General features: G+C 34.6%; 11 protein-coding genes and 1 long non-coding RNA gene across 16 annotated transcripts; 7 read left to right on the top strand and 5 right to left on the bottom strand.

Annotated features, from left to right (window-relative positions):
* Positions 1-1,025: 1,025 nt before the first annotated feature.
* On the top strand, positions 1,026-5,554 carry LOC105166385 (ATPase 8, plasma membrane-type). Of its 2 annotated transcripts, XM_011085723.3 has the most exons (13): positions 1,026-1,218; positions 1,411-1,629; positions 1,744-1,881; positions 1,967-2,281; positions 2,369-2,815; positions 2,924-3,046; positions 3,135-3,239; positions 3,320-3,629; positions 3,718-4,232; positions 4,332-4,505; positions 4,611-4,793; positions 4,897-5,069; positions 5,162-5,554. In XM_011085723.3, exons 1-13 carry the CDS (start codon positions 1,168-1,170, stop codon positions 5,256-5,258), a joined length of 2,850 nt encoding a protein of 949 aa, XP_011084025.1. In that variant the 5' UTR covers positions 1,026-1,167; the 3' UTR covers positions 5,259-5,554. The 2 variants fall into 2 exon arrangements, with proteins under 2 accessions (XP_011084025.1, XP_020551113.1); XM_020695454.2 differs by having other exon boundaries at positions 1,967-2,815.
* Positions 5,555-10,581: 5,027 nt separating this feature from the next.
* On the bottom strand, positions 10,582-16,671 carry LOC105166386 (ATPase 8, plasma membrane-type). The gene is made up of 13 exons (XM_011085724.2): positions 16,534-16,671; positions 14,526-14,744; positions 14,271-14,408; positions 13,864-14,178; positions 13,321-13,767; positions 13,090-13,212; positions 12,897-13,001; positions 12,506-12,815; positions 11,919-12,433; positions 11,668-11,841; positions 11,375-11,557; positions 11,098-11,276; positions 10,582-11,005 (listed from the first exon to the last, which is right to left on the bottom strand). The coding sequence occupies exons 1-13, from the start codon at positions 16,582-16,584 to the stop codon at positions 10,909-10,911; spliced, it is 2,856 nt and encodes a 951-aa protein (XP_011084026.1). The 5' UTR covers positions 16,585-16,671; the 3' UTR covers positions 10,582-10,908.
* Positions 16,672-20,362: 3,691 nt separating this feature from the next.
* Positions 20,363-24,817, top strand: LOC105166387 (ATPase 8, plasma membrane-type). 2 transcript variants are annotated; one of them, XM_011085725.3, is made up of 13 exons: positions 20,363-20,543; positions 20,784-21,002; positions 21,117-21,254; positions 21,339-21,653; positions 21,741-22,187; positions 22,296-22,418; positions 22,506-22,610; positions 22,691-23,000; positions 23,087-23,601; positions 23,701-23,874; positions 23,980-24,162; positions 24,267-24,445; positions 24,538-24,817. In XM_011085725.3, exons 1-13 carry the CDS (start codon positions 20,493-20,495, stop codon positions 24,632-24,634), a joined length of 2,856 nt encoding a protein of 951 aa, XP_011084027.1. In that variant the 5' UTR covers positions 20,363-20,492; the 3' UTR covers positions 24,635-24,817. The 2 variants fall into 2 exon arrangements, with proteins under 2 accessions (XP_011084027.1, XP_020551112.1); XM_020695453.2 differs by having other exon boundaries at positions 21,339-22,187.
* Positions 24,818-39,666: 14,849 nt separating this feature from the next.
* On the top strand, positions 39,667-45,270 carry LOC105166388 (ATPase 8, plasma membrane-type). The gene is made up of 13 exons (XM_011085726.3): positions 39,667-39,848; positions 41,170-41,388; positions 41,506-41,643; positions 41,732-42,046; positions 42,129-42,575; positions 42,669-42,791; positions 42,880-42,984; positions 43,065-43,374; positions 43,452-43,966; positions 44,078-44,251; positions 44,358-44,540; positions 44,648-44,826; positions 44,922-45,270. The coding sequence occupies exons 1-13, from the start codon at positions 39,798-39,800 to the stop codon at positions 45,016-45,018; spliced, it is 2,856 nt and encodes a 951-aa protein (XP_011084028.1). The 5' UTR covers positions 39,667-39,797; the 3' UTR covers positions 45,019-45,270.
* Positions 45,271-52,924: 7,654 nt separating this feature from the next.
* Positions 52,925-57,674, bottom strand: LOC105166384 (ATPase 8, plasma membrane-type). The gene is made up of 13 exons (XM_011085721.3): positions 57,497-57,674; positions 56,876-57,094; positions 56,621-56,758; positions 56,229-56,543; positions 55,698-56,144; positions 55,471-55,593; positions 55,277-55,381; positions 54,852-55,161; positions 54,248-54,762; positions 53,963-54,136; positions 53,675-53,857; positions 53,390-53,568; positions 52,925-53,299 (listed from the first exon to the last, which is right to left on the bottom strand). Exons 1-13 carry the CDS (start codon positions 57,545-57,547, stop codon positions 53,203-53,205), a joined length of 2,856 nt encoding a protein of 951 aa, XP_011084023.1. The 5' UTR covers positions 57,548-57,674; the 3' UTR covers positions 52,925-53,202.
* A 2,390-nt stretch (positions 57,675-60,064) lies between these two features.
* On the bottom strand, positions 60,065-61,308 carry LOC105166383 (polygalacturonase inhibitor-like). The gene has a single exon (XM_011085720.3). It carries the CDS (start codon positions 61,231-61,233, stop codon positions 60,250-60,252), a length of 984 nt encoding a protein of 327 aa, XP_011084022.1. The 5' UTR covers positions 61,234-61,308; the 3' UTR covers positions 60,065-60,249.
* Positions 61,309-75,284: 13,976 nt separating this feature from the next.
* On the top strand, positions 75,285-79,124 carry LOC105166381 (F-box protein CPR1). 3 transcript variants are annotated; one of them, XM_011085719.3, is made up of 2 exons: positions 75,285-76,784; positions 78,827-79,124. In XM_011085719.3, the coding sequence occupies exon 1, from the start codon at positions 75,595-75,597 to the stop codon at positions 76,780-76,782; it is 1,188 nt and encodes a 395-aa protein (XP_011084021.1). In that variant the 5' UTR covers positions 75,285-75,594; the 3' UTR covers positions 76,783-76,784; positions 78,827-79,124. The 3 variants fall into 3 exon arrangements, with proteins under 3 accessions (XP_011084021.1, XP_020550855.1, XP_011084020.1); XM_020695196.2 differs by lacking the exon at positions 78,827-79,124 and adding an exon at positions 78,671-78,820 and having other exon boundaries at positions 75,286-76,784; XM_011085718.3 differs by lacking the exon at positions 78,827-79,124 and adding an exon at positions 78,445-78,669 and having other exon boundaries at positions 75,286-76,784.
* LOC148787529 (uncharacterized) lies at positions 79,111-81,936 on the bottom strand. Its single transcript, XR_016066529.1, has 2 exons — positions 80,367-81,936; positions 79,111-79,357 (listed from the first exon to the last, which is right to left on the bottom strand). It is a non-coding gene; the product is annotated as an uncharacterized LOC148787529 (long non-coding RNA).
* A 3,566-nt stretch (positions 81,937-85,502) lies between these two features.
* LOC105166380 (large ribosomal subunit protein eL39) lies at positions 85,503-86,212 on the bottom strand. Its single transcript, XM_011085717.3, has 3 exons — positions 86,060-86,212; positions 85,835-85,938; positions 85,503-85,743 (listed from the first exon to the last, which is right to left on the bottom strand). Exons 1-3 carry the CDS (start codon positions 86,060-86,062, stop codon positions 85,695-85,697), a joined length of 156 nt encoding a protein of 51 aa, XP_011084019.1. The 5' UTR covers positions 86,063-86,212; the 3' UTR covers positions 85,503-85,694.
* Positions 86,213-92,491: 6,279 nt separating this feature from the next.
* On the top strand, positions 92,492-100,026 carry LOC105166379 (uncharacterized). The gene is made up of 9 exons (XM_011085716.3): positions 92,492-92,573; positions 93,838-93,922; positions 95,910-95,984; positions 96,096-96,132; positions 97,111-97,194; positions 97,285-97,345; positions 97,988-98,094; positions 98,849-98,914; positions 99,675-100,026. Exons 1-9 carry the CDS (start codon positions 92,492-92,494, stop codon positions 99,780-99,782), a joined length of 705 nt encoding a protein of 234 aa, XP_011084018.1. The 3' UTR covers positions 99,783-100,026.
* Positions 100,027-105,675: 5,649 nt separating this feature from the next.
* On the top strand, positions 105,676-107,706 carry LOC105166378 (class V chitinase CHIT5a-like). The gene is made up of 2 exons (XM_011085715.3): positions 105,676-107,087; positions 107,469-107,706. The coding sequence occupies exons 1-2, from the start codon at positions 105,689-105,691 to the stop codon at positions 107,495-107,497; spliced, it is 1,428 nt and encodes a 475-aa protein (XP_011084017.3). The 5' UTR covers positions 105,676-105,688; the 3' UTR covers positions 107,498-107,706.
* Positions 107,707-112,507: 4,801 nt separating this feature from the next.
* LOC105166377 (large ribosomal subunit protein uL16) lies at positions 112,508-115,364 on the top strand. The gene is made up of 4 exons (XM_011085714.3): positions 112,508-112,661; positions 114,214-114,715; positions 114,828-114,909; positions 115,040-115,364. The coding sequence occupies exons 1-4, from the start codon at positions 112,652-112,654 to the stop codon at positions 115,112-115,114; spliced, it is 669 nt and encodes a 222-aa protein (XP_011084016.2). The 5' UTR covers positions 112,508-112,651; the 3' UTR covers positions 115,115-115,364.
* The last annotated feature ends 24,259 nt before the right edge of the window (positions 115,365-139,623 follow it).

Below are 139,623 nucleotides of genomic sequence, written 5' to 3'. Positions count from 1 at the left end.
AGAAAGGGTTGAAGTTAAAGGATGATAAATCGTAAAGCAAATATTATATTAAATAACTAAATTTAAAGTCCATTTATAATATAGCTACTCTTGAAATATAATTAACATAACTGTTAGGCTACAAGATATAAAAAAATTTATTTTGAAATTGAGGGTATATTCAATTAAGATGATTTCTTCTCAAAAGTAACAAAAAATTTAGTATACTGATAACTTTTAAAATATATAAATAAAAAATATATCAACAAAAGAATATAAAAAAGAAAAATATAGCATTTTACTAAAATAGGTAACTCTCTATAAAATTGAGAATAAATATTGATAATAATTAAAAGTAAGATTTAGAAATAACAATATATATACTAACATATCAGTCATAGACTAAAATTTCAATTGTACACTAACAAAAGAGATATATATTTCAATAAATTTATAAAAATACAACTTAAGATTAGCAAAAGTATATAAGTAATCATCGACAAATAAAAGCATTATTTTATTTATTAAACTAGAATTGCGTATTAAAATTCAATTATACACTGAATTTTTATCATTTAATTCTCAAGTAAATTAATTTAGAAGTGAACTATAAATTATAGAATGAAATGATTTTAGAATAATCATTATCATTTTTTTAAAACTAATTGTAAATATTAATGTTAGAAATATAAATAAAATTATAAAATTACTATTTTTTGTAGCTAATGAATGATATATTCACCTTTTAATATATGTTTTACGTATATATATATATATATATATTCTAATTCTATTAAATTTGGAAAAAAGCTGATTGCAATTTATGCGTTCATCCAATACTTACGTAAAAGGTCTAGTTTAATTATTTTATTGGTCATAACTGAAAAGCATATTAACCAAGAAATCTTTTAATTTTCCAAAAGAGTTTGAGCCTCACCACAAAAACCTCTAAAACGAGGGGTTGGTAAAATGCTTGATCGTCCGCCATTGTCGACAGTGTGAGGTAAAAACATTTGGCTGAATCTATATATAAAGGGTGAAGATGTGATGCCCAAAGCAACAGCCTCCCAAATGTGTCAATTCTATGAGCAATAAAACAATAGATAGCGTAATAGTGTAATAAAAGCTGTTAGGAGAGGGAGAGGGAGAAATTGACTCTCAATCTCTTTCCTGATTAGGGAAAAAATCATGGCTTCGAACATATCATTGGAAGATATAAAAAATGAAACAGTCGATCTTGTAAGTATTAGAATTTTATTTCTTTGTGGTTATTTCGTGGTGTGTTCCATCCTGTTTCATTTTATGAATTACTTTTTGAGATTAATATTTATTTATTGAGGTTTTCTGTAAAAAAAATGTACATATATTTCAATAATTTAGTACATTTTAGTTCTAATTCATTATAAGATTAACTATTTGTGATGAATGCAGGAGAATATCCCCATTGAAGAAGTTTTCCAAGAGTTGAAATGTTCAAGGGATGGTTTGACATCAGATGAAGGAGCCAAAAGGCTCCAGATCTTTGGAGCCAATAAGCTTGAGGAGAAAAAGGAGAGCAAATTCTTGAAGTTCTTAGGGTTCATGTGGAATCCTCTGTCTTGGGTTATGGAGCTTGCAGCCATCATGGCCATTGTTTTGGCCAACGGAGGGGTAAATTCCTTAAACCACCTTCCGAACATCTTTGTTCTCTATATATTGTGTCTTTTAAGAAAGTAGATGAAGTGTGAACATTGATGAAGGAAGCGAACATTTGAATATATGCAGGGCAAGCCCCCAGATTACCCAGACTTCATTGGTATTGTCGTGCTCCTCGTCATCAACTCAACCATAAGTTTCATTGAAGAAAACAATGCAGGAAATGCTGCAGCTGCTCTTATGGCTGGCCTTGCTCCCAAGACCAAGGTTCATATATTCATGGAAACAATAGTATTGGTTAATTGCTTTTCCTTCTATGTACACATTAGACACCATTTTGCTACTAATGCAGGTTTTGAGAGATGGCAAGTGGTCTGAGCAGGATGCCTCAATCCTCGTTCCAGGAGACTTGATCAGCGTCAAGTTAGGGGATATTATCCCGGCTGATGCTCGTCTCTTGGAAGGTGATCCTTTGAAGATCGACCAATCGGCCCTCACTGGGGAATCCCTTGCTGTAACAAAGCACCCTGGTGATGAAGTTTTCTCCGGTTCCACGTGCAAACAAGGTGAGATTGAGGCTGTGGTCATCGCCACTGGTGTTCACACCTTCTTCGGCAAAGCTGCTCATCTTGTTGATAGCACCAACAATGTGGGGCACTTCCAAAAGGTATGGAACGATCTTGGATTTTTAATCAAAATCGCGTTTTTGACACATCAAGATTTATCTCAAGACTTTAAATTCCTGTTTAATCAGGTGTTGACCGCAATTGGGAACTTCTGTATCTGCTCCATCGCTCTGGGGATGATCATTGAAATTATAGTAATGTACCCCATCCAGCATAGAAAGTACAGAGATGGAATTGACAATCTGTTGGTGTTGCTTATTGGAGGTATCCCAATTGCTATGCCGACAGTCTTGTCTGTGACCATGGCTATTGGATCTCATCGCCTGTCGCAACAGGGTGCTATCACAAAAAGGATGACAGCCATTGAGGAAATGGCCGGCATGGACGTGCTTTGCAGTGACAAGACAGGCACGCTCACCCTCAACAAGCTCACTGTCGATAAGAATTTGATTGAGGTGTTCCCCAAGAACGCCGACAAGGACACTGTTGTCTTACTTGCTGCCAGGGCTTCCAGAATCGAGAACCAGGATGCCATTGATGCTTCGATCGTCAACATGCTCGGTGATCCCAAGGAGGTAGAATAATGTTCTTTCCCCCTTTATGGCATCCAATACTTCAGAATTATATAATACACGCTATGTTGTTCATTTACTTAATTGTTGTTTTCTTTATGAGTTTTTTAGGCAAGAGCAGGAATTATTGAGGTGCATTTTTTGCCCTTCAATCCAGTGGAGAAACGTACTGCCATTACTTACTATGACTCTAACGGAAACTGGCACAGATGCAGCAAGGGTGCTCCTGAGCAAGTAAAGTGCTGTAATTCATAATTGTTCATAATCATACAAAGGGTTTCTTCTCTTCAGTTCTCACTAAAGTTTTTTTTTAATTTGACAGATTATTGAACTTTGTGAGCTCAAAGGTGAGACCCTAAAGAGGGCTCATGAGATCATCGACAACTTTGCGAACCGCGGTCTACGATCTCTTGGCGTTGCACGACAAGTTAGTGAAGCTTCCACATTTAAAGGCTATACATATCTATAATCATTCATATTGTGATATTATGGTATATGTCTTTGCAGACTATTCCTGAGAAAAACAAAGAGAGTGCTGGTGGCCCTTGGGAGTTTGTTGGCTTGTTGCCTTTGTTTGACCCCCCAAGGCATGACAGTGCAGAGACTATCAAGAAAGCTCTTGACCTTGGTGTGAATGTGAAGATGATCACCGGTGACCAGCTGGCTATTGGCAAAGAGACTGGTCGTAGGCTTGGAATGGGTACCAACATGTATCCATCTTCCAGCCTTCTTGGCCAGAGCAAGGATGAGTCTATTGCTTCGATGCCCGTTGAAGAACTCATAGAGAAGGCTGATGGATTTGCTGGGGTCTTCCCAGGTATGCAACTATTAAAACTAACACATATGAAGCACTTGGGTAAATGCGCTTTGAATGGAAAACTAAAAAAGTATTTTTCAATGCACAGAGCACAAATATGAGATTGTGAAGAAGCTGCAGGAGAGGAAGCACATTTGTGGTATGACTGGAGATGGTGTAAATGATGCACCAGCACTCAAGAAGGCAGACATTGGCATCGCTGTAGCGGATGCAACTGATGCTGCCAGGGGCGCATCGGACATTGTTCTGACTGAGCCAGGACTTAGCGTGATCATAAGCGCAGTGCTTACAAGTCGTGCCATCTTCCAGAGAATGAAGAATTACACCATTTATGCAGTTTCCATCACTATCCGTATTGTCATGGGATTCATGCTAATTGCGCTCATTTGGAAGTTTGACTTCTCACCATTCATGGTTTTGATCATCGCTATCCTGAATGACGGTACCATCATGACCATCTCCAAGGATAGGGTGAAGCCATCTCCACTACCCGACTCATGGAAGCTCAAGGAAATCTTTGCAACCGGCATTGTCCTTGGGACGTATATGGCTATCATGACTGTTGTTTTCTTCTATCTCGCGTCTGATACCGACTTCTTCTCTGTAAGTTTTGGTCCTCAAAGCCTAAAGAAATCTTGTTTCTTTTGTTTTTAACCTTATGACCTTAAGGAAACAAATGAAACTATTTGTTATTGCCTATAGGATACCTTTAAGGTGAGATCAATCAGGAACAATTTCGAGGAGCTTACTGCTGCCCTTTACCTTCAAGTGAGCATTATTAGTCAGGCACTCATCTTTGTGACGCGATCAAGAAGCTGGTCATTTATCGAGCGCCCTGGTCTCTTGCTTGTCGGAGCTTTCTTGATTGCCCAGTTGGTGAGTCACGTAGAAAACTAAAACTCATCATCAGTTCCAACATTGATTAACTTGATCAACTCTTTGAAGCTATGAACTAATTATGAGTTCTTGGATTGACTGCAGTTGGCTACCATCATTGCTGTATATGCACACTGGGAATTTGCAAGAATTAGGGGCATTGGATGGGGCTGGGGTGGAGTCATCTGGATCTACAGCATTGTCACTTACATCCCACTTGACGTTATCAAGTTCGGGATTCGCTTCGCTTTGAGCGGCAAAGCTTGGGATTCCATGATCCAGAACAGGGTACACTAACAAAATCAAAACCTGAAAAATCGCACCTAGTTTCTTGATTTTCTTCTCCTTCAGCATCTTTACACTGATTTTTTTGTTTCTCTTTGCAAATCAGACTGCTTTCACCACCAAGAAAGATTATGGTAAAGGTGAGAGAGAAGCTCAATGGGCAATGGCTCAACGCACCCTTCATGGGCTCTCAACCACTGAAACTCCTGGCAATGAGAATAGCTACAAGGAATTGTCTGAAATCGCCGAGCAGGCAAAGAGAAGGGCTGAAGTTGCAAGGTATCCACTTAATCCTTAGTGAGAAAGCAAAATGTTACTGATCAAAGAATATATGCTTAGCTCTTATTCTCACAACAAAAATGATGTTGCAGGCTGAGGGAGCTCCACACTCTTAAGGGACACGTCGAGTCAGTCGTCAAGCTGAAGGGTTTGGACATAGAGACCATCCAACAACACTACACTGTGTAAGAATGTGTGGAAAGATCATGGTCAACTCTTGAACAAGAGAGGGGATGCAATAACTGAAGATTAACAGACAATTTAAGCACTCCTTGAGGTGGGAGGCGTGTTCATTAAAGTTATGAAATAAGCTTGCGAGAAATTATGTGTTTATAATTATTAGATGGTCCTTTGTATTATTATTTTTATAAGAATGTTTATGGTTTTTTGTTTTTTTTGGGTTGTCTAGAGCAATTTTTATTTCCCAAGAGTGGAAAATATTCACTTTATACCTTTCTTCTTTAATATAAAATTATTTTTTATTATGAAGTTGATTTGTCTATATATTTTCCATCATTTTAAGGAGAAAGAAAATATTTTGGGTAGTCAATCATTGTTTTTAGTGATAAATTATAATGCCTAAATTAATCGATGAATGTGAAGTCATCTATTCAAATAAAACAAAAAAAAAGAAGAAAACTAATTCAAAATTCATCTTTAAGAAAAAGGTTTAAGTACACCTTATTTTCTTCAATTATATGTAATGTATTATTTACTTTTTAAACTAACAAATTTAACATTTATCACCTAGCGTTATATAATTGGACAAATTATATATATATATATATATATATATATATATATGTTTAATGCACAAAAACTAGTGTTTAATATTCTTAAATTCAACTTGAAATCTTTCTTTAACTAGAATAAGAAATATTTCGATTATAATAACTTAAATAATTCATAACAAAACAGTTATAAGTTTAAACACAAAAATGGTGAACATAAAAAAGTTGTTCGGATATTTTTATTTCAAAATTAAGTTATATGTTAACTATTTAATATAAGGAAGATTAGACTTTTGTATGTACTTGTAAGGTGCGCGTGCAATGATAATTAATATTTATTTTATTTTATGATTTTTAAAATATAATTATAAAAGTTACTAACATGTTAAAGATTTTCAATTGTTCTGAAAAATATAATTATTCACAATATTTTTTAAGTAGTAATATAATAGTTATTATATGTCTTATAATTACTACAACTAGTAAGATTTTTTTACATTTCATTGTTTGGGAGTTTTCCCCATTTTATTTTCTCAAAATTTTCTCTTGCCTTTTGTTTGCTTCTGTATCATTAAGTCAACTATTTTGGTGCAATTATTGAGAAATATAATCTTAATTTTGATTTTTTATGCAAAGTTTTATTTATAATATTTTTTTACAGCATAGGTTGTAGTAAATTATGTAGATTTGCTGTAAAATTTATTATCTTTTTCTTGGGTCACTTATAAATATGTTGGAGTTTGTTTCTCTCTTAGTAGCTAAGCTCCAGTACAGAAAAAGACTCGGGATTTGTAATGGTTATGGCCATTCCAAAATGCATGGCTGTTGTTACGGATTTATAATGATTAGAATGTTATGATGTCATGTCAGGGCTGATAACAATTTAAATTATTTGTAATGGTCGAAACTGTTTAAGAAGTTGTTACAATATTAATATATCCGTAAAGCTGCTATATAATACTGGCCATTACACTGTGTAAAGGCTTTTGCAATTGTCTTTGAAGTTAAGGACGACCATTGTTTTGTATAATTCTAGCCGTTACTAAAGTTGTATGAAAAATTGCTGCTAATTTGTTAACATGAAAAACCATTAAAAAAATCATTACGTATCTTTGACCATTACTATTTTCATATAATTTTTGTCACGGTCGTTAACATTTGTAACGGCTCTTGAGAAAAATGTGAAAGCCACTGTAAAAAATGGGAGAAATTGTATGTTGGAAAGGTGTTACAAAAACCGTAGAAATATGGACGGCTTCTTTAACCAAATAGTGTGACAAAAATTGTTCTAAATACGGACATTATAACAGCTATATTTTTCGTTCCAAAGGCTTACAATATGCCAAAATATTATAATTGGACTTTGATTGGCGAAGAGCCGTTTCAGGAGTACTTTGATGTCCTAACTGCCCTTTCAGTGCAGGAGGAGCAAACCCAACTGTTCATGAGGAGGGTAATTATTTACACTGGGATGATGATCAATAGATTGATTGGGCGCGAGGATGGTTTTTTATTCAATCGGGCTGGGTTATTTTTCTTCTTGCCATGATAATGTGCCTAATGATGGTAAAGGTCCTGTCTTACTGATGTCCGTCCTAGTTCATATTATGACGACGGCGGCCCCTATGATTATGTGTTAAGGTTGGCAGATTGGTTTTACGATATAGTGCATGTTGCTGACCAACCATTGTGGAACGGTTGCACCTAATCACAATTGGCATTTGTTGTTGAGTTGGTGAATATCAAAGTGGACGGCCATATTTATGAGTGGTCAATCATATGATCAAATAACCCAGTGAGTGGGCTAATAAAATATTGCACCCCGGTCACACCCTGCCGAGAGATTACTACGGTAAGGAGAAATTGATAAAGGATTTGGGTTTACCCATTGAGAAGATTGATGTGTTTAAGAATGATTGTATGTTGTACTGGAAGGACGACATCGATCTGGAATACTACAAGTTTTGTGAAGACGATAGGTACAAGCTGACGTGGGATCTAGACCCCCACCGCAATAAGTCCCCGTATCTCATTCTTAGGTACCTACCACTTACTCCTCGTCTGCAGAGGTTGTATGCTTCGAAAGCAACAGTAGAGCACATGACGTGGCATGCCACACATCATACGGAAAAGGGCTTAATGTGTCATCCTTCCGATGCAAAGGCTTGAAAGCATTTTGACTGGACGTATCCCAATTTGCAACATAGTCGTGTAATGTTCGGCTGGGTCTTTGCACAGAGATTTTGCGCTGCACGGGCAATATGGTCGTACTTATTTATGCTGACCCGTTATCAGTACACCGTACAATATCCACCCGTGTATGTGCATAAGTTTTGAGTACATGTTTCTTACTATAGTGATCCCTGACCCTTCTAGTCCAAATTGTCTGATTGATGTGTACTTAAAATAGTTAATCGAAGATATATTGTAATTGTGGCATGTGGGTGTTCGAACGTACGACAATGCCATGGACAAGGCATTCATTATGCGAGCGGTATTGATGTAGATTGTGAACGACCTACCCACGTATGCGATTGGGTTCGAATGGAGTACCGCCAATATTATGGGGTATTCAGTTTGTATAGATGCTACACGGGCATTCCGTCTGCAGAATGATAGGAAGACATGCTCTTTTGACTGCCAAAGACATTTTCTCATTGAGGACCATCCCTATCGAAGGAACAAGAAAGCCTTCATAAAGAATCTTATGGAATATAAGGTTGCACGTCCGAGGTTGACAGGTTGGAGTGGCCAGAGGGCGGCTGCGGTAGCGGTAAGTAAATTACAAATTTTACTATTATTCTTTTATTCATTTTGGACTTAAGTTCTAACAAAAATGTTTATTTTGCAGGAGACGTTCCAGAAGATGATGGAGGATCATCAGCCGCAGCCCACGATCGATGACTCTGAGGCCCCAGTCAAATCGGAGGCTTCGATGGTGATGATGGGTACTAGCTATGGATTGGCTGCAGTTGGGGCCAAGAGCAAGGGCCGTGTATTTGGCCTTGGTTCTAAGGCCCAGGCCACAGCCAGCAGGACCTACACATCACCATCGCCATGGACACCACCGCTATCACCACCACAAACAAACCCCGCAATGGAGGACTGCATCAGCCGGCTGGAGTTGATGGTGGTCGACATGATGGCGATGATGAAAGAAATGTGGACCAATTCTTCCAGTGCGGAACCATCACAACTGTCGGCTTCCATTACTGCCCTAGCCCCAGCCCCAACCGAGCCTCCCACAGATCTCCCGTCCATGAATGAGGAGGATATGGATGTGAGGGATTATATTAGAATTTTTTTTAAAACTTTGTAATTAAACAATATTTTTTAAATAATATAATCTTTTTTATTAATAATTTATGTTTCATAATATTTATTACATTCCATTATTTTATTTTTATTCACTTTAAAAAATTCAAAAACATAATTATTTTAAATTAAATAAAATAATTATTACAATATGTAAATCAAATTATATATTAAATATATAAATTCAATTATTTATTCGAATTTATTACATATATAAATATGATTTTTCCAAATACAATTACAAAATAAATTCTAAAAAAGTATTCCTAAATTGCCTAAGACCATTCCTAAATGAATGCCAAATACAACCTTTAATATCACAAATATACAATTTCAAAGACCGTGCCTAAATATATCTCCTTCATAAATATGTTCCAAAATCTGTCAATAGCATTACAAAGAACGTTCCAACTACGTTTCACAAAAGTATTTCTAAATTACCAAGACAGTTTCAAAATGTATGCCAAATACAATCTCTAAATAAGGATACACTTCCTAAGATCGTGTCTAAATAATCCCGTCTTAAATACCATGAGTTCCAAAACTCTTTCACAAGTATTACTATGACCATTCTAAATTCATACTGAATATTTCATCGAACCGTTACTAATTTTATCCAAACCGTTCCAATAAAATAAATTATATTCTCATATTGAATTACAATATTAGGAACAGTCAAGCACTCTGTATTACTATACCCGTGCCTATTTTGGCACACTTTTTTATAAACCGTTCCTAAATTTTTCTAACTCCATCTACAGCGAAGAAACAAATCATTCCTACTACTGGTTCAAATTAATTACCCTATTTTGAACTGTTCCAAATGTTCAAAAAGTCGTTTCTAAGCCCGTGTTGTTGCCAAACAGCGATGTTGACTATAATTGCATTATAACGGCAAGATTCAACACGTTTATAGTAGATTTATGATAAGAATCTTCTTCCCTCAAAATGAAAGAATGGGGAGGGTACTTATACTATCACATAGTTATATTATTTAAGGTAGGTGAGGATGAAGTACCATTTTCCCCTACACCTACTCCTATTACATGGATGCAATTTGTTTGATGGATGTGTTTCAATAATCTATCACATTACACTAATTTGGCAAGTTTGCCTACATTATTTTTTTACAAGAGATATATTCTTCCTTCACTCTCTACCTGTTTATATGAAGGCTGCAACTCATTGAAAGTCTAATGAAATGCAGAACAAGTAGGATCTATAAGTAGAAGTGAGAGATGATGGGTTAAAGCTGCGTTGACGATCTTGTTAATAATCGATGTGAATGTGTATGTGTATGTGTGTGTGTGTGTCTGAAACACAGATTGAAGTGATGGATTCGAAGTGTAAGTCTACGTCAATATCTAACCCAAACTTGGCTCGAAGTTTTCTGAATGTGCATCTAACAACAGAGAGTACTTTAGGATCATTTTCCAAACAAAAGAAATATTCCATACAACGTGTGACAATAGAAAAATGAAGAAAAATACAATGTTGGCCAATTTCTTATTTTACCAAAATCTTATCTCTATTACAAAAACACAATCATTCTATATTTTCCATACTAAATAAAACCCAAGTTTCTCATCAAAATATGTAACCCTTAGCAAGAAACAAAATGACGTTGTTCTTCTAGTAACTTTTGCTACACATTTTAGTTATTAACTACCTTTTAGAATGGTTTTTCTGTTCTAGTAAAAATATTTGTAAGGGAAGACTAATTTTCTTTTAGTGATCTTCACTTTGTATTCCCTCTCTTGTTCCACAGTAAACCATAATCCTTGCCCACATTTTTACACAGTGTAGTGTTGTTGAATGGTTTCAATCTCCAATCCCTTTAGCTTGACGACTGACTCGACGTGACCCTTAAGAGTGTGGAGCTCCCTCAGCCTGCGACATTATTTTTCTAGTAAGAATATGAACTAAGCGAAAATCATGTTATCAATAACATTTTCTTTTCTCAGTAAGAATCAAGTGGATACCTTGCAACTTCAGCCCTTCTCTTTGCTTGCTCGGCAATTTCGGATAGTTCCCTGTAGCTTTTGTCATTGAACAACTCAGCGGTTTCAGGTGTTGAGAGGCCATGAAGGGTGCGTTGAGCTACTGCCCACTGTGCTTCTCTCTCCCCCCTACCGTAATCTTTCTTGGTGGTGAAAGCAGTCTAAGTCGTAAAGACAAACAAAATAGATTAGTATAAAGTGAGTGTTGTAGGAGAAGTAAATCAAGAACGTAGGTGTGGTTTTGATGCTGTGTATTTACCCTTTTCTGGATCATGGAATCCCAAGCTTTGCCGCTCAATGCAAAGCGAATCCCAAACTTGATAATGTCAAGTGGGATGTAAGTGACAATACTATAGATCCAGATGATTCCAGCCCAGCCCCATCCAATGCCCTTAATTCTTGCGAAGTCCCAGTGTGCATACACAGCAATAATAGTAGCCAACTGCAATCAATCCAAGAACTCATTATTAGTTTATAGTTTAAAGAGTTGATCGATCAAATTAATTATCATGAATTTATGGTGAGCTTTAATTAGCTTTTTTTGTGACTCACCAACTGAGCGATCAAGAAAGCTCCGACAAGCAAGAGACCAGGGCGTTCAATAAATGACCAGCTTCTTGACCTCGTGACAAAAATGAGTGCCTGACTGATAATGCTCACTTGAAGGTAAAGGGCAGCAGTAAGCTCCTCCGGGTGGTTCCTGATCGATCTCACCTTAAATGTATCCTGTAAGCAATAAATAGTGTGTGAGTCATCAACCTGTGCTTTGTCTCTTTAAGGTTATAAGGGTAAGAACAACATACCGAGAAGAAGTCAGTATCAGATGCGAGATAGAAGAAAACAACAGTCATGATAGCCATGTAGGTCCCAAGGACAATGCCGGTGGCAAAGATTTCCTTAAGCTTCCATGAGTCGGGCAATGGAGATGGTTTCACCCTGTCCTTAGAGATGGTCATGATGGTACCATCATTCAAGATTGCGATGATCAAAACCATGAAAGGGGAGAAGTCAAACTTCCAGATGAGGGCAATGAGCATGAATCCCATGACAATACGAATGGTGATGGACACTGCATAAATAGTATAATTCTTCATTCTCTGGAAGATAGCTCGACTTGTAAGCACCGCACTCACAATAACGCTAAGTCCTGGTTCAGTCAAGACGATGTCCGATGCGCTCCTGGCAGCATCAGTTGCATCCGCTACAGCTATGCCAATGTCTGCCTTCTTGAGTGCTGGTGCATCATTCACACCATCTCCGGTCATACCACAAATGTGCTTCCTCTCTTGCAGTTTCTTCACAATCTCATATTTGTGCTCTGTGTATTGAAAAAATCTTGTCAGTTTTTTCATTCATAAGTTCACATGCATTTATAATTATGGTTTCTTACCTGGGAAGACTCCAGCAAAGCCATCAGCCTTTTCTATAAGTTCCTCCACAGGCATCGAAGCAATGGACTCATCTTTGTTCTGGCCAAGAAGGGTGGAAGATGGATACATATTGGTACCCATTCCAAGCCTACGCCCAGTCTCTTTGCCAATAGCTAGTTGGTCACCGGTGATCATCTTCACGTTCACACCAAGCTCAAGAGCCTTCTTGATAGTCTCTGCACTGTCATGCCTTGGGGGGTCAAACAAAGGCAACAAGCCGACGAACTCCCACGGATCACCCTCACTCTCTTTGTTTTTCTCAGGAATAGTCTGGAATGACATGTACCACAGTGTCAAGGTATGAACGATCATATGCATATATACCATTTAAAAAACAGAAGCATAACTAACCTGTCGTGCAACGGCAAGAGATCGAAGACCGCGATTTGCAAAGTTGTCGATGATCTCATGAGCCCTCTTAAGAGTGTCACCTTTGAGCTTACAAAGTTCAATGATCTGTGAAATCAACAAAAAGTTTAGCTAGAATTGAAGAGAGGAAACCTTTTGTATGATTAAGAACAATTATAGGATTTTAGCTCTTTACCTGCTCAGGAGCACCTTTGCTGCACCTATGCCAGTTTCCGTTGGAATCATAGTAGGTAATGGCGGTACGTTTGTCCACTGGGTTGAAAGGCAAGAAATGCACCTCAATAATTCCTGCCCTAGCCTAAAACACTCACAAAACAGTAATCAAGGATACGAACAACAGATTGCATGCTATGTAACTATCAAATATGGGTGGTCTTAAAGAGAGGGAAAGAAAAATTTTTTCTACCTCCTTGGGATCACCGAGCATGTTAACGATCGAAGCATCAATTGCGTCCTGGTTCTCGATTCTAGAAGCCCTGGCAGCAAGCAAGACAACAGTGTCCTTGTCAGCGTTCTTAGGGAACACCTCAATCAAATTCTTGTCCACAGTGAGCTTGTTGAGGGTGAGGGTGCCGGTCTTGTCACTGCAAAGCACATCCATGCCGGCCATTTCCTCAATGGCTGTCATCCTTTTTGTGATGGCACCTTGTTGCGACAGGCGATGAGATCCAATAGCCATGGTGACAGATAAGACTGTCGGCATAGCAATTGGGATACCTCCAATGAGCAGCACCAACAGATTGTCAATTCCATCTCTATATCTTCTGTGTTGGATGGGGTACATCACTATAATTTCAATTATCATCCCCAATGCAATAGAACAGATACAGAAGTTCCCAATGGCGGTCAAGACCTAATTAACAAGAATTCAGAGTCCTGAGATAAATTTTCATGTGTCAAACTTGCAATTCTAAGTAAAAAACATAAAAAGAAAACGATCATTTCATACCTTTTGGAAGTGTCCAACATTGTTCGTGCTATCTACAAGATGAGCTGCTTTGCCGAAAAAGGTGTGAACACCAGTGGCAATGACTACAGCCTCAATCTCTCCTTGCTTGCAGGTGGAGCCAGAGAATACTTCATCACCAGGGTGCTTAGTTACAGCAAGGGATTCCCCAGTGAGGGCTGACTGATCGATCTTCAAAGGATCACCTTCCAAGAGACGAGCATCAGCAGGGATAATATCCCCCAACTTGACGCTGATCAAGTCTCCCGGAACAAGGATTGAGGCATCCTGCTCAGACCACTTACCATCTCTCAAAACCTGCATTCGTAGGAAAACCGATGTTCAATGCATACATAGAAAGAAAAACAATTAACCAACACTACTATTTTTATCTATGATTATATATGAACCTTAGTTTTGGGAGCAAGGCCAGCCATAAGGGCAGCTGCAGCATTTCCTGCATTATTTTCTTCGATGAAACTAATGGTCGAGTTGATGAACAAGAGCACCACAATACCAATGAAGTCTGGGTAATCTGGGGGCTTGCCCTGCATGTATTAAGAATGTTGGCTTCCTTCAATAATGCTCACAATTTCATTTTCTTTGTTGAAAAGACATAATATATGGAGAACAAAAATGATCTAAAGGTGGTATAACGAATTTACCCCTCCATTGGCCAAAACAATGGCCATGATGGCTGCAAGCTCCATAACCCAAGACAGAGGATTCCACATGAACCCTAAGAATTTCAAGAATTTGCTCTCTTTTTTCTCCTCAAGTTTATTGGCTCCAAAGATCTGGAGCCTTTTGGCTCCTTCATCTGATGTCAAACCATCCCTTGAGCATTTCAACTCTTGGAACACTTCTTCAATGGGGATATTCTCCTACACCATGATAAATAGCCCATTATTCCAATTTAGACCTATCATGCATTAACCACATTCTTATCTCTCACTCTCTCTCTCTCTCTCTCTATATATATATATTATAAAAGTATGAATGAACTAAAAAGTTTTAATTTTTCATGTTTTGATTCAACAAAAACATCCTTATATTTATGTTAGTTTTAGTGGCATTTATGTAAATTAATATTATTATTATCTAAACTTAACTTTGATTATATAATGAATTAATAAATATATTAATTGAAAATATTGAACTTAGATGATTTTGGAATAAAGTTATTAACATTTATCGAATTGTTTAATTTAATTCTAAATTACTAAATTTAGTTTTATAAGTACATCTCTTGTTTATACTTGTCAAAATAAAAAAATATTTATTTATATTGTCTATATAATTATATATAAACACATTTGTATTTACTATTGTAAGACTCTAAACATCACATAATATTTTATAAATTATTAATTCCTTCTGAAAAAAAACAAAAGTTTCTCTACAGAAGCAGTCATTAAAATATCAAATTAGGATTCCATTATTTAATTTATTAACTATTTAATTCTTGTATAATACAATTTAGATTTCTATAAATTTAGTATTGGAAAAAAGAACAAAATACTTACATAGATCTAATTATTTTACATGTAATATAAAAAAAAATAAAGACTATGAGCAGCACATAATCTTGTATATTTCTTAACTATTTTCTGAAAGGCAAAAATATTTCTACACAAGATGTCATTAAAATATTAAATCGGAGCCATTAGTTAATTTCTTAAATATTTAATTTATGTAGTTATACAATTTAGATTATTTCTATAAATTTACTATTGAAGAAAAGAATAAAATTCGTGCATAAATCAAATTATTTGAAACAAATCATATTAATTTTACATGTAACGGATTAAAAATAAAAATATAAAAAAACAAAGAATAAAAGCGTGCAATTGAGTTCATGTGGGATTAATAAGTATCTATTTCTCTAGGTTTCAATCATTTTTCAAAAAACAAAAATTTTATAATTAAGAAAAAATGATCTTATAATTTTAACTATAAATAACTAAAAGAGCACTATAAAAGATAACTACGATTTTGCAATGTCTAATTTATTGTGTACAACAATAATTATGTTAAATAAAGTTTCATAATAAATTAAATTATTAATATATATTAAAACATCATATTGTAAGTTCAAAGGTTTGAATAATTTATGTATATCATACACATGTATAGAGTATGTTCATATATTATGTCCACTATAGTACATTATTGTTTAAAATAAAATTTTGTAACATTGTATAAGAATCAGAGATAATAGAATTATTAAACAAAATAAACTATAAAAAACATTAAATTCTTCAAATATGAAAATGGAATAAAAACTATTAAAATCATCAAAAATTGATTATTCACATTTGGTAAAATGCACATTTTATATCTTACTAATTAAATCTTTTGCCAAGGTGTAATGTACGTAAGTTAACATTGTATGATTTATTCTTCTAGATCGAATAATTGTTTGCATTTCTCGAATTAAATTCAAAAGATTGTTTGTTGAGCAATGCATTCTTAGATGAAAGTTAAAATAAAAATGTATACATATTTTTATTATTTAAAATAAATTTTATGAAAAACAATATTCATATTTCCAACATGAAATGTATGTACTTGGAAACTCAATAAATGAATATAAATCCAGAAGAAGTATTTTATACATGGAATATGTAGAGAAATAACAAAAAAGAAATGAAAAATCATTCTAATACTTACAAGGTCGACTGTTTCATTTTTGATATCTTCCAACGACAAGCTCGAAGCCATTATTTTATTTTCCTAATCAGGAAAGAGATTGAGAGTACAATTTCTCCGTCTCTCTCCTAACAACTTTTATAGCTAACACAATCTAATGTTTTATTACTCAGAAAATTGAGAGGTTAAAGGCTCTTTATAAATATATTCAACCAAGATTCGTTACCTCACATTGTCGAGAATGGCGGAAGATCATGAATTTTGGAGGTTTATTTGGTGAGGCTCAAACTCTTTGGGAAGACTAAAAATAAAATGTTCTTGGTCAATATATTTTTAGTTATGACTTTAAGAGATGGGACGATCCACGAGATTTGTGAAGATCTTTCTAAGAAAAATATTAGATAGAGTCATGTGATCAAACAATTAAGTTCACATCAAAATTGCGAATGAAATAATTAAGTATGCCTTTTGCTAGTACTAGATGAACATGTCGCGCTCTAAATCAGGGGTCATGACACGGATATGCAACCGAGTCTAGAGACTCAGTAACACAAAGCCATCGATCAATACAGGGAGCATTAGTCCTAAACGCTTTTAATAACGAAATTCCATGACATGCCGAATGATAGTTTTAATTATCCTAATAGAATGCATAATTCTGAAGTTTACATTATGCGATCACAAATGAGTAAATTCAAATTATCACAACGAATTGTATATATCCTAACATGACTTCCATCAATTTTCACTCCTAGATACATCAAAGTCTAAGCATTCGAATTTATCCATAAGAAATACAAAAGAAAACGAATAAACGTTCTCTACTACTATTAAGAGCTACCATCAGCAGAAGCTGCAACTCCCAACATAGCTCTTTCGCAAACTCTTCACTCCTTCCCTTTGTAAGATATGATAAATGGAGTGAGCAACCAACAGCTCAGTATGTGGTGTTATTTCTTACTGGATACGAAAATGTCGTGATGTCTAATTAATTGTGCTTTGAATGTTTGGATTTTATATCATTACAACAGTGTTTGAAATTGTGAAGTTTATAGTGTTGTGATGCAGAGTTTTATTATTGAGTGAAGGTTCTCATCGATTGGCTGTAGTCAAGTTTACAGTGTTGTGATGAAAAGTTTTATTATTGAGTTTGAAATTATTTGATAATTATTATTGATATAATTATTTGTTGTTGTTAGATAATGATAAAAAAAAAAAGGATATTTAACCCTTTTTTCCCCATTCGACGTGGTTGTTAAATGTATTAGTGTGATATTATACTAACATCTAATAACATATTATTTATTTATATGTTAAAAAGAGTTTGGTATCAAATTTCTTGATATTTAAATTTCAGAGGGCTAATATGATATCAATTAAAAAAACATTCTACATTAGCTTAATATTTTTCAAAAAAATATGAAGCTATTTATTGATCCATGAGCAATAAATAACATTAAGATAAATAATATTAAGTACAAAGGATCATTGATCATAGCATTTAACCGCCCCTTAATTTTTTTACATACTCGAAGTTTATTTGAAAAAGTTTCTGGCATATAAAAGTATTAAAAGTATTTTTCCTTCCTAAAAAAAAATTAATTTGGCAATTTTACAAATTTTAGAAACTAAATAAAATATAATAAACTTAAATAGACCATTTTATTTTTCATAAAGTCAAAATCCAACTCTAATTTTGTTGGAAAAAAGTCATCAGAAGGACCAAATTGAGATAAAGCGAAAGAATAGGGAAGCTAAGAAAACAAGAAATGAACTTAATGACAGCACAAGAAAATATATATTTTGTGGCAAAGTGATTAGTGACAACATAAACAATCACGAAATATTGTAATTAGTGACAAGATTTTGTACTTTTAAGAGATGAGTTGAATTATCACTAAAAGTATATTTGGTTGAGGGTGAAAAGTGGAAGTACAAGAAAAATAGAAGTAAAAAAATAAATGTGTAAGAAATAGTTTAATGTTTGATTAATAGAAAGAGATGGAGGTGAAGTCAAAGTGACAAATATAATGACAACGTTCAAGTTGTCGCTAAAAACTACGGACTAATGTGAAATGGCCTTTTTGTTGTCACTATAAGGAATTAGTGACATTAAATTTTACTAGTGACAAGATCCTAATATATATTTTGTGACTTACGGATATTGTCACTCAAAAGGTTATATCTTGTAATGTGGACTAAACTGATCTAAGCAAACTTGAGGGACAAACTATACTATAATCATTACTTTTTATCGATCTCTTTATATTATAATTTTTTTTATTTTACATCAACTACTACACTATAAACAATTGTGGGATTTGGAGTGGGTTTAGGAACAATTTATTTTATGGAATGAGAAATTACTAGCTGGACATTTTTGGACCAGAGTTTGGAACGACCATGGAATGGGAGCCCTTTCGCTGTAATAGATGGTGTTTCAAATATTCTGGAAAAGATGGCCAAACTATTATTAATTAGCAATGACTTTTGTAAGAGTTAAGATCATATAATTTCTTTTCTTTGTTCACCTAAATTTTAATAGATGTTAAACTTTATAAATAATTATGATACCTCAATTAATAACTTAAATCACCTTTATACTATCTATTACAACTTTGTTGTTTAGGCCAAATTGCATATTATTCGGCCCTATATTTTAAAAAATTAGCTAAAAAATACCCTTATATTTAAAAAATAGGTAAAAAGGCCCCTCTATTTTCTAAAACCCTGCTCAAGAAGCGAACGAAAGGTGAAGTGCACTCGTGGGTGGTACAAGCGCATGTTTGTTTTTGCAAATTTTGACATATTTTCTCTACAAATTAACAAAATATACCCCTATATAGTGTTTAAAATTACGATGATCAAATATACTTGTTTAACTTTGTTTTTAATTTAACTTTTTTTGCATTTTCATCCCTCCTAAAAAGTAAATAATATTATTTTTAAATATATTTATTTAACTATCAAAATACAAAAAATATATAGTTTCTTATAAATTTATAATATAAATAAAAAAATAAATTAAAATGACAATATAAAAAATAGTATACTAAGTTCATTTTTTAAAATTGAAATATTATATCAATGAAAATGTTAATGAACAATAACAAAAATATTTTATTGATTACTAATTTAAATTAATATTTAATTTTACATATATTCTAATAAATTATTTACTATAAATAATTTAAATTTAAATTACGAGCATATATATTTACAATGAAAATTTTAATACTTTCTTTTACTGTTTCTAAATTTAAAAAATTTAAATAATTTTTCGTATCATTTTAAAATTTTGCTTTTCCTTAAATTAATTTTTAAATTTATCAAAAAAATAAAAAAAAAATTGGCTACGGTGATCGTAGCGTCACCTTCGGCCAAAGTCCCCTGCGAGGGCCAAGTGTGTTATATTTAAAATACAAAGGGTAATATCCAATTTGGCCTTATTGATAACTATATCAATAAAAATATTCAATCAATCAAAATCCATGTACATATTATAGTGAAAGTCCCTATTCCTTCTCTAATTTCCACTTATTTTGATATGTTAGGAGTTATGAATGAATTCATTTATCCAATACTATTAAACTCAATTGGTTGGTGATATGAATTTGCCTATTATTTTTCTTATAAAGAGCTTCACGGATCCCCCTGAATTGTAATTACGGCTGTTAAAAAACTTCTATTCTTTCCACAAATATTTGAGCCTCACCACAAAAACCTCCGAAATCGAGAGGTTGGTAAATGCTTGATCTTCCATCATTTTCGATATTGTGAGGCGACAAATCTTGATTGAATGTATATATATAAAGGCCAGGACGCGATGCCCAGAGGCAACAACCTCGCAATGTCTCAATTCTTCTGAATAATAAAACATTAGAGGGTTAGATAGCGTGGCACAATAAACAGCTGTTAGGAGAGAGAGAGGGAGAAGTTTGTACTCTCAATCTCTTTCCTGATTAGGGAAAAAAAACATCATGGCTTCGAATATATCGTTGGAAGATATTAGAAATGAAACAGTCGACCTTGTAAGGATTATAAATACTTTTCTTTTTTTAGGTTATTTTTGGACATGTTCTGTCATGTTTCATTTTATAAAACACTTTTGTGAGATTCATATTCATTACTGAGAATTGTTTTCCAAAAACAGAAATGGAAAAGGGTGGCAAACAATCACGTGTTATTGTTTCATTTTCTTGATTGAATAAGAATGTAGTTTATGCATGATATATCTGGTTCAACTAATGGGCCATTTGTGATGAATGCAGGAGAATATCCCCATTGAAGAAGTTTTCCAAGAATTGAAATGTTCAAGGGATGGTTTGACATCAGATGAAGGAGCCAAAAGGCTCCAGATTTTTGGAGCAAATAAACTTGAGGAGAAAAAGGAGAGCAAATTCTTGAAGTTCTTAGGGTTCATGTGGAATCCTCTGTCTTGGGTCATGGAGCTTGCAGCCATCATGGCCATTGTTTTGGCCAACGGAGGGGTAAATTCCTTAAACCACCTTTAGAACATCTTTGTTCTCTATATATTGTGTCTTTTAAGAAAGTAGATGAAATGTGAACATTAATGAAGGAAGCGAACATTTGAATATATGCAGGGCAAGCCCCCAGATTACCCAGACTTCATTGGTATTGTCGTGCTCCTCGTCATCAACTCAACCATAAGTTTCATTGAAGAAAACAATGCAGGAAATGCTGCAGCTGCTCTTATGGCTGGCCTTGCTCCCAAGACCAAGGTTCATATATTCATGGAAACAATAGTATTGGTTAATTGCTTTTCCTTCTATGTACACATTGACACCATTTTGCTACCAATGCAGGTTTTGAGAGATGGCAAGTGGTCTGAGCAGGATGCTTCAATCCTCGTTCCAGGAGACTTGATCAGCGTCAAGTTAGGGGATATTATCCCGGCTGATGCTCGTCTCTTGGAAGGTGATCCTTTGAAGATCGACCAATCGGCCCTCACTGGGGAATCCCTTGCTGTAACAAAGCACCCTGGTGATGAAGTTTTCTCCGGTTCCACGTGCAAACAAGGTGAGATTGAGGCTGTGGTCATCGCCACTGGTGTTCACACCTTCTTCGGCAAAGCTGCTCATCTTGTTGATAGCACCAACAATGTGGGGCACTTCCAACAGGTATGGAACGATCTTGGATTTTTAATCAAAATCGCGTTTTTGACACATCAAGATTTATCTCAAGACTTTGAATTCCTATTTAATCAGGTGTTGACTGCAATTGGGAACTTCTGTATCTGCTCCATCGCTCTGGGGATGATCATTGAAATTATAGTAATGTACCCCATCCAGCATAGAAAGTACAGAGATGGAATTGACAATCTGTTGGTGTTGCTTATTGGAGGTATCCCAATTGCTATGCCGACAGTCTTGTCTGTGACCATGGCTATTGGATCTCATCGCCTGTCGCAACAGGGTGCTATCACAAAAAGGATGACAGCCATTGAGGAAATGGCCGGCATGGACGTGCTTTGCAGTGACAAGACCGGCACGCTCACCCTCAACAAGCTCACTGTCGATAAGAATTTGATTGAGGTGTTCCCCAAGAACGCCGACAAGGACACTGTTGTCTTACTTGCTGCCAGGGCTTCCAGAATCGAGAACCAGGATGCCATTGATGCTTCGATCGTCAACATGCTCGGTGATCCCAAGGAGGTAGAATAATGTTCTTTCCCCCTTTATGGCATCCAATACTTCAGAATTATATAATACACGCTATGTTGTTCATTTACTTAATTGTTGTTTTCTTTATGAGTTTTTTAGGCAAGAGCAGGAATTATTGAGGTGCATTTTTTGCCCTTCAATCCAGTGGAGAAACGTACTGCCATTACTTACTATGACTCTAACGGAAACTGGCACAGATGCAGCAAGGGTGCTCCTGAGCAAGTAAAGTGCTCTAATTCATAATTGTTCATAATCATACAAAGGGTTTCTTCTCTTCAGTTCTCACTAAAGTTTTTCTTAATTTGACAGATTATTGAACTTTGTGAGCTCAAAGGTGAGACCCTAAAGAGGGCTCATGAGATCATCGACAACTTTGCGAACCGCGGTCTACGATCTCTTGGCGTTGCACGACAAGTTAGTGAAGCTTCCACATTTAAAGGCTATACATATCTATAATCATTCATATTGTGATATTATGGTATATGTCTTTGCAGACTATTCCTGAGAAAAACAAAGAGAGTGCTGGTGGCCCTTGGGAGTTTGTTGGCTTGTTGCCTTTGTTTGACCCCCCAAGGCATGACAGTGCAGAGACTATCAAGAAAGCTCTTGACCTTGGTGTGAATGTGAAGATGATCACCGGTGACCAGCTGGCTATTGGCAAAGAGACTGGTCGTAGGCTTGGAATGGGTACCAACATGTATCCATCTTCTAGCCTTCTTGGCCAGAGCAAGGATGAGTCTATTGCTTCGATGCCTGTTGAAGAACTCATAGAGAAGGCTGATGGCTTTGCTGGGGTCTTCCCAGGTATGCAACTATTAAAACTAACACATATCTTACTTGGGTAAATGCGTTTTGAATGAAAAACTAAAAATGTATTTTTCAATGCACAGAGCACAAATATGAGATTGTGAAGAAGCTGCAGGAGAGGAAGCACATTTGTGGTATGACTGGAGATGGTGTGAATGATGCACCAGCACTCAAGAAGGCAGACATTGGCATCGCTGTAGCGGATGCAACTGATGCTGCCAGGGGCGCCTCGGACATTGTTCTGACTGAGCCAGGACTTAGCGTGATCATAAGCGCAGTGCTTACAAGTCGTGCCATCTTCCAAAGAATGAAAAATTACACTATTTATGCAGTTTCCATCACCATCCGTATTGTCATGGGATTCATGCTAATTGCGCTCATTTGGAAGTTTGACTTCTCACCATTCATGGTTTTGATCATCGCCATCCTGAATGACGGTACCATCATGACAATCTCTAAGGATAGGGTGAAGCCATCTCCACTACCTGACTCATGGAAGCTCAAGGAAATCTTTGCAACCGGCATTGTCCTTGGGACGTATATGGCTATCATGACTGTCGTTTTCTTCTATCTCGCGTCTGATACCGACTTCTTCTCTGTAAGTTTTGGTCCTCAAAACCTCAAAAAATCTTGTTTCTTTTGTTTTTACCCTTATGACCTTAAGGAAACAAATGAAACTATATGTTATTGCTTATAGGATACCTTTAAGGTGAGATCAATCAGGAACAATTTCGAGGAGCTTACTGCTGCCCTTTACCTTCAAGTGAGCATTATTAGTCAGGCACTCATCTTTGTGACGCGATCAAGAAGCTGGTCATTTATCGAGCGCCCTGGTCTCTTGCTTGTTGGAGCTTTCTTGATTGCCCAGTTGGTGAGTCACATAGAAAACTAAAACTCATCATTAGTTCCAACGTTGATTAACTTGATCAACTCTTTGAAGCTATGAACTAATTATGAGTTCTTGGATTAACTGCAGTTGGCTACCATTATTGCTGTATATGCACACTGGGAATTCGCAAGAATTAGGGGCATTGGATGGGGCTGGGGTGGAGTCATCTGGATCTATAGCATTGTCACTTACATCCCACTTGACATTATCAAGTTCGGGATTCGCTTCGCTTTGAGCGGCAAAGCTTGGGATTCCATGATCCAGAACAGGGTACGTGCACAACATCAAAACACAAAACAATCACACCTTCCTTCTTGATTTTCTTCTCCATTAACATCTTCGATGATCTTTATGTGTTTCCCTTTGCAAATTAGACTGCTTTCACCACCAAGAAGGATTATGGTAAAGGTGAGAGAGAAGCACAGTGGGCAATGGCTCAACGCACCCTCCATGGTCTCTCAACCACTGAAACTTCTGGCGCGTACAACGACAACAGCTATAAGGAATTGTCTGAAATCGCCGAGCAAGCAAAGAGAAGGGCTGAAGTTGCAAGGTATCCACTTGATTCTTGGTGGGAAAAGAAAACGTTACTAATAAGATGATTTCTACTTAATTCATATTCTTACAAGAATAATAATAATGCAGGCTAAGGGAGCTCCACACTCTTAAGGGACACGTCGAGTCGGTTGTCAAGCTGAAGGGATTGGACATTGAGACCATCCAACAACACTACACTGTGTAAGAATGTGGGGAAGGATCATCGTCGGCTACTGAACAGGAAAGGGGGTAAAAAGTGAAGACTGCTATAAGAAAAATGGGCTTTTGCTACAAATATTCTTACTAGAACCAAAAAGTCATTCCAAAAGGTGGTTAACAAATTAAATGTGTAGCAAAAGTTACTAATAGAACAACTGTCATTTTGATTTTTGCTAGGGATGCATATTGTGATGAGAAACTTGTATATATATATATATAATAGAGAACATATAAAATGGTGTCTTTTTTGTAATATAAACTTGAATTTTTTATTAAGGTTGGTTCGGACATTTAATTTTCCCTTGTTTTCTATTGTTACACATTTAAATTGAGTATTTCTTTGATCTATCTATATTTATATCTATATTCTATACAAAAGTGCGAATATTTTATGTTTTTGTTCCTATTGTAAAAAAACATTCATATCCTTACTTCACTAATCTTTTTAATTATAAATCAAATTTAGTTATATAAAAATAATACTCTATTAAAAAAAGACTATTTAAGAGTTCAAATACCTTTAATTAACTATTGGACAATGATAAGTATATCCCACTAAAATAAATTATTATATGAGCAAATGATAATAATTAACTACTTGGTGTCGTTAATAAAAACTTTAAGAAAAAAAAAACAAAAAATAGGGGAGTCTTGAGTAGCACCGACGACTCGCCTGACAATTACCCTAGTTTGAGATATAGTTGCAAATTTTCTTTTTAATATTATTTTAATAAATAACTCGTACATTAATAGTTAATACCTTCATTGTCGTGTAATTGTTGTAGGCACTGACTCTTCACCTGCGTTGAGTACAATATGGGTTATCCACCAGCTTCAAAAACAATAATGGTTGTCCAAAGTGGCATTGTTTAGGGTTGATATGCATTCATGAAGTGTGGAGATATGGAAACCTGAGGGATAAAATGTTTCTTTTCTTCTATAAAATAAGGATAGAAATTTTTTCAATATCATAATTATGATAAGTGACTCTTTTAGTTCCATAAAATTCAAAATTATGTTTTTTTTGTTTTAAAAAATATGATTTTGGGCCTTTCTAGTCTCAAAATTACAATAACTTTTTAGTCCTAAACGTCTTTTTAGTTGCAAAACCACAACACACGTGACTTTTTGGGCTAAACCACAACACACGTGAATTTTATGGGACTAAAAAGACACCTGCTATAGTTATGATACCAAAATAAATTTTACTCTTATTTTATAGGATTAAAAAAATATTTTACCCAAATCCGAGTGACGTGTGGGACTTGGTGTAGCTTCCAATGTGATGAAAAAATATTTTGGTTTTTTATTACATGTTTTATGCTTTTGTTTGTGTGTTGTGTGTATGTGTGTGTGTTGATACGTCTGTCTGTCTATGGATTTTATGAAAAAGGGTTTTTTGTTTCTAAACTGCAGTAGTGAAAATATAAAGGGTTTTTTGTTTCTATACTACACTGAAGTCCATGGTATAATCCCAACCAAGAGAAGCAGAATGGGTAAATTCCTACACAATTACAGTTCTAAAAATTATGATTAAAGGAACTGATTGGAAAGAACTCGAGCCGTATACATCAAAGATCTCCCAAGATCTGAGGGAGATACAAAAGACAGTTCAAGACTATCGATATAGGTTGATTCATATACCTATGCAAATAGAATCCTTGAGCTAGAAGGTGGACGAGGTTCTTAAGATCCTTCCAGATCTACATAAGGACCTTACACATTTAAAAGTAGAAATAGCATATCTGAAGAGAAACCAAAAGGAGAGCACCGAGAAGTCAAAATCCAGACAACAGCGAATCATGGACACCCTTGGAACAGTACCTCTTCTACATGAGAAGGGGAAGGCCATGAAGATTCCAAAGCCAAATTCCAGAGAAGATCTGATTATCGCATCTATCATATCTATAAAATAATGCAGGTAACGAGAGTAGATCAATTAGATCTACAAGAATTGGCATAATCCTTCTCTCAACTCGTGATTGTGGATTTAGTCAAAATTCAAACCAATGATATCACTCCAACACTACCACACCGCCGGAGGGAAGTACATGTTCTAATGATATTCCACAGGATCATCCGATGAGAAAAAGGGCAGATCTCCATACTAATGCCACTCCAATGTTTGTGGGAATCAGGCTAAAGGAGAATCCAGGAATAAATCCAAAAATAGTGCTTGAAAATATACCTTGCGAAAGGACCATGCTACAACCCCTACATCCATAAGACGCTACACGTAACCTAAATATTATCGATTTTCGAAATACCGAGAAGTTGATAGATGAATGAGTTGCAGCCATCAAGATAGCAAAAACTACCTTAGAGCTCGACAAGGAAAACTTCATAAAACTTGTTGAGTTGAGCTTGGAGGGATCTGTGAAGATCGAATGGGATAATACCCCAAAAAATACCTAAGCTAACAACTTTGTCGAAGATTCAAATAGCGCGACAGCGGACCGACTAAGAAGGCTTATCAAGATACATTTTATTGGAGGTGGATACTTCAAAGGAAGTAAAGTAGAAAAAGGCTAGAGAATATGCACAAACTCTCTTCAGCCTTGAGCTAAGAAGTATTTTCACAGTAGATGAATATATCTATTGGCTACACAAGTATTTCTTCCAGAGTAGAGCAGTAAAGGAAATAGCACCTCCAATGTTCTTTACAAAAATATGCAGCCCATGGAGGGAAATGTTGATCCAGTCATACAAGGTACCTCAAGGACCGGTAGGTTTAGTTGACCGATGATCCCTCGGAGCAACCTCTAAGAGGGTGGACCCTGTTCCGCCCTATTTTGGGAGAGACTTAGGAAAAGCTTAAGGCAGGCCACTATTGCCGCTCATCGCCTGATTAATGAGAATACCGATGAGGAGGAGGAGGGGGAGAATGAAGGAAAGGGTTCTTCTCCTGAGGAGGACAGGGTGAGGGCTGCACTAGAGGAGATCGAGACACCGGAGTCTTCTGGTATGGGTGAACCTTCTAGGTCCACTCCAGGGGAAGTCCCTTCGGTGAAAGAGGGGGAAGAACAGATGGTTCCTCAGTCGCCATCGGACTGAGGGCCTTCTATCGTGTGAACTTCCTCTATAAGTCTGCTCCTCCAGGAGTATCATGTTCCCCCTGAGTTTGTGGTATATATCCCCTCCCTTATGAGTCGTTCTTTCTTTTCTACCCTTAACTATTTATGCTTTTTTGGCCGCCCAACTGAGGTCAGGCCTTCGTTTTCCTGGTCCTCTTTTCTATTTCGAAATAGCCCATATTTTCCAAGTTCCTTTAAATTAGCTAGTTCTGGATTCTTTTAAAATTTTGGCCGGGTTCTTTATGATTCTCCATTTTCATGGTTACCCTGTGACTAATCATGTGTTTGCTACGTGTTATCTCCTTAAGAAGACTAAGAAGGGGTTCTTCTGCTTCGTTCCCCGTCCAAGCGTATTCTTCTTGCACCTCCCCCATGCTCCAAAACATTGGAAAGTCAATTATTTCTTTGTCCTCCCTCCCTATGCCTGGTCTTTCCCAAGGCAATGGATTCATAAGGCCCCTCCTCCTACGCATGTAGGGCCAAGGACGGTGGTCTTGTCTTCCTTGCTGGAAAAGTTGAATGCCTCTCCCTATGATTGCCAATCTTTAACTAACAAAAGGTTGTTGAGGCATTTTGGGCTGGCTCCTGTGACAGAGCCCTTGGGGATTCTTTTTAGTCTTTAGCCTATTACCGTCTCTCATATTTTTATGTTTTATTGAAATGTTGATTTTTCTTGTTCGCTTATGTGTAGAGAACATAATATTTAGCAAGCTGATGCGGGATCATGTGCCTGGGGGTCGTTTTGGGGAAACACCTCCTCCTAAGTCTTCAAAGGGGGCTTCTACTTCCAACGACTCCAAGGGTAACACCCTGCCTCCTCCTTCTCTCCAGGTCCTATGGCGGGGAGTTCCTCCAAGAAACCTCGCACAGGGGCATCTCCTTCTCGTACAACCTCCTGCTCTTCTTTTGAAGGAGGAAGTGGACACTCCTCCCCGATCTTCCCACGTGCCCTCTGCCTACCTCCATAGTAACCACCTGCTCGAACAAGACAAAGGAAAAGCTTTCCTAGTGGAGACTTAAGGAGGGGGGGATAGGCAGCTTTTATCTCTTCTTTCTAAGGAAGAACTAGAGGAGATGGGAGCCCTCTACATCTTCGAGGTACCTCTTTGCCTATACCTCGTGCCTGGTCTGTGTGTCTTCTTCTAATAGTTTTTGTTTTCTTGTAGGCCACCTCGATTTATGAAGAACTTTCCTCCAGGTCCCGAGGAACCCCTCTTATTCCCTTGAGTGACGCCCAGAGGCGTAAATTGGAGGATAGGTTGGAGCGTTTAGGTAATGAAAATGCTAAGCTGAGAGGGAAGCTAAGATGGAGGTAACGAACCACTGTCAACAGTTGGAGAGGGAGGTGAGGCAATTGAAGAAGGAGGTGGCCAGTCATGAGGGCGAATTGAAGAAGGCGGTGATGGACTTCCCCCATTCTGAGGAGGGCAAAAATTACTTGGAGGCCTACTAGGGAAGCCACTTGAAGGAGTTCAAGGGGTCTCTGGAGTACCAATAGGAGGTAGCTAAGATAGCGGGGCCCTTCTTTGAGTACAGCTTCTCGGCTTGTAAAGAGTAATTTCAAGCTCAATGGTACCCCCTTACAGGAGAGGAGCCCTCTTTCCTTGATCTAACCACCACTTTATACAATGCACCTAATCCCTTTACCGAACCCTCTGTCCTAGAAGTGGGAATCCTCCCCCGGATTCAGGTTAGATTCTTCCTTCACCTTCTATTCATACTTTTTTCTGAATTTGTAGTAATTCTTTGTAATATTTCGCAGGAGATTTGGAAAAACTATTAGGGGAGGTTGAGGCAGAAGTGAGGAGTCCTCCATATGAAGCCGTAGTTGATGCCATAGCGGGGGATCTCTAGGGAGAAGGTGCTACCGTAAAGAAGGGAGAAGGGTCTCCTCAAGCCAGTGACACAGCTCCTCCTCAGCCCCCTTGCCCTTTGCTGATGCTCCTTGAAAAAAGAAACAGAAGACCCTACTTGTGGGGAGAAAAATTAATGCTTCAAACAAAAAATAATTTTATTTCCTAGCTTTGTTTGCTATCCCCCATTCAAAATGGGGATGAAATAATTTTAATTTTTTTGCTCTGTTGGGATATTTTTAATTCACCCCTCACCACGCTTTTAGACCAGGGCCCCGGTAATGCGATTCGACTGGCTTCTTCTTCCATGCTTGTTGTTCATCTTGGGAAATGAGGCTTCCTTCTTAATATGTTGATATCCATGGGTCTTGTTATGTTGAGTAATTCTCCCTCATGTTTTTGGAGGGAGGTTACCATACCTCTTTGGAGAGAAAGCTCTTCGTACTTTCTCTTTCATGGAAGGTGTCTCTATGAGGCTGCTTGGCTGGAACTTCTTGTACCTCTTCTTAGAGGATGCCTTTTAGGGATTCTAGGCAGGGATGTCTCCTTTGATTTCTTTGGGGGTATCCCCTTGAACTTTTTCAAGCTAGTCGGCTCCCTTTATTTTTTCTTGTAGGATACGCCTCTTTCGTATATGAGTGTTTGAAAAGTACTTCACAAAATATATGTTTTCATAAAAAGTAATGAAGTACTAAATGAGGGCTTAGGATGGGAGCCCTAGGGGGTCCTTTTAATTATGGAAGCTTGCATAAGCTTTGGCAGGACTACTCCTAGACAAGTTTTATGCCTCATTTTCATAAATGTAATGCATCATATCTTTTTTCGAGAAGGACGTCTGTAGAGGAAGACTTGGTAAAGGGAGTCCTTACAGGAGGACTCATTGGGGGCTGTACTTTAGGAGGAGGAATTTTTTAGAAGGGGTTCTTCTTGAGGGCCTATGGGAGGATGCCCTACACGATGACATTTTTTAGAAGAAGTGCTTTGGATGACTTATTTTAGGATGCCCTGAAGGAGGACATTTTTAGAAGGGGCACCTCTGGAGGGCTTATTGTAGGATGCCCTGCAAGAGGACATTTTTAGAACAGATCTTTCAGGAGGACTTATTTTAGGATGCCCTACATAAGGACATTTTTAGATGAGGTCCTTCAGGAGGACTTGGATGGAAGATGTCTGGTGTAGGATGGAGACATCCTTGTTCTTGCGTAATACCTCTTGAAGTTATGAATATTCCATGGTCGTTATAGCGGACGTCCTTCAGGATCATCATGGTCATAGGTCCCTCGTCTTATTACTGTTGTAACTTTCAAGCGTCCTTCCCAAGTTGGATCTAATCTTCCCACTGGTTTTAGTGTATCCACTCTTCGTAACATGAGGTCACCTACTTAGAAGCTTCGTGTCTTCACCCTTTTGTTATGGGCGTTGATCATAGCACTTTTATACTTTAGGATGCGAATAAAAGCTTTTTTTCTTAGTTCTTCGATGAGATCCAAGTTCTTTTTTCAGGAATTTGGTGTTATTTTCTTTCGAGAAATGTAATATTCTATGGGAGGGTACCCCCAACTCCGCTGGGATATTGATTCGATCCCATACACCATGGTGAAGGGGCTTTCTCCTGTGGATCCTCGAGGGTTTGTCCGATATGCCCATAAAATACTAGTTAATTCTTCTGTCCAATTCCCACCGACTCATTTTAATCATCTTTTGATCCTTTTGACGAGTATTCGGCTGGTGACCTCCGTTTGCTCGTTGGCTTGGGGGTGTGCTACTGATGTAAATCTCAGCTTGATATGCAGACCCTTATATTAGTCTTGTATTTTATGGCCTTGGAATTGTTGGCCATTGTCTGAGATTATTTCTTGAGGGAGCCTAAAGTTGCAAATGATGTTTTTTCGTATGAATTTCATCACATTAGTTTTTGTGATGCGGGTGAGTAGCTCCATTTCTACCCACTTGTTGAAGTAATCGATGGCCACTAACAGAAATTTTCTTTGACCAGGTACTAAGAGGAATGGTCACATGATATCTATCCCCCATTGTGCAAAGGGACAGGGTGACAGCATGGTTGTAAGGGGCTCTGCAGGTTGATGTACAAGGGAGGAATGTTTTTTACACTTCTCATATTTGATCACTAGCTGCTTTGCATCTTGCTTCATGGAGGGCCAGAAGTACCCTACCTGCAGTGCTTTGTTGGCAAGCACCCAGGTGCAGGCATGTGCTCCACAATAGCCACTCTGTATTCCTTTTAGGATGAAATCCCTTCTAATTGAGATAAAAACCTGAGCAAAGGATGTGTAAAAGATTTCTTATATAGGATTTCTCGTTGTAAAAGAAAACGAGCAGCCCGGGCTTTAAGCCTAGCAACCTCTCACCTATTATTTGGGAGGCGTCCCTCCTTGTAACCACTGGATGAGGGAGGTTCTCCAGTCTTTCGAGGAGGATATAGCTTGAATGCAAACTCGTGCTCTTGGTTGGGGAGGTACAATATGGTGATGTGCCTCGTTATACAATCTTCTAAACTGCTGGCTAATTTAGAGAGGCAATCGACCTTCACATTATCTTCTCTTGGAATTTGAATGACCTGAAAACTCTCAAATGCTGCTTTGAGTTTCGCTATCTGCTTTAGATATTGGATCATGTTTCTCTCCTTGGCTTCATAATAACTTTCTATTTGCTTCACAATCAATTGGGAGTCTGGATAGGCTATCACATGCCTAGCTCCCACATCAGGTGCCCTTCAGAGCCCTACTACCAGTGCTTCATATTCGACCTCGTTGTTGAAGGCTTTAAATCCGAATTTGACAGCAAACTCTATGTCTTCTCCTTGAGGTGAGGTGAGGACTATGCCCGCACCACTGCCTTGAAAGGTGGATGACCCGTCTACATGTAGCAGCCACTTCTCGGCTTAGGGGGTGCCCTCTTCATATGCTTCTGTCTTCTCAGAGACGAAATCGGCTAGGGGTTGGGTCATGATGGTAGTTCTGGGTAGGTAGGAGATATCATGTTCACTTAATTCCACTGCCCACTTCACCAATCTCCCTACGGTATCCAGTTTGCCTAGCGTCTATTTCAACGGTAGGTTGGTCTTCACTCCGATAGGATGTGAGAGAAAGTATGTGCGCAATCTTCTAGCAGTGGTAACCAATGCGAGTGCTATCTTTTCTATGAGTGTATATCGTCCCTCTGCCCCATTGAAGACCTTACTGACGTAGTAAATAGGCATTCGTTTTCCTCTCTCTTCGCAAATTAATACGGAGGCGATGGCTTGAGGGTTGGTTGACAGGTAGACGTAAAGGGCATCTCCTGGAGAAGGCTTCACCAATAGAGGGAGCCCTGCTAGGTACTGCTTGATTCCTTCAAAGGCCTGTTTGCAAAATTCATCCCAATTGAAATCTTTCGCTTTCTGGAGAACTTTGAAAAAGGGAAGGCTCTTTTCTGCCGATTTAGAGATAAACCGATTCAGCGCAGCCACCCTCCCTGCTAACCTTTCCACTTCGTTGATGTTGGAGAGCGCCTACATATCTAGGATGGCTTTGATATTGAGGGGTTGGCTTTGATCCCTCTCTGGGTAACCATAAACCCCAAGAAATGCCCTCCTTTCACCCCAAATGCGCACTTTCCAAGGTTGAGCTTCATCCGATATTTTTTTTAAGACGGTAAATGTCTCCTCCAAGTCTGCTACATGATCTTAGGTTTCCTTGTTTTCTACAAGCATGTCATCTACATATACTTCAACATTTCTTCCAAGCCGAGGACGAAATATTTTGTCCACCAAGTGTTGGTAGGTAGCCCCAGCATTCTTCAGGCCAAATGGCATGGCCACATAGCAAAAAGTCCTAGTAAATGTAATGAAGCTGACTCTTTTGTAGTCTTCGGGAGGTAGCATTATTTGATGATACCTTTGTGAGGCGTCCATCATGCTTAAGAGTTAACATCCAGACGTGGATTCCACCAGTTGGTCGATTCGAGGGAGAGGATAAAAATCCTTGGGATAGGCTTTGTTGAGATCTCTAATGTCGATGCACATTCGGCATTTTCTTCTAGGCTTGGGTACTAACACCATGTTGGATAACCATTTTGAAAATTGTATCTCCTCAATATGGCCAGCTGCTATTAGTTTGCTTACTTCCGCCTGGATAATCTTTTCTTTCTCAGGCCCAAAACGTCTCTTATTTGTTTTGCTGGTTTCATGCGAGGATTGATGTTAAGGTGGTGGGTTTTGACATTGGGGTCAATCCCTTCTAAGTCTTGAGGGGTCCATGTGAAAATGCCTACGTTACGGCGCAGGCATTCAATTATCTCTTTATGTGTTGCACCTTCTAGTTGATAACCAATACGTGTGAAGTTTTCTGGATCTTTGGGAATGATCTCGATATTCCTCAATTCTTCCATTAGTTGGACCTTGGAGGGTATCTTCTCAACTTTACTTTCTTCGCCATCGCTTTTTTCGCGCTTGTTGGGGGATATCTCGTTATTGCATTTATTGGAGGGGGCCTCCTTGTCGTGTTTATTGGAGGGTACCTCCTTAGGATCATTTACGAGATTGGAGGGGGTCCCCTTTGTACTTCTCCTACTCCTCCTAACTTAAGGAATTTGATTTTAATGTGGTAGGTGAATATCACAGCTTGGGAGGCATTGAAGGTTGGCCTTCTTAGAATAACATTATAGGCCGAAAGGGTATCCACCACCAGCAATTTTAATAGACACGTACGTTCTTCTAGTAGCACTAAAGCCCAAAGTCAGAGGCAGGGAGACCATGCCTCTCGAGTGGACTACCTCTCCTGCAAATCCATAAAAAGGAGGTGTATCCCTTAGCTATATTTGGTCATATGCTTCCCCAAATAAATATGTCCGTAGAGCTCCTAGAGGGGTGTCTCCTACCTCATAATTAGCTAATAACGCAGTGATGACTAGAGTATCGTTGTGGGGGCTTTTGGGACCCAGACATTCTGCCCTCCCAAATTGGATAAGGGGGGTATGCTCCACGGCACCGACATCCTAAACTTCATTTATAGTTTTGTTGTGCACCTCTCTGACGTGTGTTTTTTTTGGCATAGTGCAAGTCACCTCCATGCGGTCTTCCTACGATCATTTGTATGACCCTTTTCATAGGAGGGTCATTGGCTTTAGGCTTTCCTTCAAAGATGTTTTTACGTACTTTGTTGACTGAAGGTTCCAGGAGGGAGACCTTCGCTTCTTTTCCTTTGTTTGCTTCTTGCTTGATGTAGGGTCCTATTCCCTGGTTTTTTTCCTAGCAAACGTACTCCAGGAGGTGCCCATTTTGGATGAGCCTTTTTATCTCATTCTTTAAGTATCGGCATTCTCCACTAGTATGGTCATAATCGTTGTGAAAACAGCAAAACTTCTCAGACTTGGGACGTTGAGGCTATCCTCTCCATGATCGGGGGCGGGTGAGCAGACCTTTTCCTTCGACCTCCATGAGAACCTGGGTAATAGGCACCGTGAGAGGGGTATAAAATGTTGGAATGGATGACCAAAAGCCAATTGAATTCGCAGTTTTGAGCACCATTCGAGCAATCTTTATTTAAGCAAAGTTTTCCTGATGAATGTGGTAAGAATTCGTCGTCAACACACGTATCTGTTGTGCTTACAAAATTACATCAAGCACTGCTTGGAGACTTGAAACAAGTTGTTTAGGGTTGGGTTTGAAAAGTTCTAAGTCGAGGACCACGACAATGGACATCGAAGTGTCCTATGGAGACTTGCATTAAGAGTCGTATTCATTTCATTAGTGTCGTGTTTCATCGGCGATAGACGTGGGATGTCTATGCTATCTTAATGGGTCAATTGGCTATGTATCTAATCGACTAAACTGACTCGGGGGATAGTCATATAGAAGCCTTGGAGGCTTGGTCGGTATAACTTGAGTCCCCGACTCCGATAGTACAGGAATAGTCCTCAGACTTGAGGTGCATGTGATGACTATATCTTAGATTAGTGCGAGAGGTAATCATGTCTCAGGCATGATCTCATAAGTCTTGTCTAGTGCAGTCAAAGTATGTAGCGAGGACGGTGAGTTCCAAGAAGAGGATCCATCCCCTGTCAAAACGTGACAGAGGTATCTCCTATGCATTTGGAGATGCATCTACGCTCTATAAAGTTGTGGCCACATTCATTGGTCGAATAGGAAGAAAAGGTTCCTATGTCGAGCAATTTGGCATAACGCGATCTAAAGTATTAAACATAGACACCTAGTCTAGGATAGGAACCAATGCCTAATTTCATGCCCCAGACTAAGGCCAGGAGATAGTAGATGAAATGACCGTACCGTATGGATTTGGGAGCCTAAAAGTTCACATGAATTTTTGCCTAGTCTCTAATACTACGGACCGTTGCTAGACGACCACCCATGGTGATGGGATTTCTTGATTTCTTGAAATTTTCGTAATTTTTTGTAAGTTTTGGTAATTATAAAATTTTTCCATAAATTTTGGGTATTTTTTGGTATTTTTTAAAATTTATGTGTAATTTTCAAAGAATATTTTCTAAAAAATTTTCAGAAAATATTTTGAAAATATTTTCTGAAAATAATTTTTGAAAATTACTTTTGCAATTTTCGTAGTTTTTTATATTTTTTAAAAGTTTTCTATAAATATGTTTTGTATTTTTTAAAATTTTTGTGTAATTTATGCAATTTATTTGTAATTTATGCTATTTATGTAATTTATTTATAATTTATGCAATACTTGTGTAATTTATTTAATTTATTTTTAATTGATGCAGTTTATGCAATTTATGTGTTATTACACAAATTTCTGTAATTTATGCAATTTAATAAAATTTTATATAATAATCAAAATAATAAAGAATTTTGGAACAATTAATGAAATATTAACAATAATACATTAATAAATTTTTACGTAATAATAAAAAAATAAAAAGAAATTGGAATAATATTCCCAATATTTTTACATAATAATGTACATAATCACAAAAATAATTTAAATCAATTTCTTCAATATTAACATTTTTAAATCTTAATCAAATAATTTAAATAAATTAAAATAATATTCCCACAACATTTTTACATAATAATATAAATAATCACAAAATCAATTTCGACCAATTTTCCAAATATTAAGATTTTTATGTATCAACTCAAAAATTTAAATAAATTAGAACAATATTCCCAATACATATTTACATTTTTACATAATATGTAAATAATCATAAAATTAATTTAAACTAATTTTTCCAATATTAACATTTTCACGTAATAACATAAAAAATTAATATATTCTTTTTAATTTAACATATTAATGTCAATAATTCAAAAATTTTGACCTATAGTTTAATATAATTGGTGTGGATAATGTCTAGTAGTACGCTGCCTCTACCGCGTGATCGAGGGCGTGGTTGTGATCGTGGCCGTTGTCGTGGCCCGATACTGCCACCAGTGTCGTCAGATGCTTCCCAAGTTGAGGAAGCATCCTATCGACTATCCACACCACCTAATACGCCTGCCCCACAGACTCCAGATAATGTTGATGCATCTGGAGCTGAATGTACGGCTGTGGATGGTGCATTACAGCAGCCTGCCACACCAGCAACTGCTCCATCACCACCACCACCACCACCATCAATCCCCCACCATCAGCGTGTCAGTACATCAGCCTCGATGACACGAGGTAAGTTGGTTTACCTAATATTTTTATTATGAACTATTTTATTTTTAAAATATTAATTAATTGTTTAATATCAAATTAATTTAAGGTCTGACCGGCGGTTCCACGAGCGTATCAATGCGGTCGTGCAGGGACATTTTCCCCACCCGTGGTCGTGTTTGAGACAGGTGCCGCCAGAACACCAATATTTCAGGTTGGAGAGCATGAAATAATTAGTTATATATTAATTTTTTTTATCTAATATATAATCTAATTGTTTAATTTATTTTACTAATGTTTTGTTTAATCTTATTACTGTAGATGACCTACTGGTGGGATTATGACGATGAGCCCATGTTCAGGGTCTTCCACATGTAGGCAGGGAAGTACATCCGAAAGACCTCCTCCGTCGCTCGGTCCAGCCTCGTCAGGCCACTATGGCTGGCAAATGAGGTTTCGCTTCAGCTCCAGGCTTACTAGGCCAACAAGGGCTTCCAGAAGGAGTCCTCCAAGAATAAAGCGAAACGAGCGGCAAACCCCACGGCGTCCTCGACTGTGTACCGGGTGGGGGGGGTTCTTCCTCAGTCGGCATGTACAAGAGAAAATTGGTAATTAAATAAAAATTATTTGTCTGTTAAATCATTATTTTTAAATATGATGCTAATTAATTAACTGTGTTTTTTCTTATGCAAGGGACAGAGCTTGGACGACTGCCTAAACAAATGGAGTCATTGGAGCTCTGCTATAAGAAAAAAGATGATGGGGTTGGAGCGGGCCGAGGGCGCGGAGGTGGCGGTAAGTAGCTAATTTATTAATATTATTTTTTAATAGTTAATATTTTAAAAGTACTAACAATTTTGTTTATTTTATATGAGATGTTGCAGAAGATGCTGGAGGATCCTTAGCTCCAGTCCACGACCGACGACCTCAGTGCCCCCCCGAGTCTGAGGCTTCATTGGCGATGATGGAGCAACAGATGTAGCTGGCTGCAGTTGGGGGCAAGAACAAAGCCGAGTATTTGGCCTTCACTCTGAGGCCCACGTCTATAGCCTCACATTCAAATCACCATCGCCACCTCCACCGCCATCGCTACCTTTAAACCCAGCCATGTAGGACCGCATCGGTCATCTCGAGACGATCATAGCCGACATGATGGACATAATGGGGGAGATGTGGGTCTCGTCATCTACTGCAGCACAGCCTCTGACGAATCCCCAGATCGAGAATCAGGAGGATGATGAAGAACATTTAGATAGGTTTTATATTTTTTTTAATTCTTGTAATTAAATATTTTTTGTATTAATGTAATATTTTCTTAAAATTATAATGTTTATTAAATTCTATTATTTTATATTTATTTAATTAATTAAATTTATAGATAAAATTCATTCAAATTTCATTAAATTAAATTAATTATATTTGAAAATTTATTAAAATATATAAATTTATTTATTTATTCAAATTTATTAAATATATTAATAAATTATAAAAAAAATAAAAAAATTCAAAACAACTTAGGAATGGGTTTAGTAATGCTAAAAAAAATATTGCAAATTTTATAAAGTCCGTTCCAAATCTCGTTCCAAAGACTGTCTCAAAAAAGTGTTCCTACACTGGAGGAATCATTCGAAATAGCATTACTAATCAGTATTTAATATGTGTTTCAAACTGTACAAACCGTTCCTAATTCTGTTACTAACGTAGTTCTACAAATGTGTTCCAAATTTAACTACCCATTGCAAAATAATGTTGCAACATCCGTTTCTAAATTGATCCCAATTACAAAAATAGACAGTTCTAAAATTAACTCATGAATAATATAAATACCGTCCCAAAATTTCACTTAAAAATCATAATTAACCGTTCCAGAGACCGTCCCAGACCGTTTCAATTGCTAAATTAATAACTTTCGAACTAAATCGATTACGAATGGGTTTCAAGAATCAATAGAGTTTTCGTCCCAAGTTGGAACGATTTCTCGTAAACGATTCCTACATTTTTGTAACGGCAACTGTAGAGACAGATTTTTCTTATAGTGTTATCCCGACAGTAAAAGTCCCTATTCCCTCTCTAATTTCCGTTTACTTATATATTTTACGAGTTGTTCATGAATTAATTCATCCACTACTGTTAAAAAGCCAAGCCTACTTATTTTACTCGCAATTTTGATATTAAATCAATTGTTTGGTCATATGACTCTGTCTGTTATTTTCTTATTGAGATCTTCACAGGACCCGTGAATTATTTTCCATCTCTTAAAGTCATAACCGAAAAATATATAAACTATTATATATTTTACTCTTCCTAAAAAGAAATTGAACCTCACAAAAAAAAAAAAACAACCCTCCAAAAATGGAGGTTGGTAAATTCATGATCTTCCGCTATTTTCGACAGTGTGAGATAACAATTTTTTGCTGAATGTGTATATAAAGGGTTGGAACGCAATGCCTAAAGCAAACAGCCTCACAAATGTCTCAATTCTCTAAGCACTAAAACATTAGAGGGTTAGATAAAGTGAGATAGTAATAAAGTTATTAGGGGAGAGAGGGAGAGGGAGAAATTGCACTCTCAATCTCTTTCCTCATTAGGAGAAAAGAATAATGGCTTCCAATATGTCGTTGGAAGATGTCAGAAATGAAACAGTGGATCTTGTAAGTATTAAAATTATTTTATTTCTTTTTGGTTATTCCTCTGCATGTGCCACTTCGTTGTTCATTTTATACTTCTCTTAGATTTATATTCATTTATTCAGATTCTTTATTGAAAAAAAGTATTTCGATAACTATAATGTAGACATTTTATTTTTTATCCGTTGTAACATTAACTATTATTGTTATACTCTTATTCCTATCAACGTCTACTTCATGTAAAAATTACTGGTTTATTTTTTCTCATTGAAATGAAATGAATTGTTGGTCAATCATACGTTACTATTTTGTTTTCTTGATTGAACTAGTAAAATGCGTTGTCATTGCGCGTAATGCATAGTTTTTAATTTTTCAATATTATATCTTTTGTTTTTTTTTCCTTACTAAGATAGTGTGTTCACATTATATATAGACGTATATTTGTTTGGAATTCAAATATTAATGTATGATGATAAGTAGATCTGAAGAAAGAAAAGTAACATATAAGTAAATTTTTTTAATGGGAGAATTTTGTTTGAAATTATTGATACTGAAACTTGGTTATTAAAAATGGATTCCTAGCCAATATTTATACAATTGTTCTTCTCAACTGGACGGTGAAAATTACTACAATTGTGTGATAAGAAACTTTCAAAAATTCATTCAAAATGTTTGGGAAATACTATATAGAATTTTCTTCAAATTTCTCTCGACTTTTATGTTTGTCTAAAATCTTGCATCCACAGACTTTCATATTTATATAAATATTCTAAAATTTTTAGCATTCTAAATTCAAGTAGTACTAAGTACTAAGATTAATTTCTTAGTCATCATGCGTTCAATTTTTATCAAATTTTGTGTGTGTAATTTTTTATCTTTTAAATTTGCTTTGTATTAGAAAAATTATATTGATATTTTCGTAGTTTCTGTCCAATTTTTTCTATCCAAAACCAACATAATAACGATACTGCAATTCCAAATTTTGCCAAATTGATCATTCAGAACATTTAAAATATTACATGAAATTATATATACAATAGAGTTTGAATTTTTAATATTTTTGTTCTCCACGGTCTCATTTTTAATTTCAATAACATAAAAAAGTTTGTAAACAAGAATTTTAATAGAATTATTAAATAATAAAATTTGTGCGAATGATTGAAAAATGTTTGTTCCTCCAGTATATTATACAGTTCATTATGATTTTCACTTTTCTTTAATCCAAGTAATAAATTTATAACTTTTGTTAATTTTTTGGTTTATTCATTTTAAATGGGGACTACAGTAAGTGCATTTTAGAAATTATTTTACTATACTTGTATATGATACTTTGTGATGAATGCAGGAAAATATCCCCATTGAAGAAGTATTCCAAGAGTTGAAATGTACAAGGGATGGTTTGACATCAGATGAAGGAGCCAAAAGGCTCCAGATTTTTGGAGCCAATAAGCTTGAGGAGAAAAAGGAGAGCAAATTCTTGAAGTTCTTAGGGTTCATGTGGAATCCTCTGTCTTGGGTTATGGAGCTTGCAGCCATCATGGCCATTGTTTTGGCCAATGGAGGGGTAAATTCGTTATACCACCTTTAGATCATCTTTGTTCTCCATATATTGTGTCTTTTCAAGAAAGAAAATGAAATTGTGAACATTATTGAAGGAAGCCAACATTCTTAATACGTGCAGGGCAAGCCCCCAGATTACCCAGACTTCATTGGTATTGTCGTGCTCTTGTTCATCAACTCGACCATTAGTTTCATCGAAGAAAATAATGCAGGAAACGCTGCAGCTGCCCTTATGGCTGGCCTTGCTCCCAAGACCAAGGTTCATATATAATCATAGATTTAGTAGTATTGATTAATTATTTTTCTTTCTATGTATGCATTGAACATCCGTTTTCCTGCTAATGCAGGTTTTGAGAGATGGTAAGTGGTCTGAGCAGGAAGCTTCAATCCTTGTTCCGGGAGACTTGATCAGCGTCAAGTTGGGGGATATTATCCCTGCTGATGCTCGTCTCCTGGAAGGTGATCCTTTGAAGATCGATCAGTCGGCCCTCACTGGAGAATCCCTTGCTGTAACCAAGTACCCTGGTGATGAAGTCTTCTCTGGTTCCACCTGCAAGCAAGGTGAGATTGAGGCTGTAGTCATCGCCACTGGTGTTCACACCTTCTTTGGCAAAGCTGCTCATCTTGTTGATAGCACCAACAACGTTGGACACTTCCAAAAGGTACCGAATGATCATGCTTTTAAATTAAAATAGAGTTTTTGACACAAAATTTATCTGAAAATTTTGAATTCTGTTTCATCAGGTGTTGACCGCCATTGGGAACTTCTGTATCTGCTCCATTGCTTTGGGGATGATCATTGAAATTATAGTGATGTACCCCATCCAACACAGAAGGTACAGAGATGGAATTGATAATCTGTTGGTGTTGCTCATTGGAGGTATCCCAATTGCTATGCCGACAGTCTTGTCTGTGACCATGGCCATTGGATCTCATCGCCTGTCGCAACAAGGTGCCATCACAAAGAGAATGACAGCCATTGAGGAAATGGCCGGCATGGACGTGCTTTGCAGTGACAAAACCGGCACCCTCACCCTCAACAAGCTCACTGTGGACAAGAATTTGATTGAGGTGTTTCCCAAGAATGCTGACAAGGACACTGTTATCTTGCTTGCTGCCAGGGCTTCCAGAACAGAGAACCAAGACGCCATCGATGCTTCGATCGTTAACATGCTCAGTGATCCCAAAGAGGTAGTAAATTTTTTTCCCCTCTTTATGATCGTCGATATTTGACAATTACTATTATTATCTTCTTTACTCTTATTATCTTTGTGAGTGTTTTAGGCTAGAGCAGGAATTATTGAGGTTCACTTCTTACCCTTCAACCCGGTGGACAAACGTACTGCTATTACTTACTATGATTCTAATGGAAACTGGCACAGATGCAGCAAGGGTGCTCCTGAGCAAGTAAAGAGCTAGAATCTTATAATTGTTCAAAATCATACAAAAGGTTTCTTCTCGTCATTTATGGCTAATCCTTTTCTTAATTTGACAGATCATTGAACTTTGTCAACTCAAAGGTGATAACCTAAAGAGGGCTCATGAGATCATCGACAACTTTGCGAACCGTGGTCTACGATCACTTGCCGTTGCACGACAGGTTAGTTAAGCTTCTACCTTTAAAAACTATACATGCATATCATTGTTCGTACAGTAACATTTTGGTATATCTCATTCTAGACTATTCCTGAGAAAAACAAAGAAAGTGCTGGTGATCCTTGGGAGTTCGTAGGCTTGTTGCCTTTATTTGATCCCCCAAGACATGATAGTGCTGAGACTATCAAGAAAGCCCTTGACCTTGGTGTGAACGTGAAGATGATCACCGGTGACCAGCTAGCTATTGGTAAAGAGACTGGGCGTAGGTTGGGAATGGGTACCAACATGTATCCATCCTCCACCCTTCTTGGCCAGAGCAAGGATGAGTCTATTGCTTCAATGCCCGTTGAAGAGCTCATAGAGAAGGCTGATGGCTTTGCAGGGGTCTTCCCAGGTAAGCAAGCATATAAAAACAAACACATATGAAGCACTTGTGAATAAAAAAACTCACAAGTATTTTTAAATGCACAGAGCACAAATATGAGATTGTGAAGAAGCTGCAAGAGAGAAAGCACATTTGTGGTATGACTGGAGATGGTGTGAATGATGCACCAGCACTCAAGAAGGCAGATATTGGCATTGCAGTAGCAGATGCAACTGATGCTGCTAGGAGTGCATCAGACATTGTTTTGACTGAGCCTGGACTTAGCGTGATTGTAAGCGCGGTGCTTACAAGTCGAGCCATCTTCCAGAGAATGAAGAATTATACTATTTATGCCGTTTCCATCACCATTCGTATTGTCATGGGATTCATGCTTATTGCCCTCATCTGGAAATTTGACTTCTCACCTTTCATGGTTTTGATCATCGCTATCCTGAATGATGGTACCATCATGACCATTTCTAAAGATAGGGTGAAGCCATCTCCACTACCTGACTCATGGAAACTTAAGGAAATCTTTGCCACCGGCATTGTCCTTGGGACCTACATGGCTATCATGACTGTCATTTTCTTCTACCTCGCATCTGATACTGATTTCTTCTCTGTATGTATTCGTCCTCAAAACCTCAAATCCTGTTTTTCTTGCTCCTACTTTTATGACATTAAGGAAACAAAAGAAAGTCTAAACACTTATGCTATTTGTTATTGCTTATAGGATACCTTTAAGGTGAGATCAATCAGGAACAATCCCGAGGAGCTTACTGCTGCCCTTTACCTTCAAGTGAGCATTATTAGTCAGGCACTCATCTTTGTGACGAGATCAAGAAGCTGGTCATTTATCGAGCGCCCTGGTCTCTTGCTTGTCGGAGCTTTCTTGATTGCCCAGTTGGTGAGTCACATAGAAAAACTAAAACTCATTATCAATTCCAATGTTATTTAACTTGATGAACTATTTGAAGCTATGAACTAATAATGAGTTCTTGGATCGATTGCAGTTGGCTACCATTATTGCTGTATACGCACACTGGGAATTCGCAAGAATTAAGGGCATTGGTTGGGGTTGGGGTGGAATCATTTGGATCTACAGCATTGTCACTTACATCCCACTTGACATTCTCAAGTTTTTGATTCGCTTTGCATTGAGCGGCAAAGCTTGGGATTCCATGATCCAGAAAAGGGTACAGACACAAGATTAAAACTAGAAAAACTAAACCTACTTTCTTGATTTTCTTATCCTCCAACAATCATTCTTTACTGATCTTTCATGTTTCTCTTTGCAAATTAGACTGCATTCACCACCAAGAAAGATTATGGTAAGGGTGAGAGAGAAGCACAGTGGGCAGTAGCTCAACGCACCCTTCATGGCCTCTCGACAACCGAATCCTCCGAATTGCTCAATGACAAAAGCTATAGGGAACTGTCTGAGATCGCCGATATGGCAAAGAGAAGGGCTGAAGTTGCAAGGTATCCACTTGATCCTTTGTGGTAAAACAAAATGTCACTTATAAGATGATTTCTGCTTAGTTCATACACTAAAAAAGAGAAAAATAATGTTGCAGGCTAAGGGAGCTGCACACTCTTAAGGGACACGTCGAGTCGGTCGTCAAGCTAAAGGGATTGGACATTAATGCTATCCAACAAAACTACACTGTGTAAGAATATGGGGAAGGATCAAGGTCGGCTGTTGAACAAGAGAGGGGATACAAAGTGAAGATCACTTAAGAAAATTGGCCTATTTTGCTGCAAATATTTTTATTAGAACAAAGATTGCTAGCAAAGCAATGTCATTTTGATTTTTGCTAGAAATACATATTGTATTGAGAAATTTGTCTTTTTTACGGTGTAGAAAATACAGAATGACAGAGTTTTTGTAACAAAGATAAGAATTTGGTACAAAAAGTTGGCTCCAAATTTTATTTTCTGTAGTTTTCTATTGTTATACATTTATATTTCTTTTATTTGGGGAAAACCCTAAACTATATTTTGTCAGATATATTCACATTCGAAAACTTTGATTTATCCTCTAGGAAACAGTTCAATATCAAATTTGGTTGGGTAAATGACTGTGTTGGATGTGTGTGCAAAAAAAAAAAAATTATAGCCAAGTTCACAAAATCATCCTCAAAAGCGAAACCAAAAAATTTTCATTACTAAACCTTCTTGGCTGAGTTGGGGAAAAAAGTTATCCTCCTTAAATCTGCTTTACTATACCAGGCTATGTACTTCTTTGAAAGCTCATCTAGATTTTAATAATTTGTATTATGTTATTTCTTATGAAAATTCTTCTTATTGACTCTGAAAGTCTGAATACGTTGTGATACCCGACCCTTTTCTTTTACATAAGGACATAAGTTACTAACAATATTTATTAGGACAATAGATAAGCCTATATACAACTTGGATGATGTTCAGATTGGGTCGCCCTAGAATGATGTTGTAGGCTGAAGGTATGTTCACTATGAGGAAGCAGATCATCTTGGTCTTTCTGTTGTGTTCTACCCCTAAAGAGAGGAGAAGCAAGATCTGTCCTAGGGGATGTACCACCTCTCCTGCAAAATCATAAAAGGATGTGTCTACCGATTTTGGAGGGATATTGCTGAGCTCTATTTGCCAATATGCTTCGTAGAATAAGATATCTGCAGAACTTCTCCATCAAAGACCTTGGCCCTGCAAAGTGTTTCCTTGGGGTTGAGTTTGCTCATTCTGTTAAGTTGTGAAGATTGATTTGAAGAAGAAAAGGATAACCTGATTCAACTTAGAATTCCCAAGTTGAGTTGGAGAAGGATAACCCGATTCAAAGTTGAGTTGGAGAAGGATAACCTCATTCAACTTAGAAATCCCAAGTTGAGTTGGAAAAAGGATAAGTCATGGCTATATATACTACTCTTATTAGCATTGTTTTAATAGAGCAAAGTAGAATAGAGTAGAGAGAAAAGAAAGAGTTGAGACGAGGGTGAGTGTTGTTTTTCACGTGTGGTGAAGACTTGCATACAAGTGTGTGTGTGTTGTACTCCTCAATTTTCCTCCTCTTTGAGTATTTTCTCCTGGCTTGGTATCGCCCCCAGACGTAGGATTTATATCCAAACTGGGTTAACAAATTCGTGTGTCTTTTATCGCCTTCATATTCCACCTGTTATCCATCTTAACCCGATCCATTTCCTAACAACTGGTATCAGAGCCTGGTTCAAGGAGTTAAGATGGAGGGAAAGTTTCCAGTCGAACGGTTCAATGGTTCCGACTTTGGGTTTTGGCGTATGCAGATGGAGGCCTACCTGTACGGGAAGGACCTGTACGAACCACTTGCAGAGAAGTCCGAGAAGACGAGTGATGAAGAATGGAAGGTGCTCGATCGAAAGGCGATGAGCGCAATAATCCTGTCGCTCTCTCGGAATGTCGCCTATCATGTGAAGGGAGCAAAGAGCACGAAGGAAGTTCTACAGACTCTTGCCGATATGTACGAGAAACCCTCAGCAATGAACAAGGTTATGCTGATGAAAAAACTATTCAGGTTGCAGATGGAGGAGAGGAAGTCGGTGGCCGATCACCTCAATGACTTCAACCAACTCACGACACAGCTGGCGTCTGTGGATATCGTGTTTGACGATGAGGTAAAAGCGTTAATTTTGCTTTCATCTTTACCTGACAGTTGGGATGTGGTTGTTACTTCAGTGAGCACTTCGTCTGGGAAGGAGAAGATGAAGTTCGACAACATCAGAGACATGATGTTGAACGAGGAAACCCGTAGAAAGCAAACGGGTGGATCATCTGGCTCTGCGCTACATACAGAGTCCAGAGGGAGACCTGACACACGGGGTAAATACCGTGGAAGGTCAAGGTCAAGGTCCAGGGGGAAGAACAAGGGCAAGAAGGAGATGGTGTGCTGGAACTGCGAGAAGCCCGGACACATGAAAAGCGAATGTCGGGCGCCAAAGAAGGAAAAGGAGGGCCGAACAGCGAATGCCGCGACGGAGGAGATCACGGATGCACTCTTGTTGAGTGTGAGCAGTTCTTCCGATGATTGGGTTGTGGATTCAGGGGCCTCATTCCACTCATGCAGCAACAAAGACATCATGGAGCCATACACCTCAGGTGATTTTGGCTTAGTTTATCTTGCAGATAACAAACCCCTCAAGATTGTAGGAAAGGGAGATGTGCGGATCAAATCAACGAATGGGTCATGCTGGACCCTACATGATGTGAGACACATACCAGGACTGAAAAGGAACTTGATCTCAGTCGGACAGCTGGATAGTGATGGATTCCACACGACGTTTGGAGACGCGAAGTGGAAGATCAGTCGGGGAGCAATGACTTTGGCTCGAGGACTAAAGTCGGGAACGCTCTACATGGCGGGAGGATCTAGTTCAAACATTCCCTTTGCAGGAACTGTATCGCAGGCTAACCTGTGGCACAATCGCTTGGGCCACATGAGCGAGAAAGGAATGAACGTGCTGAAGTCGAAAGGACGGTTGCCCGAGTTAAAATCGGTGGAGGTGGGTCATTGTGAACACTGCGTGTTCGGAAAGCAGAAGCGGGTGAGCTTCTTGACCACAGGAAGAACTCCGAGGAAAGAAAAGTTGGAGCTTGTTCACACCGATTTGTGGGGGCCAGCACCAGTGTCATCTCTTGGTGGATCAACGTACTACATGACATTCGTCGATGATTCCACTAGAAAGGTATGGGTGTATTTCTTAAAAAGAAAATCTGATGCCTTTGATACATTCAGGAGATGGAGGGCACTAGTGGAAAATGAGACAGGTCTACAAGTGAAATGTCTCAGATCGGATAACGGTGGCGAGTACAACAGTGAAGGTATCAAGAATTACTGCGCCGACCATGGAATCCGAATGCAGAAAACAATCCCGGGGACACCTCAGCAAAATGGCGTTGCTGAGAGGATGAACAGAACACTGAATGAGCGTGCGAGATGCATGCGATTGAAGAGCGGACTACCAAAGATGTTTTGGGCAGATGCAGTCAACACGGCTGCTTTCTTGATCAATCGAGGGCCTTCTGTCCCGTTGAACAACAGGATACCAGAAGAGGTATGGAGTGGTAAGAAAGTGGATCTTTCTTTCTTACGTACGTTTGGTTGTTCAGCCTATATTTTGAACGATGATCGGACTAAGCTGGATGCTAAGTCGATTAAATGTACATTCATTGGGTATGGGACTGACGAATTTGGGTATAGATTCTGGGATGATCAAAACCGGAAAATAATTCGTAGCAGGAATGTTATATTCAATGAGGATGTAATGTACAACGACAGGAAGGTAAGCCCGGACGATGACAAGAAGGAAAGGGAATTTGTTGATCTCGATATTTCAAATTCCGGGATCATGAGACCAGCAGATACGGATTCAGTGGGAGTTCAGACGGACGAAACCGAACAAACGGAGATAGAGCCAGAACCAGTATCGGAGGAACCGATTACTGAAAGCAGCACACCCTTGGCACTAGGTCGAGAACCGAGGCTGAGAAGGGCCCCAGATAGGTACTCCCCCTCTCTTTATTACTTGCTTTTTTCTGATTGTGGAGAACCCGAATGTTACGCAGAGGCAGTCAATGATGTCCACAAGAGCAAGTGGGAGCTTGCGATGAACGACGAGATGAACTTGTTGAAGAAAAACAACACATGGGAATTGTGTCAGCTCCCAAAAGGAAAGAAGGCCCTACAGAACAGATGGGTCTATCGGGTTAAGGAAGAATCAGACGGGAAGAAGCGGTACAAGGCAAGACTCGTAGTAAAGGGATTCCAACAAAGATACGGTATTGACTTTACTGATGTTTTTACACCTGTTGTCAAGTTAACTACTATTCGTCTTGTGTTGAGCATGGTAGCGGCAGAGAACTTGGAGTTACAACAGATGGATGTAAAGACAGCCTTCCTACACGGGGATCTTGAGGAGGAGATATACATGGTACAACCAGAGGGGTATAATGGAGATGATCAGCAGGTGTGTCGCCTGAAGAAAAGCCTGTATGGATTGAAACAGGCTCCGCGGCAGTGGTACAGGAAGTTTGACAACTTCATGCTAGAGATAGGTTTCTCTAGATGCAATGCTGATCATTGCTGCTACGTGAAGAGGTTCGATGAGTTTTTTATCATTCTACTCCTGTATGTTGATGACATGTTGATAGCAGGATCAAATGTCAAGGAGATCAATAGGCTCAAGGATCAGTTATCGAGGAAGTTTGACATGAAAGATCTTGGCGAAGCAAGACAGATATTGGGCATGAAAATCACAAGGGACAAAGGTATTGGTAAATTATGGTTATCTCAATCTGATTATATTGAGAAGGTATTATGCAGATTCAAGATGGAAAATGCAAAACCGGTTGGAACGCCATTGGGAAATCAGTTCAAACTATCCAACAGTGATTCGCCCCAGACTGACTCCGAACGTGCAAAGATGAGAGTCACACCGTATGCCTCAGCAATTGGGAGCCTGATGTATGCTATGATCTGTACTCGACCGGATATAGCACATGCAGTGGGAGTAGTTAGCCGTTTTATGAGCAATCCAGGAGTGATGCACTGGGAAGCTGTGAAATGGATTCTTAGGTACCTGAGGGGTACTAAGGACCGAGCATTGGTGTTTGGTAAGGGCAAGCTTACCTTGTTTGGGTTTGTTGACGCTGATTTTGCAGGGAGTGACTATGACAAAAGGAGGAGCACTACAGGGTACGTGTTCACATATGGCGGTACAGCCGTATCCTGGGTCTCAAAGTTGCAGAAGGTTGTCACACTGTCCACGACGGAAGCTGAGTACGTGGCAGTTACTGAGGCAGCTAAGGAGCTCATTTGGCTGCAACACTTGTTGGGTGAATTAGGGAAACCTCAGGCAGATGTGATTCTTCATAGCGATAGCCAGAGTGCGATCCATCTGGCAAAGAATCCCGCGTTCCATTCGCGGACAAAGCACATCGAGATCAAGTACCATTTCATCCGACAACTTCTGGAGAAGAAGGCACTGCAGCTGGAGAAGATCCAAGGAGAAAAGAATCCTGCGGACATGCTGACCAAGGCGGTTGCGATGGCGAAGTTGAAGCTGTGTACGGCTTCGACTGGCCTTGATGACTAGAGTGGACAAACCCGGCGGTACCAAGAAAGAAGTGGAGAAAAGCTAATCAATCTTCAAGTGGGAGATTGTTAAGTTGTGAAGATTGATTTGAAGAAGAAAAGGATAACCTGATTCAACTTAGAATTCCCAAGTTGAGTTGGAGAAGGATAACCCGATTCAAAGTTGAGTTGGAGAAGGATAACCTCATTCAACTTAGAAATCCCAAGTTGAGTTGGAAAAAGGATAAGTCATGGCTATATATACTACTCTTATTAGCATTGTTTTAATAGAGCAAAGTAGAATAGAGTAGAGAGAAAAGAAAGAGTTGAGACGAGGGTGAGTGTTGTTTTTCACGTGTGGTGAAGACTTGCATACAAGTGTGTGTGTGTTGTACTCCTCAATTTTCCTCCTCTTTGAGTATTTTCTCCTGGCTTGGTATCGCCCCCAGACGTAGGATTTATATCCAAACTGGGTTAACAAATTCGTGTGTCTTTTATCGCCTTCATATTCCACCTGTTATCCATCTTAACCCGATCCATTTCCTAACACATTCTTCGCACGGTCTTTAGGTGACTCAACATAAATACCTTAGAGACATCTTGGATGATTCTTCAATGCTTAATACCAAGCTTGCTCCCACTCCTCTTCCTTCTAGGATAAAATTGGTCTGTGATGAAGGTTCCCTGCTTCTTGATCCAAACAAATACAGGCGTCTTGTTGGACATCTCTTGTACTTGGGATTCACTCGCCCTGATATCTCTTTTGCTGTTTAGCAATTGAGTTAGTTTCTTCAGGCTCCTAGCACCTCCCATTGGACTGTTGCTCTTCATGTCATATGGTATCTCAAGAGCTCCCTTTCCACTGGCCTTTTCTTCTCTTCCCCAGCTCTGTTTAGCTTTGTGCATACTCAGATACCTCCTGGGCCTCTTGTCTTTACTCTCGCCATTCCATCTCTGGATTTTGCGTCTTCTTGGTACCTCACTCATCTCTTGGAAGACCAAAAAGCAGGCTACCATCTCCAGATCTTCTGCCGAAGTTGAATATCGCAACATAGCCTCTACTATAAGTGAGTAGATTTAGGTTTCATTCTTGTTGCGCGATCTCCACATTCCTATCTCGCTCCCCATCTCTTTCTGGTGCGACAATAAGCTGCCTTGCACATTACTGCCAATCCAGTCTTCCATGAGCGCACCAAGCATCTGGAGATCGATTGCCATCTTGTCCGCAATCAATTGAAACTTGGTTTTATTGCTCCATTTCATACCCCTGGTTCTGCCCAGCTGGCTGATCTTTTCACCAAGTCTCTTCCCGTTGCTTACTTCATTTGCTTCTTGTCCAAAATGGGCATCTCTTTTTTCGCTCCATCTTGAGGGGGGGCTGTGAGAATGAGCACCAACATCAATAGCAGCAGCCGCACCATCAGCACCAGCAACAGCAGCTTTAGAAAGTTTGAAGCTTGAAGATGACACCTCTTTTCTTTTGTAGCTTAAAGTCTCATTTTATTTATCACGTTTCTATTAGTGATGTACTTTTTCTTCCTAGCTTAGTTAAGTTGTCCAACTATCATCCTACTTGTGAGTTAGGTAAAGTTAGTTAATTGCTTCATCTTCATCTCGTCTGTGTATACATGTATAACATAACAGACCTCAACTTCCAAGTTTTCAATTTATGAGAAATATATATTACATTTCTCCCAAAATATCAACAATGGAGATACTCCTCTCTCTTGAGAATTTAAGATTTTCACAATTTGGCAAGTTGTCTTGCATGACAACAATTTAGACGCTTCGTTAAAGAGTATGCAATATACTAAAGTATGTTAAGAATGGCTCTCCAAGAAGAAAAATACAAAATTCAAATGCAGAAATTCTTAAATCCGATCTAATTGAAATCAAATTTGTATTAAAATAGTAAGATTGTTCAATATTCTATAATTAAATGAAGTTTCCCTTTTCAACGTAAACTTTCTCATTAAAATGAAGTCCATAAATACTCCAAAAAAAATAAAATCTCAACGTATCTTAAAACGATGGCAGATCTTAGTAAAAGCATATCTCGGGTGTAACCATAAAAATAATTTAAAGAGCGAAAATTAAGGAACTCTATATAAAAGAAAAATGAAGCGAAATATGGAAGATATTTTTTATTTTTATTTTTATTTTTTCCATTAGGCCAAGAAGGCTTTCTAGGTTTAATTGATTGAAGTTGTTTAGAAAAATCAAGTTCAAGATGATGGGCTAAAGGTGCGAGGATATTTTATTCGTAATCGCTGTGAATGTGTGTGTGTGTGTGAAACACATATTGAAGAGATGAATTAGAAGTCTATCTCTGTTTCAATCTATATGCGGAAATAAGCTTGAAAGTTTCATATGTATATCTGACAATAGAGAATCGTTTAGGGTTTTTTCCAAATGAAAAAAATCAATTTTTAATGTGAAATAATAGAAAACAAGGGAAAATAAAATTTTGGAGCCAACTTTGTAACAAAAATCAAGTTTTTCTTTATTACAAAAGTGATGTCGTTCTGTATTTTCTAGACCATACAAAAGACAAGTTTATGATAACACTATGTATCCCTAGTAAAAACGAAAATGTCGTTGTTCTACAGCACCTTTTGTTACAAATTTGATTTTGTAGTCATTAACTAACAACTTTTGGGAATTGATGTTTTTTTCTAGTATAAATAGCTGTAGCATAAGATCAATTTTCTTGTAGCAATCTTCACTTTGCATCCCCTCTCTTGTTCAACAGTCGACCATGATTCTTGCCCATATTCTTATACAGTGTAGTGTTGTTGGATGGTCTCAATGTCCAATCCCTTGAGCTTGACGACTGACTCAACGTGTCCCTTAAGAGTGTGGAGTTCCCTTAGCCTACAACATTAATTTTCTTGTAAGAATATGAACTAAGCAGAAATCATCTTATCAGTAACATTTCATTTTCGCAAAGGTTCAAGTGGATACCTTGCAACTTCAGCCCTTCTCTTTGCCTGCTCTGCAATTTCAGACAGTTCCCTATAGCTTTTGTCATTGAACAATTCAGAAGATTCAGTGGTAGAGAGGCCATGAAGCGTTCGTTGAGCAATTGCCCACTGTGCTTCCCTCTCACCCTTACCGTAATCCTTCTTGGTGGTGAAAGCAATCTAATTTTGAAAGAGAAACAAAAAGGATCAATAATCATGTTTGTTAGAGGAGAAGAAAATCAAGAAACTAGGTGTGGTATTTCTAGTTTTGATGTTGTGTATGTACCCTTTTTTGGATCATGGAATCCCAAGCTTTGCCGCTCAATGCAAAGCGAATTCCAAACTTGATAATGTCAAGTGGGATGTAAGTGATAATACTGTAGATCCAGATGATTCCAGCCCAGCCCCATCCAATGCCCTTAATTCTTGCGAATTCCCAGTGTGCATACACAGCAATAATAGTAGCCAACTGCAATCGATCCAAGAACTCATAATTAGTTCATAGTTTAAAGAGTTGATCAAGTTAATCATCATGAATTTATGGTGAGCTTTATAAGCTTTTTTTGTGACTCACCAATTGAGCGATCAAGAAAGCTCCGACAAGCAAGAGACCAGGGCGTTCAATAAATGACCAGCTTCTTGACCTCGTGACAAAAATGAGTGCCTGACTAATAATGCTCACTTGAAGATAAAGGGCAGCAGTAAGCTCCTCGGGGTGGTTCCTGATTGATCTCACCTTAAACGTATCCTACAAGGAATAATAAATAGTGTATGGATGATCAATCTTCTTTCGTTTCCTTGAGGTAATAAGTGTAAGAACAAAATAAAGTAGATTTGAGTTTTGAGGATGAAAACATACGGAGAAGAAGTCCGTATCAGATGCGAGGAAGAAGAAAATGACGGTCATGATAGCCATATAGGTCCCAAGGACAATGCCAGTGGCAAATATTTCCTTGAGCTTCCACGAGTCGGGTAGTGGAGATGGTTTCACCCTGTCCTTGGAGATGGTCATGATGGTGCCGTCATTCAGGATAGCGATGATCAACACCATAAAAGGTGAGAAGTCAAACTTCCAAATGAGGGCAATGAGCATGAATCCCATGACAATACGGATGGTGATGGAAACTGCATAAATAGTATAATTCTTCATTCTCTGGAAGATTGCTCGGCTTGTAAGTACTGCGCTTATAATCACGCTAAGCCCAGGCTCAGTTAAAACAATGTCCGATGCGCTCCTAGCAGCATCAGTTGCATCTGCTACAGCAATGCCAATGTCTGCCTTCTTGAGTGCTGGAGCATCATTCACCCCATCTCCAGTCATACCACAAATGTGTTTCCTCTCTTGAAGCTTCTTCACAATCTCATATTTGTGCTCTGTGCATTGAAAGATACTTGTTTGTATTTTAATTCAAAAGGCATTTTACCCAAGTGCTTCATATGTGTTAGTTTCAATAGTTGCCTACCTGGGAAGACTCCAGCAAAGCCATCGGCCTTCTCTATGAGCTCTTCAACGGGCATCGAAGCAATAGACTCATCCTTGCTCTGGCCAAGAAGGCTGGAAGATGGATACATGTTGGTACCCATTCCAAGCCTACGACCAGTCTCTTTTCCAATAGCCAGCTGGTCACCGGTGATCATCTTCACATTCACACCAAGGTCAAGAGCTTTCTTGATAGTCTCTGCACTATCATCCCTTGGGGGGTCAAACAAAGGCAATAAGCCCACAAACTCCCAAGGATCACCAGCACTCTCTTTGTTTTTCTCTGGGATAGTCTGGAAAGACATATACCATAGTGTCATGGTGTAATATTTTAAGGTTTTTCTATTTTTGCTTACCATAGTAAGAATGGTGATATATATACCTATTCAAGGTAGAAGCTTAACTAACCTGTCGTGCAACAGCAAGAGAACGAAGACCACGATTTGCAAAGTTGTCAATGATCTCATGAGCCTTCTTTAGAATCTGACCTTTGAGTTGACAAAGTTCAATGATCTGTTATATTAAGCAAAGGGTTAGTGAGAATTTAAGAGAAGAAAACTCTTTATATGATTGTGAACAATTATATCATTCTAGCTTTATACTTGCTCAGGAGCACCCTTGCTGCATCGGTACCAGTTTCCATTAGAGTCATAGTAGGTAATGGCAGTACGTTTCTCCACTGGGTTGAAGGGTAAGAAATGCACCTCAATAATTCCTGCTCTTGCCTGAAACACTCACAAAGAAGATAATGATCAAGAAAATGAACAGCGTAAGTATACTATATAATTATCAAATATTGATAGTCACAGAGGCCAGAAGAGTTATCTACCTCCTTAGGATCACTAAGCATGTTGACGATTGAAGCATCAATGGCATCTTGGTTCTCAATTCTGGAAGCCCTAGCAGCAAGCAATACAACAGTGTCTTTGTCGGCGTTCTTTGGGAACACCTCAATCAAATTCTTGTCGACAGTGAGTTTGTTGAGGGTAAGGGTTCCAGTCTTGTCACTACAAAGTACGTCCATTCCAGCCAATTCCTCAATAGCTGTCATCCTCTTAGTGATGGCGCCTTGTTGCGATAGGCGATGAGATCCAATAGCCATGGTCACGGATAAGACTGTCGGCATAGCAATAGGGATACCTCCAATGAGCAACACCAATAGATTGTCAATTCCATCTCTGTACCTTCTGTGTTGGATAGGGTACATTACTATAATTTCAATCACCATCCCCAAAGCAATGGAGCAGATACAAAAGTTCCCAATGGCAGTCAACACCTAATTAAACAAGAATTCAGAATCTTGAGATAAATCCTGGTGTAGAAAATGCGATTTTGATTCAAAAACACGATCATTTCGTACCTTTTGGAAGTGTCCAACATTGTTGGTGCTATCAACAAGATGAGCAGCTTTACCGAAGAAGGTGTGAACACCAGTGGCAATGACCACGGCGTCAATTTCACCTTGCTTGCAAGTGGAACCAGAGAACACTTCATCACCAGGGTGCTTGGTTACCGCAAGGGATTCCCCAGTGAGGGCCGATTGGTCAATCTTCAAAGGATCACCTTCCAAGAGACGAGCATCAGCCGGGATAATATCCCCCAACTTGACGCTGATCAAGTCTCCTGGAACAAGGATTGAGGCATCTTGCTCAGACCATTTACCATCTCTCAAAACCTGCATTAGTAGCAAACCGACGTTCAATGCATATATAGAAAGAAGAAATTAAGCAATATTTTTGTTTCCATGAATACCTTAGTTTTGGGAGCAAGGCCGGCCATAAGGGCAGCCGCAGCGTTTCCTGAATTATTTTCTTCGATGAAACTAATGGTAGAGTTGATGATTAGGAGCACAACAATACCAATGAAGTCTGGGTAATCTGGAGGCTTGCCCTGTACATATTCAAAACGTAAGCATCCTTCAATAATTTTCACATTTCATTTGCTTTCTTAAAAACATAAACTATATAGAGAACATGGATAATTCGAAAAGGGTTTATGTGAATTTACCCCTCCATTGGCCAAAACAATGGCCATGATGGCAGCAAGCTCCATGACCCATGATAGAGGATTCCACATGAACCCTAAGAACTTCAAGAATTTGCTCTCCTTTTTCTCCTCAAGTTTATTTGGTCCAAAAATCTGGAGCCTTTTGGCTCCTTCATCCGATGTCAAACCATCCCTTGTACATTTCAACTCTTGGAATACTTCTTCAATGGGGATATTCTCCTGCATTCACGACAAATATCCCATTAGTTGAACTAGACCTATCATGCATAACCATATTCTTATTCAATCCAGAAAACAAAATAGTAACGTGTGATTGATCAGCACTTCTTTCATGTCAATGACGTAAAAAATAAACTAGAAATAGTTTTTATTCGTTGTAGATGATCTTTTTTAGAATATATGTAATAGGAATAAGAGTATGAAAATAATAGTTGATGTTTCAATCAATAAGAAAAACAATGTAATAATTATAATTCTTGAAATTAATATATATATATATATGTGTGTGTGTGTTTATAAAAAAACTCAGTAAATTAATAAATCTTGCAAAAGTATTTTATAAAATGAAAAGGGATGGAACACATAAAAAATAATCCAAAAAAAATTAATTTTAATACTTACAAGGTCAACTGTTTCATTTCTAATATCTTCCAACGACATACTCGAAGCCATGAGTTTTTTCCTAATCAGGAAAGAGATTGAGAGTGTAATTTCTCCCCCTCTCTCTCCTAACAGCTTTTATTATCGTCTCACACTATCTAACCCTCTAATGTTTTTTATTGCCAAGAGAATTGAGACATTTGTGAGATGTTCTTTTGGGTCTGGCGTCCCGTCATCCTATATATATATCTTCAACCAAGGTTGGTTACTTCCTAAGTCAAAAATGGTGGAAGATCAAGCATTTACAACCTCTCAATTCCTTAAGTTTTTGTGGTGAGCCTAAACTTTTTCGGAACGACCAAAAATTTCTTGGTTAATAGGTTTTTCAATTATCATTTTAAGAGATGAACAAAAATTCATATGAGATTAGATCAAAATTGTGAAAAGCTACTATGGATGAAGAATGCTGTCATGAGTTGTGACATATAAAAATAAGTGAAAATTAGACCGGTTGAAAAAATTTTATGTATGTAAGTGGATTTTGATCAGTTGAAATTTTTGTATTACCTATTATAAGTTTATTAATATAGTTGTTAATAAAATTGTAATACGTGATAAAAGGCGATTTAATAAGTTATTAATAGAGATTTCATAATTATTTTATGAAGTCTGATACCCATTATAATTTAGATGAAACTAAATTATAATCTAAATTATTTTTAATTAATTATAGTTTCTTTCTTAAGATAAGTATTAATATCAGTAAAAATCTAGAATTAAAAAGACAAACAAAAGTATTTTTAATTTTTTTAAATAAATAAAAATTTAGGGACGGTATTTGTGACGACATGCATCCCAAAGCAACCACCCAAGTTTATACTGAGTATTTATTAAAATAATATTTTTTTGGGGTACAATTGCAAGATTAAGGAGAGTCGTTACTATAAAATTAATTAGCAGTTATTATTTTTAATTTTATAATATTTTAAATTCTTATTAACATCTTTATAATTAAAAAATATTAATAATATTTTTTTTAATTAATTTGTAACAACTAATAAAATTAAAAATTACATACAAATAAGAAAAATCTATTCAAGTATTGATTTTATTATTTTGGAGTCTACGATCCCACATTGGCACATTATTTTGATGCACTGGAGCTTGGTTTATAGTTGTGATTGGATACGAATTTCTTGTCTTGTGCTTGGACCAGTCCATCTCAATAGAAATTCTAATAAGTCGACTCCAATAAGTAAAGGTGCATAGAGTAGTGTTGTTAACCAATTGGGATACATATCTCATAATTTCAATTGATCAACGACACATAAAAAATCCTTTATTGGCCCATAAACTGACTTAACTCTACACATATTTATGTTATATTAAATAATATAATATACTAATTATAATCATAGTTATCTATTACTTACTAATTATGATTTTTTATTGTACTATATTATGTATTTTTTATATAATATTTTAATAATAAAAAATTTATTAATTGTTTTATCGATTTTTAACAATTATAAAATAAAAAATTACATATAAATAAAAAAATATAAAAACTAAAATATAATAAAATTAAAATTAATTACAAATTTTGCTCATTAGACACACAATCATTGTTGTAGTCATCGAGGGTTCGTTGGCCAACAGTGTTTCATACTGCTCAAGGGTCATAGTGGGGGTTACATGTTCTAGGTCTTATATCTATCCTAGATGATAGGCCAACTTGATTCATATGAGCTAAAGGCTAAAGGGAGGTCCCGGATGAACTATTAGATGAACTACTGGAATTACTAGACTCTGAGCTTGAAGTCATAATTAAAACGAAAGGTGAGTTCGCAAGGAAGCACTTGAGAGTGAACCTAGCAGAGCACATCGCACCTAGAGGGAAGTGATCGCAGATGAGTGGCAAGCTTGAAGTCAAATTCTTCCATATTTAGAGAAGTAAGACCATGGAAAATGCGGGCCAAAACCAATGGCCAGACGCTAAGGAAGCCAGGATGATCTAAAGGCTGAGATGAAATGATTGTTCAACTACTCTTAGCATGCTCAACACATTAAGAAGAAGTGGGGAGTAATGATGGGTATGACCCTAATTTTGTCTAAAAAAGACTATATTATTCTTCAAGGGCGGCAGAATTGCAATTTTATCCAAAAGACCCACGTCTTCCTAACGGGTTCGGCTCACTAACTAGGCCGAACCCAGCAACCCGCCTCTAATAACCCGATACACATGGCAGACTGCTATTGGGCAACAGAACCCCTCACCATACACTATAAACACTCCATGCTCAGTGCATTTATGGTGCGCCGTTTTTTACTCAAACTTCTTTATTTACGTCGTTTAGACTTGTTAGTTCGTCAGTGACCTGCTTATTTGCGACCTAGATATCAAGTACTAACTTAAGTATCGGAGGGTCTTAGTTGGGGACCACCCCAACAAGCCAAACGATCTGCTTTTCTTTTTTGAGTACACTTACATCAATTTGGGAGAGGTAGCAATCTCAAACAGTTTGAAGGATCAGTTCATCCGATCAAAAAGATCACGTTGATTTCGTCCCAGATCAGACATCAATCCATCAAAAAGTCCATGACAAATTTTGTCGGCCAAAAAGCTCTTTCTTATAGTGAATAGAAAATCAACACAAGCACATTTGATGAGTGTAACTTTATGGAAAATGATCAAACTTTATTAATGTGGAAACCTTTTATCAAGATTTCGATTGACATAAACTCAAAAACATTCTTATTTTTGCGGTCATCGGTCATTTGCAATCCGGCAATGGCTCACCACACAAGCATCTGTTGTGAAAATACGCAGTATAGTCCAACTCCTGCAAATGTCCGCCCACTGGAATCCGACCACAGAGCCTGTTGTAACTCACATTCAGATTAATATAATCTATTTTAGTCAATCCTTCAGGTAAGCTCCCATAGATCTTGTTATGGCTCAAGTCCAGATTTCCCAAAGTCTTCGGGAACTCCATTTTAGACATATCAAACTGCAACTTGTTCCTGGAGAAGTAGGCAGTATTTATGCTCTTGTTCTTCCCAAACAAGAACGATATGTCTCCTTCCAGCCTGTTTCTTGAAACGTCCAACAGAGTGAAGTTTGTATGGCCCAACCTTCTGGGAATTGTTCCATTCAGCTGATTATGGGATAGATAGAGATAGAAATCCTTTTCGTGAAAGTCTGCAAACGACTCCGGAATGCTTCCAGTAAGCTTGTTACGGTCTAACAGAAGCCCTCCGAGTTTTGGGAGGCGGGAGAGGGAGGGAGGGATTGAACCGGTGAAATTGTTGAACGATAGGCCGACGTAGTTGAGGTTCTTGAGCTGGCTGAGGAATGAAGGGACCGGGCCGGAGAGCATGTTCCATCTTAAATCAAGAAAGGTGAGTTTACTGAGCTTGGTGATAACTATTGGGATTTGGCCTGTGAGATTAGTTTTGTGAAAAGACAAGCTTTCGAGGAACGGGAGATCGCCCACGGAGGCCGGCAGTGGGAGTTTTAGGTCGGAGTTTGAAATGGCTACACTGGTGATGCGGTTTGTCTTCTCATCGCATTCCACCGAATTCCATTCGCAGCAGTCGATTTTGGGGTCCCATGAGACGAAGTCGTAGGCGTTGTTGAGGTCTTTCTTGATCTTCAGAAGGGCTTTCTTGTCATTTGGGTGGCATCTGTCTGCAAATGCGAGAGAGATAGAGGAGAGGAAGAGGAAGGCAAGGGTGAGGAAATGGAAGGTGGCCATGGCCTATGTTAGCTTACAATAGCCTTTGGACAGAGGTGTGGAATGGAGTAGATCATAGATAGATAAGAGATTTATAAGTAGGGAAAATTCTTATTCGAGTCTGAATTTGTGTGGTGGATTTCACCATACTCAATTATTCACACTATATTAAAAAAAATATAATTTATCGATTAATGTGTCTATAAAGGGTGTTATATCTTGGATTGCATTTCCTATTTCAATTTCTTTTGTATTTTTCTTCACCTAAAATATAAGGTAAATTACAATTTATTCTTTTAAGATTTGTCAAGATTAGAATTATACTTTCATTATTTGAAAAATTAAAAACTACCCTCTCAAACTGAAAGTAATTATGTAGCCTCTGAATGACGACATAAAAAATATTATTTTATCGTTATTGAAATTTTTTTATTTAAAAAATTATCTTAAAACATGTAAAAGATTGAGACTGAGTAAAGTAAAATGTTTATAGGATATCTTATCCCGTAAAAATATTTTAGAAAATTCTAAAAAATATATACATCTAGCTTCCCTTAAATTTGGTATAATTACATGTAAACCCCTGTGGTTTGGAAATTACATTTAATAACACCTGAGGTTTGTTTCTATTTAATAAATAAGCCCCTCTATTAGTCAAAATTTATCGAATTTGTTGATATTAACAAAAAAATCAAAAAAACAATGTTATATTCACCCCCAATTAACTTTTTACTCACTTATTGCAGGTTAAATAAATTTTTTTTATGATCAAATTATACTTATACGTATTCACGTAGTAATACGTGTAAGGAGGTATATCTTCACCATTATAAGGGTAATTTAGTCCAAAAAAAATAGTTTGAGCTACAGTAAATTAGTAATAAGTTAATTGGGGATAAATATTAATTTTTATTCAATTTTTCTGTTAATATCAACAAATTCATTAAATTTTGACTAACGGAAAGACTTATTTATTAGACGGAAGCAAACATTAAGGGTGCTATATGTAATTTCTCAAATTATAGGAAATTTATGTGTAATTCATACCAAATCTCAGGAAAGGGAAGAGTAATTATCCCATAAAATTATAATTCATAATTCAATAGGATATTTTGATTATTTGAATATAAAAATTTAATGAAAACCTAACATAAGCTAGCTAACGAAATGGGGGTCTTTAGATGGATAAAATGAGGGGAGTATTAATAATTCTCAAAATAAAAAATATATTTATAATTATAATAAATCTCATGGAAGGTGAATAATATTTTGCCTATAATATATACATACTAAGAGACAAAAATCATGCAACGTCTTTTATTTTTTATTTTTTATTTTTTTTAAAAAAAATATCCATATAATATGTACAAGTTAATTATATGAAATATGGGGATTGAATCTTTTAACTCAAAATATATAAAATCTTCTATTGCATTTAGTATATATACGTTACATTTATAAACTTTTTAAATTAATACACTATGATTTTAGAATTTAAAAAGAAAAAGTATTCGGATAAATTATATAACACATCCCTGTATTTTGGTGAAATAGCAAGAAATCCCCATGTGTTATAGACAAAAAACTCCCTATATTTTATAAAATATAATAAAAAAAACCCCATTTCCATTAGAAACTAATGGAGAGTGTCTAACACTAGCCTATTGTGTGAGTTGGTTTCCTTTTTTGGCCTTTTTTAGGATTTCTTTAAGTGTATAATTCCATTTTGTCAGTTTCTTTCATATTTAAATATATTTTAAATTAATTTATTTATATTATTATTTTATTTAAATATTCAAATTAATTTAAATTAACTATTGAGTCCAAATATATTACAATTATTTTTTATAGATAATATGTAAATTAAATGTTCAAATTATTTAATATTAAAATTTAAAAAAGTAAATTATTTTTAATTTCTTTTTAAAAACTAATTTTTTTTTTACTTTTTACTCAATAGGGGTGGCCCTTCTTCGGTGGTTGCCTAGGTCTAAGCTACACTGCTACAGGGCGAACGTCGCCCTGGATCTGGCGCCGACTGCTTCGCCGTCCTTGTAGGCAAAGGTCGTCATCACCTACTAATACATATATATGTATATTATATTATATATATAGTGTATGTATAGTATATTTCATATATACATTATATATATGATGTATGTATAGTATATATTTAAATATATATAAATAAAAAATATATTTAAATTATTTTATAGATGTGGGCCGTTCATTTTTTACAATTGAAGATCAATGGTTGTTAGAAAAACAGTATAATGGACAATTCAACAAACAAATAACGTCAACAGGACTTACCTAACGAAAGGAAAGAATATATAATATTTTAAAAAATATAAAGAGTCTAGTACTTATTTTCTTAATACAAGAGAATTTCTAGCTAAATTTTAAAAACACAAAAAAGTTTTATGCAATTTATCGGAAGCATTCCTTCATCTCCTTATTCGCGTGGTAGATCCATCAAAATCCAATCAATGATATTATTACATCCACTAGATATACAGGAAGTATTGAGAGCTCAGCTTTGGATTCCAAGATCGAAAGCTACTTGTAAGTAAACCAAAAGTGGAATCATTTCAATTGGAAGGCACGATCGACAATGTTCAAACGTGGTTTTCTGCTATGCTAAAACAAGAAAGAAAGTAGGCATTTTGCTGAATTTTTGTCGTAGATTGGACCAAAATTCCACTGATGGGTCCCCAATGGAATTGTATCTTGAATTGGATACTTTATTTTAACATAAACATTCCCATAAAATTATATTTTTCATTATTACACGGTTTTCATAATTACATTTGCCTATATATTCCCGAATATAAAATGTAGGGTAAAATGCAATTTGCCCTTTGTGTTAGTGAAAATATTTATAATATTGCCTTAGTGAAAAATAAAATACTAAAAAATCTTACTATGATTTTTTAAGGAAAAAATATTAGTCCATATTAACTTGGGTCTCGTTTAATTTTAGGTCACTAACTATGATAATTATCACATTTTATACCCTTTTATTGAAAAAAATGCTTCAATTAGGTACTCCAATGGCTGATTTTTTCAATTTTAGCAGGAATTGCTTCAATTTGGGAATTTTTTATCCCACATGGCATTAAAGTTTGATGTGGCAGATGAGGTGAACTTATTTTCTTCAGTAATTATATCTTTTAGTCCATTTTGTCCATGGTTTAACTTGTCTCATGTGGCACTAAAAACTACCTTGGCTCAAGTGGATATTTTTTCTTTATCTCTTTTCTCCCACATAAACACTTAAAAAAATGTCAAGTTATATAGAAACAAGCTTTGAATTTTTATTTTATACTAGCTTCCATGAATGTCGTCTATGCATACATATAACAAATAATCTTACACACTTTAAAATATATTATAAATTTGAATAAGTTATATATATTAGCTTCAAAAAGAATATATTATCGACAAAAATATATATATAAACCTATAAAATTATAGATAATTACAAATACTCATTTTATACTTATAGATGATAAAAATAATTATTACTTTATAAATAATAAAAATACATAAAATTATAGATAAATATAAATAAATTTATAATAGATAATTAAACAAATAATTTTATTATGGATAATTATTATTATAAATTATAGACAAATATACCACAAAATGTTAATTTATTAAAAATACATAAAATTATAGACAATTATAAATACTTATAAAATATATAAAATACAATTCTTATTGTATATCATATCATTCATAAAATTATAAAATTGAAAATTATTATTTTATAAATAATTAAAGATCATGAAAAAAATTATTATGTTATATAATATAAATTTTAAAAAAATAACACCCGCCGCCTCGCCCCAGTTGTGCGTTAGGAGACGGCGTGTTGTCCCCCTCTGTTGTGGGAGGCGAAGGTGAACCGAGAAGGAGGTGGGGAGAGGGGGGTTTGGAGGGGAGAGTTCTTTTCTTAAGAAAAATTATGTTAATTTTATAAATAATTCTATGTATAGTGTACTTATTAGCCATGTCAAATAATAACATAACTCATTTCGCTGGACAAATAAGTAATTAATTAACATATTAGTAATTCCCATTTAATTGGCCAAAAAAATTGATATGTCCTTCTTTCAACCACAACTTCTTCCGTCATTACTTCCATAAAGTCTCCTCCCTTTCCAGCAACTCCTATAGCTCATCCTTAAGCTACGACAGCCTTCTCTTCTTTTTAGACGTCAGATTACTTTGTCCAATCCCTCTCAGCTCCTCAGTTAGGCCCTTGATTCGTCTCATAATGTTACCATAGTGTGATTTGCTATATGTCCCTACAATTCTTAATCCTGCTCCCTAATGGCATGCCGGCGACCAAACCTGGGATTGGACCATCCCTCCAACCCAATTCTATCGCCTCTGCACACTCGACCGAACGTAACCATGCAACCTCAAAACGAAATCGAGGTTTCCTACGCTTGTCATATCTCCTGGCAGCAAACTTGGTCTCAATGATGAAGGCCAAGCTGGGGTTAAAGCACTTGACAAGCTCACACAGAGTGTGAATTGTCCAAGGGGATCCCAATTCCTGACAGTTCCAAACTAACACTTTTATAGCTATCAGTCTGCGGTGCAGCTCTGTAGATAGAACATTTGAATCCTCGTCAACCAACTATAGACGACATTTGCTATCCTGGCTCCCAACACTGTCCCCCTTGATCAAAGTAAAACCACGCAACATCTTCCTCGATCTGTTCCCAAGACCTTCGTAGCTGCCTTCCTATCCCTTCCCCTTACCCCCTTTTGGCTCTGCTCCTCTATTGTTAATTGGAGTGGGATTGCCACCAAGCTTCTCTCAGACCAGTTTACCACATCATGTGCCTGCTCTTGGATATTCTCCCCAGTGTTAAGTACCATAGGAATAGTTGACGGGACGGAATACTTTTAAGTCCTCAGGCTCTTGCATATCCTGATCATCCCAACTCTCACCCAGCTCTAAACACATCTGCCCTGGATCCGTCCACTCCAACCCTTTTTGGCCAGTTTGTGGATGCATTACTTTACCACTAGGTTGTACCTCATTGAAAATTTTCACAGCGGAAGCTCATGACGAGAGGAATTCTTGAATCAGTTTTGAGAAGCAAGAAGAGAGATCTGCTCTTTCAAGAAAGGAACAGTAATTCTGTTATTGTCGTTGTGTTCTGGACGAAGGCTAACGGCGCCTTTTATAAAGGTTTTAATACAACGGTAAGAAGAAAACGTGCTTCACTAAAAGAAGCGTTGAAGGAGAAAAACAACAGGAAAATGAAATGCGACATCAGTAAGAAAGGCAACTAATAAAATCGCAATCCACAGATTAAAAGCGGGTTCTTGTCCAGCGACAGCAAGGTTCCATCTTCTTCTCCAAAGGAAGCTTATAACCAGACTTCAATGACAGCAATAGTAACAGCATGTTCTGCAGGTACGATCTCTCTTATAACCAGACTTCAATGACAGCAATAGTAACAGCATGTTCTGCAGGTACGATCTCTCATTTTTACACTCCCTCCTCAAGTTGAACTCGGATGAACGTTGATGAGGTTCAGCTTGGAAGCCAAGAACATAAATTTGGGACCTGGCAATATCTTGGTGAAGATATCAGCAGGTTGGTTCTTAGAAGCAATGTGCCTGGGATCTATAAATCCTTCTTTATATTTGTCACGCACTAAATGACAATCGATCTCTATATGTTTTGTTCTTTCATGGAAGACGGGATTTGCTGTTATGTAGAGTGCGGCTTGGTTATCACAATAAAAGGGAATAGGTGTAGGCACATTAATCTTCAAATCCCTTAGAAGACTGTGAATCCATAATAACTCACAAGTAGTCGATCCCATACTTCTATACTCGGCTTCTGCCGAGGATCTTGAGACAGTGGTTTGCTTCTTTGTCTTCCAAGATACTAAACTTTTTCCCAGAAATATGCAGTACCCTGTGAGAGATCTTCTAGTCTCCTTACAAGTAGCCCAGTCTGCATCACAGTAAGCTTCCAAGTTAAAACAATCAGTAGAGTTGAAATGCAAACCTCTATTTGCTGTCCCCTTCAAGTATCTGACTAAATGCAAAGCTGCATCCCAATGATCTTTACATGGCTGTTGCATGTACTGGCTTAACTGTTGGGTAGCATGGCATATATCTGGTCTTGTAAAGCCCAGATATAGCAATCTTCCCAACAGTCTTCTGTAGGTTTCAGGTTTCTGTAATTGTTCTTCTGAACCTGCATTCAATTTTAGTCCAGCAGGTAGGGGAGTGTTGGTAGATTTTGATTGTATCATACCTGTGTCCGTTAGGATGTCTTTGAGGTATTTACTTTGTGTAATTATCATCCCTGTATCAGACCTGCAAATTTCAAGGCCAAGGAAAAATCTGGCCTTTCCCAGATTTTTAATAGTAAACAGGTTATGTAATTGAGTTTTAAAACCTGAAATGGTCTTTTCACATGGCCCTGCAATGAGAACATCGTCCACATATACAAGCAAGCAAAAAAATCCAGTTTCTGCAGTAATGGTGAATAAGCAGTGGTCAACTTTAGACTGCACAAAACCCAATTTTTCTAGCTGTTTAGTAAATTCCATATTCCATTGTCTAGATGATTGTTTTAGGCCATAAATCGACCTCTTAAGCTTGCACACATGCCCCTTGGGAACTTGATAACCTTGAGGAGGAAGCATGTATATTTCTTCCTCTATGTACCCATGTAGAAAAGCATTATTAATATCAAGTTGATGTATGAACCAGTTCTGTTTACAAGCAATAGCTAAGAAAATTCTAATGGTGACAGCCTTGGCTACAGGAGAAAAAATGTCTATGTAATCAACTCCTTCAACCTGGTTATACCCTTTGGCTACAAGTCTGGCCTTATACCTTTCTATACTTCCATCTGATTTCAGTTTCAGTTTGTAAATCCATTTGCTACCTATGGCCTTTTTATCCTTAGGAAGTTCAGTGATGATCCAGGTTTTATTATCTTCTAAAGCCCTTATTTCAACATTCATAGCATCAATCCATTCTCTTTTCTGAATGGCTTCAGCATATGTTTTTGGTTCTTGGGGTAAATTATCAGTGCTAATCAAGCAAGCATTCATTTCTCCCTTTAGTTCAGCTGTCAACATGTCACCATCTTTCTCAGAGTAAGAACAGACATAATCTTGTAATTTAGCAGGCTTAAAAGTCTGTCTATTAGATCTTCTTAGGCCTGTATTTTCAGCAATATGTTCATCAGTATGTTCATTACTTTCAGGTTCAACATCAGGTATGTCAGGGGTAGGTGCAGTATTTTCATTGGTTTCTCTTATTACTACAGTGTCAGACTCAGGAATGACCACAGGTGTATAGGAGAAAAGGGGATCATTATGCTGATCAGTATATGGAAATATGTCCTCTTTAAACACAACATCTCTAGATACAAAAACTACTTTCTTGTTCAGGTCATAGAGCTTATAGCCCTTTTGGTTAAGAGCATAGCCCAAGAAGATGCATTTAGTAGCTCTAGAGTCAAATTTAGATTTATGAGGCAATATATTTGTAGCAAAACAAAGACATCCAAAAGTCCTAAAGTGAGAATAATTAACAGGCTTATTGAAAAGAGTTTCATAAGGGGTCTTCCATTCAAGAACAGAAGTAGGAAGTCTGTTAATGATATAAGTGGATGTCAGTATAGCTTCAATCCAGAACAATTTAGGCAAATTAGCCTGAAAAATTAAGGACCTGGCAACCTGCAGCAGGTGCTTATGCTTTCTCTCAACAACACCATTTTGTTGAGGGGTGTAAGTACAAGTGGTTTGATGTATAATGCCTTCTTCCTTAAAAAAGGTTTGGCATTGTTCATTAATGAATTCTAAGCCATTATCAGTTCTAACTGTTTTAATCCTTTTTTCAAATTGAGTTAGGACCATTTTATGAAATTCTTTAATCAAGGAAAAGGTTTGAGATTTTTGATGCATAAAGTAAGTCCAAGTACACCTACTGTAGTCATCTACAATAGTTAGCATATAGCTGCAGTTAGAGATAGAAGGCTCATTGTATGGACCCCATAAGTCCATGTGAACAAGATCAAAACAAGCCTTGGAGTGAGAATTACTGAGCTTAAAAGGTATTCTCTGCTGTTTGGCCTGAGGGCAAATATCACAAGGAAAATTGACCTTTTCATTGTTATTCACTAATCCAGTTTTGACTAGTACATCGTAAGATAAATGTCCTAGTCTTCTATGCCATGTCTCAGGTTGTAAGATGGAAGCTGCAAGTCCAATGTCACAGACTTTATTCAATGTTCCTTCTATGTGCCTTCTGTCAAAGGATTCAGGTATCAGAACATACAATTTTTCTATTATGCTAGCTATGGCAATGATATCCTCAGTCTTGAGGTCCTGCACAACACAATGTGATTTAGAAAATTTGAAGCTAATAGGAGAGTTATCACATAATCTACTGACAGAAAGCAGGTTATATTTCATGTTAGGAACAAACAAAACGTTTTCAAGCATAATTTTGTTCCCTATTTTCATGTTGCCAGTATATTTAACTAGGTGCTTTGTACCATCAGCCAATTGTACATAATTTCTTATGTTAGGAGCCTTTAATTTATCAAACATGGATTTATCATTACACATATGTGCTGTGGCCCCACTATCAATAATCCAAGCATTAGTAAGGATATATTCATCAATATTATGTTCAAGATACTTACCAGAGAAATCATAATTTTCTCCATTTGTATTGTATGTTTGTGATTTGAATCCTTCAATCAGTTTCTGGAATTCAGTCCTTATCAGCTCACTTACTGTTCTTTCATCCATAGCGTTATTTGCCTTCTCATTCTCAGTTCTGGTTACTGCAGCTCTATTCATGGTTTGTGCACCCTCTTTCTTTTGTTCCAAGAATGGTTTGTACCAATCTGGATACCCAATCAGTTCGAAACAACCCTCCTTCATGTGGCCATTCTTTCCACAGTGTTTGCAGATTTGTGTTCTCTTGTCAACAGGATTTCTTTTTCTCTGAAAATTCTTTATAGGTTCGGTTTTCTTGAAGGCTTGCATGGCCATGTTTGGATTTGTATATGTTTGGCCTGAATTAACTTGCTGCTGCTTTTCCACCCTGAGTACCATTGCATATGCTCTATTGCTATCAGGTAGCGGATCCATTATCAGTATCTGACTTCTGATGTGGTCGTAGGATTGGTTCAATCCCATGAGAAACTGCATGAGGTTATCATTGCCTCTGATTTCTGCGGCTTCTTTTGCAGCTCCACATGTGCAAATAGGCGTATGCGTGATGCAGGCGAGTTCATCCCAGAGTTTCTTCAATTTTCCATAGTAATCAGATACAGTCATCGTTCCTTGAGAGGTAGATGCCATTTCGATCTTGATTTGATATTCCAGAGGGCCATTGCTTTGCCCATATCTGTTTTCCAATTCTTTCCATAGTTCTCTAGAACTATTGGCGTACATAAAACTCTCCACAATATTTCTAGAAATGGAGTTGTGAATCCAAGAGGCCACCATTGAATCTGCCTTTACCCACTGTTCGAGTTCTTTGGGATTGTTTTCTGGTTTTTGAATTTCTCCATTAATGAAGCCCAGCTTCGATTTAGATAATAACGCCAGCTTCACTGACCTGCTCCAGGGTATGAAATTGGTTCCATCAAGTAGTGCTGATACGAGCCCCAACCCTGGATTATCTCCTGGTTGAATCTTTAGGGCTTCTTGTTCTTCAACCATTTCTTTTCTTTTGATTCTTGTATGTAAGAATTCTGATATGTAAATTTAATCTTCAAGAAATCAGAGACCATCAATTGATGGCTCTGATACCATGAAAATTTTCACAGCGGAAGCTCATGACGAGAGGAATTCTTGAATCAGTTTTGAGAAGCAAGAAGAGAGATCTGCTCTTTCAAGAAAGGAACAGTAATTCTGTTATTGTCGTTGTGTTCTGGACGAAGGCTAACGGCGCCTTTTATAAAGGTTTTAATACAACGGTAAGAAGAAAACGTGCTTCACTAAAAGAAGCGTTGAAGGAGAAAAACAACAGGAAAATGAAATGCGACATCAGTAAGAAAGGCAACTAATAAAATCGCAATCCACAGATTAAAAGCGGGTTCTTGTCCAGCGACAGCAAGGTTCCATCTTCTTCTCCAAAGGAAGCTTATAACCAGACTTCAATGACAGCAATAGTAACAGCATGTTCTGCAGGTACGATCTCTCTTATAACCAGACTTCAATGACAGCAATAGTAACAGCATGTTCTGCAGGTACGATCTCTCATTTTTACACTCATCTTGCAAACTCCGGCCTTATCCTCCAGCCCAACAAAATCCCGCCCCCCATTCTTCATTTCGTCTAGTTAACGTGTCAAATTCTCCGACGATGGCAGCACCCTTCCTCCATCTTGGGTGGGTAGACCTCTCAGCCCTAGCAAAAACCAGGTCATCTTCCCTACGAGGCGAAGGCCTCTACCGAGTAGGAAAAGCTACTCTCAACCAAGGTTCGTACAACGTATCTATATCCAAGTCCACAAAACCTTCAGCAAATACGAGCTCACAATATTTGGTAATATATCCTAGCCTACCGTGTACGTAAGAAAAGATAAGGAGCCTTTCATACGTAAGGTGCAATAGCACTTACTCGACCAAAGTACTATGGAATTTTAGGAAACTTTTCAAAGGGAGATTCACATCAATGAATACGAAAATATGAAGCATGGAACCGGATGCACGTCTATCTCCACCCATGTCCATCACGGTTCTCGACTAGACCAGCAATCCCAAGTGTTCATTTTGCTCAGCGGGAGATCATGCACGTGTATGAAGAATTAACACCAATTCAGATCCACCTGCAACGGATTCTTATTCTCACCGATACTATTGAAAATACTCATGTTTTTCTCGAAGCTCCACGAGCACCCTTCAAACGCCTGATTCCGATCAATATGTGATTGAATCGAAGGAGGAATCTCGCCCCCGCCAACTGGACAAGCTCCATAACCTTGATTGGGCTTAGCATCCCCTTTATGGACGTATTGAGCGCCTCAAATTTAACCGGCTTATTCGACAGCGAATGCCCCACCAGGCATAGCTGAGATTGCTCCAAATTTGACCGTCATTACCCCTCCTAAACCACTAACCCTGTTCCTCATCCTCATCAAAGTTAGCGGTCATCTCATTTCTATTGATGTTGGATCACGTGTGATAGAAAAGACTTGGCCAGTGTTGAGATGAAGATGCATGATGCTGCTGCAATCACAGCTTGGGATCCTGGCTGAGCACTGCAGTTGCGAGGAAGACGCGTGTTTTTTGAGAATGCACTTTCAATATTTATATCACGCTTATATAAGTTACACATGAGGAGCAGATGTGCACAACACGTGAAGTTGACATGGCATAGTTTGTTAGTTTGTTCAATTTTCTGTTTTTCTGTTCACCGTCCTCTTCCTGTATTTAATTGAGGAGCAATTCCTCAGTAATTCAACTTTCATGTCTATGTAAATCAAAATTACAGCAACATACACCCTTGAATTCTCTCCCATGGAGTTCACATTACAATTTGCACTAATTACTCCTTTTAACAGTCGACGTTGTCCCTATGTGTGAGAGCCACGACCAGAAGTCTCCTACGACTGGATCCTAGACAGGCCTCCGAACGCCTCCAAAAGATACCTAGAGAAATAACATACATAGGAACAAACTAAGAAAGGAATGAAACTACAACAATGAGAGCTAACCCTAGCCAGCAACCAAGAGAAACCTAAACTCAATAACCAGAGCACAGAACCTACTGCATCTATTTATGACACCGAACACAAAATAAACTTGGAGAAACCAAGCAAGAAAAACGAGAAAAACAAAAACGAAAGAAAATAGAAACAAAACATTGAAAGAACCCCCTGTTGCCACTCCAAAGCCCAACTGTCAGTAGTGTCTTGTACTGTCTAAATAGGGCTCAACTCCTTGCCCAAATTAGGGGTGGCAATAGGGCAGGTCTAGAGCAAATTTAGGTGGACCCGAGACCTGCCCCTCTAACTCAGAGGAGGACTTAAGACCTGCCTCGCCCTGGTTATTTTCAAACCCCACCCTGCCCCTGTATAAAACCCACTAGGGCGGGTTTGACTCGATAGACTCTATTATTTTATTTTTATTATTTATTTTATAAATATATATAAAAAAATTAGAATATCAATTATAAATAAAACTGTTCATGGCCTAACACAAATATTCAAGGCCAAAAAATAAACTCTCAAGTATAAATGAATAATTCATAAAAGCAAACAAACAATTTATAGCAATTATACATTACTAACAATTTCTTCATTTTGTCCTCATTAAGTATTGTGAGATAATTTTTTAATTTATCAATTATTGAACAAATACCTAATAATAAACAAATAAAATGATACAATATTTTGTTAGTATTTATTCTATCAAAATAAAGTAAAATAATATATATTTGTATATAAATATAAATAATAAAATCGGGGCGGGTTTCCGCCAGGACCAAGCCAGGTCCAGCCGCCCTGCTTGTAATTTTTTAAACCCTAACCCATCACATTATGGACGGGTTTTTGCCGAGTCCAGATCCGATCATTCCTAGCCTAGATAAAAGTGCCGTGACGAGTCACTAATGAAAGAGAGACACACACAAAGTAAGAAGTTGCGAACAACTTAAAATCTCATGGAGGAGACTGTACGACTCTCATGGGAGAGAAAGAAAATTTATTGGTCTAATAAACTCCATCTCCTATCAAATTATTATCAATTAGTTTGAAAACATAATTGTATATACAGTAAAACTTTTATAAATTAATAAATTTTTTAAAATAATAAAATCTTTCGGTTCGACTTGGGCCTTTGTAAAAACTCATCAAATTCGATAAGATAATAAAATAATAATTTTTCAAAAAATTTCTTTATAAATATTAAGTCCCATTAAAACTCTAAATTAATAATTCATAAATATTACAATTATAAATATTATGGTAATTTGCTAAAATATGAAGTCTGTAATGCTTTACACATTTGATCATTCATGATTGATTTTGCGATGCCATTCAGATGAAAAGACATGGTTGGGTGTTACGAATTATTTTATTTTCATATTGAGATTTATATAGTATATGTTTTTATTCATCATGCATGAATATATTTAATTGGCTATAATAGTTATTTAAGTGCAACGACTTAATGTAAACTTGCGTATTTAAGTAATTCCAATGAATTGATGCATACGTCCATAAATATAATAGTTAATTGTATACAATAAATTAATATTATAAATGAATATACTAATTACTTACAAAGAATTGATTGATACATGAATATAATCAATGAAACATATATGAATTCATTTATTTTTAATACATATGTACTAAATTTGCTAAATCTAAAAAGTCTCTCTTTTAATTAATAAAATATTAAATTAGAGGGGGAGATCCTCAGTAGTGGTGACCCTTTCACTCTTCCACGGACTGATACATGTACCGAATGCTCATACGGGAAAGTTGGCTCCTCGGTCTGGTTGCTCCAAGAAATCCTTTCTTTCTCGTCCACTCAGGGGAAGATCTAGACGAATTGGCCAGATAGGCGGGCACCCAAGGGAAAGATTAGTGTTGATCGACAGAGTTATCCGAAAGCGAAAAGAAAAAAGAACGAGAAAGCTCGAGTCCCTACGACGTATGTACTAAATTTGCTAAATCTAAAAAGTCTCTCTTTTAATTAATAAAATATTAAATTATCGAATATTAATATTTTTCTAAATTAATAAAATTTTATGGTCCCAAAATTATTAATTTATAGAGGTTTTATGGTACTAATATTTCAGTGATAAAAACACAAATAATAATATAAAATTTAATGTTTTCATAGCTAATTATAAACGATACATTTATCATTAAAAATATGTTATATACGTGGATCGCATGTCATCCTGAACTTATGAATATATAAACTAAATCAAACACCCTCTAAAGTATTTGAATAAGATTGTCTTAGATATATATTTATAACTACAGCCAATCACCGACATGCTGCATATAATAATTAATAGTGATGAAGTACTCAACTGTTTTCTTAAAAAAGAACAGCAAGACGACTTCGCCTACGCCCTCCAATTCCGTTCTCTGAATTTGGATCTTTTCTGCGCTGTTCCTAATTTTATGCAAAGGAACATTTCCACGAAATTGCAGAGTTTGGCATTTGCAGCACCAACTTCTCTGCATAAACTCAGTCAATGAAGAACCACTGAAGAATCCCCACTCTGCGCCCTTTCTCTTCTTCATCAATCATCATCTACTACCTTCAGATCCCTCTTCTCACATCCCATTCTTGTTTTTATTCCAACCCTTTTTCACAACTTCACTCCCAAATCAGCTAATATGATGCAGGAGATTCCCTCCGAAGTCTTGGGCGAGATACTATCCCGCCTGCCCGCCGAGTCTCTCCTCCGCTTCAGGTGCGTATGTAAGGCATGGCGACGTACAATCGACGATCCGATTTTCATCAAATTGCATGTCCACCGTCAACTCCTCGAGGCCCACGACTCCTCCAGTGGCGTAGGCCAGCTCATTCTTAGAGGTGACCTCGATGCTCGGCTTTATTCTTTACCTATGGAATCCCTTAATTCGGATGGCGCGAAAAAGGTTAAAGCAGCGTTTGTTAAAAACAGCCCATTGGAGAGTTATGGAGAGGCAAAATCACCGGTGGGCTCGTGTAATGGTGTTATGCTAATTTCTCAGTCAAAGGGAATTAGTTTCTTGTGGAATCCATTAATCAGGGAGTTCCACAGATTGCCACCACTGAAGCTGGTGAGCAAGAAATCGAGAGGTTTGTATCATTCGGTTAGCGGGCTTGGCTATGACTCTGCTGCTTATGACTATAAAGTTGTGAAAATTGCCCAAGTATTCGATCCTAGAGACAGAAGTTTTAAGTCGGAGACGGTGGTGTACAGTCTGAAGTTGGATTGTTGGAGGAGGATCAAGGATTTCCCATATAGGATTTCACGGTTGACTGGTGGAATTTTTCTGAAAGGTGTATTGCATTGGATTTCAAGTACAATGCCACTGAAATGCATGGATGACCTGATTATTGGGCTTGATCTTGGGACTGAAGATTATCGTCTGCTGTCATTGCCATCCAAACTCTCTGGAGTGGAGAAGCCTTCTGCAAAGCATTTAGGTGTGCTGGGCGGATGCTTGATCCTCAGTTGCCACTATCAGATAGAACGTTTGGATGTGTGGTTGCTGGAGGATTATGGAGCAGAAAGCTCGTGGATTAAGTTGTTTTCAGTTGCAGCAATGGATAGTATTGGTGCGGTGGAGACTCTGAGGCCTATAGCTTATTCGAAGTGCAAACGTCAGGTTCTTCTCCAGCATGATAAAAAGGAGTTCCTCTGGCTTGATCTTGGGACCAGATTGTGGAAGAAGATCAGGATCGATGATCGGCCCACCACCTTTTCTTCTCAGTTATGCCTGGCAAGCCTAGTTAGAATAAACGTTGGTGTTGGGGATGGAGGATGTAATAGTGCACATAGACCAGCAAGAGAAAGAAGGTGCAAAGTTAATTAGAGGTAAACTACTATAGCCAGTTCTCTTATTTTTCTGAGATTTGGAAGTATCTCCACTCTTTCTTTGGCTGATTTTAAGAATGTTATGCACCAAAAATATAAGAAGCTCTATGCGTACCCTGAAACAAAGAGATAAAGTTCCATAGACCAAAGAAGTGGATTATTTATGTTGATTGTTGACTTGCCTAGTTGGAATGCTTAATTTGCATGATTGCTACATGAGATATGCATAAGCTTTAGGATACTTGTCAAGGACACAAATCAAAAGAATCCTTTTAGGTAAGATGGTAATGCTGGTATGATTATTTCCAAATTTTTCTGATGTGAATTTTAGCAGAATAAATGATAAAGGATAAATCCCAACTAAGGTAGAGAAGAAACTGGTGAGGTATGGATTCATACAGTGCAACGGCTTGTAGATGTAACTCTGGGATAGTGTACATGCACATATGGCTAGGAAAGCAAGTGGAAGAATGATTAGTTGGTACAATAAATAGAGAAGAAAGAGTAGGACATCTTGCATCAAGGGGCAAGGACAAAATTTCCCAGAGCAAAAAATCAATTCATTGGTAGTTGGAATGCCCTTTAAAACATTATTAGCAGAAACTCTATGATTTATGTGCATATGAATAATCTAAAGTACTCTCGTGTTAATATACAGGGTATGAACTTAATAAATAATATTCAGAGACTTAGACTAGGAAACATTTAGTATGGATACTATATATTAAATGTATGCTAGATGGTGAATAATATCCGATTAAGCCGAAAAATGTATCGAATTATTTTTAAGTTATTGAATATCATACAAGAAAATATACTATTTTATAGATCTATTTATTGTTAAATAGTTTTCTCTAAGTTGTGTAATAATTATAATTGATTACTATAGCTAACATATAAAATAAATTTCAAACATAATGAAAATACAATCATATCAAAAAATTATGTTGAAATAATATGCATTTCACCGCCGATTTTTGTATTTGCATTTTATCCGTATGTCTCGGAATCCTCATGCCACACATTTTCATAATCTAGGCTTATCCTTATAAAACTCCGGATTATACTTGAATTAAATGTTGAGTAGTTTGTTTCCCTTATGTACCTAACTAGGCTTTCAATATAATAGTGGTAGTATATAGGCTACTAATGGTTTATTTTGAAATAAACTTGTGTCCTATCTTTCGGAAATCTTTTGCTTTTATGATTTGCATAGCAATTATCGTAAATGACCTATTGGATGTGATGCAGTCGCAGATACACTTTTTGTATCTTGTTTACTCTTGATACCTGAACTCTCATGAACTGAGCATTTTTCTGCATACAAGCTTCTCCTCATACACATTGGTCCCTTCACTTTTATTCGTCCATGATCAAGGACTTGTCATCATAATCATTAGACATGATTAACCCTGACAACTTCAATAGATAAGGAAAACATTAGTTCTTCTTCTTTCTATTCCCCTCGAAATGTTTAAAGCTAATTATATAAGTAGAGCTTGGTCTCTAGTCAATGTTCGCTTTTTTGAATCTAATCATCTTTAGGCAGTCAGCATACAAAAATTCCACGTTTATGAGTACTTCGGCTTTGACCTTGGTTTTCTTAGGTAAAGATAAACTTATGGGCATTTACATTTCAATTGTGCACTCTCGTCTGCAGGCTTTCTATCGCTTTTGGTAAACTGACTTGATTGCATCTCTCTTCTGAATTTTGCGAGCAATTTCTACTTCATAAAGTGGAATCAAATTTGGGATTTTGGTGGATTTTGGTTGGCTCCTTCCTGATTATAGAACTGTATATTTACATCCATTGTACTGCTGGCCATGTATTATTGCTTGGTGCTATTTGCTTAAAATGGTTGTGATGAAGTTATATTTTTTTCCAGATGATGTGGTTGTTTTTTTCCGCTGCCTTAACTTGACATTCTCTGCTACCTCAAGGGCATGCGATAGTTGAATTTCTGTTTTGTTTCTCTTGGTTTGATGGGTTACAAACAGTTCCAATAGCCTTTTAGAGTGTGTAAGACAAACCGTTACTGCAGGGTCTATGCTGAGCTTATTGTGCACAATATGACATAAGATTTGTTGAGAACTATCATTTGGCTGGATTCAAATCGCCATTCAATCACTAGGTTACGGTTTACATGGAAATCACGTGGTCGTTACATTGGTGGGGCAGAATGTTTCTGCATAAGTTAGAAATGATGAAACAGTAGTAGCTTATTCTCTTTCAGGAATAGGAACCTCTGTTGCCTTCAAACACGAGTTTTGGGACAAGAAACTATGTAGTCAAAGAATGTAAGAATTGCTATATGAGAATGTTAGATACACCATCAACAACACTGAGTGCTAACTTCGAAAGATATGACCAATTCGACAATTGCTTTAAATAGTTGGTCAATAACAGAGGATAATATGAACACTATGAGTTAGCTTCTTTGATTTTCTTGGAATAATATATAACAATATTTGAAGGCTGAGATATGATATACAAATACTCAAGATGCAGTCTTACTTGGCAACAAGATAGCTTTCGTCCTGGTCTGAAGTGCATAATATGGGTCTTATAGTACCTACAAGAACAATACATTCTATGTAAAAACTTCTCCGAAAGCTTTTCTGTTTTCAGATGCCAATACAAATTTTATAGTATATATACATCGTCAAGACAGATCTACCCACAATATATAACTCCCATTATCTGCGTATCCTTAAGCACCGTCGCGATAGGCTTCGCACTTCTACACAAGTACTCCTAATTTCCTTGCTGTGGTAAGGATTTTTATATAAAATAAAGGGTCAATAGTTTTGGCATAATTACAAATATGATCTCGTTGTTTGAAAACTTACAAAGACCCTTCTCAAATGAAAAATAATTATGTAGCCCCTAGACTGTGAAATGAACATTACTATTTTACCCTTGTTCAATTTTTTTAAGAATAAAAAAATTTGAGGGTGGGTAAAATGAATAATCTAGAGGGAATATTAGTTCATAAAATTATTTTAAAAAATTATAAAATATATATAAAATTCTAATTTGTAATTCAAAAGATATTTTGGTTAGTTCATCACAAAAATTGGATGGAAACATAACGGAATGAGCTCGTTGTTAGACAAACGTTAAAATTAGGAAGGTATTTGTAATTTTTCAAACAACGAGGAGGAATATATAATTATGTCAAACTTTAGGAAAGGTGATTGTAATTTACCCTATTAAAAACGTTGGAGCAGACTATAAATGGGAGAACTAAGAGGCATCTTTTACGGTCTCTCAAACTCATCAATGGATACTCCACTCTCATGGCATGTCAACTCAAAAATTTGCCAATTGATCACCATAATTTGTCATGGCTATACTCAAAGGATCGCGTGGTACGGCCTGGAAACGCGCTAGCGGAAGCAGGAATTTAAATGCATACAATAAGTAAAAATTAAAGCGTAAAACAACGAATTCAAGGGATGCGCCATTGGAGTTCTCAGGCTTTTGATGTAATATGAAAATTACGCAACAATAAAGAATTAATCATATGATGCTATGGTTGAAAATAAGAGGAGGAGCATAACTGTAAAATCGAATCTTACCTCTTAAAGTTTTACGCTTTCAATAGGGCAACTTTGTCGAAGTTGTCCACTCGAGATTCCAGCATAGAAATCCTTCAAAGATGATCCACAATACACCGGAATAAACGAGCCCTTGATCCCTTTGCTAGAAGGAATCAAGATCAAAATCTCACACTTGGTGAGAAGAGAGGGGGCGGCCGAACATGATGATGGAGGAGGAAGAATTTTTGTCCTGTATTGCGTAATGAATTATTACCCTAATAATTATACACAATATATATTTATATACTTTGAATAGATAAACAAGAATGTGTCTAGATACATTCTATTATCTATAAGACAACTCTTCAATCCATTCCAAATGGAGAAGAGTCTAATTATGACCAAACTAGTACTTTCAAAAAATACAATTCTTTGGTCAACTTTTCCTCCATCAATTTTGCTAGTGGGCCTCAATAAGTGGGCCAATTTTATGTAAAATAAATTCAAGGCTCAATGAATTTTCATTAAATTCAATTTAATAAAATCCTTTTAATTGAGGCCACTAGGTATTTAATCCAATTAAATACTCAAATTCAAATTGTCTCTTATTAATTAATGAAATCTAATTCATTAATTAAATAAAGACAAGCAAAATTTAAATTAATCCAGGCTATCCATCCAAATGAACCCCCATGTTTAACTAATCTAATTACTTACACCTTATGGAATTAATCCCTTGTTCTTTCTCGGTGATTTGTGTGTGACGCTTTAGGTTCACCTTTCAGCTAAAGTTGGGCTAGTGTCCAACACTAACGATTAATTAAATTCAATTTATTAATACCCTTGACAAGGAAACTCACTGCCATGGTGGTCGTTCAGCAATGGTCTATGGCACTAGAGACTAGGTGAATGTCCCTGTGAACATTTTGGCTCTCGAGTCCATATGGTATGGTCTTTTCATCTACCATCTCCCTGCCTTAGTTTAGGACATGGAATTTGGTGTGGGTTCTCATTTTAGACTAAGCATCTATGTTAATACTTGAGATTGCATAACGCCAAGTTTCTCGACATAGCAACCTCTTTTTCCTATTCGATCAACCATTGTGGCTACAGGTTCATAAGGCGTGGACCATCTCCAAGTGCATAGGAGATACCTCTATCACATACTGACAAGAACGGATCCTCTTCTTGGAATTTACCATCCTGGCTATATACTCCTACTACACTGGACAAGGCTTATGATGATCATGTTTGTGACACAATGACCTTTCGCGCAGATCCAAGATACAACTATCGTCTGCACGTGATTGCTGTGATTTCTCAAGTCTGAGTACTACTCCCATACTATCGGAACCGGTGATTCGAGTCATACCGACCAAGCCCTCGAGGTTTCAATGTGATGATCCCCATGAGTCAGTTCAGTTAGTTGATCACCTTGTTAACTAATCCAATGAAATTGCATAGACGTCCAATGTTTGTTGCCGATGAAACACGGCACTCATCCAATGACTGCAATACTCAGTGCAAGTTTCAGTAGGACTCTCGATGCCCAAATCTCGAGGTCCTTAATTTGAAACGTTTCAAATCAACCCTCAGAAATTGGTTTCATAGCCGCCATCCAATGTGCAACCCAACTACATGGGTTATTAAGTGGTCTATGGACATCTGTTGTGATGTCAAAGCAGTGCTTAACGTAATTGGTAAGCACAACAAACACATCTATTAGAATAAATATTTACAATATTTGTTGGGACAATATTACTTAAATAAAAATTACTTGAATGATTTAAAAACTCGTCAATTTAATTGACTTTTTGATTATCTATTCCAACATATAGATGTTAGCAGAAACCAACATATAATTGAATGGAAACAGATGACACGAAAGTTAATAAATTATAATCACTTTTTGTATGTGCGTATGGACCCAATATCAATTTTCTCTGATGCTTCTCTTGAACAACACAAGATCCATTGCCTAATTTGGATCAGAATTAGTTCAGTAATGGTTCGATTTTCTGATATATATAAATTGTGAATTTACACGTATTAGATAAAAGGTTCAATTATACTTAGACTTCTTTCCAAAATGTTTAATTTATATTTCACTCAAAAAGTATTTAAATTTATATTTACACCCTCTTTCAAAAATTAATTTACACCTGATCTTTTTCTATTATGATTTACCTTATCTCTTTCTGTTATGATTTAAATGAAAAATATTAATATAAATAAAAAATTAAATAAATTTTTAATTTTGTCCTCATTAAATATTTTCATATTTATTTTTGTACTTATAAAAAAATAAATATAATACATATAGAGAGAGTGAGGTTAACATCATTATATTTTTCTTTAATAAGTATAAAATTATTACATAAACGTTAAATGAGGAGTAATAAAATTGAAACTTTATGCAATTATTTTTGCCTAATATCAGTATTTTTCGTTCAAATTCTAATAAAAGACACTTATGTGTAAAACGTGAATTTTTTGAAAATATGTAAGTTTAAATTAAAAACTTCTCCGGAAAAAGTAAAATTTGACATTTTATGAGGTTTAAGTGTAATTAACCCTAAATAAAATTCAACAACGCTAGGGGTAGCTTAAGCAAAACCAACAAATACATACATGAAGCAAATCCTGCACCCATCCCGGTTGAAGCGGATTTTCAAGTATTGAACGAGTCCCACGATGGTTTCAAATCTTAGTGGTTTTGGTCTCATATCGTTTTTATTTTTATTTTGTATATATTCATATAAAAGATATTTGTACATCAATTTTTTTATGATTTCGTATAATTCATAAACTTAATATTTTATAAATTAAAATAATGATATAAATAGTTTATAAACCACTTAATGTTTAAAAATAACTTATATTGAATGAACACGGACACAATACGATATGAACACGATACGGCTATATATGATATAGGGTAAATTAAAACCGCATCCTTTGAAATTTGGCATAATTATAAATATTTTTTCGTTGTTTGAAAATTTACAAGTACCCCATCAAATAGAAAATAATTATGTAGCCTTTAAACGGTAAAGTGGATATTACTGTTTTATCCTTGTTATTTTTTTTTTAAAAACAAAAGTTATTTGAAAAAATATAAAAAAAGTGACAATGGGTAAAATAAATAATCTAAAGGCTATATAAGTTCACAAAAATATTTTAAAAATTTTTAAAATATATATATAATTATAATTTATAATTTAAAAGAGCATTTTGGTCGGTTTATCACAAAAATTTGATAAAACCTTAACGAAATAAACTTATTTTTAGACGGATGTTAAAATCAAGAGAGTATTAATAATTTTTCAAACAACGGGATATTTATAATTATGTCAAACCTCTATTCTATAATATATTTATTCATTATTATATATATTCTAAATTTTTCATAAAATTAAAACATATTATCAAGACAAAATATAAAATAAGTATGTCTCACACCCACATTTTTAACCAAATACGGTCAAAATTATACATAATCAATTTATTTTTAGAAGTACAACAAAAAGAAATTAATAATTCAAATAAATTAAAAAATCACTACCATCTCTAAAATTTTGTGATTTCGTTCCAAAACTTTTAGTCTGATATAAGTGAATAATTTTTTTTTTACCAAGCCTGAACTTTTTTTTGTTTAGCAGACAACTCAAATCATTTTGAAATTATATAAATATAAAAAATTAAATATGTCCGAAAAATATATCAAACACACCAATAGGAGTGTGCGTGACATATCCAACATCATGTCGTTTTTTTCCTTTTTTGTTTTATCTTTCCGAACAGATAGATGCCACATCCGACGCGTGTTCAGGCATGCCCATATCCGATACTACATCAAGTACTTTTTTGAAGTTCCGTGCATTATAGTAACTAACCCATATTCCAATTTTTATGTTTTAAAGCCTAGAACATGCACATATAAATTTAAAAAAAAAATAGCAACCTTTCAATAATACACGACATAAACTACAGTAGTATTATTTTTTGAAAAAATATTAACTGGATCCAACCCAATGGGTCCTGAGTTTTGATCATTGCCATCCCTACATAAAGCTCCTACAAAATAAACCTGTATAGGTCACCCAAAGTTATAATCATTCGGCTTAAATGGCTCTCAATCAAATCCCCAGTTCTTGGACCATCATGACTATAAGTACATAAAACGAAAGCTGCATTCACATTACAAACGCCAACAAACACATTTGGCTAACTTCTCTACATTACTGTAACATGAACTGCCCTTCAGCAAGCCACAAAAATTTGATGACTTCAGACATATTTCAAGTTTTAAGATGAATCAAACGAGTGTTTCCGCCATCCCTACATCACTCAGATAACAGGCTTGTTTAATGAGCTCATTCAATTGAAAAAACTGACATAAATTCAACATTGAGAAAACTGCATCAGCTAAACTCAAGACTCGTACCTTCGTATTGGATCAATATCAACAACTTTAGCACTTAAATAAAACATGTGATTAATTTGGATAAATTTTGGAACATCCTCTTTTTCAAGAAGGCAATAACCAACTTTAATTATAAAAAAGGAAGAATATTAACCACCGGTATTTAGAGAAAGTATTCTTCATATAGCACAGAATGCACCAAGCATGAGTGAAAGTCATGCAAATCACACATGAAATGGTAGATCACGTGGCATCAAATCAATGAACACTAACATTATTTCAGGAGAAGCAAAATCCAATATATGAAAAGAAAAATTATTAGAGGAAAAGAATGGACCAAACAAAAAAGTGAAGTTGAGATAAATGAGCAAAAGAGAACAGATCATCAATGACAAAGGAAGTTAGCAAATTACTTGGTAATTCTACGAGATAGCCATGAAACCATCTGGTGTTTGGAGCGTTTGGATTAATAGCTTGGACTGGATTGAACCAAAAAAGTACTTCTTTACCCATTTATTTGTTTCAACTGCTGAACCATTCTGCCAATACTAGGTAGGCCTCATATTTGCTTAAAGCCTTAAACACTTGATCTGAGCACCTCTGCCTGATCAAAACCAAGAAACAGAGACCAATCTAGAACAAAAAAGTCTAACATGACAGAGCAAGCCACCACTAATACCATAAACAAGAAGGGCCATCCCCCTAATTATCTGCAGTAAATATAATAACCAAAGAAAAAAGAACCCGTGTAGGAATCGAAAAACACAAACAATCCTTCAAATTTTTCAAAATAATTCATAAGATTCTCAAAGAAACATATCCAAAATTTAATTCACTAGAGTTTTACAATACAATTGGAAACTAAAGCAGCAAACCAACAAATATTGCAACTCTTGTTCTGTTTACTCCCAAACACCTTCTGATTAAAAGTCAAGCGGACCTTAAAACCCTAGCTTAGTGCGGCGCCAATGCCTGCGCTTCGCATTGTACCTGCAAGCATGGAATATACACCGTTTCCGTTCTAAGAGACCGTCAATATTAAATAAAAATAAAAATTAGCAAGAAATAAGAACAAATATACCTGATTGTGTTATCGGTACGCATCCGGATCCAATAAGGAATAGGTCGATTCTGTCTCTGCTTCTTCGCCAGCTTCTTCTTTATCCTCAACGTTTTGTGCGACGGCTGTAAACAATTACATTAATCTTTTTCCCACAAAAAAGACAAGAATAATTGCAAATATTCATTCAATCACCAAAACAGTTCTCTTCACCACAGAGAGAGAGAGAGAGAGAGGGAGACCTACCATTTTGGCAAAGGGGAAGTTCAAAGTCTTCTGAGAAGCAGAAATGCACGTTTTGAGGGGAAGTGTAAGGAAACCCTAGACGGAGATTGATGTTGTTCTAATGTTTGGGCTTAACCAAGACATATGGGCCAATCAGCTGCTGGCCCATTTCTCTAGCGCTTTATGGAAGCCCAAGAAATGAATGGTTCTAATTTTATACGGTACATTGCATCGATCTATTCCTTATTGACAATATTTTTACTGCAATTTGTAATATAATACGACTAAATTTGTATTACTCATTATTTATCAAAACTAATTATTTTAAATTAAAGATTCATTTGTTAAATATAAAACGAAAAACTCTTACGTATGACAAAATATTGCATTTTTTGAATAGTTGTGCAATCAATTTCTTCATAATTATTTGTAAAATCGAATTGTGGATTTTCAATCGCAATAATATTATTAGATATTGATATTTGATATGTTTATTAAAATTTATAATATAATTGCATACTGTCAATTAATTAAAAAATATTCTGAATGGTCACATATGATTGCAAGTTTTGACTATTTTACAAAATTCTTTATGTTTTTTTTTAATTTGTTTCTCATTAATTTGAAAAATTATAACTTACTAAATATATTTTGAAAAATTTATTTCTATGAAAAATGTGAAAAGTTAAAAATATAAAACTAGTTAGTAATACATAGTACAATTAAATCAATAATGGATTTAGACAAATGAATAACAAGTTGGATACCTTTAAGACTTATCATCAACCATATAAGATTCATGGTGCAATCTAATTTTATTAAGTTAAATTAAAACATGCTTAATATATTTTTGTAAATTTAAGTCTAATAAAAATATGGAAAAAAAATAGAACATATGAAAGTAGTTATATGTAATCAATTTGACGAATAATAAATTTAATTAAATAAACTTTAGGGTTAGACCCATATAAGACCTATCAACAACCAATATAGGAATCATCCCAATCCACTTAAAATATATGACCAATTCATTATCAACCCATTTAAAACTTATCATCAACCCATATAGAACCTATAATGAACCATTATTATAATTTATACCAATATGAAAATATCTTTCATCATTTCTATTATATCACTGAACTAACTTTTGATAAACTATTAGAAAAGTAAACATTAAGTACCCATTTAAAACCCAGTAGAGCCCATAATTTATTTAAATTTATTTTTGAATAAAATCATATTAGATCCATATTATAAAATATTAAACCCAATCGAACTCAAAACTAGGTTGGTGAGGTGGAATGGATATTGCCACCCATACTTTTTAAGATTAGGAAAAGACCCATTTCGAGAAAATTGTAATTTTGGACCCAAAGTATAGGGTGGTTTGCATTAATAGTCTCATACTTTTTGAAATAGTCAATATAAGTCCACACTTTAAAAAAACATCGAAAAGTTAGTCCCACCGTAAAAAAACTGTAATATTTGGGACTAACTTTACAACGTTATTCTAAAGTGTGAAACTAATTTTGCAATATTCTTCTAAAGCGTGGGACTAATACTGAAACGGTGGAACTAACTTTGTAGAGTTTTTCCAAAATGCCCACTAATATTGACTATTTAAAAAAATATAACTAATATTGCAAATCACCCTACATTTTAGGACCGTAAGTGAGATTTTCTTGGTTCCTTTCTATATTTAAATTTTGCACACGTGTCTTTGATAAGGCGTGACCTCGTATTATCTAAAGTTTAAATATATTGAGTTGTCCTTCTTTTGACCAATTAGGCCTTTATATCAAACTTCTTCTCAAATCTTTATGAAATATTTTTTTGAGTCATGGGTTCAAGTTTCAGTAGAATTGTTTTAACAACAAGCTAAACATTAAGGCAGGGTACTCAAATATATGAAAGAGCAACAATATTGGTGATTTGATACTCGAAAAAGTAATTTCAAGATTTTTAGAAAGAGATAGAGTGGGTGCTATTTGAGTAGGCACATGAGGTTTCAATGTTGAAATGCTTAGTGAATTTGATTTGAGTGAAACAAAGGTCATGAGATTCGGGGTAGCTTCGATGCTAAAAAAGTATTATTGAATGAAAGACGAGAAAAATCTATAATTCAGATATCATCTCTGTAAGCTAAAAAGTTGGTGTGCCCAGGGAGGTGTTATGAATGATAAAAAAAGGAAAAATTTTAAGTTAATAAGGTTTTTACTTAACATTGTGCATGAGGAGCTTGTTATGACCATTAAAAGGCTTTTTCAATGTGACAAACATATTGAGGATAATAGAGATCAAGAAAATCTAAAAGTTGAAAAATGTAAACTGTTTCATGAAGATTTACGTGAAGAAAGGCATTGATTTCAAGTTGACGAAAAAACCAATTTTTTGTTAGATCAACAAGTGGGATGATGCGAACGATTGTAAGTTTGGTAGAAAGGATAAAGTTGTCACAATTGTCAATGCCAGATGACTAATGATAATCTTTTGCAAGTAGAGCTATTTCGTAACCACCTAAACCAATTTGAGACTTTTTAGCATTAGGTTGGAGTGGAACAAGCGTCCAAGCTTGGTAGTGATAGAAAACTCTAAGTGCTCATTTGGTTGTATTTTCAATGAAATTATTTTCACTTTTCACTATTTGGGTAGTTGGGATTTTGTTTGGTCAAGTCATTTTCATTGAGAATGCATTCATATTTTAATATTGAATTTTTTGAAATTATAGGTCACATGGATTGGCCATACTTGTCTTATCTTGTCATATGTCTTTTCTTGTTTCAAATCTCTCCCAACTATTTTGGTCAATCCTCATAATTAATTTCTGTCACATCAAAGATACATATATCTATATTCTTAATTCCCACACCTATATACCTATATTTGGAAATAACTAATGCAAACATATTCTCAGTTTTCGCACGGAAACCAATAAAATATTTTTATACAAATACAATTGTTAGAAACTAAAAATGAAAATGAAACACAACCAAATGGGCTCTAAGCTTGTCAAGCAGAGGCTGGCGCCAATGAGGAAATTTCTTTGCTTGTGAGGAAATGTTGTTGGAAGTATGGGATATGTATTATGAAGTCGAGGCAAGAGTAGACTCTTTATCTTTAAGACAATATTTTCCTGTTTTGATGCTAACGGAAAATGATAATTTGTCTCCCAAAATACGACTTACAATCTCAAAGTAGCAGCACACAAACTTTGAGAAACGATGAACCAAATAATTTTTTGGAACTCTCTTAATAAAAGACAATATGCTTTTATTGCTAACATATTGAAATGCTTTGAAATGCTTTCTATGTCGAATGAAATGAACTTATAAAAATGAAGTGAATAGGGGAACTTATTTATAAAAGATGGAAAGGTATCATTTAATGGATATGTCCAATCAGAAAAGATGCTTTAAAAAGGTTATAACCTTTAATTTGAATGGATGCATCATTTCAACCAAAGGACATATCATTTCATTGAAATGGACGCATTCTTTCATCTAAAGGGTGTCACCCAATGGACACATCATTTCAACCAAAGGAACACAAATATACATAAGTCATCATTCTTAAATGGTGAGTTAGATTAAGAGATCTACATGGAACAATATGAAGAGTTGTCATTCCTGGCAAAAAAAAAAGGAAGAAGAAGTTGTGCAAACTTGTATAAGCATAAACAAGCTCCTAAACAATGACATACAAAATTTATCGAAACAATATTGTCAAGGCTTCAAGGTCAATGAGTGTAATAAATGTGTCTATGTCAAAGGCACTTCCAACTCCTTTGTTTTAGTCTATCTATATGTAGATGACATGTTGATAAAAGAAAAATTACATTTTTTCGGTTACCAAGAAAGTATTGACAAAATATTTAGATACGAAAGACATAAGGTTTAACTAATGCAGTATCAGAGATGAAGATCTCTAAAAACATCTGATAACCTTGTCTTATCATATTTTTATTATGTTGAGACTGTACTTAGAAGATTCAATATTTATGACAATTCACCTGCTAAGACTCATGCGATCAAAATCTATACTTAGCAAAGAACTAAGGTGAACAGAAATGTCAAATTCAATATTCAAGAACGATTAATAAATTAATGTAAATCGTAAAATACACTCATTAAGATAATGCCTATTCAATCAACAAACTGATGTCAAATTGGATATTTGACACCAAAAACACTTAAGTCCACAAATGGTTTTGTATTCACCATTGGAGGTGGTGTTGTGTCTTGGAATTTCTCAAAATAAACTTGTATAGCTCGTCTCGATATGGAATCAGAGTTTATAATTTTAAATAAAGTTGGAGAACACATTGATTGGCTTCATAATTTTTTGGAGGACAATCTTTGTGCATATGTAATATCAGGACGAGCGCAATTCATGATATACATTAAACTATCAATTATTCTTGAGTATTCTAGTTGACCTTCGGGTTCACCTTTGTTCTTTGCTAAGTGTAGATTTAGATTTACAGGAGTCTTAGCACGTGGACTATCATAAGTCTTGAATTTTCGAAGTATAGTCTCAACATAATGAGATTGTGATAAGATAAGCCCATAAGACGTTTTAGAAATCTTGATCCATAATCTTACGTTAGCTAAACCCATGTCTTTCATATCTAAATATTTTGCTAACATTTTCTTGGTAAACAAAATAATATCATGATTGCTTGCTTATCAATATGTCATCTACATATAGATAAACATGAAACTTTTTATTAACTTTGGAAATGTCGTAAACCTTCCTACAAGTATCTTAAATTGTGGGGATGTTTGGCTAAAGTAGAAGAACCGAAGCCTCAACAAATAAAAATAGGGTCAAAAACCGTTGATTGCATATTCATTGGATATGTAAATAATAGTAGTGCATGTGGTTTCTTAGTGCACAAATCAACAATCCTTGATATATATGAGAATACGATAATTGAATCGTGTAATATTATTTTCTTTAAAAATATCTTTTCTTGCAAGGAAAGGAAAGAAGAAGAAAGTTCTAGAAAAAAACTGATAAAATTGCAAATGGTGATCATCAAAGAGATGGGAAACCCAGATGCAACAAAAGGGCAAAAGTAGCTAAAACTTTTGGCCGTGGTTTTTTTAACTTATTTATTAGAAAATAAACCAAAAACAATCAATGAAGTATTGTCGAGTCCAGTAGCTCCATTCTGGATGGAAAGAGGCTATCAAGAGTGATATTGAATCTATTATGGTGAATGATAAATTAAATAATAAATTTATTTCGATCAGATTAAATCGTAATAAGTGGTTTGGTTACGATGTGCGGCACATAACAAATTTGTGACACGTGGATGATAGTTGGTGGAGCCTAATCATCACCAACCATATCTAATCAACCGAATAGGTGTATCCTCTGGTTGAAATGATGTGTCCATTAGGTGAAACCTTTTGGATGAAACGACGCATCCATTTGAGTGAAATAGTATGTCCTTTGGGTGAAATGATGCGTCCATCAGGATAAAAGGTTATAACATTTCAAAAGAAACTTTTCTTATTGGAATTGGATAAAGTATAAAAGTATTAATAGATATCAAAATTAATTTTTAATTATATTACTAAATAATATATCATAATAAAGATGTGAATCTTTTCGATGAAGATATACAACCATAAACTTATTTGAATTTAAATAAAAAAAAAATAGTTTCTTACGTGGAAAATAGAATATTCAAAGTGGCTATTCAAATTTAAGCATACATGTTGCTTATTTGGATGATTTCGATATTGATATTTCATTACATATAGATAACACAAATCCCAAATAATTGTTCGATCTTTACAATATTAACTTACTCTATTTTGATTTTTCGATTAATTCTAATGCCAATATATATTAATGTTGATCGGGCCTAGTTTAGTGGTAAAATTTAAATTTAAAATTATGAATATTTGTATTGCGAGTTTGTATCTATTTTTAATTGTAATTATTGATGATAAATATATTAATTATTATAATAGTTGATAGATTAATATTGACCACATGAAATAATATATGTAAGTGATAGTTCAAAAAGTATATCAAAATATCAATATTTGAAATAATGGAATATCAAAATTTAGATTAAAAAAAATATTAGTTGAGTTCTGAGGGGAAATAAGATTTGGAGCAAAGGAGTAGAGCAAACTTTCTAATAAAAAAAATAATGAATAAGCAAAAGGTGTACTTTTGTCTAATTATGCTAAAATTTCTCTAGCATTTGAGAACTTGTTCTGGAATTATCATTATCGTAATGAACCATCTTTTGATTCCAGCCGTTACAAAACCCGTGCTCTTGACATTACCACCCCACCTCTCTTAAAAAAAGATATAATATCCATATAAATAACAAAAAAAAAACCTCAGAAAAAACTAACCCCTATTCTCTAAATTGGGAAGAAAAATAAAAAGAAAAATTAAAGAAGTTGTTAAAGAACAAATAGAAAAATGACCCGAGCATCCAAGAGAAAATCAGATCATCAAAGCTCTGCATCTGTCAAAAATGCCCGCATGGATTTTGTTCGTTCTGGTATATTTTCTTCTGCACGTTATTTTCTTTTCTTGATTTATTATTTTTCTCAAAATTATGTGTTTTTTCATATATTGAATGTAATTGTTGGTTCTAGCTTATATTTTTGCGGTGCTCATTCTTGATTGAGTTGTTTTCTATTTCTTCCAAAGGAAAAAGTTTTGGGTCTAATGAGAATTGAATTTATTTTTTAATTGAATATGATATAGGAATATACAATATGTATAAATGATTCTTGGTACAAACCATTGGTTTTAGTAACTCTAAGTTGATGTTGAATTTTGAAATTGAGCAATAAATAAGTCAGCAGCTTGTCATGATTCTAATGGCCTGTTATGGGATTTTGATGCGACTTCAATATAATAGATCCTACTTCAGTATTATGAGGTAATAATCTGGGGTTTATATAGTACTTGACTTTGCCATTGAATACCTAATTTTTGAGATATGGTTCTTTCAAAATAATAATCTTGGCATTAGAGCCATCCACCGGTTCGTGTAGTTTCAATCTTGTGACATGGGTGGTGATGTTAGTACTATAATTTTCCACGAGTGCCAAGTTAAGCTAGTGGAATGCTAGCTCCTGTGGGTGGTGTGCTGAGTTAGTTGCAAATGTAGCCTTGAGGCTTCAATCCAACATCAGTATTATTGGGTATTGATGTATGGTCTTTAACTCTATATTAAACTCTTCCACTTTGATAGTAAGCTTTTGATTGTAGGGTTCTACTAATGTCATATTATAGTTCATATATATATATATATATTTTATTTTAGGTAGGTATGGTTGAATTTCCTTGGGATAAGAGTTTCTTAATCTAAGTTGGTTATATTTGTAGGTTGTTTAATGTATTGGTTGCTCATCTTTCAATACGTATGAATATTTTAAAGAACAAATTATAGAGTGATTTGGAATTTGCCTCTTGCTTCATGATGGCATATTACTCCATGAACTTCTTATACGAAGATTGCACTAATCAATTCTATGTAGTTACTTAAAAATATTTGGATTAATGAGCTGAACTAATGTGAGATCTATAGTATTTGTATTAACTTTTAATTATAGTTTAACTTCTCTAGAACATGTACCTTATGATTTTAGGAACATGTTCCTCACTTAGAGATTTGGTATACTCTAAGTAGTGTTACTATGAACATTTATTAGTATCTCAGAGAGATGGATTGTGTTTATCTTGGGGACGGTTATCCCACAATGTTTACATCTACAATCCATTATTAGTTTGATGACTTGCATATTTTTTTTCAGCATCGAGTAAAGCTACAACAAAGGTGCAGGAACGTATTGATGAACTTTACACCAAATATGCTAATAAATTGTCAAGCATGATTGAGTGAGTTTTCAATTGTTTTCGGCATGCTTTTATTTCTTAGGATGTTTGTCTTTTGTTTTGCATACTTGTGGCAATTCTATGCGTGCGCGCGCGCGCACACACACACACACACACACACATATATGTATATGTAAAACATCCTCCTCATAGAGCTGCTTACTATTTGTATACGTGGAGGCCTACATATACACTATTGCTCAACATGATTATAAACGGATGCTTTATAAGTTGTTCAAAGTTCTGGTAGTTAAAATTCTTTTGTGTTATTTATGGAATCTGCTTAAAACTTAAGTGGCCATTAGTGTCCATTTGTATCTCGTATGATCATTATATGCCCATATTTATGAACTAAGCACCACCTCCTATGTGCTACTTTTGACATCTTACTGGTTTTAATTGACCTACTTTTCTTATAAACATGTGTTGGTTTTTATCTATTTTGGAAATTCTCCTATTGCTCTCACATGCCTATGGGTTACAAGTCCCTGTATTGATGTTTTTATTAGAAGTTTAGGTTATACATCGATTGGGCTCACAACTTTTATCAGGAAACCTAGTTTCTAGAAAATTGCAAGAGCTTTATACATCTGAGTTACACCAATGGGATCAGTGGAACAAAGAAAAGAAAAACTACTCTTTTGTTCGACATTGCCTGAGAACATGCATCATGGAAACCATGACTATATTATTAAAATACAATCTTCAATGACAAAGGCTACCAAGAATATACAACTAAACTTTGACTAACATAAAATATATCTACATTGTTTGTTTCTTTTGGTAATCCTTTTATTCATTATTTCTTTCTTTTTATGTCGTTTCTATCTTTATCTTAGTTAGACGAGTTATCTAGTCACGTGATGATAAAATATGAAGAAAATCACAGATTTTACTGAAAGGAGAAAAAAGAGGGAATGAGTTCTAGATGGTTTATATCAATGATGCATATATACTCCTAAAAATCTAGATACTAGATCAAGTACTTTTTCATATGAAAAGATTCCGGATGCAGGTTTGAGCATTTGAAACTGAAAAAGGAAAAGAAGAAAATGGCTAAGGTATAGGATATGGCCAACATGAGTATCTATTACATTTTATATATTATTTTAGTTTATGATACTTTGCAAAAATCAGGGGTCAAAATTAAAATAAAACATAAAGATAGTAAATTACTCTCGATATTTTTGCATGATTTCTTTTAGTTCTCTATCATTCCCTTATACTTTTAAGCTTCATTTTCTAAAAAAATATATGTCAAACCAATTAAAATAAAATGATATTAAGGTTAAAATTAATTAAACAATCTAAACATGCTAGCTTATATTGGGTTTACATTTATTGGCTTACTAATGTTTGACATTTTTCATATATAATATATTGATATTTAATAATGTAAGTTTTTTTTTTTTTTTTTTGGTTATATCTGAAAAGATAGAGTTTTTCATTTTAAAAGTGAAAGGCGAGTTAAATATGACTGATTAAGAAACTTATATTTGCGAATGGGTAGTGGTTTAATATTATATTCTTTATTGTTGTCGTTGTTGTTGCTCGTATATGCATATTTAACATGTTCTACCCGTATTATATCTACATACTTTGAAAATTGTCATATCTTGTGTTTGTATTTTCATGTGCGTGTTTTTTTTCCCCATAATCCATGCATCATAGGGATGTTGCAACCCTCTTAATAGACAAAATGGTAAGCTTTTGGGAATAATGGATATTCTGTTATTGGATATGTAGATTTTTTTTTTTTTATATGGTACAATGATCAAATGAGGGAAATCTTGGTAGAAAATTATTAAGGGGTTGTGTTGCTTATAATAAGAAATACACATAGTTGTAATACTGGCTTATATGGTATTTTTTCGTGCAACTCTCTTTACATAGCATATTAAATGTTATACAGTAGTAGACATGACCTCTTTGACTGAATTTAGGTTGCTCAAAAGATCGAATGTCTAATGTTGTTAATTTTGCTGCACAGCCCAGAAGGGATTGAGGCACTATGCTCTGATTTAGAGGTGGATTATACGGATGTCAGGATTTTGATGCTTGCGTGGTAAGTTATTTCTGCATTTCAAAAAGACCTCAATAGTTCTAATATTTATTGGAGGATATACCATACATTTCGCTATCAAATTGAACCTAAAGAAATTTCATTTGTTTTAAGGAAAATGAACGCTCAAAAGCAGGGATATTTTACTCAGGTGAGAACTATTATGAGTAACATTTATAAGCTCTTTTGCTTTTATTAACATTAAGAATTTCATCTTGCTCAAGGTGTTACCCTTTCTCCTTACCGTCCTTTAGTTATTATTAATATATGATATCCCTTTTGGGTTATGCATTTTTTTTATAGTATTAAATCGATTCAACCAATACTTGTGTTGCACGTACTAAATATCTCACACTTTATGTAGGGGTGATGTTTCAACTTGAGAGATGTCGGATAAAATTCATTTATTATACATTTAATCATCCAGAAATATGTAATGAATATGTTGTGTCATGACTATAGTTTTTATTTTTTTTTATCTCGAGTCATGAGCATAGATTTTGTTGCTTCATGGTGCTTCAATTTTTTATCTGAAGTTATTAGTCAATGATGCACATTTGATGAATAATTTGGTTTATGTCAGTATAATCGTACCAAAAAATTATATTTTACACCCCACAAGTTAGCCTCTTTGCAATTTTGGTTTCATTGTTATTCATTTTCACAACATTGCATCCTATAACTCAAAAAAAAATGCAATTTCAGTCCCAAGCATTATTTTTGTTAAATTTCTGATGGAAACACCATGTTCAGAGTATGAGCTTTGTTAACTATTTAAAGGTGTGGCACACAAGCTCCATTAAGTGTTGAGGGGCGTTCACTGATTTTTCTGTTAGAAACATAACACAAATAATGTTTAGTGCTAAAATAGCAAAAGAAAATTGAGTTATAGGATGCAATGTGAAGCAATCAATAATAATGACATCAAAATTACAAAGGGGCTAACTTATTGGATATAAAATACATTTTTCCTATCATTCCGCTATAGGCTACTACTTTTGCAAGTATGGTTCCATCTCTAATCTGATGCCATGAAGATTTGGTATTTGAGCTATTTGCTCATGCATGCATTGGTGTTCTTGGGCCAGATTGTATTTTTTAAATTTTCATGTCCCTTTTTAATCGTCAGGATGAGTGGCGAAGAGGCTTGAAAGCCCTTCGAGTTGATACTGTTAATAAATTGAAGAAAACATTGCCAGAATTGGAGGAAGAGGTAGCTTCTTCCTGTAAATATATCATTGTTGATGTTTTAGCTTGTGTGAGAACATGAGCCGGCTAACTGTTTAGAATTTGTTGATGGAAGGTCCTGAAATCAGAGAACTTTGAGGACTTTTATAAATTTGCTTTCCGTTACTGCTTAACAGGTAAGACTTTAAACGATCTGCACCTAGAATTTTTAGAATAGATGTACGGCTTCCCTTTTGTTAGGAAAAAGTACCATTTTTGGTCCACTCACTATAAGGTGGTGGCATTTTCAGTCATGTTTGATTTGAAAATTGCAATTGGGAACTGTAATTGAAAAAATGGCACAACTAGCCCAAAATTTTGCCATAAAAAATTAATTTGGCAAGAATTTATTGCGTGTCTTGCATGTGATCTAGTCATTTGGAGAGTTTCGATTTTTCAACCACTTTTGTTGGCGTGTCATGAAATCCATAAGGGAAAAATGCAATTTTAGTCCTATAAGTATAGTGGGTTAGTACGTCTAGTCCCACATCACTAAGGCAAAAATATCACATCAGAAAACTAGCTAGAAAATTAAAGATCTCCAAATGAAAGGGGTCGCATGTCAGCATGTGCCAATTTTCAATCAAATCTGGACTAAATGTTTAATTTGTTTTTTTAATTCCTCATTAACAATCCAAAATCGAATAGGACCAAAAGTGCCACCTCTACAGTAACAGGACCAAAATTGCATTTTTTCCCGTTTGTTATTAATATTCTTGTGTCATGAGCTTCATTTGTTTTCTTTCTAAAACTGGTTTGTTCATGTTCAACTTCTTTAGAAGAGAAGCAAAAGTGCCTAGACATTGAGAGCGCCTGCATATTAATAGAGCTGGTTTTGGGGTTCCAATATCAGCCCCAGGTCGATTCATTCATTGCATTTCTTAAGGTGACTGACAACTACTATAATCAATCATCTTCTAGAACATTGTTTATTAGATTTGGAGTTTTATGCTTTTAATGGCCAATCCAGTTGATATGAATGTTCTCATACAAATTTGAACAAAATTGTGATGATTATTTGATGGGTTTATATTTTTTTAATTGGATAACTACACTATCATCACCTGGGGTTTGGTCTAATTATTATATAAATCGTCTATAATTTGAGAAATTACATCAGTATCCCTTGTATTTGTTTTTGTCTAACAAATAGTTCCATCAGTTAGCTAAAATTCACATAATATATTGATATCAATAAAAAATTGAATGAAATTCATATTTACCTCAATTAAATTTTACAGACTTATTGTAAGTCAAACAAATCTTTTTTTACTCAACTATCATTGTACATCTTCATATGCTAATGCATGTGAGGAGGTACATTTTCACTCTGATGGAGGTAGTTTGCTCAGAAGATACTTGTTTGACCTATGATAAGTTTGTAAGATAATGGAGGATAAAAGTGCCTTTTCATTCAACTTTTTTGTTGATTTCAAAAAAATTTGTGAATTTTACTAATAGTTAGTCTATTTGCTGGATGAAACAAACGTTAGGGCTACTAGGTGTAATTTTCAAAATCATAGGGGATTTACGTATGATTAAACTAAACCTCAAGAGAGGACAGTGTAACTATCCATTTTCTCTAATTGGCTCCTCTGTGGCTTAACATAAATTTATTTTCAATTTTTGGTTGGCATTAGACCCAGAGTGACTACAAGGTATTGAACATGGATCAGTGGACAAACTTCCTACGATTTTGCCAAGAGGTACCATTTGGTTATTGGTATTAATTTTCAATTCAGTTACTTTGTTGCACGAAGTATACTTAGTCTCTTGAGATGATTAATCACCATGTCTATTTTTCTTGGTAGCTTTTGAATTAGGGATAGTTACAACACGCCCCCTAAAGTTGGTCTGATTAAATATAAATTTCCTATAATTTAAGAAATTACATATAATACCCCTGTCATTTTTATTATTCGACAAACAAACCTAACTGTTAATAATGGAGTTTGCTAACATCAACATACAAATTAAATAAAAATTCAATTTTACTCATGAGTTGACTAAGTTGTTAAAGTCAGATAGAGAAAAATATTTAAGATCCTACAAATGCTACGGCAACAAAGTTGTACCTGTAGCATGGGAAGGCACTATTCATAAATTTTTCTACATTATACGATTCAACATAAATCATAAATATGAAAATAACCTAATGATCACTGTGGGTCTATACATATTAGGATGTAGGACATATCGGGCTAGGTCATAAATATCCTAAATGAATAAAACAGATTTAGTGATTGAGATTGAGTTGGGGTTAAGCTCTAAGTAAGACTTTTCATGAGATTGCTCTTACATCACAACCTCATCCATGTATACTAAGTTATGGGAAGGATTCATTTTATGAAATAGACTTACTGCATATATGAAGGAGATCTAAAAGTTGTTTATTTTCTTGTTTTCTTTGGCTCATTTTAGACATGTTTCAGTTTTTCAGTAATTTTATGTATATTACTTTGGCAGATAAGCTTTCCAGACCTTCAGAATTATGATACCTGTGAAGCTTGGCCTTTGCTTCTCGATAATTTCGTTGATTGGATGAAACAGAAAGCAAATGTGATCCCTGATTGAGCCTGGAAATGCTTGATCAATTTTGTATAAGGTAATCCCGAAGCTTGAGCTTCCCTTTCCTGTATGCACCCAAAACTTGATGTTTAGAGAAAAAGGGTGGAGGAGTGTTCACTTGTTGATTCACTGTAAATCAGTTTCTTGCAACAACATATATCGGTTGCAGGTGATCCAGAATCCTAAATGCTCAACCAGCATACTTGAATAGAGTGTACTTTGCAGGCCATCTGTATGATTTTTTATTACTTCAAACATGTTCACTTTTTTCATCTTTGGCTTCTTAGTTTTTGTATTTTATTCATCAACTGGTGGCAGCAGATAAACATCGCTTATCATTTTTTTTTATATAAATGGGAAATGTATAATGTGGGTTCCAATCTAGCCTTTGTCTTACATTCTTTGTTTTGCTGAAATTATGGATCATAAGACTGCGCATACAGTTTACTTAGCATTCTACTGCCTTGCCAACTAAGAGCCAACTGTATAATTTGACACAAACCCTTAACTTAAATGTCTTGTTGCTAAGTAAAGCATGTTACAGAAGTGAAATCTTGTGCTTAATGCCATCGACCGACAATTACCCCCCTTCAAAAGTCTTGCCCCTAAGCCTCCAACGCTAGGAATTTGGTGGAAGATGAGCCTACTGAATAAGTAGTTGTGAAGCTGCTAAATTATTTTTTATCACCATGCCCCTCCTAATAGCTATATGTTGAAGTAGAATCTGTCTTGAGTCATCAAGCTCCAGGTAACCTACGACAGCATCTGCTCGAGAACCAATTGATTTCTTCGAAATTGATACATGCCAAAAGGCATCACTCTAAACTCATAGTGTTGGCTCAAAATAACAAATATCGTGTTAGACATGTCTTCCTTTTATAATTGATCTGGACTATACAGCACCCAAATTAATCTTAGAAAAGATTGTGGCACCTATGAATTCATCTAATAGATCATCAATTAGGGGTATAGGATATCTTTTCTTGATGGTGATGGCATTTAAAATTTTGCAATCCACATAGAACTGATCCTTCTTCTTAACTAGAATTATTGAGGAAGCAAATTGGACTATTGTTATTCTGAATGATGTCATTCTGCAAATATAGGTGCATATTCTTGCATGAGTTTCTCCATATCCTCACCTTCATCGAGGTTGATTATTAAGTCGATTTATCTCATCACACATAGAGAACAAATAAACTAAGCTCTTTTTTTTATAATCTTCACCAGCTTCTTCCTCTAATCATATTAAGAGTATTCAACGTGCTCCACGTAGTGCTAATACTTTGCCTTCCAAAGTCAAAAGTCATGGGGCCAAACTTTTTCAATATGTCTACACGTAAAACCATCTCACAACCTCCAAGTTTCAACATTCTCATGTCTATAAAGAATTCAGCATGCCCCATTGCCACTTGAACCTTGGACATTCCTAATTGCGCTTAATATCTTGGTCGTCTGCAGTAGTTACCAAAAACAGATGCGTGCATTCTAACTCATGGCATGTTTTCAGCCACTAGAGGTCCAGGAAGCTATGCTTCTAATGTCAACCAAGATAGATATAATATTGTGCTTAACATTCTCCAATAGTTTGGCTAAATTGCATTTACTTCCCCGTATATTAGGGGGGATAGCATTTCAGGGACTGTAGTTAAGGGTGTAGCAAATAGAATTCCAGACTTAAATTTTTTTTTTGCTACTGAAGGACTCCGGCAACCGGATTTTGCAAATTTGTCGGAAACTACTTACCTGGACAAAAATTAGGGTTCCAATTTGGGGGTTTTGCTGATGTGGTTGGGGGGTAAAAAAGTATTGCCAACTAAGCTAAAAAAACACAAAAGAATAAAAAAAAAATAAAAAATAAAACCCAAAATAAAAGAAGAACACTCTTCTCTCTCAAATCGACCAAGCATTCTCTGAGAAAAAATCCCTAACCCCCAACATTCCCCAGCTGTGATATCCAGTTTCCAACTCTTCCCAGTACACTATATTATTAGCAACATCATTATCAACGTCATCATCCATCATCATCACGTTCTTGTTGAGGATTGAGAAATTGAGAGTGGACAGTGGGTTCTTGCCCGTGGAGCTGTTGCAGTTGACCTCATCGGCGGCGGCTAAAGCGGCATTATTGGTGGTGGATGTGGTGGTGGAAGCCACGGAATCCGCTGTGCCCATGTTGCGGCGGTCGGGTATATGAAAAAGGAGGTTAGAGGAGTTGCATTTCAGGACTGGGGGTGAGAGAATGAAAATTTTCATGATTTTTTGGAAAAAAAAAAGAAGAACCAAGAAATGTAGAGAGAGAAAGGGAGGGGAGAGAGAGAGATGAAGATGATAATGGTGATGATGAAGATGATGAATAGAATACAGGGGAAGAGTCTTCTTCTTTTAATTTGGGTTTTATTTTTTGTTTTCTTTATTTTGTTGTGTCTTTTTAGCTTAGTTGGCAAATTTTTTTTATCCCCCTACCACATCAGCAAAAATCCCAAATTGAAACCCTAATTTGTGTCCAGGTAAGCAGTTTCCAGCGAATTTGCAAAATTCGATTGTCAGAGTCCTTCAATAGCAAAAAAAAATTTAATTTTGGGATTCTATTTGCTACACCCTTAACTACAGTCCCTGAAATGCTACCCCCCCTAATATACGGGACAGTAAATGCAATTTAGCCCCAACAGTTTGATTATATTGAGAATATTGTGACCTGCCAATGTATGTAAGGATATCTGCAGCTCTTCTCTTTCTAACTCATCACTTTCAGCCTTTAGCTCATATTCTCCTCCAATGTCTTTGGCCACTAAAACAAAAGGTTTTTTACACTTGTGGCCGAAATGATAAGTCTCATCACAATTGTACCAAGTCTTCCCCTCCTCTTGGCCCTTATCTCCTCTGTAGTGAGCCTCTCAATAGGTGGCACTTTTTCTAAAGCTGGAATTTGCATCTTGCTACTTACGTTGCTCGAAGGTGGCTTAGAGATCCTCTCAGCTACATTACTCGTAGGATTACTGGTTTAAGTGCATATCTTTCAGTTTTAGATACTGCTTCAATTGATGCTTCTTGCGATTGAGCATAATACATAGCCAATCCTAGTGTAGTCGAACTGAAAATCTACAACATAGGCTTAGTTTCCTCATTCAATACACACATGAAGCTATAAACATAGGCAAAGTAAAATTTATTATTTTTATGGAAAAATAATTGTGTTGGAATGGGCGACCAAAATCCAATTGGATTGGTTGTTTGCCATTTGCCAATCTTTATCGAATAATATTGAATTAATGAATACGGTAAGAATTTATCAAGTTGGCAATGTATTTTTGTGCTTACCATTGATGTTGAACGAGGTTTCAATATCACGACGAAAAGTGCCCACAGACCGAAAGGTTAAACCCATAGAGTTAGGCTGCACATAGGTTTAACAACTATGAAACCAACTCCTGAGGGCCGGTATGAAATGTTCTAAGTCGAGGACCTCAAAACACGGCATCAAGGGCCCAATAGAGGCTTGCACTAAGTACTACATCCGTGTTTCGTCAGCAGGAGACGTAGGTCATCTGTGTAGTTTTAGTGGTTAGTTGGCAAGGTAATCGACTAACTGAATTGACTTGCGGGCATCGTCATATGAAAACCTCTTAAAGCTTGGTCGGTACGATTGGGATTCTCAGTTCTGTTAGTATGAGATTAGTCCTAGGACTTGAGAAATTATGGCAGTCATGTGCATATGAAAACTGTGTCTTGGAAATGGTGAGCGGTGACTGTGTCATAAGGTATTATCATCATAAGCCTTATCCAGTTCAGTCGGAGTATGTAGTGGGAATGGTGGATTCCAAGAACGGATTTATCCCTTGTCAGTATGTGACAGTGAGTTCTTCTATGCACTTTAAGATGGTTTACACATCTCCAAATTTGTCTCTCTCTTTCTCTAGTTCTCTCCATCTTTTTAGTTCATTTGATCTTCGAGATCCAAAAGAAAACGAAAGGAGATCAATTACATTAATTGACAGCGATTATTTTGACCTCCACTTTTCTGTGGTCGTTCTTACTAGTACGAGGAGACCACGTCCTATTAGTGGAAGGGTTGACGACGTTAGAGAATCTCATCGTCGAGATCTCATCCGTGAATGGATCGGGAGACGGGGAATCAACGCTTGTACCCATACAAGAAACACTATAAAGGTAAATTTTGGTTTTTACTTTTTGCATCTCGTGTTTTTTGCGATTCTTGGCCTTTTTTTTTTTTATTTGTACGCCAAACGCGTGGAAAAGATCATTTTTTTTTTTTTATTTGTACACCCCTTGATTGGGATTTTTATGCTTCAAATCATTTATTTTTTATTTTTCGTGATTCTCAGGCCGGTCCACTCCCTTCAAATTATTATTGACAAATAACAAATGCAAATATAATATAAATAATATCTTTTTAACATATGAGGATCAAATGATCTTTAATCAATTAAGTTCGTTGTAAATTGATTTTTCCCCAAACACTATCTAATTTAACTTTTGTCTGTATTTTACTCTTCTTTCAAACACTGCTCATTTTTTATTCTTCTACAACTCTCAACTTTTTCTACAAAAATCACTAAGTTTTCGCAAACACTCCCTTCAAGCTACTTTGATTTTTTGTAAATAAATCCAACTTTCTTTTAGACTGCTTTATCCTCATTATAATAATATTAATTTGATTTTACCCTTTTTAATTCATTTTTAAAATTGATCATATAAAGTTGATGTTAGAATTTTTGAATAATTTATTACTAACAAAATTTGCAATTTCACATATTTAATATTTTGAAATTTTATATTTCATTTTCTACATTATCTGATATTATTCCTATATCATAAAAAAATATAAATTAAATTGCCCTAATCAATTAAAATATGTATATTGACAATAATGCAAGTTTATATATTGTGCATGAATAAACAATTATATTACATAGTCAGGACATTATTGATTTAAATATTTAATGATGTTTCACAAGAAGCAAACAAATAGACGAATCTATTAGCGAACTACGCCTGTCAAAAGTAAAAAACCGAGGTTACATCAAGGATCCAGGGAGAATTGGGCACGCAATTTCGGTTAGACGTCCAGAAATTTGATATTTTTAATAATATAAATGATAAATATTTGTAAAAAAATTAAATATGGAATGTACTAATTGAACTAAAATTATTATTTTTTAGAAAAATAATTATTATTATCAGAAGACAAGTGCAAATATTAAACAAAAATAGTATTTTTTTTCCAAATATATAGGAATAAAACAGTCTTTAACAATTAGGTTTATTTTAAAAATATTTTTTCTACAAACACTATCCAATTTTATCGTTTATCTACTTTTCACCTTTTTACCAACATTACCTACTTGTAATTGTTCCTCAACTTTCAACTTTTTTTTATGAAAATTACTTATTTAGAAGTAAAAGTTTTGGTTAATAGTACTCATTTTAATTGTGCTGATAAGATTTAGTGTTGCACAAATCAAAATGAACTGTTCTGACTCTTTGACTCTTATCTCATACAAATTTCCAAAGACACTCACTGGTCATTCAAATTACTGACCAATATGTGAAGCAACTGTGGAACTTTCAAACAAAGTAAAACAAGACATTTTGGCAGTTGTTCCAAAACCAATACAGAAAATAGGACACCGCTACAGATGAAGATATTCACACACAAGAAGCCGGAAACAAGAAAACGAAACTCTTTTCCATGCTGCAGCTCAGTGAGGTAAGAAATCTTAATAAAAACAAACACAACCCTCCAAACATGATAACAGACATCGAGCATAGAAAGGTCGATGCGTATTATGCTCCTCGTGCCGTCAACGTTGTACGATATCTGTCTAGACATATATAAACGAGGCCTACGTTGTCCCTTTGTCTGATCAATGCAAGAAGGAAGCAAAACCATGGCTAATCATGTAATCTTTTCACTCCTTTTGGCCTTTGTTATCCCTTTCTCTGCAGCTACTTCTGAATATCCTGGTGTTGCAGTGTCAATTTCACTACCACCAACACAATTTTCAGGGGCATTACCACCGCAGATAGCCTTCCCGCCAGCTCTGCGCTCCCTTCCACCACTGCCATATCATACTGTGCCACCGCCAATCTCAACGCCTCCATCACAGTTGGCAGCACCACCACAGATCTCGATTGCCTTTCCGCCTTCTCTTCCTGTGCCGGTGCCAATCTCAATGCCTCCATCACAATTGGGAGCACCACCCCAGATGCCGATTGCCTTTCCACCATCTCTGCCGCCTCTACCACCATCTGGTGCATCTCCTCGTGGCATAAAAGGGGCATACTGGCCTTCATGGCAGGCAGAAAGTCTCCCACCATCGACCATTCCAACTTCATATTTCACACACCTGTTTTATGCCTTTCTCCTGGTTGATGCCACCAGTTTTCAGCTTTTGATCACAGAAGCTGATCAGCAATGGATGGCGAACTTCACCTCCACCATCCACTCAGCCAGCCCTCCTGCTAAGGCCATTCTGTCCATCGGTGGAGCAGGGGAAGGCCCTGGAGTTTTCTCCAACATGGTGAGCAATTCAGATAACCGGGCTGCTTTCATCCAGTCATCCATCGACACCGCACGAAAATACGGTTTCGACGGCCTCGATATAGATTGGGAGTTCCCCAGCAATCCACAAGACATGTTGAACCTTGCACTGTTTTACAAAGAATGGCGTTCTGCCGTCAACCATGAGTCCCTCGCTTCAGGCAAGCCCCGGCTGCTCTTGTCGTCCGCTGTTTATTTCGCTGCTGACTTCTTCATGCCGGGGGACGTCCCACGGACTTATCCAGGCGATGCTATTAGGAATTATGTGGACTTTGTGAGTCCAATGTGCTATGACTATCATGGTGGTTGGGACCCTTCTGCCACCGCGGCTCATGCACTGCTCTATGATAAGACCAGTAACGTGAGCACTAGCCACGGTATTTCGACTTGGAACGGAGACGGCGTTCCGTCCAAGAAAATAGTGATGGGAATGCCAGTTTACGGGAGGACTTGGCAGTTGAAGGATCCTAACCAGCATGGCATCGGCGCTCCTGCTAACGGAACTGGCCCTGGTGGAGGGATCATGATTTATTCAGCTATACTTGGATTCAATACAGAAAACAACGCAACTGTGGTTTTCGACAGCGCAACGGTGTCAACATACTCGTATGCAGGAATGAATTGGATTGGATATGACGACATTACGTCGATTGGGTACAAGATCAAATTTGCTAAGGCTCGGGGACTTGGGGGCTATTTCTTTTGGGCGCTTGGTTTTGACAGCAACTGGGATCTTGCAAGAGCAGGTATTGGATTATTATTCCATTTAATGCAATTTATCTTCATGTAATATTATTTCATATGAAAAAATATTAGAAATTTATCCCTCTATATTTTTTAAAAAATGAATCAATTTACTCTTATATAGGGAAGTAAATTGCTTAATTTTAAAAAATATAAGGAGTAAATTAATGTATTTTAAAAAACACAAAAAAGAAATTGCTAATTTTTTTAATGGGGAGATAATTTGTACATTTATAATATTATAAAATGCTAAATTGTATTTTTTTTCCGATTATTATCAATCAGATAACTCATCAGTAAACTACAATATGATCAAATTATCCATAATGTGCGTGGAAACTCACCATTGGACTAACCTTAAAATTTTTGCTGTATATTTGCAGCTTCTGAAGCATGGGACAGTGTGAATTGATGATCCTTAGCAGAAAAAACGGTCCACTACGATTCGACAATTCCCGTTGTATGAATGATCTGATAGTCCCTCTGTAGTATGTTCTTTGTTAAGAACTAGTCTCGATTCTTTGTTCTTGTACATATTGTGATTCAGAGAGAACTGGTTGTAATCTTGCATGCTGTGTTTCTTTGTATTCTATTTCCGCTTCTATTTAACTATTTCCGCTTTCGGCTAGCTCCTTAAGGCCAATCTGCCATGAATTGCACGGGTAAAATCGTATTTTAGTACCATTAAAAAATGTCAATTTTGTTTTTAGTATCACAAATTTCGCAAGTTCGGGTTTTGGTATTATTAAATCAAAATATAAACATTTTCTGTAGCCCATGTGGGTCTTAACAGCCGTCAATCTACCATTTTGGCGGGGAAAAATCACGTGAGTCTAAAAAAAAAGAGGAAAAAGTGGTCTTCCAACATTTTATAGTGTTTTGGTACCATTAAATCTAAAAATAAGTCTTTTTGGTTCCATAAAGTCATGTGCGCCCCAAAATAAGTAATAAACACATTCCAAAATAAAATATAGATTCCATAAACATGAAGTAAATATATTGGTTATAAATACACGATTTGAGCTAATTGAAACCTGGTTTGACAAAACCCACTTGACAAAATATATGCATTGCAATGCACAATCTTTTGCTAATTGAAATCTACCAAAAGACTTCCACCTATATATTTAGTATATGGCTTTAAAAAATTTAAATAAGGTGATAAAGGTATTGATTAACATGTATAAAAATATATAAGATAAAATTTAGTTAAACAAATAGGTGTAAGAATTTATAAAATCGAGTTGAAAAATAACTACAATACAGAATCACAGTTTATATGGATGGATTTTTAAAATTTGGCCATCCACAGAAAAATCTTATAAATTTTATATGTTACTCAAGACTCATATTAGTTAATACAGAAAATAATAAATCATTATAAAACTATTTAAAATTATCATATAATTTCATAAAGAGTACGGTTTTGCAGAGAAGGAGCATAATTCAAGGAACTTTATAAATTTACCCAAATTTTAAAAAATTCTGAAAATTAACAAGTACTATATATATCAGCTAATAAAACTTTATAAAAAGTTTTATAACGAAAAGACATCTAGAAATAGGTTAAATACTTGTATAGGTTGAACTCTTTTGGCGGGTTTTAATTAGCAAAAAATTGTGCATTGCAATGCATATATTTTGTCAAGTGGGTTTTGTCAAACCAGGTTTTAATTAGCTCAAATCGTGTATTTATAACCAATATATTTTGCTTCATATTTATAAATTCTTTTTTTATTTTGGAATGTGTTGTATTACTTATTTTGTGCCGCACATAACTTTATGGGACCAAAAAGACTTATTTTTAGGTTTAATGGTACCAAAACAAATATTAAAAGACCAATTTTCTCTCTTTTTTTTCGGACTCATGTGACTTTTTCCACCAAAATTGTGAGGTTGACAGCCGTTAAAGCCCATGTACACAACACATGGGCTCCGTCGTTAAGTTGGTACCAAAAATGCATATTTTTTTGTTTAATAGTACCAAACCCGAACTTGCAAAATTTGTGGTACCAAAAATAAAACTAATCTTTTTTAATGGTACCAAAACACGATTTTGCCCGAATTGTGTAATCTGAACAAAAAACATCGATTAAATTTCGTACCGTATCTTTTGGATATTGACATTTAGTCTTTTTATCTTTTTAAGTTAGCAAATAGATTCCATAACTTTTGATTCTTCAGTTGTCCGAATTTACTAATATTGCCAGTAAAAAGCATGTACCCGACACATGTCGTTTCTAATTTGGGCTTTTTGTTCCTATTGGTCAATTTAAGGAACCAAAATCACAAAACGTTAAAAATTATAGGACATATAATACTACTCTTGAAAAATAAAGGACTAAAACCTCAAAATATAAAAAAATACAAAACAAAAAAGTTACCTCCATACCGATAGAAATTGAGAATGGAAACAAAAGCCCCAAATTTAAAAAAACATATGGAAGGCACATGTTTTTTTCCAACTATATTTGTAAACTTCGACAACTAAAAATTAAAATTGTAAAAAATTCAAGAATTACACAACCAATTTAGTATGTTAGAAAGATAAAAACGTCAAATCAAAAAACAAAAACTGCATTTAAGCCCCCAAAACACGATAAGTGAACAGTAAATTATCGTCAAATGGGAAGACCTCCATTTGTGATAGAGACGACTTACTCAATTTCACTATTTCATATAATTACGCCTTTGACCGAAATTTTAGATTTTATCATTAATTCTCTCTATAATATTCTTATACCGGCTATGTTTAAGTTATTTATAATATAATTTTTAATAATAGTAGTCTCATTTATTTAAACTTTTCATTTTATTAGTAATGTTGCTCAATGAGAATATGAAAAAAAAAATTAGATTGATTATAATGATTTTTGGAATGAATTGAAGTAGAATAAATTAATTTCTTTAAATAAATTATTAAATTTTGTCAAGAATTTAATGATTTAGATTACATTACTTAATGCTGGAAAAATTATTTGATAAAGAGTTTAACTATATAGATCAAAATACTGCAATGCATTACATATTCAATCGCCCAATTAATGGTTATGTTCTATTAATTAGACATAGAAAAAATTATATTTGTTGTGATGTCAAATTATATTTACTGCAATTTTAATGAGATTATTATACTTATCGCAAAAGATTAAGAAACTAAAACATCCCCAAGTTGCTCATATTTTTATGATGTATGACTAATATAATATAAAAATGTGATTGTAATATAGTATATAAAATTTTATATATTGATGCAGGTCGCGAGATGAGGGTCACATCATCGAATTTGGATACCCTTAGATCGGATCACAAAAGTAAAAATATGGTAAGAGTGTATAGTCGAGCGATCGTGTTTTATAGGGAAAGTTACTTCTTCTAGAATTATGCAAGATTAATTCTTCCCCAAATTGCTTACAGCGTCTATTAAGGCATGATTACACCTTAGCACAGTTTGAATTCTGTCCACTTGTTGATTTGCCTCCTGTCAACCAATATGTCCAGATAGTCCATACTGAGCCTACTATAATTGAGGTATCAGGGCAACGGGTGAACGCTGAATGGGCCTCTGACCCTTTATGAACCCATGCATTCTTGCAACCACTTGCTATACTTCACCACAACAGGTGCTCTTCAGTTGACACACTAACAATTGATTTAGCTACACTCGTGGGCAATAGCCAGTTGTTTGCTCATCGTTCTATTTTTTATAATTCTCTTAGAAAGAAAATGAATAAATCAGCAATCAATTTTTTAAAAGAATATTAAAAGAAAAAAAGCTTACTGTGACCTTCTCTACCCTTAGGCCAGAACACATCCTATTGGTCTTTCTCGTTCTATAGTCAGGAGAAGACCTCCATAAAACATGGTAGCGTGCCAAGCTTGTCGCCCATGAAAATTCTTATAAACAAATTAAATAAAAAACTGGCATTATTTTCAGTAACATTGAATTAAAATAATAAAATATGATTAAAGCGCAAAACTTACCAATTTCCTCAACGGATGATAACCTATCTCGATATACTCTGCTCCCTAGCTATGGATTCACTGCCCATTTGGGTCTTGTTCTTCTGGGACTTTTCCTAAAACTCTAGTGTGGAATCCGTGGACCAAAGCAGGAGCAAGGTCGCCCACATCCCCTCTGCTACTAATCTAGCCTTTTGTGTATTTTTTTTCTAGCTCTTTTAAAGACGTGTCGGAGTCAGTTGACTAGTTGTGAGTAAAAAACCTTCTTTATCTTATGGTCCAGATAGTCTCCAAGAGCTACATGAGAGAAAATAAAATTATGTTAATATGATAAAAAAATAAGAACATTAAAGAACCCAAACACCTACCTTGAGCACAGTGAACCAGAAATTCAAATGTTCTAGCAAGACGCAGGTGTAATTACGCAACCTTGCGTGAAGTGGTTCTGTATCACCCCTCGATGGTTGAGTGAAACAGATGATGAGACTTATAGAAAAGAAACATACCAATTAATTTACGTTTACTGGAATCAAAAGTATATTACTCTCCTGGAATGTATTTATAATTTCACAAATCATATCGACGTAATTTACTCTAAAAAACTTAACAAATAGTCGAATAATAAATATATAATTAGAAAGAGATTAATTTGTAATATATATATATATTATTATTATAATCAAAGAGCACCTCTATCTCAAATTATTTTGTTACATTTTATTTTTAAATTATTTTAACAGTTGTTTTTTCCCCCTCTCTTTGCCTCAAATACCTCTTTCTCTCAATTTCCCCTTTTCTTTTTCTTCCCTCTCACTTCTTTCAATAACTTCTCACAACTTCTATTTATTTAATTAAAATATATATTTTGAGAAAATAACAATTATACTATTCAAGTTTCAAATTAATTGCATAGACAATTGAGTGGTGCCAGACAAGTATATATTTATTCTTATTAAAAAAACTGAAAAAAAAAAAGAGAATACTTAGGTTATGCCCTTAAATGTCTTAGTAGTATTACCATCTCATTTTTATCTAAATTTACAATCTTACCAGTTTTTACTGTAAAATACACAGATATGTTGATGAACTTTTTTTTATATAACCAGCAGTCGTGACACACTGTATTTGTGTACATATAATAAATAATTTTTCACGTTTTAAAATATATTATAAATAAAAAATATATAAACCAATACATCAAAATTATTGATATAGTGGTATTAAAATGATATTCAACCACTTTTTTAATTAAAAAAAGTAATTAGCAGAATAATTATTATATTTAAAAATTAATATAAAAATATTATTAACTGTGATTTGTGAGTATTTTAAATATTTTTTTATTATATTATTATTTATAATATAATTATCATTTCTATCAGACAAAAAAAATATAGCATTTTCCCCTTATAGATGAACCATACAAGTCAGCCCTATGCATTTCTAGAAGGCTTGCTTTCAACAGAAGGGGCTCCCATTCACATTAACATGACCCAAGCCCATACGTAAGCCCACACCCTATATTTCTTATAAATAGCATTTCTACCCCCAAACCCTAGCTCTGTTTCTCTCATAATTCAGTGGATCCGCGGCCGAGTTCGCCATGGGAAGAAGTAAGTTTCTTCCGCCAACAGCTTGCTTTAATTTGGTTTTCTTTTCTTCGGGTGTCTGTGTGTGTGTGTGCGGGTGTGTTTGTCTGTGTGCTCTCAGGCAGCTTTGATCAAATGAATATAGGGTTTGTTTTGCTATCTTCTACGGTGCGAACAAATGCGCGGTCTTTAGTTTAGTAGCTTTCGGAGGTCGCACTAATTGAAGGCGGGTTCCTTCTTCGGCACGAGCCGCATAACTATTGAACGTATTTGTGCACGCTTTTGTTTCAGTTGTTAAATCATTGTGTGGAACGCTGATTCTTTTTATTTTTTTTTTCTGGATGAAAAATGATTGTGCGGAAGTACATGTAATTTTGTATGTATTTAATTGCACCCCCTTTTGTTCTTGAAATATAAAAAAGCTATGAACAATCTCATCTAGTGTAAAAATGTTAGAACATTAATTGTATTTTCTGATACTACGATTACATAACTGGAATTTATTTCCAACTCCAGAAGTTGTTAAGTCTTGGCCCAGGAGTCTAAATAGCCGAAGTTTGGATTACAGATTTGGCTGCATCTCGTGGTTTTCTTTCGCAGTATGGTTTATGAAGCACATGAAAATAGATTAACTCATGAAAATCCTCAAATTGGGCGGAAAACAGGATCTCAGTGAGGTAGAAAACAATCACCAGTCACCACCCACCAAAGCAGAACCTACCTCAATCCCCCCCCCCCACCAAAAAAAAAAACAGATCCCCCACAACTACCAAAATTAAACATAAGAAAACATAAGACAAAAATCCCATTTTTCCTGCTTCAGTAAATGTTAGGTTTTTCTTGTGTAATTTGAGCTATTCTTTGTGCCTGGGTTAGTGCTGCCTTGAATGAGATGGATTGGGAATTGGGTTTTCTAATTGGAGCTATAGATTCGTTTCTCTTTGATGTCTGGGCATTTATTTGAGCATGTAGACATTAAGTATTATACATTGATTGACGAACCACATGATGTCTGCCTCTATTCATTTGGTTGCTTTTGTCATGTTTGTAGATAATAATGAGTTAGACTATATATTCATATTTAGGTATCTTAGTTTATGCTCTACACTTTTGAGCTCTAAGAAGTTTTATGCTGGTTTATCCCAGATGAGTGAAATTGAACGGCCATCTAAGATTGTGTACGTGTCAAGTTCTTTAGTTTTGCTTCCATGGGATTCTGTTTGATGATTGATTGACAGAACTTTATTGTAAGATAATATATTTGACCCTTTCACTTCAGGGATATGCTACAATTCCATAGAGTTTCTAAGTCAATTGGCTGAGTTTCAAACCAGAGTTTGTTTATTTTATTTTGGTAAATATGGGAATCTGTTTACCCCCTTGTCAATATCATTGACTTTGGCCGTGTAGCATTTGAAAGGAATTGTGGGTGTACTCTTCAATCGCATGTATAGTATGTGAAAAAAGATGTTAAAACAAAAAGTTGGGTGTATTAGCAACTGCACGTTTGTTTTTTAGGATGTTTACATAAATGTACCAGTGGTGGTGACCTTGATGGGTTATATCTTGTGTGTAGGACCTGCGAGGTGTTACCGCCAAATCAAGAATAAGCCATACCCAAAATCCCGGTATTGCCGTGGTGTTCCAGATCCCAAGATCAGGATCTATGATGTGGGAATGAAAAAGAAGGGCGTGGATGAATTCCCTTTCTGTGTGCACTTGGTGAGTTGGGAGAAGGAGAACGTCTCCAGTGAGGCACTTGAAGCTGCTCGTATTGCATGCAACAAGTACATGACCAAGTTTGCTGGAAAAGATGCTTTCCATTTGAGGGTCAGAGTCCATCCCTTCCATGTGCTGCGTATCAACAAGATGTTGTCATGTGCTGGAGCTGATAGGCTCCAAACTGGCATGAGGGGTGCTTTTGGCAAGCCTCAGGGTACTTGTGCTCGTGTGGCTATCGGGCAGGTTCTTCTGTCCGTCCGTTGCAAAGATGGCAACAGCCACCATGCTCAGGAGGCATTGCGTCGTGCAAAGTTCAAGTTCCCTGGTCGTCAAAGGATAATTGTTAGCAGAAAATGGTGTGTTAGCTTCTTAACACCTCTTTTCATTTTGGTCTTTTTGATGACTCATATCATGTAATTTATACTGAAGACCTCACCCCAAATATTTTACTTTGGTCTTAATTTTCAGGGGCTTCACAAAATTTAACCGCGGGGATTACGTGAAGTGGAAATCAGAGAACAGGATTCTACCTGATGGTGTCAATGCCAAGGTATGTTACCTTAGATTGAGACCTTTTTTACAGATTATAACTATACATTTGATTTTTGATAGCAACATCTCGTATCCATGTTGACATTCTGCACTTTGCATTGGGTACTTAAATGTTAAAACTCTTGCAGCTTCTGGGATGCCATGGGCCATTGGCGAATCGTCAACCAGGAAGAGCATTTTTATCTGAGGGTCCAGCTGCTTAGGACGTCTATTTAGGAATGGACTTGGAAATATGTCTATTTAACTTTCAGTCCATTCCTACATATGAATCACTCCCTAAAGTTAGATTATGTTTTGGTAGTGGTATTACTGATGATTTGATGTTTCCGATGATAGAGGATTCGGTTTTAAGCCAATTATAACTTCTATTGCACTATGTTGCCAGTTTCTTTGTACTGTTTTTCAAATTGGTTAAAAATGAAAACCAAACAAGAGGTATTTCTTTGTTGGTCATTTTGTAGTTTGGTCTTGCATCTTTGAAGGTGGCTTTGCTTAGATTTGGTGGAAACAAAGTCTGCAGTTTTCTTATCAATAATATGAATTGAAATGAATCTGTCAGATTGAAAAAAATTTCAGCAGGATGTGCACCACCTGTGTCTAATCGTGGTGCATGTTTGTCATTGGTTCGAGGGTGGCTAGTTTTGTGAAGTACAAAATGTGTCATGTCAACTTTGAATATCATCAATTCAGAAATATGAGGATGCTATAAATTGAAATTCTGAATATTTTGACATTTTTGTGTATGGTCTCGTAGCTCCCAAGGTTATTGGGTTGGGCGACATAATATTTGTGATGATTTCTGTTACTTGGATTTGCTTTAGTTTCTCTATTCCTGTTGTTATTATGTGTGATATATGGATTTCTTTGTTGGTTTCTTGATCACTCATATCCCTTTTGACTCGTAGCAAATTGACGGAAAGATGTTTACCTGGAAAATTGTGTTTTGGGTTTTGAAATGCGCATTGAAGATATGATAAAGATTTATTCTTTGTGGAGATATTTTCGAACTTCTTGGTATTGTTTTATTAGAAGGATGGGCTAGGGTTAGTTTAAATTTTTAAAATCACTCTTTAATCTTATCAAATTTCGAAAAGGGGGTTAATTTGATAATTGGAAGTATTGTAGCCAATGTTTTGAAGTCCAATCCGATTGAATGCTCAAACCTTTTGAACTGTCAATTGGGCCATAAAATGGGCCGGCAGGTTGAAATTAGAAAATAGGAGGACATAAAAAGCGTTTTTCTGGTATTTTTTTTTTTATTATGAAAAAGTTCGACTAGTGATTCAAGCGGTGAACTATGTGATCTTGTGCTGGATTAATTGAATTGAATGTGTCACCAGTTGAGTGTAAATAAATGATAAAACTTTTAGCTTTTCTTTTAAAATGTGTATTAATTCTATCAAGTATCCTAATTTTGCTTATTCCAGAAAAGATAATAGATTATTCATGAAAATTGCATTGCTTCTGTTAAATTGGAATTTTTGTTAAGTTTAACTATTTTATGTTAGAGATAATTGCATTTTTCTTTTTTGAGGTTTGGTGTAATTATATGTAGCCCTCCTGTGGTTTGAAAAATTACATCTAACATCCTTGATGTTTGTTTCTGTCTAATAAATAAGTCCATCCATTAGTCAAGATTCATGAAATTTGTTGAAAAAATATTGAATGAAAATTAATTTTTGTACTCGATTGATTGATTACTAACTTATTGTAGGTCAAAAGATTTTTTTCAACTAAGTTATCCTTATAACGTTGAAAACATGTTTTTTTTACATGCATTAACATATAAAAATGTATGAGGTTAATTTGGTCATAAAAAGATTTATAGGACCTGTAATAAGTCATTAATAAGTCAATTAGGGGTCAATATAGATTTTTTCTTATTTTTTTGTTATATATCATCAAATTAGGTGAATTTTGACTTACGGAGAGACTTATTTATTAGACAGAACCAAACTTCAGGGGTGATAGACGTAATTTTTCAAACTACAAAGCGTCTACGTATAATTACTTCAAACATCAGAGAAGGGGAGTGTAATTATCCCTTTATGTTATATGTAAATATAAAATTCTAATTTCTTTTCAGAATTCAGTTTCGCTCTTTCTGATAAATTATTTTATAATAAATTAGTGTACCAAATTTTCAGTTAACTTAGAAAATGTGTAATATTATTTTTTGTATTTCTTATTAGTTTGTTTTTAAATTTATTTTATTATATTGTATGCCTTATTGAATTAATAATGTGAAAAAAAATAGTGAAATTATATATTTAAAAAGATAGGTTGTTAAGTATATTAATATTATTTATTATTTGATATTATTTTTAATATATTAATAATTATCTATGATATAAATATAATGTCATCACTTCGAGCAGTTATATGTTATATTGTTACATCATATTTTATTAGTTCTAATCCCATGTTGTTAGAATTTAAATTTGTTAAAAGTATCTTTAGATGATTAGAAGCATTTCGCATGTCTAGCCTATAAAATTTTCATTTCTTTCAACTACACAAGTGTGCGAAATATAGAGTCTACTTGCTTTTTGCCATTAAAATACATTTTTTTAATCAGATTTTGAATTTGATTTGAATTCTAATTTTATTTGTGTTATACTTATTAGCAAGAAAATAATATTTTTTTAATATCTACAAGTTCCGTTTTCAAATATATCACCCAATGTAGCACCTCCTAACGATACTACACTTTATTACAACTAATTATCATTTTATCGTACCCTTTCTTTAATTCCAACTCATTTTACAAAAAATTCTCATTTAACTAGTAAAACACATTTTATTTTTATCAATACAAAATTTAAATGTCATAAGAGCAGGTAATGGCAAAATAAGGTCCGTATAAATAGGTATGGCAGTTTTTGCCCTGTATCAATCGAAATTTGCGCGTTTATTGCCCTTTGACCATTTTACATTTTTATGATAAAGCCCTTATAGTCCATTTTCATGCTCTTAATTTGGTCCAACATGCTTTCGAAAATAAAATTACACCTCCATATATTCGTACCTTATTTTGGCGGCCTTGCTCCTAGATATTCCAACTCCTTAATTTTACGGATATCCTCAAACCACACTACTGCAGCAGATGGTTCATAGGAACTTGGCTCATTCATCAACAAACAGCATAGCCCTATTTTGGGCGTGAAGATACTCCATAATAGAGACATGGTAAAATTTTTTGGATGAACAAATGGAACAGAACCCTTTAATTTATTAAAGAAATAGTTGAAAATATAGATACTTCTTCCTCTATAGGAGGAGACAACTATTTAGCATAAAGAGGATTCTTCTTGTTGAGGAAATCCCTATGACTGAAAACTTAAAACACAAGACTTTGAAAGACTCAAATTTAATCTATTGAAAAGTTGGAGAAAGTTTTTCTAATATCCTCCATCTGCTTCATAACTTACTTATTTATCACCGTACGCGAACTTCAAACTTGTTTTTAGATGACACCAATGCGTTCATTATCTACTTGTTCTTTTGTGACTGACGTCATTGGTTGTATGCCTTGTCGGCAACTGGTATCCACTTTTTCTTGACCGTTGGCTTATTTGTTGTCTTTATCGACAGTCTAGCTTTCGATTTTTTACATTATGAGGTTTTTACCTCATTTTGTAAAAATATTTCTTTTAACCTTTTTGGGTTTTGGTTCGGGTTTCTTTTAGGTTACCCGAATCTTGGTTTCGAATAGGGGCTTCTCTTATTTTTCACAGTAAGAACATATGTGGTTGTGCCATTGCCCTACATACATCATATTGCATGCTTTCATTCCGTGGCCTCGGTTGCAGGCAACTTATTTTCTATATCAGGATCCTCTTTTTCTCGAATAAGCTTTATGCGAACTCAATGTTTTTTCTTGTCATGGAATTTAAATGGAGTGATTCACTTAATTTGTTTGAAAAAATTTAAATAAATATTTTACTTTGTCCATCTCGGTGAGACAAACCTATAGTCTCCAGACTTTTCTGGTAGAGATATCATTTTCACTAATGAACGATACCAGGAGAGCCTCTCCTATGAAAGCTTTGATTTTATTAAAGCCTACTATATCTGACCTCTGCAACTTAATGAAATGAAATAATTAATGAGATCCGTTGTATAATACATACTATATATAATTCTTGAACATCACTTTCCAATATAAAGATTTGTAAATATTATATTTTAGAGACAAGTATTTGGTTGTTGCAGTTTATGAGTTAGCACAACTCAGATCCCTCTCGAACCCGCAGAGCATAGACACCTTAGAATTATACATAAAATTAAAGGAATTTTTATTTGGTCAACAAATTGATAGAATACAAATTGGTTTATCAGCATACCGCAGGGGAAAGAAAAAGGGCAACAGAAGCCTCAAACTGCGTAATCTTGTTTGTTGGGCACAATTCGCAAGGTAATTTCCAAGAATTTTCTTGGAATCTTATATGTTATGAATAGCGACCTATATAATTAGGGTACATTAGTAATATTCACCTTAATGTCTAGGGGCTACATAGTTATTTGTCACTTAAGGGGTATTAGTAATTTTTCAAATAATAATTGTATATTCGTATTACGTCAAATCTCAGGGAAAATAGCTAGTCAAATATATATATATATATATTTTATTTTTTAGAGCATCACGTTATTGTGTTGTTTAACAATAGTTGAAGATGTTTCATGCAATTATGAACATCACACAATAAAAGAAAAACATAAATAGAAATAATATATCTTTCCTGGTCAACATAAAGAATAGTTAAAATTTTCAACTTACATTTAAATTTTATTCTATTTCAAAAATTATAGTTTGGACTATTTAAGTCGTCAATAAGTAATTAATTAATACTTTTAAATGGGTGCGATTTTTTTCCAATCTTGCATATGAAATTATAATTGGGCATCATATTTGATTGTTATTTAAACCCAAGCTTTTTGCTGTCACTCTTGTCATACCTTGTCAACAAATATGGTTGGATGCACATCAACAAATGTTTTACTCTTGGTTGTGATTGTTTTCTCCACATTCTCAATCAGTTTTCAAAATGAAATATCAGAAACACGTAGTTTGTTTCATCGTAAGTTAGGATATAATCCTTCCTATGTGAACAAGTACCATCAGGAGAGAACTTTTGTAAGTTTATTGAAAGCCGTGTCATCCGGACCGAATCCACTGCACGGAAAGACAGTTCCAATAGCCACTCCAACATTTAGAGGTTCATTGAGAGATGCACCCGACGGGCCGGATCCAATTCACCACAATGTACCTCCAACATTTAGAGGTTCATTGAGAGATGCACCCGATGGGCCGGACCCAATTCACCACAATGTACCTCCAACATTTAGAGGTTCATTGAGAGATGCACCCGACGGGCCGGATCCAATTCACCACAATGTACCTCCGGTGGCCACTTCAAATCTTATATCGTAGAAGCAACCATATGTTTTACCAAGGATCTTGAGTTGCTATAAAAAGTTTCCTATCAACCATATGCATTTGAAAAAAGTTCATTGAATGTTATAAGAAGTGAAGCATGACATCCTTATGTTCAATTTCGTTATGTATCCAACCAAACTAATTATTTTCCTATCAATTCATTAAACCTGCAGTGTATAAAAGGCAAGAAATTACAACATATAATTTTATAGGGTTGCATTCGATCAACAAAATAGGACAATATAAACACTCGTAAGCATGTAAACGTCACACACTTTTTCGATAACGTGCACAGATAATATCATGCATCATCTCATCATATGCACTTTTCCATCTCTACATGAAATTTGACTCTTACCCACTTTTTCTATATCTATCGATATAAAAGTATGAATAATCCTAAACATTTTTTATTTTTCATTGGTTTTACCTATGTTAACCTTGTACTAATATTATTTCTAGTGACAATTATGTAAAATAATTTATGTATTAATCAATACTAATTACTTTTATATTATTCATATATAGTAACTCATATTAATTGGCTTTCACATTGTATTTATTTACACATCTTTTTAAGTAATGCTAATTAATAAGATATAAGGTTGAAGAAAATTTTTAAATGCACCACCTAAATTATTGAAAAATATTAATTACAACGAGAAATTATATAATTTCATAGAAAGCCAATACATAGAAATGCACCACCTATTCAAGTTCGTGTATTGCATTTAGAACATCACATATGAATTTTTAATTTCTATACATATATGATTTTTCAAACATTAAATCAAAGATACATGAGGCTCCGCAATTAGAATATATTCTTTTAATCCATTCAATGGTATATTTTTAAATTATTTAGACATAATAAAAATTAAAAGTCACTTTTAAAAAATGTTCAAAATAAAATAAAGTGAAGAACAAATTCGTCCACGAAATAAATAGAAAAGAATTATTTTAATTATAACTCTGAAAATAAAGAATGGAATCAATAAGGTCTTCAGTTTTAAAAATATCTAAATTTCTACTACAAAACTTGTCACTTCAAAAATACTAACTAGAAAAATAGTGTGACATAATAAGACAAAGCTTAATTAATATTAAATTGATAGCCTATTTAAAATTTGGACTGGTTTTATCATAGAAACTAAAGTTAGTATGTTATTAATGATCAATTAAGTTTAATTATTTAAATATTTAAATATTTAAATTTATGTCCCCTTAATATTCTTTATGTAATACACAAGATGTATTCGGATAGCAATTATAAGACATCATAAAACAAAAATATTCTAGCATACGTCTTATAGAGAAACAAAAAAAAATAACATTTGAACATTAATAAAATAATAATTTCACCATAATTTTTAGAAATATTTAAGTTGAATTTACCATCTATATATCCAAAATATCAATTGTCATTATATTAACAATACTCCTATATGTGAAAATCATGGAAAACGAAATTTAACAATCATAAGTTACTTAAATTATATGTTATGTTGTTACGTCATATTTTATATGTTCTAATCCCCATGTTGTTATAATTTAAATTTGTTAAAAAATAATTATCTTTAGATGATTAGGAGCATTTCACATGTTTAGCTTATACTAAAAAAAGAAGTGGGATTTGGGACGGATAACACAACCGTGCCATAAATCATTTCTAATTGGGGCGGCCATTGAAGCTAATTAGGAATAGAGTAATGTATTAAAAGGATTATATTACAAATAACCGTTCCAATAACGGTACAATGGCTATATTTTAACGGCTAAATTACCATTCCTAATTGTGTTCCTGTGCCTGTTCCTGAGTGTGCTTCAACAGCTAATTTATCACGGTTATTTTATGTATTCCAAACATTAATCCACTGGCTGTTCCAAATTTTTCTATATTTATATATTCTTTTATTTACATTTTAATCTCACTTTCTTCTTGCATTCTTATATTCTCTCAGTTCTCTCAATCTCTCTCGAATTTTTGTTGATCTCTCACTATCTTTCTAACATTTTTATACTCGTGTTCGTCAATCCCTCCCACATTTTCGTCGACCTTTGAAGTTATTTTAGTCAAATAACAACTTGAACTATTTTTTGTCAATTAAAATACATGCAGTACTTGTTAATTGGTTATATTTATTCTACTTTTGTCAAAAAAATTAATGTCTGTAATAATATACATATATATAAATATATATGTATGTGTAAGACTCATCATGTTAAGATAGTTGACGAGATGGATGGATGTGAAGAACCTGCCCGAGGAGGGGGAGTTCTTACGCTGGAGTTTAAAAATGGTGTTACTGCATTTATATAATCGGTCAAGTCTCAACATGCATATATGGATGGTGAGAAAATTAAGTGTCCATATCGAAAGTGCAAAAATAAAGTTTTTAACACACTAGACGAGGTAAATTTTGACTTGTATATGAAAGGGTTTATGTCGGAGTAATATAATTGGACTTCCCGTAGCGAGGAGTGGGTGTAAGAGTACTTTAATGTTGTCACCGCATCCTTTTGCAGGAGAGGCAAACTCTAGCTCCACATGAGGAAGAGGGTACTAGGATACACTTGGGTATATGGCGTAGATGGATTCTGCGCAGAGGATGCTTTTAGATGCAGTCGGACTAGTTTTCTAGTCTTCTAATTATAACTAGGAGGGTGCACCTCATGTTGGTATGAGGTCCTGTCCTACTGATCCCCGACCTAGTGCATATTATGGCGGGGCCTCCCTATGATTATGTATCTTGCCTAGTTCATATTTAGTACTATGTTTGTTTTCATTTTCAAATTATTTAGTCAAAACATACTCAATGTTTGTCATCATTCAAAAACACATTATTTAGGTATTTTTAACTGTTTTAGCATAAATACATACATATATATACACACATATATACATAAATATATATAAAAAAGACTTAATTTGACAATAAATAGTAATTTTTATCTCCCAAAACACAATATTAAACATATAATACTTATTTTAAATTATCTCAAAAAATAAATCCAAACATACATACTATCTCTAACACATATTTATTTATCTTTGTTTTTCTCTCTATATCTCCACAAAACACTCAGAAAACGAATCCAAACATTATGTAGATATTCAATATTATTTTTTTCTATTTGTTAGAGCCACACGTTACTAAGTTGTTCAACAATGGTTGAAGATGTTTTATGACATCATACAATAAGAAAACATAAATAAAAACATTATTATATCTTTGCTTGTTAATTTTCGATCATAAATTTAAAATTATTCTATTTCAAAAATTATAGTAAATTTTATAAGCAGTCAATAAGTAAGCAATTAAATGGGTGGTGATTTTCTTCCAATATTGCATAAGAAATAATAATTGCACATCAAATTTGATTGTTATTTAAACTCAAGTTTTTTGTTTTTTCCTTCACTCTTATGATACCTTTTCAACGAATATGGGTGGATGCACATCATCAAATGTCTTACTCTTATTTATCATTCTTTTTTCTACATTCTCAATCAGTTTTCAAAATGAAACATCAGAAACACGAAGTTTGTTTTATCGTAAATTAGGATATGATCCCTCCTATGTGAACAAGTACCATCAAGAGAGAACTTTTAAAAGTTCATTAAAAGCCGTGCCATCTGAACCAAATCCACTGCACGGAGAGACACTTCCAATAGCCACTCCAACCTTTAGTGGTTCATTGAGAGAAATACCTTCCGGACCAAATCCATTGCACAACAATGTACCTCCAGCTGCTGCTCCAAATCTCATGTCATAGAAGCAACCATCTGCTTTACCAAGGAAATATGACAATGACTGAAATGTTGTAGTTATTTCTATCTCAAAGACTTAAGTACCCTGTTTTTATATCTATCTATATATCTATGAAAGTATGAATTTTCCTAAGTGTTTCTTGTTCATTTTTGGGTTTACCCATATTAACGTTATAATAATACTATTCCTAATGATAATAATGTAAATGAATTTAGTTATTAATCCGTACTAATTTCACATTCTACTTATTTACTCATAGCATTTTTTTTCATTATGATATTTATTATATAATAACCTATTGGATAAAAAATCCTCTTATGATATAAACCCAATGACTAAAAAATTCATGAAAATCGAAGGGATTTAATACATTGAGAAATCACATAGCATAAACATAATGAGAAATAGTTGGACACTTATCATATGAAATAGGTTCAATGGAAAATGAAATTAATTAAATAAGTTATCATAAAAAATAAATATTTTGAATCATAAAATAGGTTAAAAGACGAATGAGAATCAATGAAATCACTTACTCCTAAAAAAATATTATTTTTTAGTAAAATACACTAAAATGTTCAGAAATACCCTCATGATATAACACGACATCACTAAAAAAGTTCTTGAAAATTCAAAGGAGTTAATGCATTAACAAATTTTATTGCATAGACATAAAGTAGAATTAATTAGATCACTTATTGTATTAAAATAGGTTAGATGACAAATGAGTTGTCATGTAAAACAAAAATTTAGAAGAGTAAATCAGGTTAAAAGACGAGCGAGAATTAACTAAATCATTTATCTCCTGAAAAAAATATTTTTAGTTCGTAGTAAGATAGAGTAAAATATAATTTTAGTATTTGAGGTGTAACTATTGCGTATATTATACGATTTTTTTTCATTTATCTAAATATAATAGAGTAAACTATCAGCGTACAAAATTTTAATTTTTTCAAAAGATACAAAAGAATTGTTCCTTGTAAAAGTATCATAAGATTTAAATACTACTCCTAAACAATTACCATATCTTTGCTTGTCAACATAAAGAATAGTTAATTTTCGAACATAAATTTAAATTTATTCTATTTCAAAAATTATAGTTTGAAGTTTATAAGTAGTAAATAAGTAAGTAATTAATTACTTTTAAATGGATGTGATTTTCTTCCAATCTTGCATATGAAATTATAATTGCACGTCATATTTGATTGTTATTTAAACTCAAAGTTTTTTCTTTCACTCTTGTGATACCCTTTTCGACAAATATGGGTGCATGCACATCATCAAATATGGGTACGATCGTTGGCTAAATCCCTAATTAATGAACAATCATGGGAACGTTCACAAGATTTAATCTGTCAACAGTTTTAAGAGTTAGAAATGCATGATTCTACTAACAAATTCTTATGAGGTAATTATTTAAGTTAGATTATTCATTCCTCATAACATAATTACCTACTATGACATAATTAATCATGCTATGTTGCTACTGATTATTGAAATAAACAAACAATTATACCAATTTGCAAAGTTCAATTAGCAAAGCAAACCTTCTTAATAATGAACAATCGACCGCATTATTCATAAATCAGATGTTTGTAGTAAGAGCACAGAGAATAACATGAATACTTATTTTAACAAGAGTAGTAAGCATAAATTGGGACTTTCATTTTCGTCATTTAACTTTTTAGGATAGCATTTTGATCTTGCGTCTTTTTAATTTTTACAATTTCAGCAGGCGAAAAAAAGATAATGCCAAATAACTTAAATTACGGGACCAAAAATACATTTAATCTATAGAAAAATTCCACTTACCGATTGCCCTCACAAACTATAGTAATTTTTTTTTGTACAAAAATGAAAATATTAGAAAATTTTTATTTTAATATAAAATTATAATTATTTTTATTTCAAATAATTTCTAGGATCTATTTTATATTTTTAAAATTAAATATTATCTGATCTAAAAATATATTAATATTTGAGCATAAAGTTATAAAAATTAGAATTTATTTTTAATAAAAGTATTAGATAAATTTTATTTTATTAAATAATAAATTACTTTTATAGTTAATTACGTTAGAGATAAATATTAGAAATAAAACTAAAATTTATTTCTTACTTTTTTGGTCAAAGTTTATTAAAATATTTTTAGAATAAATAAAAATTTAATTTTAAAAATACTTAAAATATGCTAGAATTTGTCTAAAATAAATAATTATAAATTATAAACTATTTTAATATTTATGTTAAAATCAAATTTATTTATATTTTTTACTATTTAAAAAATAAAAAAAATTCTTATAATTTATGGTCAAAGTTTATTAAAATATTTTCAAACAAAATAAAAATTTAATTTAAAAAAATTAATAGTTGCTAAAGTTTATCTCAAATGTACATGATTTTAATTTAAAAATTAATTTATTATTTAATAAAAAAATATATCTAATATTTTTACTCAAACACTAAATTTTAGTTTTTCTAGTTTGTAATCAAATATTAATATATTTTTAGACCATATAATAATTTAACTTAAAAAATAGTAAATAATTATAATTTTAGAGCTATTTTATTATATATATTAAAATAGAATTTTTCTAACACTTTTTTTTTTTGTTGTAAAAAATACAAAAAGAGTCTTATAATTTGTGAAGTTGGTCAAAATATTTTTGTTTTTTTTAATGGTACCAAAAAATCACATATTTTTTGTTGTTTTAGTACCATTAAACATGATCTTTGAAGTCAAAGTTACATGAGTGAATAGGAAGTAATGGCAGTTAACACCCACGTGCGAGGCACATGACCTCTGCCGCTAACTTGGGACAAAAAAGACATATTTTTTTGTTTAAAGGTACCAAAACCTGAACCCGCAACAATTGTGGTACAAAAAAAAATGACATTTTTTAACGGACCAAAAAAGAATTTTGCCCTTAATTTTTGTTTTTCCATCCTATAGAATACTTCTACAATAATTTATCTCAAAATGCACAATGGGTCAGGTGTGGGCTAACCCAATTCAAAATACGTGGGACCAGCCTATTCATGTGGCTCAGGACCACCTGATCCTGGCTCGGGCCCTTTTTGGCCTTTTTTTTTTAAGTTCATTATATATTCTTAACTATTATTTTTCTATATATAATTTTTAATGTGATTTAATTTATTATTTATTTATTTCAAACGACAATTATAAATTTAAGTAATTATTTATAAAAAAAAAAACTTCAACATTATAAAATATAAATTAAACGAGTATATTTGGGCCTTATGCGAGCCTGTCTGGGCTTGGTCGAGGCCTCAACTGGGTCGGTTCATGGGTTGAGTATGAATTTAAAAATGGACCCAATTGGGGCTCACTTAGAAGTCTAAGACCGCCTCAAGACTGACTATGAACAACAGTGGGTCGAGCTTTTTCAGACTAATTCATACCGATCTTAGGACCGACCTAATCCACTATGCACCTTGAAATTTATCCAACAATTATTTTAAGTTTAGTAGATTGATCTTTTAAGTAATATATAAATTTTATTAAAATAATTTGGATCACATCTAGCTTCTGCATATAAATGTAAGATTGGGTTGAGGGTCTGATGATTTTTAACAATATAATATTGTGATTGAAGGGGAAAAACTCCAACTTGATGAACTTATATATGATGGATCACCTTGATTGAGTGAATTGATGATTCAAAAAGATTTATATATGTATCCTTTAGGTTGAGTTTCATAAATAAATTTGAGATTATGTTCTACTCAAGTTTTATCCAACATGTGAATATATACTTGTATTATTTATATAAATTTATTATAATTTATTCCATATATATTATTATAGTGATGTATTAATTGAGCTAATATGTATTTTTCAATTATTCCATTTATTAAAATATTAATATAATCATATAAATTGCTTCCATAAAAGGAAAAAAAACATTTATATATACGGCAACATTATATTTTTGGTTCTGTAACTATAGGTCATTAGTACTTTTGATTCTGTAACTTACTCCATTTACACATTTAGTCATTTTTTTTACAAATTCAGTCCTAAACATCTTACATTTGGTCTTTTTTTCTTTTTTCTTTTTTTAGCCATATACTTACTTTTGCTTGTTTTTTTTAATAACTATAGGTCGTTAGGACCAAAATTGGAAACGTAGGACTATATTTTGCCAAAAAAGAATAAAATATTATGAGACGTAAAGAACTAAATGTATAAATAGAATAAATTATAAAAATTAAAAATATAAACGATCCGTAATTATAAGATAAAAAATGTAATTATTTTATATATTACCTACGGCATATCCTACATCAGGAAACTTCCTCTCGTGCTGGATTAGTTAGCTGAGCCAAAGCCAACTGTAGGATTGATCCACTGAACGAATCAGATTCACACTCAGAGGGACTGATCACAATTACACTCATCAAATGCTATATTTTATGCATAAAACAAATACTAAACATAGGTTTGGAGAAGTGAGTGTAGTGTGGATTCTTAGAACTTGCCACTTCTCAAGACCTTCACCCCGGATTGGAAGGGATACGCATCCTTCCTTTCACATGCTATTCACTTATCCTGCTTCAATATATTAGATTTATATGACATATTTTTTAATTAATACTTATATATTTTATTATATAGTTTGACACATACATTTATGATATTGGGTTAATTAAATGGAGTCCAATAATACATATTATTATAATGATTTGGGTAAATTACATCGACATCTTTTAAAATTAGGCTAAAATACGAAAGTATCCCTTTTGTTAAATTACAACTACACCCTTGAGATTATAGTTGTAGTTACGACTACACTCCTGTTCACAGGCAAAGCTTATGCAAACACCTCCGTGAAAAATATTACACTAATACGCTTTAGGGAGTGTAACTATAATTTTGCCAAGAAAACAAAGAGTAATTTCGTATTTTTGAACTAACTTTAGGGAGTACCAATGGTTGGCGTAATGGTATGTAATACCTCATTACGATTACATGGGTGGGGTCGATTTACTTAATAAGATCTTCATCATTTTAGATATTTCAAAAAAAAAAACTTTATCTTTTAAAATACACATTTTAGTGAAACTATCATATAACTTATATGTTAATAGAACACCTTTGATTTCAAAAAATTAAGTTAATAAATATATGAATTATTTTTTTCTAATCTTACAATGCAATCCTTTCATTCCTTTTTTCTCTTTCTTTCAAGGCAATAAAAGTGAGAACATTGATTGGATTTAGGATCAAAGGAGCATGAAACAGACATGGATTTGAGCATAGGGAATCAAATCCCAAAATGGGCCCGGTATCTGTTAACCTGCGACCGACGTGTCTTTATCAAACCAAAGGCTGCAAGCTTTTTTATATTCTACGGGAATCTCGAATTGGTCCTACCAAAGCCCATCTCCCCAGCTAATCAGATTCCGAAACGTGGGCAGAATCTCGTACCTTCTGACGGGGGGGGGGGGGGCATTTTGCACATAGCCCAGCTGTACTTGCTTGAACCTTTTTCTTGGTCATGGTACAATCAAATTGAGCGAGAGAGTGACCTCTGAAGCTATGCTGAATAGGGTTTCTTCTCCTTTTATAAGGCCATCCAGCAGTGGCAAGTCTAAAATATTTTGAAATTTTAGGTTAATTTAGCTTAGCTTTTACTACTAACTATTCCAAGAAAAACAACATTGAAAACTATCTTTTATTTTTTATTTCTAGCTTTTATTCCTTCTAAATTTTAATTATTCAAAAAATCAAACTTACGTCGAGTATATCGGAAATGTTTGAATCTAGATAAAGCCATAATAGCTCCACTCCAGCTTGATGCAGCATGCGATACGATTAGTGTTTTGTTGTAAAACAACTGTCGGCGGCTGATTTCATAATTGTTATCTATTTGTTCTTGAAAAAACTCCTCACCAGGGAGAAGGGTTTTGAAAATTATAATTAAGTCGCTTAAGCTCGTCGTCTACAATCGATGTAGGATGTATGACAGCATCACCAACACTTAGTTTGAAACTTCCGCATGAACTCATTCCCATTGATAGGGTCAAAATGATATGATTATATCTAGAAAGTGTTCAAAAACTATATCAATATTTAAATATAAATTTTGCTGACAATACATTTGAGCGGACAATAATTTTGTCTTAATTTTTAATTGAGACGTTATAGAAATAATACTCCTTGTTCGATTTCAGAACAAACTAATGAGTTGGCAAATCAAAAAAATCATCAAAAATATAATTATGAAAGTAACTGAATAGTATTGAATTATGACAAGGTGGACAAAGTTATTGTGAAAAGCCCTAGAATTATAGCATTGGTTGTTATGCCCTTTTGGTTCTTAAACATACCATTATGCTCATCACAACTTTCCCAGACAAGCTCAATATCTTTATGTACTTAAAAATAAATAAATTTCTTTTTTAGGTAATATATATATATATATGAGTAAATTATATTTTATCATTCAAATTATATCCGTTTTTATACTTTGACATCTAATTTTTTTGTGTCAATTTATCATCTCAATTTTGCGAAACTTACACTTTACCATATATGATAATTTTTTGGCTGACTTTTTTGTCATTCACATGTTGTGCATATGTAAAAATTATCACATCACATAACCCTTAAATATATATAGATGTGCACTGCATGTGATGTTTTTTGACAAAAAACTTGTGAAAAAATAGTCATAAATGACAAAGTGCAAATTTTCATAAAGTTAAGATGGTAAGTTGACAAAAAAAAAAAGTTAAATACCAAAGTGTAAAAACAGTTACAACTCTGATGACAAAATATAATTGACCGAATATATACATATAGTTAGTTAGTTCTAAATGACTCAATTAAAATCCGCAGTCTATTCTATAACTCATTTCTGAATTCTATTGGAATAGCTTCTCGAACACTCGAGAGAAGTCGTCTGCTTCCAAGATAAGTAGCGCCGGTAAGAAGGTATCACCTTGTTGCAGCGCATGTATTTTTCAACTACATGAATCCAAAAATCCATATGGTGAAGAATCCAAGTTATTACACTCCGGTTGACATTATGATATATGTCTTTTTCATATCCAACTTAATTACACCACTTTGTTCGTTTTTATTAGCAGTGATTGTATGCATAATTTCTTGAGCTAATAATATGTTGTCGCTAATTAATATGATCCTGACATAACACGAACTCTCTAAAATAATAAAATAAGACAAGAATGAAACTATCGCAATTTACGACACAAAATCTTAGACATGATATTAGGGTGAATAGCAATTGACGCTTCTATGATATTGGAAATGAGCAAATTATCTCCCTATAAAAAAAAATATAGCAATTTACCCTCCTATACTTTTTCAAATGAAGTAATTTACCTCTTTATACAGGGAGGTAAATTGCTTTATTTTAAAAAATTATAGTAGGGTAAATTATTGTATTTTAAAAAATATAAGAAAGTGAATTACTGTTTATTTTTTTATAAGAGGGTAATTTATTCATTTGCGATATCACAAAGGACTGCTTGTATTTTTCACATGATATTATATATGTATATAACATATTGCATAAGCTAATTGGTCTACACTCTTCCATCCCAAGGGATTCTTGGAATTAAGACCACCTTGGTGGATCTATAACTTCTAGGTAACAACACCATAGACAACATCGAACAACATCGAACACATGCATCCTACCATAGAATCTCCCAACATGATCTGATAAAATAAACCGTTAAACACATCAGTCCGGCTACACTCTCCGGTCGAGTTCTCACTCCTCCCCCACTCTTCACCGCCGACGATACTTATTTATTTTCTATATTATTTTATATGTATGTCGTTGGAAAATTGGCACAGGACTAAATTTGATAGGCTCAAGCCCACAACTTCAACCCATCACCTGGAAGGCCTGAAACGACCTACCAATCCGATTCACCTATTACTCAACCCAATTTCTATTTTTAGATGATTGAAACCCTTCGCATTCTTATTCTTTTTTCTTGGCCGAATTTATTAAACCTCCTTGTATTCTTCCTTCTTTGATTTTTTGCGCGATCATTAATTGCTTCTCCCTATTTATGCACTACCTTTAGGAAGAAAAAGAATAGAGAAACAACTGAGGAAAAAATAAAATAGATAGTTAAACCTGAGTGGTTCGACGGTGCCTTGGTGGCCGTGCGTGTGTCTTGGTGGCATGGGTTAGCCTTGGTAGTTGTTGTCCCTTGGTGGGTTTAAGCAACCGGTGGTTGGGTTGCAGGCCTTTGCGGCACTGGGCTTCCCCATCGGATCCGACTCTTTGAGCCAAAATTATTTATCGTTGCTATCTTTTCTCACAATTCATATTAATCTATAATCGTTATTATATTGGTTTGTATTCCACTGTAATAATTCTATTTTTTTGTGGGCTTATTGTGGGAATAAATTCCCAACATATGTATTAAATGTATAAAATTTAAACTATTTATTTTTAAAGTATAAAACATAATGGTTATTTAAAGTTAGGATAAATATCACTTTTGATCCCTCAACTATGCCACTTAGTCAAATTTGGTCCCTCATGTTTCCCCCTCATCAGACTTAGTCCCTCAAATTTATAGATTCCATCAATTTTGGTCCATTCCATTATCTATCCGTTAAATTTAACGGATTTCGGGGGGAATTCTGCTGCCATGAAGACTCAAAACCATGACCTTAAAAGGTTGGCTACACCACTCCACCAAATACACCATTTCAATATTTTACTAAATGAAATATTACTTATACATAACTGAAAAATGAAAAAAGAAATATATTAAAATTTATTTCAAAATTATGTTGAAAAATCTTAAAATCAATCAACATCAATTATTGTTATCTTATATGTTCTGATAACAAAGATTAAAATATAACGAATCAAAACTACAGAAACACCAAACAATGTTATAAATCATAACACATAAAAATACATATAAAAAAAGATATAAAAGTCATAAAAAAATACATAAAACTAATGTCATCAAATACATAAAAGTAATTTGAAAATATTTTGAACATCAGTTAAAACACAATAAAAAAATTATTATCACATGAAGGGCCAAGCAGAAGTGGAAATAAGGAGAAGAAAAAATCATTTTTTAATTATATTTTAACTGAGAATAACAATTGTTCTGACTGATGTGTAGAATATTTTCGAGATTGTTTTTATGTATTTGTTTATGACTTTTATATCTTTTGTTTAATCTATTTCTATATGGTGTAATTTATTACATTATTTGGTGTTTATGTTATTTTGGTTGGTTTTTAATTTTTGTTATCAAGATACATAGGATGACAATAATTGGTGTTGGTTGATTTTGAAATTTTTTAGCGTGATTATGACATATTTTCTAACATATTTCTTATTTTACAGTTATCTATACATAATATTTCATTTAGTAAAATAATTAATTGGTGTACTTGATGGAGTTGTGAGGCCACTCATTTCTTTATGCAAGGTTGCGATTTTGAATCTTTATGGCAGTAGTTTTTTTTCTTTTTTAACAAATCCATTAGATTTTACGATAGATAACGAGAGGGACCAAAACTGATGGAATCTATAAACTTGAGACTAAGACTCTAAGTCTTGAGAGAGAAATATGAGGGACCAAATCTAAATATGTGACATAATTGAGGGAGCAAAATTGATATTTATCCTTTAAAATTAATTAGATCCTACATTACTCATTCTACAGTGGGATCACTCCAAGCAAGTTGTGTTCTTATTGGTTTGGCCTGTTTGAAGTAGGCGTCGCAGCAGGGTAGGTATGGGACGGACTTAAGACTCTTCCCGCCCTACCAACTTCAGCTTGGACCCAAGACTTGCCCGACCGCCCCACCTCAATCCAAAATTCGTCGGAGCGGGTCGAGCCCAATTGACTCGTTTTCTTTCTTTATTACTAGTGTTGATTGAAAAATGATTTTGAATGATTGACTAACTTCAGTTTTCAAATATATGTAAATTCAAAATTCTTCATCTCTTAATGTATCTATTTATTTGTTGAAAATGTGAGTTTGTGTCGACTTGAATTATGAATTGTCTAAATTGTAATTGATTTGTTCTTGACAAAAAATTTACTGTTTATAAGTAAACATATATTACTGACATATAAAAATATTTATTACAAAAATATAAAAATATATAAAAAAGAAATCATCTACTGCTAAGCACCAGGGGAAGGTATTCAAGGGATTCGGGAAATATTAGTAATACGTTAGCTCTACTACTACAATTGTCTATAAAAATATACAAAAAAAAAAAAAAATGAATACCAAGGGCCAAGGCGGGTCTTGGGCGCGGGTTCGGGGTGTATAGCATGGTCCCAAGCCCTGCTCCAATTGATCCTATGTTTTAGGATCCACAACCCGACTCGTAGCCGACTTTTGGATCTGAACCCGCCCGACTATTGAAGTCATTAATATTTTTTGCCATAGTGTAGTGAGGACGGATCTTATAAACAAAAATGATTTATATAATAAATGAGGGCATAACAAGCAACTTACCAACATTAATTACGTTAAAGCTTACAAGCGAAACGGCCGGGCACATGTACATTTCAAACATCGATCATGAGGGATATTAAAATATTGGATAAAATGTAGACACATGTCAACGTATGGGTCATTTGCACTTTGCCCTCAGTTTTTTTTTTTTTTTTACACTTTCTCACTCAACATTTTGATTTAGTTGCACTTTGTATTTTTTGAGGGCAAAATGCAAATGATCCCATACGTTAGGGAGTTGTCTGCATTTAATCCTTACAATTTCACCAAACGCACTCAGGCGCGTGTACACATGTGGATGAAATATTCTATCATTACTTCCCAAAAATATAAAATGCAACAAAATCAGAAGATTGGATGGGGAAATGTGAAAAAAAGGTTAGGGGGCAAAGTGCAAATGACTCCAAATATTGGGGGATATCTGTATTTTACTCTAGAAAATTATTATTAGCTACAATATTAATGGTTATGACTAAAAATTATGGTAAATAATTATTATTAGCCATTAGTTAAATAAAATCGACATAAAAACTCGTTTTTCCATCGTGAAAAATTATTTATCATAGTTAAGAGCCATGAAAAAAATATCTTTTTTAGCTTTTAACCATATTAAATATTTTAGTCACCCTCGTAAAAACCACAGTCAATAACCACTATGTAGCTGTGGGTCAATGACTATTTATTATTAACCGGAAGATGAAAAGAATTAGGAGCTGGCTGGTTTAAAGGAAACTTTAAAAGATGAGAAACTTCAATGAAGAAACTCCTATGAGTGCATATAGACTAAAACTGCCTTTCAAAAGTTGTATAGGGGTAAAATTGTCCGAAAATCAGCCAGACAACAAAAAGTAAGCAATTTCGTAAGTTACTGGATCTAAACAAAAATGGACATAGTTATCGGACTAAAATTAAAATTAGGCATACTTAGCGGATTAAAATAATACTTTTTCCACTTTTTTTTTAAAGAGTTTATAAGATCCAAAACATTTTATTTTGAGATCTTACATATCAGCTCTTTAAAAAAGAATTAGCCAAACAAATATTGAGATGTTTTGAGGAGCTTATAAAATATTTTAAAGAGCTTATAAACTCAGGTAATCACCTACTTAATCTTTTAAGTGCATACATTATTATCTAATATTTAAAATTAAGTAATTAGAGATTCTATGAGTAATTATATTTTATACGCAATTTCAATTTTTAATTAAAAAAATAGTGTTCTACTTGTCGATAACCATTTTTATTCTTACTACTTATTTATTTTTTTAAACCTTAAGTTAAATAAATTTATTCTAAAGTTAGATACTTCTTTCTTATTTGTATACAATTGAAATTTAGTTTACAACTAATATGTTAGTATGTAGTTATTTCTAAACTCTTACTTTTAAATGTTATCAATATTCTCAATTTTATAGAATTTACCTTATTTTAGTAATATTAATTTTACATTTTATTTTATTTTTTTGTATTCTTTCATTGATATATTTTTATTATTAAATATTTTAAGATTTATTGATATAATAATTGTACATTATTTTTAAGGAGAAATCATATAAATTTAAAAAGAAAAACTATTTAATGGTTCTAATTCCTCTCAACTTCTTCGATATATTTTTCATGGTCCAAGTGGTTTAGAAGTATTAGAACTATTAAATAATATTTTTTTTATAGAATTAATCATTCTTTTATAATTAATTCTAATTTATTATTAAAAAATTACTTAAGTAAGGATATGAGTGTCTTTTCACAATGAAGATCAAACACCTAGAGAATTTATACTTTTATACATAGTATAGATATGAAAGTAACACATATTTTAAAGATTTTAATTTTAAAACCTAAAATATGCACATTTAAATTTACAAAAAGAATTAATCTTTCAATAATATTATTATCTCGTGTTTGTATATTTATTTAGTATACATTTAAAAACTATATATACTTGTTAATATTTTATAAATAATAAGCCAGGTCTATCAGGTCCGAAGCAGGTCGTAAAGTTTTTAATAATTTTGAGCTTGACAGTCTTGTACTTACTATATGGGCATATAATATTTTTCTCGTCCATATATGTATGTTGATCTTTAGCTATTTTATAAAATTATAAATAGTCGCACAAACTCAAGTTGAATTCTTACATTCTGAGTTAAGTTTTTTTCACACTCACTTTCTCAATTTCCTTAACATTGTTATTGCAACTCATACAAAAACGTAATTTAAATAAAAATACACATATTAGTAATACAACGTAACTGCATATTTTATTAAATACCCAAATAAAAATTTAACTATTTACGCAATAACATATATAACATACTTGATGAATCATAACATATATCTCAAGAAAATAAAATCTTCGATTGTCTTTGTTAGAATTTAAAATATTTAAATGGAAAAAAAAACGTTTGGTCTTTTAATTTTTGTTTTTCATTAATTTTGGTCCATTAAGTATTACCATTATCAATTTTTATCATTAATTTGCAAAAATATGTAAATTTGGTCCAATTTTTAAGGTTTCTGCTCAAATTTTTCAGCAGTTTTTGCCAGAATCTGCCATGTGTCTATCGGAAATTCCACTTGGGCAATGAAATAGATGATGTGGCAATGATGTGGGATGAACTTGAATGGTTGAAAAATTTTGTTGCCAATGGGATTTGAATTTTAGTCAACTAAAATAATATTCAAACCCTTCACCACTTATGCTCAATTTGAATTTTGTGAGCTTAACTATCCAATATAATTTATGTATCTAGAAGTATTTCAATAGATTGATAATATATTATGATGTATTAAATATTGTTAAACATGTGATATATTATGTTAATATAAACGATTATGTCAAATATCTAAATATTAGCATTAAAAAAGTTATATATTATTTATTAAAATACATAATATATATTGTTTGTTAACATATTTATAAATATTTCTAAACATACTATGTAAAATAATAAATTTATAAAATAAGAACAAGAATGTAAAATAATATATAAATATAAGCATTAAAAACAATATATCGATTTTCAAGTACATAAATATATTTTTCTGCTAAAATTTCAATATTTTTAGGTATAACTTTTTTATCAAAAAAAATAATATAACATAGTAGTTACTTAAAAATATTTAATACATTGTAATATTATTATAAATTTATATTGAAATACTTCTACATACATATATAAGTTATATAGCTTAATTGAGCTTCTAAAATACAATTTGGTTATAGCATAAGTCATAAAGAGATCAAAATTGATTTTAATTGACTAGGGTTCGAAGCCCATAAACTACAAAAGTTTTCAATTATTTAAGTGCATGCCACATCATCTATTTCATTATCCAAGTGAAAATTTCGACGGACACGTGGCAGATTCTCGCAAAAACTTTTGAAAAATTGAGCAAAAACCCTAAATTTGGACCAAAATTAATCGATGATAAAATTAAAAGGCCAAAAACTATTGAACTCTTACCTAATTAAAGATGCACTGACTGCTTCACCTTAGACATGATGTAGATTTAATCTAGCGTTAGGATGAGATGCAATGCGTAACGCCTAGTAAAAATTGATGCTTATTATAGAAGAAGTACAATAATACAAATGAGAGGATGTTGTCTATATATATGAATTTGACGGCCTTGCGACCGGCAAAATGTAACCGTTATAACATAGCCGTTATGGTAGCGAATTGCAACAAAAAATGAGATTGAACTAAAATAATTGTCGCAATTGTAGTGACCTTCTTGTCCGAAGTAAATTTTTGTTGCCATGGGTACAAAATTTATGAAGAATAAAAAGTTGTCGCAATTTCATAGAAAAGCGCGACCATTTGCGACCAACATAACAGGAGTCCAGATATCCAATGAATTTGACGACCACCTTGCAACGACATATATGGGGGACGAAATTACAACAATCTTATCCTTGCCATATGTTTGTGACGGAATTTTGCAACAAATTAGTCATCACAAGTTATCCATCCTAACTAATTTTTTTCTTCTAGTGTTATTAATTAATTAATTGTTAATACCTTTTCTCCTTAAATTGTTTTCTCAAAGTGATCACTATGTGGTTTCACGGTTCAAAGAGTATATGAAAGTGGATTTTAAACAAATCCATTCCCACAAGGGAGGAATCTTTGGGGGGGAAATAATAATAATATAAGCAAAAAGAAAAACTATAGTCACGTTTGTTATAATTTGATATAATTATAAATATTTTTTTATTATTTAAAAATTATAAATAATTTTCTAATTTTAACGTCACTAAAAGAATACATTATTGCCTACAGTTTAATTGGTATGGACTAAAAGTTGTGGTAAATGACCATTATTAATCATGGCTAAATAAAATGGATGTAAAATGTTACCTTATTCACCATTGCAAATACTAAAATATTTGTTATGGCTAAAACATTCGTAATAACTTTTAGCCACCCCTGCAAAAACCACAACTAATAAACTTAGTGTAACTATGGTCAGTAATTATTTACTACTGCTATTTCCGCTTATCCATGGTAATTAGCCATGGTTAGATGTTATATTCTTCTACTCGCCCGTCCAACAACGAGCCCTTTTCGTCAGTCCTTTTATTTATTTTTATAATTTTTTAAAATACTTTTTGTGGACTAATATGCCTTATGCAGCTTATTTACATTATCCACCCTTAATCTTTCTTACAATTTTTTTCAGATACTTTTTTTTAAAGAGAAATCAGCATAAATAAAATAATAATTTTAATGTTATCATTTAAAAATTATATAATTATTTTTTACATAAAAAATATTTATAATTATCTCAAATCTCGGCTCAACATTGTTGAAGATGCTGATAGCATCATTGGGTGGTGGCTTGGCTTAAGCTGCCTTTAGACTTTGGTGGTTAAAACGTAAAGTGTCAATTTCTTGAAAACGAAGCACAAATTGAGCACTATTCCAACAGAGTAACTTTGCATTACCACTGGATGCTCTCTCTAATCATTTCCACAAAAGGGAA

Source organism: Sesamum indicum, linkage group LG7 (genome assembly GCF_026168435.1).
Source record: "Sesamum indicum cultivar Baizhima isolate 11 linkage group LG7, ASM2616843v1, whole genome shotgun sequence".
NCBI lineage: Eukaryota > Viridiplantae > Streptophyta > Magnoliopsida > Lamiales > Pedaliaceae > Sesamum > Sesamum indicum.
This window is presented reverse-complemented; position numbering and strand designations above follow the sequence as displayed.

What these genes read in the sequence shown, in the direction of transcription:
- LOC105166385 (XM_020695454.2), top strand. Translation starts at nt 1,168, where the DNA reads ATGGCTTCGAACATATCATTGGAAGATATAAAAAATGAAACAGTCGAT. An exon ending in CTCTTGGCGTTGCACGACAA is followed by an intron (nt 3,240 to 3,319) that starts GTTAGTGAAGCT and finishes ATGTCTTTGCAG; the next exon opens with ACTATTCCTGAGAAAAACAA. An exon ending in ATTTGCTGGGGTCTTCCCAG is followed by an intron (nt 3,630 to 3,717) that starts GTATGCAACTAT and finishes TTCAATGCACAG; the next exon opens with AGCACAAATATGAGATTGTG.
- LOC105166386 (XM_011085724.2), bottom strand. Translation starts at nt 16,584, where the DNA reads ATGGCTTCGAGCTTGTCGTTGGAAGATATCAAAAATGAAACAGTCGAC. An exon ending in CTCTTGCCGTTGCACGACAG is followed by an intron (nt 12,816 to 12,896) that starts GTTAGTTATGCT and finishes ATGTCATTCCAG; the next exon opens with ACTATTCCTGAGAAAAACAA. An exon ending in CTGATACTGACTTCTTCTCG is followed by an intron (nt 11,842 to 11,918) that starts GTATGTTGTTCT and finishes TATTGCTTACAG; the next exon opens with GATACATTTAAGGTGAGATC.
- LOC105166387 (XM_020695453.2), top strand. Translation starts at nt 20,493, where the DNA reads ATGGCTTCGAATATATCGTTGGAAGATATTAGAAATGAAACAGTCGAC. An exon ending in GCCTTGCTCCCAAGACCAAG is followed by an intron (nt 21,255 to 21,338) that starts GTTCATATATTC and finishes CTACCAATGCAG; the next exon opens with GTTTTGAGAGATGGCAAGTG. An exon ending in ATTCCATGATCCAGAACAGG is followed by an intron (nt 24,163 to 24,266) that starts GTACGTGCACAA and finishes TTTGCAAATTAG; the next exon opens with ACTGCTTTCACCACCAAGAA.
- LOC105166388 (XM_011085726.3), top strand. Translation starts at nt 39,798, where the DNA reads ATGGCTTCCAATATGTCGTTGGAAGATGTCAGAAATGAAACAGTGGAT. An exon ending in CACTTGCCGTTGCACGACAG is followed by an intron (nt 42,985 to 43,064) that starts GTTAGTTAAGCT and finishes ATCTCATTCTAG; the next exon opens with ACTATTCCTGAGAAAAACAA. An exon ending in AGAAGGGCTGAAGTTGCAAG is followed by an intron (nt 44,827 to 44,921) that starts GTATCCACTTGA and finishes ATAATGTTGCAG; the next exon opens with GCTAAGGGAGCTGCACACTC.
- LOC105166384 (XM_011085721.3), bottom strand. Translation starts at nt 57,547, where the DNA reads ATGGCTTCGAGTATGTCGTTGGAAGATATTAGAAATGAAACAGTTGAC. An exon ending in CTTTGCTGGAGTCTTCCCAG is followed by an intron (nt 54,763 to 54,851) that starts GTAGGCAACTAT and finishes TTCAATGCACAG; the next exon opens with AGCACAAATATGAGATTGTG. An exon ending in AGAAGGGCTGAAGTTGCAAG is followed by an intron (nt 53,300 to 53,389) that starts GTATCCACTTGA and finishes TTAATGTTGTAG; the next exon opens with GCTAAGGGAACTCCACACTC.
- LOC105166383 (XM_011085720.3), bottom strand. Translation starts at nt 61,233, where the DNA reads ATGGCCACCTTCCATTTCCTCACCCTTGCCTTCCTCTTCCTCTCCTCT.
- LOC105166381 (XM_011085719.3), top strand. Translation starts at nt 75,595, where the DNA reads ATGATGCAGGAGATTCCCTCCGAAGTCTTGGGCGAGATACTATCCCGC.
- LOC105166380 (XM_011085717.3), bottom strand. An exon ending in CGTACCGATAACACAATCAG is followed by an intron (nt 85,744 to 85,834) that starts GTATATTTGTTC and finishes CCATGCTTGCAG; the next exon opens with GTACAATGCGAAGCGCAGGC.
- LOC105166379 (XM_011085716.3), top strand. Translation starts at nt 92,492, where the DNA reads ATGACCCGAGCATCCAAGAGAAAATCAGATCATCAAAGCTCTGCATCT. An exon ending in CATGGATTTTGTTCGTTCTG is followed by an intron (nt 92,574 to 93,837) that starts GTATATTTTCTT and finishes ATTTTTTTTCAG; the next exon opens with CATCGAGTAAAGCTACAACA. An exon ending in TCCTACGATTTTGCCAAGAG is followed by an intron (nt 98,915 to 99,674) that starts GTACCATTTGGT and finishes TTACTTTGGCAG; the next exon opens with ATAAGCTTTCCAGACCTTCA.
- LOC105166378 (XM_011085715.3), top strand. Translation starts at nt 105,689, where the DNA reads ATGGCTAATCATGTAATCTTTTCACTCCTTTTGGCCTTTGTTATCCCT. An exon ending in CTGGGATCTTGCAAGAGCAG is followed by an intron (nt 107,088 to 107,468) that starts GTATTGGATTAT and finishes GTATATTTGCAG; the next exon opens with CTTCTGAAGCATGGGACAGT.
- LOC105166377 (XM_011085714.3), top strand. An exon ending in ATAATTGTTAGCAGAAAATG is followed by an intron (nt 114,716 to 114,827) that starts GTGTGTTAGCTT and finishes CTTAATTTTCAG; the next exon opens with GGGCTTCACAAAATTTAACC. An exon ending in CTGATGGTGTCAATGCCAAG is followed by an intron (nt 114,910 to 115,039) that starts GTATGTTACCTT and finishes AAACTCTTGCAG; the next exon opens with CTTCTGGGATGCCATGGGCC.